A 106,887-nucleotide genomic window follows, 5' to 3' on the forward strand; every position below is an offset into this window, starting at 1 on the left:
CCTGCAGGAGGCTCGCTGGCGCGGGCGGAGGACACGCGCGCGCGGGGGAGCAGCCGCGGGGAGTCGCGGTCGCCGTCTCCTGCCCGCCCGTCGTGGCCCTGGGAGCGCCGCGGCCCCGGGGCGCCCTCGCTCGGGTCGGGGTCCGGGGGTCGAGCCCCCGTCGGGCTCTGTGCGGGGTCCGGGCGGCGGCGTCCCCCTGCCGGCTTGTATCGGTCCGTCCGAGCGCCGGGGAGACGCCGGGGGGAGCGCGCCCGACCCTCTCCTGCTGTCCTGAGACTGAGCGACCTGGAGGCGACACGCTTGCGGCCGAGTGGCCCTTGCGTCGCGGAGCGTTTGTGGGACTTTCGTTCCCGCGGGGCTCCGGGGGCCTGAGGAGGGGCGCGCGGTCGCCCTTGGAACTCAGGAGCGTCCGGTAGATGCAGGGTTAACGCTTTGTCACCCGAGAGCGTCGCGGAGCGAGTTGGAGCTCCCGGGGGTTCGGTGGTTTACGGGCGGCTGAGACTCGTTACCCGGAGAGAAGCCGGAACGCTTGAAAGGAGACCAGAACCCCGAAATAGGAAGATTAACTATGCGGTCCTGCTTCAGAAATCGCGTTTTTGAAACTTTGATGGGTTCTCGTAACAACGAGATGGTGAACTGTTACAGTGTAGCTTCTCCTGCGGTCAGGCGCCCTCTGCGGCCGGGACCCCGGAGAGAAGAAAGGCCGGAGCCGGACGCGGGCCGCAAATAATCCGTGTGCCTGGGAGACTGTCCCACGTGTGGTGTGGATGGTGCGGTTCTGTGCCTGTTTACCAGCCCTCCTCCTGCGCAGCATTCTTGGGAGAATCAAGCAAAATAACAAAAAAAGCTTAGAAAAGTTTAGCAAAATGCAAACTTGGGAAATTCCTGTGCTGTGAAGTCATGAATTTGAGCGGCGGCAGAGCACGTCAGGTAGGGTAACAATGTCAGCGTCCGCAGAAACATTGTATCAAAACACAAGACCCGCCCCTGGCTTCCAGCAGCTTTTTTCTAGCAAGACAGATCAACGTGTGATACATGTGATGTTGCCCCTCAGATGCTTTTTTGAAACAAAGCAAGGACCGAGGAGGGACCTGGGAAGGAGAGGAAAGGAAGGGAAATAGGGAAATCAAACCACTGTTTCACACATTCATCTCGCGATGGGGACATCCAAGGGGAAAAACCGGCCAGTGTCGTTGCCGCGTTGGAAATTTTGCTTTGAAAGCAAAATTCTCTCCTCTTTGGAGTTAAAGTGTGGTGTTTAATTTCCAAATGTTTGGGGACCTTTTTGTTTTTGTTTTGTTTTTTTTTTTTTAATTTATTTCACTTACCTGAAATCTCTAAGAGGTTAGTGCTCTCGCTCTCCCTTTTAAATGCTGCTTCAGGTGCATCTTACAGATTTTAATATGCTCTGTTTTGATTTTTCATTCTGTTCAAGATACTTCCTAACTTCCTTTTGAATTCTTCTCATATCCCCAGGTTACTTAGAAATGTGCTCTTTCGTTTCCAGATATTTGGAGATTTTCTGAAGATCTTTCTGAAAAGTTTTTGTTTTTCCTCTTAACTGCTTGTATGATTTCATCTTCATTCTGATTGCCTGTAGTTTCATTAAGGTACATTTGGATGTTAATTTCTTTTTATTTATCGTGTTTGGGGTTCAGTAGGCTTCCCGAAGCTAGGGATGGCTCTGCCATTTTCAGAGAATGCAGTTCTGTCTCTCACTGCTCTTCTGGAGCCCTAATCAACCACATGACATCTCAGTCTCTGTTGCAGTTCTCTTAACTAATCTTCCCCACTTTCCATTTGTTTGTCTCTCCGTGCTGCATTCTGGATAATTCTTTCTGATTTGTGTACTAGTCCGTGGGCTCTTTGCCCAGCTCCATCCAATGTCTTTCTGACAGCCCAGGCAGTGAGAATTTAGGCTGAAAGTCCAAGGAAGGGCCGGGATGTGGTTCCAGTACCCCAGGATCTTTCCTTCTCACCCTGCTCAGCACCAAGGTGATGTCCTTGTGGCCCCCAAAGTACCAGAGGGCGGTATTGCTTCTGCTCTACCCTCGCCTTCAGATGCAACCCTTAGGGCCTGAGCTTCATCGGAGACCCTCTAACCCTTCTGGATCCCACCTGGGCAGCCTCGGACTTCATGACATTTTTCCTTGCCCTTTGAGGCTGTCAGAACCAAAGTCAAACACGGCAACACTTGCTCATGCCTGGAAGCAAAAGCCATTCACAGAACCTAGTTTCTACCCAGGTTTTTTGTTGTTCTTTCTGTTGGGTTCCAATCGGGTGGTGCTCTACTTGTCAGCTCTGAAGTGTCTTTAAGAAACACATTACAACTGATCCAGCATTTTTAGTCGCTTTGAAGGGGAAGGTTGGTTCACATAACCCCGTCTCCCGTGTTACAGCCTCGCTTCCTTTTTTTAAATGGTACTTTTCAGTATGTAATTAACACATACTAATTTTTGAAATTAGGAAAACACAGGTGTAAGAACCAAACATCGAAGTCGCCCACGGGCTTCCCTCCCACATGAAGCGCACTCTGCATCTGTGGACTTTCCTATTGACTGACGGTCAGCAAGGGTCTGCGTTGTCTTTCCCTCACCCGCTTAGCTCCTGTGTGCGAGACCTCCACTCTTGCTTCTCCCCTGTCTTCTTTATCACTGGATCTCAGAGCATCACATAAAGATCTAGAACGTCCATAAGTCATTAGATGTAGACACTGGGGAGAAGGAAACACAGAAACCTGGACGATAGCACAGAAAATGGAACAGAAGACGGCAACCGTGCTGGGTGTGGTCAGTGCAAGCTTGGAAGCAACTTGAACATCACATGGGCAGCGGTGGGTTGGCGGGCAGGCTGCAGTAAAGCCCGTGCGTGTCACCCACGTGAGCCTGTAAGTTCCCATCCATTCTGTGGCGAGTGTGTCCCATCAGCCGACCCAGACACACAGCCCAGAGTCCGCTTTCCTGAACACAGTAGTCAGAAGTGGCAGACAAAAAAATCCCGGTAATATCACTATGCTGAGCGTCCGGCCCTTGAATCCCAGGAACCAGCTGTTTCCAAGCTCGCTCACCTTGTAGGCAGCGACTTCTACCAAGGTATCCCCTTACATTCCAGCTGCCTGGCTAGTAAGTCCAATCACACCCACTAAAACCTCCCTGCTCTCAAGAAGGGCTTTTTCTGTCATTGTTCATCCACATGGCTCTGATCTCAGGCCATCTGGCAGAGGCAGGTGTTAACCCTTTACGGAAGCATGGTTGTGAAAACTGCATTCGGGGGACAGAACTCACCACATCCTCCTTCCCTTGTCCACACTAGTGAATGATGCAATTCGTAGAAAACATGTGCAATTAAAGAAAGGCCTTCTCCATCAGAGACTCTGGACTGGCGAATTGGTGTCGTCTTGCCCAGTTGCTCAATGACATGCCAGGAATAACAGTATCTGATTTCCTGGGAAGTCAGGATTTTCCCACCATCGTACTTCCTCCAATGGTCCTGAGAAGTCACTAGAAACCCACTGTGAGAATCCCCCACGCGCTGTAGCTCTCCTCCTCTACATCTGAATATCCCTCCTGCCTTGTCCTGTTTACTTTCCTCTCCCCAGATGGCAAGGTCACACTCTTAGTTAAATGTTCACGAACTGAGTAAACGGTGAGTGCATCAAGTCCCGTCGTGACGGACAAGGGCTGCGGAAAGCATTGTCCAGCTCGGGCAGACGAGGGGAGGATCTCAGGGGTCCAACGTTCCAGAATAGCAAGCCGCAGTACACACCGATATCTCTTCCCGAAGAGTAAGAAGGGCACATGTCGGCAACTCGGGTGAGGTGCAGGTGGGGGTTTAGGAAAGTCCAGCAGAGGAACATGGGGTCACTGATGAATTCACAGTTGCTAGAATGAGAGAGAAGCCCACAAAACTACTGAGTTTTGAGTAGAATGCAAATCCCGTCTTCCCTGTGAATGGACTCTGCGTGAGGCTTGATGGTCTCCAAGCCTCCGAGAGAGCTCTGCCGCCCGCTCTCCGAATCAGGCCTCTCGCTTCCCCTCCTCCCTTGCTCCCTCCTTCCCTGTCCACGTTTTGCCCGAGTGGGAGAAGGAAGGCCTTAGAGGGGAATTTAGCAGCAACAGGAGACGGTTAGTGCTGAAAACAAACACACCAATTACTCCTCCCGGAAAATGGGTGGAAGCAGATCCAAGGCAAAACCCTAATGCCAGTGACATCTGTGTGAAGCCATATGAGGTCCTCACGCTCGCGCTCTGCCCCGGGGACCCTCCCATGAGGGCCTCCGCTCCGGGCCCCTTGCTTCCCCTCCAAGCGGGTCCCAGGTCTTAGGCTCTCAGTGTCCTGTCTCGACAAAGACACAGTTAGTTCAGGACTTTATACATAATGAAGACTGCCCCCACGTCCTCGGGGAAATGCAAAGTGAACCGAGGAGACCCCATCACAACAGCCCGCATCCAGAACACAGCCAACACCCAATGCGGGCAGGGATGCCGAGCCCCCTTTGCGTGCAGCGATGCAGCTAATGTTACTATCCCCAGTACGTTCAAAAACAAGGGGCCGGCCTGTATGACCAGGGCTGGGAGTCAGGTACAGCAGGTGGGGGTACCGCAGGTGGGGGTAGCTCAGCCGCCACTGCCAGGCTCTGGAAAGTAGGGTCAGGGGACACACTCCCAGCGCAGGCTCCCAGGGCTGGCACGCGAGGTTCTTGATGTCATTACAAGCTGCTCGCTGACGGGTTGTTACTCATGCGTCTTAAAGGTTGCTTCCCGGCAGGCAAAGCCCACGTCCGGATTCAGCTGAGGTTTCCAGACAAGGAAACGCCCGCCGCCAGGCTGTGCCGCCAGCAGGGGGCGAAGACGACCCCTCCAGGGGAAAACCGGCTCTGCCCGCAGACGCTGGGGCTGCGCTCACATTGATTTCTATTTAATAAACGTAGGGATGGGCGGTGGGGCGTGTCACTCTTGATCTCAGGGTGGGGAGTTCAAGCCCCATGTTGGGCGTAGCGATTACTTAAAAATAAAACTTAAAATGTATATATTTAATAAACACAATAAGAAAAAAGAGATATAAAAACTAGCAAAGAAAAAAAAAAGCATGCCCTCACTTTAAAATTACCTGGGACTGGGCGCCTGGGTGGCTCAGTGGGTTAAGCCGCTGCCTTCGGCTCAGGTCATGATCTCAGGGCCCTGGGATCGAGTCCCGCATCGGGCTCTCTGCTCAGCAGGGAGCCTGCTTCCTCCTCTCTCTCTCTGCCTGCCTCTCTGCCTACTTGTGATCTCTCTCTGTCAAATAAATAAATAAAATCTTTAAAAAAAAAAAAAATTACCCGGGACTGGGACACCTGGGTGGCTCCGTCAGTGAAGCGGCTGCCTTCAGGTCATGATCCCAGGGTCCTGGAATTGAGCCCGCCATCTGGCTCCCTGCTGAGAGCTCCCCCCCACACCTCCTTCCCTTCCCCCTCACACCCCCCACCGTGTGCCCGCATTTGCCTGCTCTCTCCCAAACAAATAAAATATAAAATGAAACAAAATAACCAGGGATTATGAGAACTGGGCAGCTTTGTCTCTGCCCCACCCCTCCCCATTTCTGACCCTTGTCCCTGCCCAGCCCCCCGGCCCCAGCTCCCACAGGGAAGTCCCAGGGGTGTGCATTTGCTGCCCCAGCGTTCTTGACAGTGGAAGGTGGGGTGTCTCATTTCCTCACGCTGGTCTGTGACCCCCAGGGCCATTGCCCAGAGACAACCTGACCCTGTTTTGGGCCAAGGTCGTGGGCAAAAAGGGTGGAGGGACAGGACGTCAGCGCAGGTAGAGCAGCAGCAGCAGATAGGGCTTCCTTGGAGATGATGAGCAGGCCGTGTTCCTAGTGGACCCCCTGCTCCCGCGGCCCCCAGCAGGCCCAGGGCTAGGGGACTGTGGACACAGCGCCCACGACGATGACAAAGAAGCCTGGGAGGCAAGCATCACCCCACCACCTGCACCTTACAACCCAGCAGACTTGAAAGGCCCTTGCTGGGGGCGGTGGTCCGGGTCACACGCGCCTGGAGCCCGCCGCCACCCCGCCCCCCCACCCGCAGATGATGCAACACCCGTTCAAATTTGCTAATGAGCCCCAAGCCTGCAACGCCACGAGCGGCCACGGGAGGGCGACCCTGCGCCGCGGACGGCGGGCCCGGCACCGCGTGCGGCGACCCTTGCATCAGCTCCCACGTGTGCTGTCCCCCTGCAGGGCCCGGGTCCGGCCAGGGCAGCCTTCCCGGGGGCACGTGCGGCCTGCGGTGGCACTCACGCCAGTGGTCCTCAGTGCGCCCGGGGACCTCAACTGCAGGCCGCCGGGAGGGGTCCCCGCCGGGGACAGCCAGGGAAAGTGGCTTTTCCCAGGGTCCGAGTCGGACCTCCCGGATGAACCGTGTGTTGGAAGCCGCATCTCGGTTTCCCTTTGTGCTTTGAGAGGGGCTTGGGGCAGACTTCGCCCGCGTTTCCGGGGTTAATCGAGGGAGGAAGTAGAGGCTGCCGGTGGTGGATGGAGGAGGGGGTGCTTGGCCGCAGCCCTGGGCCCCGGGGAGAGTCAGGGGGAAAGGGCAGCGACCAGATCCCAGGCTGTTTGCGTCACCACGACACCCTGCCCGGTGGCTATGCCAGCCCGGGGGTTACTGTTTGCGCAGCTGCTCGGAAGCCAAGCGCTGCGGAAAGGCTCGGGACGGGTGAGGAAAGCGCAGGCCGAGGGCTCCCGGAGGCTGTTGGCCTGGGGATCCTGACCATCCTCGTGAGCGGGTCCGTCCTCTCAGAGCTCCCCTCCGCTGGGAGGAGGGAGCCGGCGGCAGCCACACGCCCTCCTCCGCCCGCCTCCGGGGCTTTCTGGCGCCTTCCGCCGTCCGCTCGCCCGCCCGCCCCTCCCCTCGCCCCAGCGCTCCGGCGCTTCCACCTGCGGCGCTTTTGTTCCTGCGGTCGTGCGTTCGTTTTCCACAGTGCACGTGTTTTCGTTCGCAGTCAGTTTAGACTTCCCGGAAAGTTGCCGAGACCTTCCGAGAGTCCTTGTGGGCTCCTCTGCCGCGACCACAGCGACCACAGCGAGTGGGTCAGAAGGAGAAACACCCAGTGGGCCTGACTGTCCGCGCACTCCAGACCGCATCTGGATGCTGCGGGCCCGTCCGCGAACGTCCTTGGGCTGGTCTCCTTGGCGACCCCACGCCGGAGCCGGCACTGCGTTCAGGTTCAGCTCGCTCCTCCCAGAGCAGCCCCTCACCCGTCCCACCCCGCGTGGGGCCTGGGCCTGGGGGCTCCAACTGCCCATCTTGGGCGACAACATCCCCTGCGTGGGAATTCCCAGCATCCCTTGGGTGCCGTTGGGCTATGGGTGAAGGTGGCTGTGGGCATTCACTTGCCATTCTCCCTGCCCTCTCCCCTACAAGAACTCTTCCTCCATCCTTTTAGGGAGCCACTGGCGCCCTTATCACGCCAGTTGCCCTGCTCTCAAGATTCGAAGTATCAGTCTTTCACTCCTTAGTATAAACCACAGGCTGCCAAGTGTCACCTCGCGGAGATGGGCAGATGCAGAGTCCTCTGGGGGTGAGACTCCTCTAGAATCCGGCGTAGAAGTAGGGATTAAAGCCTCTTTGAGACTCTCCTTACTTAGAGTCCCCTCTGCCCTTCTGTGACTATCCTCTTCTGCCCCCACAGGATGCCCAAAGTAACATTTCAAAGCACCTCCCTACAGAACTTTTGGCTAGCAGCTGCCTACCCACCGGATGCTTCCCCAGACCTCACAGTCAACGCACCCATGCAGGATGTCATCGGAGACTCCCTTCCAAGCCCCACATAGAGGCTGGCAGGAGGAGCTCTTCGCTCCAGAAGACGAAGGACAATCTCTTCTTCCCGGGGCCGGGCCCTCCTGAGGACCTGTATCCTGGCAACACCATGTCTTTGTCCAACTACCCCTAAATCATTGGGTTCAGCTCAAAACATCCAAAGGAACTCAGGGGTAAGATGCAGAAACCCGAATGTCTACCAGCCATGCAGCCAGGATTCCCAGCACTGGTTTCTGCCCCCAGGGGCCCCCGAGCACACGGGTACCAGAAGGTCCGTGATTGCGTTCACGAGGTCACTGTACTTCACCATAACAGCGCAATGGGGCCAGAACGTTTGGGGCTCCGAGCTGTGCCCGTCACCCAAGGAGACTGCTGTCCGAATCAGGGACAACAGTAGAGCCAATAGCCTGTGGGGCCATCTGTGGGCCGGGCAGAACTGTATACCCTACATTGCATTGCCCTGCCGGCCCCAAGTGCAAAAAACGGGACATCCTCAGGGTCACAGGGTCGCTGGAGAGCCTGAGAGAGGTCTGAGAACAGAGCCTCGGTGAGTGACAAGGGGGCAGCGCTGCCCGGAGAGCCCGGTACAGGGAACCCACGACCAGTGTGAGCTCTCGTGGCCCTGATGGGGCACCAGGGCGATGGGGCTGGCCTCCCCGTCCCTGTCCCTGGCCTAGGCTAGGCCGGTTCCCTGCTCCCCCCGCTCCAACCCTGCAGAGACACAGTTAATTCTAGACTGAGCGCCTCCGGTCTCCCTCCCCCGACCCCCAGGCCCCAAGCAGGCTGGGCTTGCAGAAAACCCCTGCTTTATTTTGCAAATCAGGGGACTGAGCACAAAGAAAGGAAGCACGGGTTTCGGAGGCTGCCGGTGGCGGGGAAGCGGTGGAGAGGGGTCCTGTACCCTCCTCCCAGCCCCCAGGCCGGACAGGCCCCGTGTGCTCAGGGGGCTGTGTCCCCTCCGCCCAGGAACATTCCCAGCCCGCACTCACGGTCCCCTCGGGCTTCCCCCACGGCTAACCCTCTCCAACCATTACCGCTCCCTGCTCTGCACCGGGAGAGCAGAACAAACGCCTTCTGGCCCCAGCAGTGGTGTGAGAAGTCCGCCACCCAGGGAGTGTAAACCCGTTCCTGGGAGCACCGAGGGGGCTGGGCGACGGCGACGCGTCCCTATAGGCTCTGACGGTAGCCTGTTACTGCTCCAAAATAGTAAAGTCCATAAAATTATTTAAAAAATCAAGACAAGTCTCTGTAGCTTCGCTGATGTTGTTCCCATGGCATGGGGCGTCCTGTGCCCTTGGGGCAAACATCGCCTCTCTCCATCTCCATGCCCGCAACGGGTGGGCAGCGCGGTTTCTTTAAGGGCATGGCACCACGTGCAGGCAGGGCCCATGCAGGCCTCTGGGCCTGAGGGTCCCCCCACGCCCACCCCACAGTCTCCTGCTCAGGTCGCCAGGGCCACGCGCCACAGCAGGGACGGACCCGCTCTCCCAGGGCTGAAGGCAGGGAGGCTGAGGCCGAGCTGTGGGCGGGTCCTCTGGCTGGTCCCTCCTTGGCCTGCCCAGTCCCCGGGTCATTGCTCTGTGCCACCGTGAGATTTCAGGTTAAGGGATCAGCTAAGGACATGTTAACAAACCCCTCTTGGGGGGCCCTATCTCCGATGGAGGGGACTTGTGGAGGAGATGGGGCTTGGCTCTTCCACGTGTGAATTTTGCAGAGATACAATTCTTGCCTTCGGAACCACGTGACTCTGTGCTCGAGCTCTCTCTCTCTCTTTCTCTCTCTCTCGGTGACACAGGGCCCGGGACGCTCGGGGCCTTCCTGCTCTCTTCACGAATGCCATCACATTGTTCTCCAGGAGGCTGGAAGCCCGGCGAGCCGGCCCTCTCTGGAAGGCCTGGTCTACTGCTCACTTATGGGGGTACATTTCTTTGAGGACAGCGGGGACACAGTCTCAGTGCTTTGCTTAATTGGCCTGGTGTGCGAGGTCATGGTTCTCCGTCATCCTCAGAGCGTGACTGATGAGCACGCTCGTTTGCTCTATGCCCGCACGAATGCTCGGATTCAGATGGATCCGGAGGGGGTCGGCGTCAGTGCAAGTCTTCACGTCAAGGGAGGTCGGATCACCCCCCCATCTTCAGCCAGCAGGAGCCCCCCCAGGGCCGCCATCCCCCCTCCTGCGATGTCTGATGCCCCAGTTGCTGGTGAGTCAAGATGTTTCAGATTTGCCTGTGCCCAGACCTGGAACCCACAACTTCCCCGAGCCCTGCCTTTTTGGTTTATGGGGAAGGAGTGAGAGTGGGAGTGGGCCACGAGCAAACACGGTACCTTGAGACCACGGTCCAGGCTGTCGAGCCACCCGGGGCGCGGGGGAAGGTCTCCCTCGGCTTCCTTCCGATCCCATCTTCGTCCCCGGGAGTGGTGTGGCGCAGGGACACTTGGGATGACAGCTGGACTCTCCCTGGCCACCCATCGGCTTTGTCCACACCCTGCATGCAGGGCTCGCAGAACAGCCAAGTCCACGCTGCCAACATCCGCGTGGTGTGTGTCCACGCTGTGTGGGGCACATGAAACCCCATCTAGCAGGCTTCCCTGGAGGCTCCTGCGAGCCTGCGTTCTTACACGGCACAAGCCCTGTCTGTGCCCTGCGTGGGAAGACCCATTCTGCTGCGTATAAAAATCTCGGGCTCTGGTTTCTAGTACCTTCCAGGCGGGATTCCTCTGTCCCGGCAGCAAGAGCTGCTGTGGAAAAGTTGTGTGAGAATCTCGATTTCTGTCTCTTCTTACCTAGAGGCCGCAAGGATTTTTTGTTTTTCTTCAGATACCAGTCATTTTGCTAAAATATGTCTTGGCATTGGCCATTCTGGGCTGGATTTCAGGCAACTTTCCTTGAATACAGGCCTCAGAATTTGTTCCGCTCTCTGGCGTTGGTGCCTTCCTCCAAGAGCCCTGTTATCTGTCTGTTGGAATTTTTTTGCCAATTTTCACAATTTCAAAATTTCTTTGACATCCTTCGAATCGTGGTTTTTTTCTTCTTTTGACTTTTAAACTATTTCTCCTTTTCACCTCCTCATCCCCTGAAGGCATCACGTCCTCCTGCTGCCTCAACTCTTAAGATTCTCTCTATTTTATCTACATTTATGAAATAATCCTTCTTTTGTTTTTCATTCCTTGCTGAGTGTATCGCCTTACTTCTGAGTTGTTTTTTTTAAGATTTTATTTATTTATTGGACAGACAGAGATCACAAGCAGGCAGAGAGGCAGGCAGAGAGAGGGGGAAGCAGACTCTCGGCTGAGCAGAGAGCCTGATGCGGGGCTCGATCCCAGGACCCTGAGATCATGACTTGAGCTGAAGGCACAGGCTTTAACCCACTGAGCCACCCAGGGGCCCCGGATATTCCTTATTTTAAACAATTTATTTATTAATTCATTTAAAACAGCAATAATCATCCTATTACACGTTAACATAAACTACCTACTTTTCATGAAAAGCAACTACATTTCTTTTTTCTTTTTTTTTTTTTTTAAGATTTTATTTATTTAGGGGTGCCCGGGTGGCTCAGTGGGTTAGGCGGCTGCCTTTGGCTCAGAGTCCTGGGATCGAGCCCCGCATCGGGCTCTCTGCTCAGCGGGGAGCCTGCTTCCCCCTCTCTCTGCCTGCCTCTCCGTCTACTTGTGATTTCTCTCTGTCAAATAAATAAATAAATAAAATCTTTAAAAAAAAAAAAAGATTTTATTTCTTTATTTGAGAAGGTGAGTGTGAGAGAGCGCATGAGAGGGAGGAGGGGCAGAGGGAGAAAGAGACCCCCCACCAAGCAGGGAGCCTGACGTGGGGCTCAATCCCAGGACCCTGGGATCACGACCTGAGCTGACGGCAGACACTCAACCGACAGCCACCCAGGTGCCCATATTTCTTTTTAATCAAAAGTGACCACATTCCGTGAAAGGGTGAGCATGACTTAGTGTCTGTTCAGAGGTCTCGGTGTCTGGCTTCGCAGACAACGGATGAACGTCTCATTCCTGCCTGTGCATTTCGTTTGTTGGGCATAGCATGTCCCTGGCCTCTGGAAAACTCCACGGCACACTCATGAGAGTTCTTGGAAATTTTACTTTTCTTTTCAGTGGTACTGTGTTTTACGTAGGGCTTTGGAATAGCCACAGACCAGGCAGAGTCCTCCATCGGCTCCTTGATGAAGGAGGAGGTTGGACGGAGGGAAGCTCCGGCGTCCCCCCACCACGGCGACCTAACACAGCAGAGGCAGGCCGGCCACGCAAGCAGGCAGCAGAAAGCAAACCAAAGGCACAGGTTTGAGAAAGGGCAGGCTAAACTGTCCTATTCACACAGAGCACGGTATAAAAAAAAAGCCCAAGGCATCTACCAATGATCTATTCAAATTAAGAGGTAAACTTAACTAGGTTGCTGGATACAAGATCAACATACAAAAACGGGTGGTTTTTTTTCTTTTCTTTTCTTTTTTTTTCCAGACCAACCACGAATAAATATAAAATAAAAAAAACTTTAGAAGTTACCATTGATTAGAGCACCAGAAACCACCGAATACCTAGGAGCAGAGGGAGCGGGAGATGGGTTCGACCTTGCACTGGAGACTGCAGGGCACCACTGGGGAGGGAACTTAGCTACGGAGACAGAGGTCCGAGAGACGAGGCGAGACTCGCTGCTGGAAAGGGTTCAACCTCCCCGCCGTGACCTACAGATTCAGCATCATTTCCTCAAAATCCCAGGGGCTCTCTGCGTACCCAGACGTGTGCGCTCACAAACCCAGAAGCCGAGTCGAACACGTAAACGGAAATGCCAGGAACTGAGAAGGACAAGGCGAAATGCAAAGCAGAACGAGCTCTTGTTTGCCGTCTCCATTTGAAAAAACAAATGACTAATGAGTCTTCGGACCACAGAGCCAGGTCGGGAGCTGCTGGTGTTCTCTCCTCGGGGAGGCATTATGGAAATGGCCCACAAGTCGGCATTTGGCAGTTCCCCTTATTTCTGAACCGAGATGCTCGCACCCGGAAAGCTTTGGCCGGCTGTCAAGAAATGACAGGATGACTGAAAGGCCGGGACGAAAGTCAGGTTGGTGGGAAGCAGCTCCCAGACGAGTTGGGTCGTGTTAGGGAACCCATTAATCTGGTGGAGTAGGAGCCCAGCAATTCTTGGGTCGCTCCGGCGGCTTCATTCCTTGGGAATTAACATACAGGATCCTGCAGGTTTCGACGGGATGTGCCCTGAGCGTCCGGGGCCCGGTCCCGGGGTTGGGACAAGGGCGTGCTGCTCTGCACACGCAAGGCTCGAGCTGCCGTGCCGGGTCCCTCCCCCCCCAGGATGGTCAGCAGTCGGTCTGACTGTACGTCGCCTGATACAAACACCGGCTTCACAAGGTGCAGAAATTTGCCGGAAAATTGTTGTGGGTGGGGAGGCTCCCGAGCGCCCACGCCCCACCGCAGCCCCCATCCCGTGGCTGTGGTTGCAGAAGTTCTGTGTGACCCTGTGGACGCTCTGGACGCTTTCCCATAGAGTGGGTGGCTGCCCCCGCCTCGAGTGTTTGCTTTTGGCTCTTTGCTTTGGTCTTTGGGGGTCTCTGGGGTCTTCAGAGGGCTCCTCCCCGGGGGAGCAAGTGGAAACGAACACACATCAGGCTCACCTTTTTTTTTTTTTTTCATCCGGAACAGCCTCTTGCTCCATTGGCTTTCTTTCTACTTGGCGAGTGGACGCATCTTTCCAGCCCTGGGCGAAATCATGCAATGCTCTCATTCTCCGGAGATAATTGCGGATCTCTGTAATTAACAACACGGAGCAGAGGACCCCGCTGCGCGGGCCAGGCCGGCAAATGGGCCAAGATGCTGCTGCGCCTCTTGCCCCCCACTCCCCACCCCCCCGGGGCTTGGCTGTGCCGGTCTCGGTGTGAGCACCTTCCCCGTTCCCTGAGGCTCTCCGGCCCAGAAGGAACAATCCATGCCCTCCTGCCAAGATTCAGGGCATCATTTATCTTGTGGTCCCACAGCTCAGCCAGGCGGAGGCTTCCTGCCAACGAATACTGTTCCCCGTGGCCAAAAGCCAAGGCCAGACTGGGATTTGGAAGTGGCGGAGGCAGAAGCAGGGGTCCTGGATCACGGGTGGGGAAGGGCCCGCAGATCAGCTCCCTGATCCGAGGCCGCTTCCTCATAGTCGCGGGAAGTTCATCTGCTCAAGGGACACAATGAGGGCCCAGAGCCCAGGGACTGGGGCGTCTCTGCCACAACACTGTGCTCTCTGTTTCCCCCAGCCCAGGCCAAGAGCGCTTTGTGTGTCTGAATCCCTGGCCGGGAACTGGACGACGAGCCCGTGCCAAGAAACAGACGACAGGACTGGCTTTAACTCCTTGGCGTCTCCTGGAACGCCTCTGCGTTTAACAAATATCCTTGAGGTGCCCACCGTGCGTTAGGCCTGCTCAGGGGTCCCCGGACCCTCGGCCGGGGAACTCTGTTTCTGGAGGTGCCACGGACGGGAGAGAAGTGAACGGAATCCCAGATGGGTTTGGACCATGACAAGTGTGTGAATGAACTAAGCAGGACAGCGCGGTAAGCAGGAAAGCTTCCTGCATAGGAGAGCAGGAGCACTCTGGAGGAGGGGCAGCGTGCTGAGGGGATTAGGGCTGCCCTGGGGTGGGGGAGGGAGGGTGGAGAGACAGGGCCCCCTCCTCTGGGGTCCTGAGCACCGGGAGGCGTCTGGATTTTGTTCTAAGCACCGCAGGAGCTGCTGGTGGGTAGTAAGCAGGGCAGTGACTGGAAGAAACCCACCCTTTAGAGAAACAGCACTGTAGCCCCTGTGAGCTACCGACAGACGGTGAGGGCAGCAGGGTCACCCGGTCTGATTCCCAGGAGGACTCTGTGGTTTTGTGACCCTATCGGGGCGACAGAGGAGACTTTGCAGCTACTTTCCTAGTAGCCTGATTTCATGATAAATCAAGACAGAAACCAATGGCAAGGAAAATGTAGAACATACAGGTGGGTGCCTTGCTTCAGTGTATTAGAGGTAGGAACCAACAGGGTGTGCAAGTGTCCTGGGGCCATGATAACAAACTGCCACAAAGTGTGTGTGGAGGGCAAGGGGGCAAAACACAGAGATCTATTGTCTCACAGCTCTGGGAGCCAATCATCGAAAATCAAGGTGCTGGTGGGGCTGTGCTCCCTCCAAAGGCTCTGGGAGGCTCCTCTCAACCCTGTGGTGGCCGGCAGTCCCTGGTGTTCCTTGGCCTGTGCTGGCTTCATGCGGGGGCTCTGCTTGCCTTCGCATGGGCTTCCCTCTGTGTCTTCACGTGTCTTAAGACAGAGACAGCAGTGGGGCACCTGGGGGGCTCAGGGGGTTAAACCTCTGCCTTCGGTTCAGGCCCTGATCCCAGGGTCCTGGGATTGAGTCCCGCATTGGGCTCTCTGCTCAGCGGGGGGCCTGCTTCCTCCTCTCTCTCTGCCTGCCTCTGCCTACTTGTGATCTCTCTCTGTCAAATAAATAAATAAAATCTTTAAAGAAAAAATCGGTAGACTGAGCAATGCAAACTGTGCTCTGTAATGATGGTGGGCCTCATCTAATCAGGTGAAAGCCTGAAGAGAACCGAAGACCGACCCTCCGAGTGGCTCCCCAAGGCTCTGGCCTTGTCTGCTGCAAAGCCTCCACTACACTCTGCACACGGGAGGCAGCTCCTGAGCCGTGCCTTGACACATGGGACGGTGTGAGGTTCAGCCCCTCCCAGCTGACCACGCAGATGTGGAAAGCCTAGAGATAGGACCTACGCTTCACTTTCCTTGGGGTCCCCTTCATGGGTCATCAAGCCCTGCCTATGGTGTGCTTCACTCAGCTGTCCAATAAGGCTGCAGGGGCGGGGGAGCTCCCAGAAAGCAGGAGTGGGGTTTAACTCATTTGGGGAGTCCCTCCAGCTCCAAGTCTGAGGTCCTGCCTTGGGCTGCTGCCATGGACTGAAAATGGCTGGACAGAGGCTTTGGGGCTCTTCGTATCCAGGGGTGTGGCCCACAACTCCGATGCTCTGCCAGCTCCGGGCCAGGCCTCGGGATGCTGGCAGCTTCCCCTTTGGGTCTCTCGGAACCGTCATTCCTAGAGCCTAGAATTCCCACCGAAGAACCACGGAGAAACTGGCAGGCTGAGGGTCTCCCCATGTCAGTCCCATGGAGAGGCCGCATGGACAGAGACGTGCCTGACCGGCCCTCGCAGCTCCAGCTGTTCCAGCCCAGGGGCCAGACGTGCGGACCAAGAGTCCCTGACCGGAACTCTAGACCTAGCTGTCCTCTGACCCCGGCTGCCTGTGAGACCTCTTCAGGAACCGTCCAGTTGAATCCAACTCTCCAGAGCCATGGACCTCGTAATGAATTGTCTTAAGACACTAACTTTTGGCTGGCTTGTTACCTGGCAACTGGTGGAGCAGGTGGTTTGGCGAGAATGGAAACCTTCCCCTCTTGGTGGGGGACACACTGTTCAAAAGTATTCCCTCTGGGTGGGCACGGTGGATGTCTTGGCTATTGGATGGGATTCTGTGCAAAGAAGCAGATGCCCCGTCTTCAAGCTAGAGGAGGCCTAGGCGAGTACACAGGGTGCACATGGAGCATGGGCCAGTGCCAGGTGCCTTTGTGCAGTGTACAAACTGTGCAACTGTACGTGGCAGCCCTGTGCAGAGTCCTCACTACCAACAGGAGGAGGTAGAATGTCTGTTTCAGATGCGTGATCCGCCGCTGTTCCTCCTTACAGCAACCTTGTGTTCATCGCTCAGTCGCAGTGGTCCCCCTCCTCGAGCCGGCCAATTTTGGCTACTGGGGAGCTCAGCCAAGTAGGGACCCGGAGGAATGCTCTGATACAAGCAGGTTCAGGTGCCAGGAGAGCTCAGACGAGGTGCCAGGTAGGTTCCAGCAAGGCTCTAGGATCGGGTCTTGACACCACCTCCCAGGTTCCTTCTCTAGTCGTAGCTTGTCTAGCCCAGAGCAACTTGACAAGAGTTCACCTGACAAGAGCTCCTTTGAAGTCTGCTGCTGGGGATGATCACAGGGCCCTGATCCGGAACAGAGCACCCACCCCCGCCCCTCTAATCCTTGGCTGGCTCTGCTGGAAGCGGATGGACCTCTCCCACCTCTTCCGCTGTGACCCCAGCCTGCCTGGAGCCACCTGCATCGTAATCCAGCCTGCTCTGCCCAGGCCTGAAAGCACCCATGCTGCCGCCCGGGGCCCCTCCAGGGCCTCCCTCTGCCGTGCCCCACCCACGTGTCCCCCGTCCTGCACCCCAAGGCTGCTCTGGATGGCCAGCTCCCCGCTCTGTTGCCCTCTCGCTGCCGGCTGGATTCGACCAACGGGGACGCTACTGCGGGAGCCCGGAGGCTGATGCTGGAGGGACAGGGAGGCCGGAGAAAGACATGTCGGGGCCCTTCCTGCGGGGTGGGGCCGCAAGTCCCCGGGGGCACTACCAGGGAGCCTCTCCCACAGCCGCGGGAGTCTCGGGGCGACCCTAACCTGGGCGGTCCCGGCTCCCGGCTTTGCCAGCGCCACAGCTTCCATCTTGGTGACTCGTTCCTCAGCACCCGGTTGGGGGCTGCCTGTCCCCCGAGACTCCCTGGTGTGGAATTAAAGGTAAAACAAGCTGGCTTGAACAATACACGAGAAGGCTTCCATCCTTCCTCTGACTCAAAAATCCCCCAAAAGTAGGGGCCTCAGAAAGGCACTGCCCCAGAGACAATTGTTTCCTTCACCCCATGTCTTCGGGGTCCGATGGGGGCAGCACGTGCTGCAGAAAAGGGGAACCCGTGCCTCACGCCCTCACCAGACTCCCACATGTCAGGGTCATCGTCTGGGCCCATGTGGCTGTGCTGGTCTCTGACGCCTGCCCGACCCTGCACTGGGGACTTGGCAAGCCACCGGGCCTCTCCACACCCCAGTCCCTCCTGGAGGATAATAAGAAATTACCAACATAATGTCCCAGTCTGTGATGAAGGCTCCGTGACCCGGGTCTCGTAGGCTCCTCTGCACCCTTTCCCAGCCAGGCCACCGCTGAGGCCCGTCCCCAGGAGCCTGGAGCTAGCACGAGCCCGGCCACATCGGTCTGGCCAGAACTGCCACGTTGACTCTCCGGTCCTCTGTTTAGCTGGAACCTCCCTCCCCGCCATGGTCATCTTCACCACTCACAGCTCCTGACCCCAGGGCCCCTGCCATCCTGAGTGCACAGCTCTCTCCCCCCGGGCGGAGCCCCATTGCCCTGGCCCTACGTCCTGTTCAAATCTGCCTCCCCCTCCCCCGCTATGACAAGGGTGATCCATGGCTCGGACCCCAAGCCTCCCACCAGAGCCGCGGCTTGGCACCTGCTGCTGCGACACCACCCTCTCCTCCGTGGACGAGCACCTCCAGATGCCCAAGCAAGAGCTTCTCCCCTCATCAGACGGCCTCCCGGCAGACCTCTGAAGGGACCAGGTGACACCTGCCACTTGGAGATTCTGTCTTCACGTCTGGCGAGGCTTCCCTGCTCCTGTGGACATGTTGGCAGGGGGTCCTTCCCGGGAGCCCAACCCAGCAGAGGGCACCAGAAGGGGGGGCAGGGGTTGGCCAGCTTCCAAAGACCCTCCAAGAGGGTCAAGGGACTGGGAGAAGTCAGAGTGGCAGGCGGTGTCAGAGCTGGGACAGGAGGGACTCTCAGCTGGGCAGAGGACAGAAGGACTGTTTCTGTGGATTTGTTCCACTCAGGGCCCTGGGGCTGGCACTCACTCAGGGTCGAAGGTGCCTCCCAGGGGACACCTGGGGATGTTTGGTGACGTCTGTCAATATGGGGAGAAGTGCCCTGGCACCTGCTGGGTGGGCCCTCCAGGGAAGCTGCTCGGCAGCCTATGACGCAAGGGACAGCCCAACCACAGAGGACCTCCGGCCCCAAGTGTGGAGACTCCGAGAAGAAGGGCACGGCTGCCTGACTCCTGTGCGTCACTGTCGCCTCCTCCTGCAGGCGGGGACCACAGGGAGGCCACTTCCTGTGCTCCGGCCCCCAGGTCCCCACTCAGCGGAGAGCTAGGAGGCGGGTGCTGAGCTCCCAGGCCACCCTCCCCGGCACGCCGGCCCCTGTGGCAGCAGCTGGAGCGCCGCCCACACCTCTCCCAACGGCTCCTGGGCCTCAGAGCCTCCCCGGGCTTCCCGGGCAGGAACCCTATTGCTGGGTCCCGCTGAAGACTGGCCGTGCTATTTCGGGCCTTCTCAGGCTGGGGCCCCTCCTCCCGGGCCCGCCCCCGACCCGGGTACGCTCAGGCTCTGGCTGGGGAGGCGGTGCGTGGTGTTCCTTTTCCTTCCTGCCATCCGTGCCCACCGCCTTGGTCCCTTTCTAGTTCCCCGTCGGCAGAGCCCCAGCACGGCCCCTCTGTCTCTAACTGTCGGCCACATGTTGGCAGCTGCCTCCCGCCTTCTGAGCTAGCGACTGGTCGACTTGTCGACTTGTCTTTTGAGTTCCGCTCCCCCCAGTCAGAGCAGCCCTTCTGGGGAACAGGCCACTCCGGGGGCCTCTTGCATCAGCCACGCTTTTGCACGAGGTGTGTGGGGGGACGACGGACGGGCTGCTGGAGCCTCCACCCGGCTGCCGGCTCACGGACACACACACACACGGGAAGGAACGTGCCCCGGGGGGTTTCTTTCCCAATACAGCGCGCTGCCTTCTCTGCCCAGATGGGCACTTGCGTCACCAGAGGCTGCTCTTGTGGTCAGGCCAGATGCTCCTTGCCGCCGTTGCTCTGACACTTGCCGGCCCTCACCTGGGTCTGGGAGTCACACACCCCTCCCCACCCCACCCCGCCCCGGAGGAAGCACAGGCAGGGCCCAGGGCAGGGGCTCCGGGAGTGAAGTGCTGCATCTGCATGTCCACAGGAGGCAGCAGGGTTCTGGAAAGGGTCACAGTGCTAGAGAGAGAATCCACAGAATTCACACACGGGGACCTGGCAGAGGGGCTCCCCTGGGGCTGACCCTGGGGGGCTGGGGCCCTGAGCGGCATGGGGCCTTAGTTCCAAGCAGGGATGCTCCGCTGCGTCTGGGGACAGCTTGGGGAGGGGCGCCTCAGTGTCCCGCGGGGCAGGGCCAGAGGCTGCTCCTGCCCTTCAAGGCACACATGGCCTCCAGCACGCATGTCCACAAAGCATGATCTGGCCCCACACGTCCACAGCCCCGGGATCAGAGAGAAAAGGAACAGGCTCTTCTGTGGCTTCTGTGTGCCCTTGGCACCGGGAGGGGTGCAGTGAGGCTCTGCTGTTCCAACCTGATCCCAGACCCACCTGGCAAAGTGTCCTGCACGGAGGCAGCTAATCTGTTCCGTCTCTCCGCCGTTTCTCTCCGGGCCTTTTGCTCCCACAGCCTCTGTGCTGCTCGCCCCGGGCACGGACAGACGCTCACTGGACCCTGCTCAAGTCAGGGTTTCCGTGGCCTGGTGGCCTTCTGCGAACAGCTTTTCCTCGGGGAAGGTGGTTAGACGGGCAAGAGTCGCCATCTCAAAGGGTTCCAGGGGCCAGACCTAGAGGAGGGGGAGTGGAAGGGGCAGGGGCGGCCGTGGTTCAGTGCCCAGGTCCTCCAAGAACCTGAGCCACTGCTGGGCTGCTCCAGGGACCAGGCGCCCAACACTGCTGGACTGCTGAGTTTTCTTTTAAAGAGAGAAGTCAGAAATTTGTTGTCATTTTTTAATGCGAAATCCCCCACTTCTAAATGCTAACTGGAAGTACTGTGGGGTGGGGAACAGAGTTGGCGGGAGCACGGCGGCCCCGGCTGTCCCTGCCGCAGCCGCTGTGCCTTGTCAGAGGAGGGCCCCGCTCCTAAGGCAGGTGCACCCGCTCAAGAAACAGCACCTCACGGGCTCCGGTCCCACAGACTGTGATGTCATAGTCCCCACCTGTCCAAGGACCCACACTCGAGGGGCTTGGGGCAGAAGATAACACGGCGTGGGATGGGGGAGGGACAGGACCCAGGAACGAGTCCCTGCTCGGGAGTTCAGACCCCAACCCCAAACCAGAACCTCCCAACCGGCTTCCCCACGGCACCCTTCTGGGAACCCCTTCAACTGTGGCCCCGGGACTCTGCCCAAGCCTTGTGAGACCAGAATCCTGCAGGGGTGACCAGGAATTTGTTTTCCAAAAAACCTTTTTTTTAAAGGTTTATGGACCCGAGGGGTGGGGGGAAGAGCCGAGGGAGAGGGAGACCCCTGCAAGGCGCATAGCCCCAAGCGGGGCTCGAGCTCACAGCCCCGAGATCATGACCTGAGCAGAAAGCTAGAGTCAGACGCTTACCTGACGGAGCCCCCCAGGGGCCCCCCCTGTAGTAACGCTTTCTATCACATGGGGTGTGAGGTCCCCAGGGGCACGTGTTCCGTTCGCCCGGAGACATCAAGTCTGGGCTCCGCCGAGAGCCATTTCCAAGAAAGAAGGAGAGACGGAACCGAGGCGCTGCGTGGTTGGAAGTAGGGCCCACGTGTCCACCTCCTGGCCCTGCAGGTGTCTCAGACCTCGGCCTCCCCGTGGGCTCCCCATCACTGTCCTCTTACCGCTTTTCCTAAAATGGACTCACTTAATGGGAAAACCAGCCATAAACCCAAGGAGAACCGCCAGGTTAGGGGGTCGCGGGCCGCGAAGACGGAGGACACGGCCGGAGGGTCAGGAGGTGATGGAAACCGACTGGCGGGGAAGTGGGACTCACGGGGGCGGGAGGGTCTGGAGAGAGCCCTCCGCGCCGGTCCACACACGGTCTGTGGACCCTAATGCACCTCCGGGGATCGCCTCCGAGGCCCCAATCCGTGTGTCAGGGACACCCTGCCCCGGCGGCCTGGCCGTGTGTGAGAGATGTCCCCTCCCTGACGCGGGGTCTCGAGGGAGCCACCGGGGACCTGGCCCCACAAGCCAGACCGTCAGTCAGACCACGGGGAACGCCGGCGACCCGGCGCAAGCCCTGAGGTGAGGAACCTTCGTGTTCAAACCGGCCCCGAGTGCCTGTGGCGCACATGTCCACGCGGCGCCTCCGCGCAGTGGGTTGGGGCACAGCCGGGGGGCAGGAGGGGCGGGGAGCCCCGCTACCACCCGGCGCGTGGACCCGCTCAGACCACGTGTCACTCAGTCATGGAAGCCAGTCGCAGAAGGCCGCTGAGGACGTGAGTCCACGCGGAGGACGTGTCTGGAACAGGCACGTTGGCAGAGACAGATGCTCCATCGCTGGGGGAGGGGAGGCCGCGACCATCCCGGCTCCGGGCTGGCGGGGCAGGAGGGACCCGCTCGGGTAGTGGGTAGAGTGGGGGGGCTCACGGGGGGTGAGTCTCCTAAGTACCGCGGAGCCGGATGCTTTAAAATGCTGTGTCACGGGGCGCCTGGGTGGCTCAGTGGGTTGGGCCGCTGCCTTCGGCTCAGGTCATGATCTCAGGGTCCTGGGATCGAGTCCCGCATCGGGTTCTCTGCTCAGCAGGGAGCCTGCTTCCTCCTCTCTCTCTCTCTGCCTACTTGTGATCTCTCTCTGTCGAATAAATAAATAAAATCTTTTAAATAAAAATAAATAAATAAATAAATAAAATAAAACGCTGTGTCACTTCTATTTCAGTTAAAAGGAACCTTTAAACATATATACGTGTATTTGTAAGAGAAACGGGAGAAGAAGGGACACGGACGGCTCCGCGCGTGAGCCTGAGCCCAGGGCATGGGGTCGTGAGGCTGAGACTCTGGGCAGCAGATGCCCCGACCCCTTCCTCAGACAAGAACGGTGGGAGCCGGGGTAGGAGGACATGGGCGGCGCCCCCACCAGGGGAGGGGGAGTCCCCGTGGGGGAGAGCCCCGGGCCCAGGCCGTCTTCACCACCTCCCAGCTCTGCTGTGTGCAGCGGCGGGTACGGAAGAGCCCCGGGCAGGGGTCAGCGCATCTCGGGCCAGAGGGGGAGTGTCTGGAATCAGCCGCTGCCTACAGACTCCTGGGCGCCTGCAACACTCTCTGGTTTCGGTGGAGCCGCCGCTATCTGCCGCCTCCTGCGGATCACAGGCGCTCCCTTAATCCTCCCGCCGGACAGAAGCATTATCCCCGCTGGAAAGAGGCAGCCACGTGGAAAGGCGGCGAGGGCCGGGCCCCACGAGGTCAGCCCCACGAGGTCAGCGGAGGCTGCCCCACACCCACGCGGGCTTGAAGGGCTCACGCCTGACAGCGCGCTCCCTAGCGAACAGTTGAGACCACCGACCCAGCGTCCTGAGGGGCTGTGGCCGTCCTGGGGACGCCTCGACCTCAGACCTGTCTTAGGGACCCAGGCAAGGACGGGTCTGGGCTGAGTGCCGTGTGCGTGGTCCCTTGTTCCAGCAGGACCGGGTGTGGAGACCCATGGGGCCTCTACGCTTCCCCACGGAGAGCAAACAAAGCTTCTTCTGCGGTCCTTGTGATGGGCCTGACCGCGTAGGACAATCCTGGACGCAGCTCCTGGCAAGACGGTCTCTCTTGTGGTCGAGGCTGCCCTGCAGGGCCGGGTCATGTGGGGAAACCCTGTGTAACTTCCTCAGCCTCCCCGTCCAAGCAGAGTCTGCTCCTACCGGATTCACTGGCCAACATTTTCAAGCAGGTCACCTTCACCTACCGCTGTGCCGAGGGACAGGCCAGACATCCTGGGTCAGGATGAGTCCAAGTTCCTGTTCCACTAAAGGGAGCTGTTGACAAGCAGAACGCACTGAACGTTCCCGCTGCCACCTCAAACCTGGCCTATCTGCCTATCTTCTCTGAGGGAGAGTTTCAACACTTCGTCGTGGCTTGAATCCAAGCTTACGGCGTCGTCCGTGCCCGTCTCGGGGGGCTGACACTGCCCCTGAGTGTCCCTCTGCCCCATCTGGAGAGCCCCGGCGGGGGCCGGCTGAGGACTGACGGTGCCGCCCACGGAAGGCCGGCCACGGAGGGCCGTGGTGCGGGACACTGGCGGCCCAGCGGTCACGTCCCGTTTCCCTGGCGCCTGACGAGAAGGAGTGGCAGGGACCCAGCGCCCACCCTCCCTGCCCTGCACGGTCCAGACACCTCCCAGAGCTCCCGGCCACGACAACGTTTGCATCGGTTCCGTAACAAGCCATCCGGAGCCATCCGCCTCCCGCTCTTAGCGCCGCTGGGGGCCCCACCCCTTCAGTCTTCCCTGGGATGACACAGCCTCACCCCTCAGACCCAGCCAGGGGCGGCTCAGGCACGGCTCGCCTGTCCAGACTCCCCCACTCTCTCAGAGGCCCCAAGATAGGGGAAAGGTTGGCAGAATAATCGGCCCAAGACAGCCGGGCCCTAGTCCCCGGAGCCTGGGGTAGGGTACAGAGCAAAGCGGACATTACGGGTGTGATTAAGGTCAGGATCCTGAGATGGGGAGACGGTCCTGGGGTGTCCACGTGGACCCAGTGTCTGCACAGGTCCTTCTAGGAGGGAAGCAGGACGTCACACGGGAGCCACGGGGCCATGCGGCCCGCTCTGCATTTGGAAGACCGGCCGTAAGGCAGGGAACGCCAGAGGCTTCTAGAAGCTGGGAGGCAAAGAAACGGACCACACCCAGGGCTTCCAGAAGGAGCCCACCCTGCGCGAGCCCTGATGTTGTTAGTCCTGTCAGCCCCGTGTCAGACGTCCGGCCGCTGGGACCGCAAGACAGGAAATGTCTGTCTAAGCCACGAGCTTTGGGCTCCCTTCTTACAGCAGCCCTACGGCAGAGAGGACGGGTGCCGCTCAGTGGAGTGAGGTTTCCGGCCACCCTCTCCTTCACTGCGGATGCGCCGCTGGAGCGTAGCGCACGCTCTGTTCCCCCCGAGCCCCCTCGGCACGCACAGCCGGCCGGGACCCGCAAGGTCGCAGCTGTGGAACCAGAGCCAGACCGGCACCTGCTGTCGGGAGCCCCCCAGGAGCTCCCCTGTCCTTCCTAGCCGTCCTCCGCACAGGGGTTGGGCGGAAGGGCAGCCCCCACCTGCAACCCCAGAACGTGGCCTTATTTGGAAACGGGTCTTCACAGACGTGACTAAGATACACTGAGGTCCTTCTGGGGTTGGGTGGGCTGTAGATCCAACGACTGACGCCCCCCAAGGCCAGGGAGGTTTGAACAGAGGAGAGGCCTCGGGAAGACAGAGGCAGACATGGACGGACGCGGCCACCGCCTAGGGATGCCTGGAGTCCCCGGGAGCTGGAAGAGGTGGGAAGGTCCCCTCCCTGGGGCCTTGTGGGGGAGCCCGGCCCTGCAGATGCTCCCGCCCCCAGGACAGCGAGGGGATAAACATCTGTTGCTGAAGCCCCTCCCTGGGCTGATGTGCTGTAGAGGCCCCAGGACCTTGACACCTGACGCCACTACCACCTGCCACCCAGACGCCCTGATTCTGCCCCAAGTTTCAGACTTCCAGGGAATAGGATAGTGCAGTGGGCAGCTCTCGCTGAAGGTTTCTCTCCCAGGTCGTGGGTTCGTGGCACTCCATGTAGCTGTGCTTAGCTACAGCCCATCAACCCTCACCAACGCTCATTGTCCCACTGCGTGACCACAATGTCTCCTTTCTGGAATTCATGGTCTTGTGGGAAGTTCCCACTTTGGGCCGCTGGGACCGGAATGGCTGCAAACAGTCTCGCACACGCTCTGGGGTCCACGCACACCCAGAAATGGGACTGCTGATTCACAGGTGTGAGCCAACACTGCCTAAACATGTCTGGAGGCTTGAACTCATTTCCACGCCCTCCCAAAGCACGGTACGGAAACCAGGGCCGCTGTGCATACCTGACACCGCTCGTCCTCTTGGCCGAAAGCAAAGACAGAAAGCACAGTGGGACAGGGCAGGGGTCAGGAAACTCGGGGACCCAGGGGACATTCATCCGAATGGGGTTTTGTCACTGGCAGAGCTCTAAAAATACATACAGAGCTGGGTTAAGGCTGCCCAGGTTGTTGGGCTGGAGCGCTTACACCCGCTGAGAAGAGTTATGACGCCAACCGTGGCCTGGGCCATAGGCCGTGCAGGAGGACTGTCAGGATGTCCACAGGAACGGGCTCTGTTCTCTGCGGGGTCCCAGGGATGGGCCTGAGCTCCTGTGTTGGGTGAGCGAGGCCGGGTTTCCTCTGGAGCCCAAGAGAGGAAGCAGGAGGCAGCAGGCCATAACGGGGCAAGGAAGCCGGACGCCGGCTCTGGTGTCGGAGAGGCCGGGAGTCTCGGTGCCCTTGCTATGCCCAGGGTGGTATCCGGCTCCCCGTTTCATCCCGATTCCCTGGCTTTCTCCGGCTTCTCCTGCGCAGAGCGTACCGGTGCTCTAGCGAAGCAGAGAACAGTACGAGGACGGACCGCACCGACTCCCCCTTCTCCCGCGGTGGTCGTGGCCCGCGCGGCCCCTCGTGCGTGGGTTCCCAGGAGGCAGCCTCTGACGCAGGGACGTGAGGGGAGGGCTTGCTGGGGCGGGGGCGCTCCGCTGGTCGGAGGAGGATGCAGCGCACACGGTCATGATAGGGGCTGCAGCCGACCCCACAGGAGCTCGGGGCTGGGTGGCTGCAGGAGTCACCCCCAGCTGGGGCGCAGGGGCCTCCGAGCATGTCCACCTGCGGACGCCAGTGGCCTGCAAAGAAGCGAGCGGACCCTCGGGCCAGGGGTGAGCCCAGGTGTCTGGTGAGCACGGTCCGCAGCCCCCCCAACCGGGAAGGGGAGACCCAGTCCCCACAGGACATCTGGGCCATGCCAGGCAGCATCCACTCCAGCAGGCTGAGCCCAGCCAGGCACCAGCCCTGTCATCCCCGCGCAGCTCCCGGACACGCGACGGCTTCCACAGCCGCGCTGAAGGTCCCTAGCGCAGCATCCTGGGCCAGGCTCTCGTGCTCGAAGCCACACGGGGAGCCCCGGCTTCAGGGTCCTGCGGTGTCCGGCAGCTCAGCCGGGCTCCACTGTCCCCCACGTCCAGAGGGAGGAGTGCCCCTGCTGACCGCCCTCCACACCCCTCCCGCCCCTCTGGGCCCTGCCCTGCGTGCGGATCGGCCTCTTGCTCCTGCCATGCTCAGACACGTGCCCGGGCAGGGAGGCTCCCCCCACAGCTGCTGCGTCTGTCCCTCAGAGTTCTCCCCACACCACGTGCTCTCGGCTCCTGAAGCAGGCCTGGGAAGTGGCCACCCTGTCAGGGACCCTCAGAGTGTCCTAGAGGGGACGGGGCAGGAAGGATGAGTCAGAGACCACTTGTCTTATCCCTCACCACCTAAGAGATCACGGCTGGGGAAACGGAGCCTTGGAGAGGGAGCCACATGCTCAAAGCTGCGTAGCAGGACAGCGGTGGGCCAGGACCCTCACAGATCCCGGGAGGACCGCCTACCCCATTCTATAGCTTTCATCTAAGCGTCTCCAGGAATCTCCAGGATCCAACATGTTCTTACACGTGAGCAATGAAAAGAAGCCTGAAGCCAATTCCCAACAACCCAGGAAAGCTGGGGAGGGGGGGGGGGGGGGGGGGAGAGAAGGCTCTGTGTCTGGGGAGCAGCCGCAGTGAGCCTTGGAGGCACACAGACGGGAGGACAGCAGGACTCAGCAGGCAGGAGGCAGGGAAGGGCAGCTCAGTGTGGAAATGGTGCGTGCAAAGGCCCTGAGGTGCGTCCCAGGCTCAGAACAATGTAGCAATGAGAGAAGGCCATCGCGGGCCGGAATGCAGAGGGAGGGGGAGGTCGTCTGGCAACATTTAGATAAGTGGGCAGGTGGCCAATGTGCGAGGCCCTGGGAGCATTCGGGGAGGCGGGTCTCCGTGTCAGAGGCAGTGAAGTGCTTTATCCGGCACCTCTCGTGTCTGCTTCCGGCACCTTCCTGGTGTTCACGGAGGCAAGGGTAGAAGCGAGGAGCGAACAGGGCACAGGACAGAAACTGTGGCCTCCTCAGAGGATCCCACATCCCACAGATGGATTGACAACGCACCAGCCCCTCCGGGGCCGGCCGGCCGGCCTGAGAAGTCTAACCGCTGGTCTTTCTGACTTTCGGGAACCAGGACTCGAGAAACCAGCGACCCGAACACCTCCGCCCTACCTAACCCTACCTCTCAGCTGGGACCCGCTGATCTAGCAATTCCCACCCCAGACCTGCCCCGCCCCCACAGAAAACCCTGGTCTGGCCCTAGAGGTCAGATGGCCTCCTTTCGTAAGAGCTCACACACTTGTCCTCCGTGAGTCCGGTCTGGACGTATCCTCCGGTGGATAGTGTGGCCCCCCCCTTCCCTTCCCAAGAGCATCCACGGGGGGCAGCGTGGGGGGCGGCACCCCTCCTTCCGGCCTTCCACAGGTGAGTCCGCTTTCTAGCTCTTTCTCTCTGGACCCTGGGCGGCGCCCATCAGAGCCTGCCACTGACGCTATCACTGTCCCTCGTCGGTGGCCCCCGGTGTGCCCTGCCTCCTTCCGCAGAGGCCGTAAGGACCCCGGAATCCTGGGAAGAGAGCCGGGGAGAGGGCTGCGAACCTGCTTTCCATCCACACCTGGGGACCCCCGAGTGGCTCACATGTGTGTCCCGCAGCTGTTCCGGAAGATGCCGTGAGCGGAAGCGGTGGGAGGTCACGCTGGGCGGAGAGGACTGAGTCCCAGCCGGGCTCACACGCTCACCAGACCGAGGGCCTCCCGCTGTCACACGCTCTCTGGCCGGCTGCCTCAGCGTCTGCATCCGTGAGACAGTCTGGGTGCAGCTCTCTGGCTTTCTGAGTTTGTGCTTCTGACCCATGGGAGCCTGGGGAGGCAGCCAGTTCCTGGAGCCATCTCTGTCCTCCGCCGACGGGTGTCAAGTCGCAATGAGTCAGGCCACCAGAAGCAAGTCCAGTCAGGGCTGACAGCCGCTCGGGGAGAAGGTGGAGGTGTCGGCCCGGGGTGACCTCCCGGGACGGCAAGCTGGGGCCTACAGGTGTGAACCCTGGAGGTCATCCCAGCCAGGGCTCCATGACCTTCTCCTCGGCCGTAGCAAGGTCCCCAAGAGGTCATGACCCTCATCAGGTTGGAAGCAGCGGGAGAAAGGTTCAAGGCACGGGTGACTCCCAGGACCTGCGAAGGGCTGAATCCTGGCCCCGTCCTCACAGGTGGGGGTGCGGATCCTGTGGTCTGCGGGCACATCAAGCAGGCACAGTGAGACCAAGGCAGAGCCCAGGCAGCCGCACGTCCAGGGCACACTTTAAAGACTGTGTACAAAGGGCGCAACCCTTCACAGCCCAATGAATTTGCACCCCCCAGATCACTACACAGAACAGTGTCTATGTCCCAGACAGCCTCTTGATTTGTAAAAGCTCATTCAAAAAGTATTGTTTTTGTGAATGGGTGAATCGTCCGTGTGATTCAAGTCCCGCAAGGAGCAAAAGGGCGCAGGCGACAATCTCTTTTCCTGCCACACGCCCAGCCCCTCTGGTTCCCTACCTGGAGGTTCCCCGGGTTGGCTGATTCCCACAGACTCTCCCCGAGATCTTCCAACCTCAGGGAAATGCATTTGTATACTCTTTCCGCCTTTTCTTTCTTTTTAAGATTTTATTTCATTTATTTGAGAGAGAGAGGGGACACAGGCAGGGGGAGTGGGAAAGGGAGGAGCAGGCAGTCAGGGAGACTGAGGTGCCGCTCGTCCCGCTGGGGTCATGACCTGAGCCGAAGGCAGATGCTCCGCTGGCTGAGCCGACCCGGCGCCCCTGTTTCCACCTTTTCAAACTGGTGGCGCCTGCGTCACCGTTCCCCACGCCGCCCGTCCCACGTGGCGATGTGCTCTGTTCACAGGCTGTACCATTCACCACGTGAAGAGCCCCGTTCAGTGGGTCCCGGCACACTCACGGGGGTCGCGCCGCCACTGCCGCGGTCGAGGTGAGGACACACTTGTCCCCGCAGTCGGCTGCCTCAGCTGCATCGCCCTCCCCTGTGTGCTGGGAGCGGTCCCACGCCAGCTTCTGTGCATTCCCGGCCGCTGCTCCCCTGCGGGGCGTGTGCCTCTCAGTTCAGCCCTGAACGCTCATGACACGGGGGACTCCGCAGCCCCATGGGCCGGGCACAGGTCCTCAAACTCCCTCTGTGTCTCAGCAGTGACGACCCCACTGATCCGGCGGGACAAAACTCCTTAACCAGACTGTGGTTGGGCCTCCTCTCAGAGCCCTGGCCCTGCTCAGGATGAGCCGGCGGACGGCCTGTAGGTGTGGGACACCGGCTCTGCCCGGGCCCCACGCGGCCGCCCTCCAGAAGAGGAGCCCTGGCCTGTCCCCCGGGGTACCGGCAAGCTCGTGGTCCCAACCGCCATAGCCCAGGCCTTCCAATTACAGTCTCTCCCTCCCTGTGGGATGGCTGCCGTCCGCCAGGGACTGAGCGGAGCCCAGAAATCAGATAGCAGCCACTTCAATGGAAGGAGTCTGGACGCAATCCTACCTCCTACGGTGGATCCCTGAGAGCGAGGCTGAGCCGTCCACACAGACGGACCCACAGCCTGGAGAGAGGTCGCCACGGCGAGAGGAACAGGACGGGGTGGCCGTCTGTCCAGGAACACCCTCCCACTGCCCCGGCTGCCCGTGGGCACTGAGCTGGGCCCTCCCGGAAGGCCAGGCAAGTGCTCCCGGATGACTGAAGTCAGCTGCCTGGTTGTTAACAGTCTGAGCGGCTCGTGAGGACAGGCAGTGGGCCCCGCTGACCTCGGACCTCGGGGTCAGAGATCATCCACACGCCGCTTTCCCCACCTCAAGCCGGGGGCTGTTGAAGGGCTTCAGAAGGTGACCTCCCCGGGAGGGCCGGTGGGACCACACGTGGGCAGGGATGGGCCTACGCCTTGACTCTGGGCCCTGAGCCCTCTTCTGGGGGGTGGGGAGAGCCTCCCGGGGGCCACGTGCCATGCTCCAGATACTGCACAGAGGCTGCTGAGGGAGAGGGAGCTTCTGGAGCCTTCTGTGCCCTCTTTGACCTGGACGGGGAAATGGGTAGAGGCTCGTTCTGAGTGACCTGCTCAGCCGGGCGCCGCAGGCATGTGTGCTGCAAACCTCTGATTTTAATCACCTGGCTGGGCTCCTGCTGGCGGAGAGAGAAGCTTCTGGGTCTTGCCCGAACTGGACCCCAAGTAGCGCAGAGGGCAGCACTCCGTGTTTGGCATGTGAGAATTCAGAGCCTTTGCTCTGCCGGGGGAAGGCGCCTGGGTCCCCAGCCACACCGCTGGTGCATGTGCGGCTGGTGCACGTGGTGGACAGTGCGCCTGCCTTCATGGGTGCCACGCTCACTCTCACTGTCTCTGGAGGCTGTTCCTTGGGGGTGTTGTGGGGCGGGGCAAGGATTTGCGGGACTCTGGAGCCCACAGAAGGGTCCTGTATTTGGGACTCAGAAAGGGTCTTGTCTGGACGCACACACTCCCTCCCTGGGGTCCTGGGGACACCCCAAGGCTCCCAAGCTCTCACACCTGGCCCTGAGGTCACCCCATCTCCTCCAACTTGGCTCAGAATCCCCATTTCCCTCGTCGGACCCCTATTTCCGCAGCCTGCGGAAACCCGACATCCACGGTGGTTGCGGCCAATTCCGCAGGCTGCGGAAACCCGACATCCACGGTGGTTGCGGCCAATTCCGCAGGCATGGGTAAACATCTCGCTGAGGCCCGTCTGACCCCCTCACCCCCTCGCTAGTCTCCATACAAGCACCTGGAGAGGATTTCCTAGGAATTGGGGGCCAGCGAGGAGGGGATACCTAGTAGCACCCCCCGCCCCGCGGCCCTCTCTCCCTGCTCCATCCGTTCCCCTCTGGTCTCCCTGCCCCCACCCCTCAGAGAAAAGCGGGGTCCATTGTGGTGGGCCGGCTTGCGAACCATCCTTCAGTGGAAGGACAGCTGTCCCCGGGCTGGGGCCAGAGCCACAGGTTTCCCACCTGCTCCCCTGGCAAGGGATGTAGGATTTCTGTGCACTCCTGGACACATCAGGAGTTGAGTTTAGCGGGGCTCCCTGGAGCAGATGGGGGGCGTCTGCAGGGTCAGCAGCTCTGGGCAGCCCTGCCCACACGGGGTCAGGAGGCCCTGGTGATCTCCGGTTGGATCGGGTCGCACTCCCCTCGCCGAGCCCGTCTGAGGAACGGGGCAGAATCCCTTCACTGGACACCCAGACCTGCAGTCCCAAAGTTCTGGCGTGGCCTCCCCACGAAGCCCTTTTGACCCTGGCAGACCCTTCTCTGCCTGTCCTCCAGGCCCTGTTCCGACGCGGATGCTCAGAACGCAGCGTGTGGTCCGTGGGTCCGTGGAGAGAGCCGCGGCCCTCAGTCCTGCTCTGCTCCAGGGCTCGGCCTCCCTCCTGGCCCCAAGCTAGAGACTCGCCTGCCCTCTCGGTGCTGGAATGGCAGTAGCCACAGCCGCCTGCAGGCCGGAGGCCATACTCTCCCGCATTTCGACTGCAACCGCCCCTCCGAACTCCGGCTCAGTGCCCCCCGGCCTCCTCCCGGGCCTTCACCGCCCATTCCAAGCCAGGGGGCTGCGGCCACTGTGGTCACATCTGCGAACGAACGAGGTGTGCCAACAGGTGCCCGATTGGCCACCCCTGTGGGGACAACACCAGGGTCATCCCCGCACCCAGGGTCTGGCGCCAAACAAAGGACACAGGAGACCATAAGCAGTACTTAAGATTCTGACCGTTTTTCTTTAAAAACCAACGAAAAACCCCACACACAAAATCCCCAGAACTCCCCACCAAGTGCAAAAGGTTAGCCACTGACAGGAAGAGAGACGTTAGCCACACACGCCGATCCGCAGCAGGCGCCCCAACTGGGCTGACGTGGCCGCCAGGGCAGTGGGAACACCGTGCGGCAGGGGTGGTCCTCAGCCCCTAAGAGAGATACACGAGGTGCCACAGCATCCTTTAAGTTAGTGACACGTTAGGACAGGAGAAAACAGCAGGTCCATGAACACACACTTGCTGCTTACGGCAGGGTGTGCTTTACAAGGAAAAAAAAAAAACAAAGCTGGACAGATGCACGTGCCCGGGACGCTGTCAGCAGAGGGACAGGAGTTTCTGCCTCGGCCCAAGGCTGCCGTGGAAGCACCACCTGGCGTCTGAGGGCAGGCAGGCCCCCCGGGGGCAGGGGCAACCATGCCCCGATTCCCCACACCCACCTGCAGGCCACCCCAGGAAGGCTCCTGTGGGCTCCCCACACCCCGCCCAGAGCCAGCACTGTGCTCGGGCACAAAGCAGGACAGGTGGACAACAGGCCGACTTAGCCTCCCAGGTGGCTCAGGCTGCTCTGGGTCCTGGAGCCCAGACGGATGGCGGCAGGCTGACCACGCCAAGCTCACGCGGCCCTTGGGGGCTGACGCGGCATCTTGGGCTACAGCCCGCACTGGCCCCAGCAGCCGCCCCTGGGAAAGCACCACGGGGACCACAAAGACAAAAGCCCAAGGAGGCAGGGCAGCCCCAGCTTCGCAGCAATGGAGTCTGGCCTGGGAAGGGCCATGCAGGGGGGAGTGGGGGGCTCCCGCGCCAGGAGCCCCAGCCAGCTGCAGGTGCCTTCCTGGGGCTGGTTCTTCAGGCCCTGGGAGGAGACTGTCTCGAGGGCCTATTCGGCTAGGGAGCCCTTCAGCATTCCCCATCACGGCATCTGCCATTCCTGCCAGGCCGCTTCTAGATTTCCAGAGAGAGTCTTTGCCCGGAAAACCTCTCGTTCAGTCCCGGTACCGGACATGGAACAGCCCAGCGTCATCCCGCGTTGTGCCTCCGCTCACATGGGCGTCCAGGGCAGGACGTACAGAGCCGGAAGACCAGGCTGTCCCGGTGACTGGGTCTAGCCCAGATGCTGGCCCTGTTCTGCCGTCCCGGGGGGGGGCACCTCTGCCCGGGGGCCCCCCCGCCAGCAGCAGACACCAGGTGCAGGAACCTGCCTTCCGCTGAGCCGGGGCTGGGGTTACTCTCGGAAAGCAGCTGTTCTAGTGACCTTCTCTCTTCTCTTCCGGGGGTCGGGGAGGGATCCACCCTTGGATCTTTAAGGCAAAGAGACTAAGTCCCAAGATTAGTTTTTGCTAAAGTCACTACATCTACAACAACAACAAAAGAAAGCCAAGTGTGCGGTCGGTCTGGGCTGCCGTCTGTCTGCCAGTGCAACTCGGAGGTCCGCACAGTGAGGCCGGAGTCTCGGTGGCTCTGCTCCTGGGCCTGGAGTGCTGGGGACTCAGGATCCCCCCTTCCTGGAAGCCTGTGCGGGGCCGGGCACCGCACCCCACCACACGCCCGGGGCCCTTGCAGGCAAGTCAAGCTGCAGGGGGCAGAGGGCAAAACTCTCACGATTCCCCCTCATTTCTTTAGAAAATAATCATCTTAGTGGTGTCAACCTGACCCCAAATTTAAGTTAAAAAAATAACACAGATAAACAAAGGCTGGAAGGAGGAGCCCCAGCGGACGAACAGCCTGTGGTAGCTCGGGGCCCGGCCTCCTCTTGGCGCTACACTCGTGGAAGTGAAGACAGAAGTTCGCTTTCTGGGACTAAGGTCGTACCAGTCTGCACTAGGGCCCCAGCCCCCGACCCGGTGGAGGGCGGGCGCAGGGCGCTCCGCTGAGCTGCCTGGATGACGGGACCGGAGTCGCTTGTCAAGGGGGTGACATGTTCCAACACCATCTTCGTGCGTTTTCTTTCCGGCAGCTTCTTGGTCCTTCTGGCTTACGTCTCCTGGGGCACCACCTGCATGAGCTTCTGGCAGAGGACTGTCGTGGAAACTGCGAGGGGCGTGGGGGACACGTGAGTTAGCTCGGGGACACCACGGGCGCGGGCGGCAGGGGCTGCAGCTCACCCCGTGCCCTGTGCCCCGTGGCCACAGCTCCCACAGCTGCACGAGCAGCCGGAGACCCAGAGTTCCTTCCGGAACCTCCTGATGCGCGCAGAGCTGCCCGGGGCCCGCGGGTCTCCCCGCTGTGGGGCTCCAGCCCGCACGCCCGCCAGGTGAGAGGCGCCTCAGCCTCAGCCCAGGTCCGAGCCCGGGGCTCCTCGGAGCCACAATGGGGTGGAGGGGGTGGGCATGGCCTCCTCGAGGTGATCGCCACTCGCAGGCCGGCCTGTACAGGGGCCCGGCCAACACCCGCTGCCGATGGCCTCTGCAAGCACTCATTTCCGGATGGAGGAGCTCCTGCTTCAGGCCCCCGGGGTGGCGTGTTCTGGAAGATGACTGACAGGGAGCCAATGGGCTGGGCTGGAAGCAAAGCTTCACCAAACGACCAGCAGGCCAGTGCCGGACAGCAAGCAGAACCTGGCACTGGGTGGCGAGGGCGCAGGCCTGCGGACGCCCGGACTTCCCTGAGGCCCGTCACAGGCCTGAGCTTGGAAGGGAGCCCAGGACGGCATCCCGGGGTCCAACACTGTCCTTCTCTGCCTTTCTAGGTCAGCCGGCTGTGCTTAAGCTGGCGACAGACGGTGGGATTTCAGGACTGGGCCAATGCGGCTTGGTCCTCGGGAATCCCTTGTTCTGGGATTAGCAGGTGCCGAGCTGAGCGTCTTATCCCCGAGACTCGTGGGCAAGACGCCACCGCCAAACACGCCATCGCTCCCCAAAGCTCCGTGAACGCCTCACTGCTGGCCCCAAAGCCAGGGCCTCACACACCTGTCACCGCCCCTGGCTGACCCTGGGCCCTGGGCCCGTGGGAGCTCCTCTGCTCCCGGATGGGGGGGGTGTTAGACCAGAGCTGCAGACGGCCCTGCTCTGGGGTCTGGGGTGGGGGGCTGGGGGAGCTGAGGCTGGCCCTGGGGCGCTGGAGTGTAGACAGAGATACTCACAGATGCCATGGAGAAGCCACTTGGGCTTGTTTTTCCACCAGACCCCGAAGAAGTAGACGGGCAGGCCGCTGAGGATTATGGTGAAGCCGATGCCACACTCCACGGGGGTCTTCCAGAAGGAGACCGCGATCAGGAAGAGGCAGGCCAGGATGAAGAACACCGGGAGGGCCAGGTTCACCTGGATGGGGATGGAGCAGGCACTGACGCCAGCCGCTGCGCCCCCGCCTCCCACCCCACACCCCCCACTGCCTGCCCGTCCACCCTGCCGAACGCACACCCTCGCCGGAGGCGTCTTTTCCCTTGGGAGCCCCACCCCCGAGTACCCCCTGCATCCCCCGCTCCCAGCCACTCTGAGCCACTCCTGCGTCGCTGGGTCGTGGCCGAGCTCAGAGCAGCTCTGGCCTCTGGGGCCTGTTCTGGCCTTAGCCTCCACGGGCTCCGACCCGCACGGTTCTGAGTCGGCAACGGGGGGCTCCACCCGGCCTCAGCGTGGGGCCACGCAGGAGCTGCTCCGAGCACAGAGCGCAGACACAGCCAGGTCATGCCCTTGAGGCTTCCCGAGGTCAGGGAAGGTCAGCCTCCTGGTTCCATCACAGGGTGGAGGCCTGGCTCAGCCCCTGACCCGCGGTCACCCAAGGGAGGGGCCCGGCGCTTCTGGGAAGACCGTGGCCGCCCACAAATCCCATAGCAGTACCCGCCTCCTCAGAGAGCCCTTTGTGGGCAGGTGGGCTGTGGTCTGTGCCCCACTGGCGCGCGGCCCACACACACGTTCAAGGCCACAGAGCTGCGGCCACGCCCACAGCTGGCAGCCGCTCTGGGACTCCCACCCCGCGTCTGGTCCCCGAGCCTCTGGCAGGCTGTCTACACATCAGCGTCTACACACTGGAAGAAACTCTAGAGCATGAGGGACAAGCAAGGGTCCCACTCGGCCCACGGGTCATGCCGCCCTGGCCACCTGGCCCCAGTGGGGCAGCGCCCCCCACCACAAGCGAGGGCCGAGCTGATCCCGGGCACTGAGGTTGCCTGTGTCCCCCCAGAAGAGCCCGTCCCAGGCCCCGCTAGGCTCTCTGCCAGAGAGGAGGCTCATGGACAGGTGCCCACTGCGAGGACCGTGCACCAGCACGAGCTGGACGAGGGACAGGAGCTGCCGGCTGGCGGCTGCCCAATGGCCACAACAAGAGGGTTGGGGCCATGGCTGACGTGCTCACGGGGCCTTCATGGCTGCCCTCCTGGGAGAGACAGGGTCGCCCTTGGGAGGCTGTACCCGAGGCCTGAGCAGACAAGGACCAGCACCCTGCTTCCTCCTGGGACGGCCACGGCCAGGGCAGGCGCCTCCACCCATACCCCAGCTGGTCTCCCCCTGCCGCGCTGGGGTCCGTCTTCCCAGGCTGGTTGGGGCCTCACCTGCCCCTGCCCTGCGGCGCTCGGCACCCCCCACATGCCAGGTGGGGGTTTCACTTATCGCTCTGCCCTCCCTGGGACAGTAGCTCTAGGGCACGTGCGGTCTGATTTGTTCAGTGGCGAACCACTGCACCAGGAAGCGCGCAGTCGGCCCCAGGGTTCCCGATTACGGCCACGACGTGAACTAGCTCCCTGTCTAGCTCGGAAGCACGTGCAGAGATCTGATGCAGGCCTCGCGGGATTCCGGAGAGTGCCCTCACCCCTGGTTGGTGGAGGGAAGGCGGGGGACGGCGACCTGCCCGGCCACGGGCCACTAGGCACAGAGCCACCAGAGCCACGTGGCTGTGGAGCCCCGGCCGGAGGGCCGCTCACCTTGATGGGCCGCTCCAGCTCAGGCTTCCGGTAGCGGAGCCACAGCATCCCGGCGATGGCCAGGGCCACGCAGAGCCAGTTGAAGAAGCTGAAGAAGTTGATGACGGAGAAGATGTCTCTGGAGAAGGCGTACAGCAGCGTCATGATGCACTGCGAGCAGAGCAAGGCCGGGCTGGGACACGAGCACACGCGGAGCGCGCGGGCCGCCCGCGGACACCCCCTCCCCACGGACACCGCACGGGACTCCCGGGAGCAGCCCGCGCACAGCCGGCTCCGACACCCCCGCCCACACACTTCCACACCGTTCCCACACCTTCCGGTTCACAACTACTATGTGTAATTTTTGGAACTAAAAACTCAAAAAGAAAAATGTACGAAGCGTGACGTGAGGGAGCACTCGTGCTAATTATTCGTGTCTCCGCGTCAGCCAGCGTGCAGCCTGCGGACAGCACGCGAAGCCGGACAGACGGACGGAGGACAGGGCGCGGACGGCGCGGCCCGCTTACCGTGAAGACGAGGGACGGCATGGGCGTCAGGAGCTGGGGGTGGATCATGGAGAGGACGGAGGGCAGGTGGCCCTCCCTGGCCCCCACGAAGAACAGCCTGTGGATGTAGGAGCAGGCGCTCAGCTCCTTCCCCTCACCCCCCCGGGCAGGGCAGGGAGTGGAGAGGGCCCAGGCCCAAGCACCAGGCTCCCTGCGGGGCTTCCCGGCATCCTCGAGGGGCTCAGCTGGCCAGGGCTTCGAAATGAACACAAGGAGGAGTCCAGAAGGACACGGTTGGGTCCCCTCTAGCTGGGGGCCGCGGGAAGAGGGGGTGCGTGGCTCCCTTGTTTCTGTACCCCGCCAACGTGCCAGGACGAGACTCGGAGCGCACATCAGAAGGTGGTGTGCGGTGGCCTCCCCTGCGCCCCAGGGCCCGGGGGACGCGGCGGGTCCGGGTGGGGGGACGCGGCAGCCCGGGTGGGGGCTCACCGAGAGGACGTGAAGAGGGACCCGTTGACGGAGCCGAAGCAGGACAGGCCCACGAAGACCGGGATGATCCAGGACATGACGCCCAGGTGGTAGGTCCCGAAGTCCTAGGCAGACGGGGAGTGTGAGCCCCTCAGCCCCAGGGCCCCAGCCCAGCGCCCCCAGCTCTCCGCCGGACAACAGGCCACGCGGCCGTCCTCACAGCCAGGCCCGGCACACTTCTGCCTGCACAGCTTCCCACGGGCTCATTGTGAGAGGTCTGCACTCGGAGTGGCCTCCTGGGGTCTGGACCTTGGGGACAGCCCCAGGGACAGCACGGGGTGCTGCGCCTCAGTCCTCATCTGTACCCTCAGGTACCTGTCCCCCCCGCAGGACACCGGGGGTCCCTGAGCACGGTGTCCCCACATCAGCACATCCGCTCAGGGAAAGGAGCGCGGCTGTCTCTGGCTGGGCCCCAGCGCCGTCCCGCTGCCCAAGAGCAGAACTGGGTGTTTATTCAGAAGAAGGGGTTGTGTGTTGCCACAGCTCAGTCCACCGGGTCTAGGGGCCACCTCTGCTGGGCCTGGGAATGCCACATCCCGTGCAGGAGGCTCAGGCTCCCAGCAGCTCCGCTCTGTGCTCAGGGCTGCAGGCGTCACTCACGGGGGACTCACCCCTCCCCCACGCCCAGACCCACACCTGGCCTGGGGGAGGCTGGGCCCTGGCGTGTGGCAGACCCCAAGTCTCAGGGGGACCCAGGGTTGAGGGCCAGCACCCACTCTTTCCGGGGGGTGGCAAAGCGTCACTCAACCCTCCCGAGGAGGGTGCGGTTTGCAGGGGCCTGGTCTGCTTAGATGGCATCTTACCACGGCCACGGCCTCCGACGTCAGCATCTGCTCTGTGGACAGCGTGGTGAAGTAGGCCAGGTTCGTCAGCACGTACACCAGGGTGACGATGGGGAGGGAGATGATGATGGCCAAGGGCAGGTTCCTGCAAGGAAGGGGAGGCAGACATCATCCAAGGGCGGCCTGGCACAGGCTGGACCGGGTCCCGAACCTCACTGTACGGGGAAGGTGGCCGCCAGCACGTGGAAGGGGCTGGAAACTGGCAGGCGGGTGGCGGTGTGAACCTGGGCCAGGGATTGCGCCGCTCCAGCCCTGGGCCCGTGGGGGAGCCCGGTTCCAGGTCACACGGCCACCGTGAGGACGGTACCCCGCCCCAGCGACCCTCCTGCCCCTCCAAGGCCGGCCAGGGGCTGGCTCTGAGACATAACCAGGCTCCCTCCCCTCTCACGTTACAGCAACACAAGTCTGCGCGTGCTTGTACCTGTAGGGATTGATCATCTCCTCCGTGACAAAATTCAAGTAATTCCTAGAATTGAGAGCAGAATTTCAGCACCCGTCCCTCACACAACGCTTAGGGAAAACAACACCGACCCCAAGGGAGCCACTCCAGGCTGTTCCGGACCCGTGCAGTGGGGATCCCCAAGCCATGTACGGGGCCCCCCTGGTGAGCCGCAGGGGCCCCGGGTCCCGAGGGAAGTCAGCACTGCCCACCCCCAGGGCCTGTCCTCCAGTGCAGTCTGTTGCCCCGCCCCGGGCAGCGAGCACCGTCTCTGAGGCAGGGGGGACACCCCGTGCACCTCGCCCCACACAGACCCCGCTGCGTGCGCAGCTCTTCCCGTCCACTCCGAGCACGCATGGGCCGACTCAGCGGCCACCTGAAGTGCTGCCCCCCATGGGCTTCCGTGTCTGCAGGGAAAGTGCTGCCACATTGAGCTGGTTCCAAGGCCTCCCTGGCTGCTACCTGACCTTTTCCGGCACCTTCTGTGCCTGCCCACCCACCGCCGCCACTCATGTGGCTCAGGACAGCCTGCCCCAAGAGTAGAGGCCACGGCTGGGGACCCAAGGGGACAGAAGGCATCGGCCAGAGCTGCAGGCAGGTACCTCGCTCCTGGTGGGGAGCGGTCAAGACGACCAAGCCCAGCGCCTGGCGCCCGAGTGCTCCACATGGGTCAGCAGAGGCCGCCTACAGGAAGCAGGCTCGCTGTGAGCAGTGCCCAGAGCTGCGCGGACGCACGTCGGTGCCTCTCCGGGGCGCGCGGGGCCAGCAGCAGCTCCACAGCCTTGGCTGCATTCCCCAGAACTGCCCGTGGGCGGCCAAGAAACCTGATTTCTGGACACCTGGGGGCCCACCCAGCCCGTGTGTCCCAAGCCCAGAGACCCTGACATTCTAGAACCTACCATCCCCCGTAGGCAAAGAGGCCGCTGTACAACGCCAGCACGATGTTGCCCACGTCCAGCTTGGTGCCCTCAAACGAGAACTTGGGATCCAGATTGGACACGTCACCTGGCAGAGGCCGGACAGACAGACAGGAATGCCGGGTTAGAGAGCACTGCAAGGAGGTCACACCGCAACTTCCGGAATGTTCCCGGAGCGGAATTCAGTCACAAACAGAAACCCTGGGTGAAGGCTTTCCATGGCAGCAAACTGGATGCACCTGCTGAACAGCCTCGCCAGTGCTCCCGCGCTCACGCCCCGGCTAGGAGCAAGCAGGTACAGGGGACCGGGGGACGGGCCTCCAAGACGCCCCTCGAGCGGGAGGCAGTGCTACAGACCGTCGTCACTCTGAGCCCCGGACTAGGCGCTGAGGGGCCGGACGCCCACGAGCGGAGGCACATGTGCGCCCACCTGCGGTTCACTGGGGCAGAAGGGGGGCTGGTCAGCCCAGGTCATCTCGGAGGACACCCCCACGGAGCCCGTGACACAAGTCCCAGGTCAGGGACACCTGGGCTGCAGTCTTGGCACCGAGGATCTCAGGCTGTTGACCCTAGAGCCAGGTTCCTCGCGGTGGGACAGTGTTCACAGCGGGACCTGGTGGCCAAGCATCCGCAGGAAACTTCTCACGGGTGACTCCGATGTGTCCCTGGAACCTGCCCACCCCAGAGATGGTGACAGTACGTGATGGGGCTCTGAGGGCCGGCCCCTCCCGGACAGCCGTCCCTGGGGGCATCGCGGCCTTGGTGTCCGCCCAGACAGACGACAGCAGGGCCCGGCGGGGCTCCGTCCACCTCTCTGCAGACCGTTTCCACCGGGAGTGGCCCAGGGGGTCCTGATGTGCAGTCACACCACCCCAGTGTCTGCCCCCGTCCTCCTGTGGCTTCTCTGCTGGGTCTCCCCTCTATCTTACTGGGACGCATGTCACTGGATTTAGGGCCCATCCCAAACCAGGATGGTCCCGTCTCACACTTCCCCCTCAAATACAACTGCGACGACCCTTTCTCCACAGGGGTTTGGGTCCACCACCCACAGCGGCACACATGAAGGGGAATGGGGGTCTTGGGGGGGGACCCTGGCTATCAGGCTCTTTCTGACGCTCAGCCTAGTATGCTCCGGCCCAGAACCACCTGCCCCGTAACAAGGGACCAGCCTGCCCATGAGCCCCATGCTTCTCCAGTGCTCCCAAAGCCCCGGCTCTGGGGACACAGGACATGGCCAGTCACTCCGCCCACCCAGCCGAGGCCACCTGCAAGGCACACACAGCTGGGGGCGGGACTGCACTCTTGGGCGGGTGTGGACAGCTCGTTTGTTTGGGGACGTTTCTCAGAGTCCTTATGGCTCTGCCTATGAAGGCCCATGTTGCTGCCAGCTAAGAAGCCACGGGCCAGGCACCGCGGGGTGAGGCAGGGATGTGGCCCCAGCCCAAAGCCAGGATCTGCAGACCGCCCAGGAGCCCAAGGTCTCCCCCACTCCCCACCAGGGGCCTCAGTCACCCCAGGAACAGGTCACAATGACAGCAGGGGAGGGGGCTCGTGGAGGGGACTGAGGAAGGGAGCTGCTGTCACACCCTGTCACCCCACCGGGAGAAGCACTTCAGAGCAGCTCCCCCTCTTCTGTGTTCCGGACTCCGCCCTCAGCCTTGTTCGCTGACCCCACAGGTGTGGGGGGGGACCTGGCCGAGGTCTCGAGATAGACTGCTTGGCCCCAGGGCGGCCACCCCCTCACCCCCTGCCCGCGCGTAACCGGTCTCGGAGGCCCTTGCAGGTCCGAGGACTGCCTGGTCACAGGGTGGGCAGCAGGCTGGGTGGGCGGGGGCCGTGCCGAGAGCAGGCTCCGGACGGCACACCTTTCATTCAACAGCACCCAGGAGAGTGCCCGGAGCCCCCCGCGGCTCCCTCCTGGCGGCGCCCACAGAAAGGCTCTGCCACACACCCCACGTCTGCAGAGCTCCACCACACCCCACGGCCTTGTCCACGTGCTTCTGCTGGCTGGCAGCCGGGGTCACAAAGGCTCAGGCCACCTGCCCCTGGATCCCCACAGTGGGATCTAGGACCATGATGGGGAACTCCCTTCTGGGGACCGCGTGTGCAGTCCACACCACCCGACACCTCCTGGAGGTGCCCCTAAGAGCCTGGGGGAGCCCGCTGAGACCACCCTCCCTCCGAAGGAGCTTGCGAGGGCCGCAGGTCCCCAGAGCCGCTTCTGGAGCACGGGAGGCTTTGCAGAAGGACCCCCCACATGTGGTGCACAGCGTCTGGAACCCAAGACTGTCTCACGAACCTGCCCCTCTTCCTACTAGAACATACGCACGTGTGTCACGTGTGGTTCAAATTACGGACGGGGACGGGGACAAAGTTCAAGGTGGGACCTGCGGCCTATGGTCTGCAGGTGAGAACCAGGTGCTTTCAGCCCTCAAAGTCCGCGCAGCCGTGACGTCCTCCTCATGTGCCACTCCCGCTGTGGTCACCAGCTCCAAGGTGGCACATGGACACACTGTCGTCTCCCCGAGACGGTCACGCAGCGACTGGGACTTCCTGACATACGACAGTTTTTTCTGGGATCTATAGCCTGATTTTGCAGAGTCTGCGAGTCCGAGGAGATGCTACTGCTCTGACCAAACACAGATGACAGTCTCACTGGGGACCTCGGCCAGCCCCCCTCTAACAGCCCACAAAGATTTTTCCTCCTAGGACAAGTGTGGGGGGCCATCTGCTACGACCGCCCTTGGCCATCTGAGACCTCACTTCCTGCCTGTGAAGTGTCTAGGGTCCCTCGGAGGAGAGCAGACATCAGGCTCACAGAGGGACTGCACACCCGGATCCTTCAGTGTCCCCAGATCCGGCTTCTTTCCTGGTGCAGAGGATTTGGGGGCAGCTGGCAAAGCTCTGCCAAGTATTCGGCTCCTGCTCCTGGCCGCCAACCCACCCTTGGCCGAGTTCCTCGGGGCTGTCACGCCCCCTGCCACCCTCTCTAGATGCAGTGTGTCCCACTGCACATCGGGTACAGAGGAAGGGGCCTGACAGGGACCTGTCCTGAGTGGGCGCTGTGCATGCACCCCCGGCAGGGCTCCCGGCTTTGTTCAGACTCCGACTGCGCTGGACGCCAGCCCAGAAGGGAAACCCGCAACTACTCCAGGCTCCTGACCCAACGCTGGCCAAGCACGCTGCCCCCTCCTTCTTGGCGGGCACCAAGGAGCAGGCACTGGGTCTGTGGTTCCACGTGCCCCGTGGCTGGGGTGGCCGCTCGGGGACAGTGGCCACGCCTGCCCTTGCCATCCTGGGGTCCTGCTGGGGCTGGAGCCTGAACAGCAGGGGGTCTTCGGGGAGGCCTGGCGAGCTGGCAGGAGGGCCTGCCTGCATGTCTCCACCGGCTCCAGCCAGAGGCGGGTGAGGCGGCCACTCCGCCGTGTCAGGATGTGTGTTAGCAGCTGCGCACGGCCGCAGCAGGGGTGAGCGAGGGTGCGGCGTGGAAGAGACATGGGGACCCCGTGTGGTCTCAGCACCACCCCCACCACCACCAGCAGCAGCGGGCACGTGAGGCAGTGTCTGGAGACGCAGGCTGGTCAGGGCCGGTGCGGGCTGTCTGGTAGGGGAGCAGGCAGCACCAGTCAGCAGGCTCGGATGCGAGCACAGCTCCCCCAGACAGCAGTGACACAGGGCGACTGTGCCCACGAGATGGGTGACCAATGCTTGCCCGCGGGCGCCGCTCCCACTGCTAGCGCAGATGCGCGGACTGTGCCGGGCCCCCAGACGGAGGGGGGTCCTCAGACACAGACGAATGATGATGGTCCTCCAGGGCCACCATGTGCCAAGCTACCCGATCCCCCTTGCAGACCGGGGTAATGGGGGTGGGAAAGCTCAAGGCCTCAGGGAGCAGCTGTCTGGGAAAGCCCAAAGCTCCGTGTCCCACAGACACAGCCACAGGAAGCAGCAGCTCTGTGCACGTGCGGGCAGACGTGGTCCTTCCTCACACTGGGGGAATGTGCCCTCCAACTGCTGTGCTAGGAGGACCAGGGCTACCCACAGTGCCTGCGTCCCCTGAGACCTGGCCTCTGCGAGGGGGGAAGGTCTGGTCAGACGCTCACCGTGGCTTCTCCAGGGCACCGGGAGCCTGTCTATGCCGCAATCTGGAGATGGGCAGTTGGGGGCAGCGGCAGAGAATCCCAGAACCTCAGGATGGCCCCACCCCTTCGCCATGCTTTCCCACAGGGAGAGCAGCCCTGGGGCACCCCTCCTGGGATGGGGACACTGTGAGAAAGCCAGCCCCAAACTGGGAAACTTCCACCATGCCGGAAGCTTCTGCTTCTTTTCCCACTTGATCCCTCCGGGGCTCTGCGGGGCGGTCACTGACGTCACGAGATGTGAACAGGGTCCCCCAAGAACCGTTAACCCGGCACGTCCGAACGTGACCTGGTTTGAAGACGGACTGAAGATGAGGACCAGAGGAGATCACGGATGAGGGCAGGCCCTGAAGCCTCCCCAGTGTCCTTGGAAGACACAGAGACACAGGAATGGGGCAGGGATGAGACCGAGATGGCCGAGTGCCACAGACAAGGAGGGACCCCCCCTCCCCAAACAAATTTCAGAGAGAGTACGGCCTTGTGTTTGGACTTCCGATCCCCAGAACCATGAGGGGACAACAGGACACTGTCTGCAGACAGACCGATGGGCCTCACTCTGTCTAGGTCAGATGCCTGGTCTCCACTCTGTGCCTCACGGGCGTGGCTGGGACAAGCTGTGGCCTTGGGTCCCGCCTTTGCCATCACCGGTCAAGTAAATGGTGTTCGGCCTCAGGTTTCTGCTCTGTAAGACGGGCTGCCCCGTGTGGGGCCGTGGGGCCTCAGCGCGGTCCCGCCTGGCAAGTGGGCTGTGTGTGACTGGTGCCCTTCGGGCTTGGGCAGAAAGCACCGTGATGGGTCTCTGACTCCAGCCAGAGCCCAGCACGCAGGAGTGGAGGCTTTCTGCAGCCGGCTCTCGGGCTCCTCTCTCCCATGTCCCCACCCCGGAGGGACGTGTCTGGCATGCGGTGCTGTCCTGTCTCTGCCTGGTGTCTGGGAACGGTGCTGCGGCAAGAATCCGGGTTTGGGAGGCTGGTTGGTGCTTCTTCACCTGGCCAGCGTCTGTCCCTGGGACCCTCTTTAGACCCTCAGAGGGATGGGCTCCTTGGCCTCAAGATCTGCTTCGAACCTCAAATCCCAGTTACAAAGGGGCCTCTCCCCACTGAGCATGCTGCGAGAGACCTCTGAGAAACCAGTGTGCCCAGCCTAGGCCTCCAGGGCTGCCACGGCCCAGGGCACGGGCGGGTAGAGGGCTGCGGCGGGAGAGCCCCGACCTGGCTTTCAGGCTGGAGGGCACGAGCCAAGCACGTGATGGCCAGTCTGTCCCGATTCCGGACGCTGACTCAGTTCAGGGGGAAAGGCCTCCAGTAAAAGTGACCAAAGAATGGGGCGCCGGGGGGGGCTCAGTGGGTTGAGTATCAGACTCGTGCTTTCGGCTCAGATCCTGATCTCAGGGTCACGGCACAGGGCCAGACAACAGGCACCACGCTTGGGGGAATCTGCTGGGAAGTCGCCCTCTGCCCCTCTCCCACACATTTCCTCCCTCAAACAAATCTAAAAAAATTATCAAGAATGACCACAGGGGAGAACTACCAAGCCGGTCCCGATGGCCTCTTCACGACAAGTCATCCCTCCGTAGCCCTGTGACCTGATGCTCCGGACACCGCCCAGTGCCCTGCCCGACCCCTCCCTGGTCCTGGGACCCAGCTGCCCCGAGCAGAGAACCGAACCCCAGCCTTGCACGGTCCCCTGCTGCTGGGCCCTGCGGCCCTGGCAGGACCCGGCCCTGGGGAAATGGGCCCTGAAGTCTCTGTCGGGGGAGGCCGGGCCCAGGAGCACAGAGAAGCAACGGCCCACTCGGTGCTGCTCGGCCCACTCGGTGCTGCTCGCTGCAAGGGCCCTTCCTGCCTCGCCGTCTCCCACACGTCCCCCGCTCAAGATGCCCCTATCATGCTGGGACAGTGCCCGGGCGGGCGAGATAATCAAGGCCGGGTTGGGGAGCCTCCGCCCGCCGTGCAGACCACACCCATGTCCCCCAGCGTTTGGGGGCCAACGTCCCGGCAGCCGGGTGAACCCGAGCGAGCTGCTGCAGGGCTCGGGCGTAGGGGGCAGGACTGCTTGGCGCACGGAGACTCTGCCTGCCACGACCTCCCTCAGCAGAGGACATCGTGCTCGGACGCGGCGTGGGAGGCGGACAGCGCTCCGCAGGCCCGGTTTATCTGTAGGAGGGGCGGTCCGCACTGAAACCTCTCTCCCACCGATGCCGCAGCCCGAGCAGAACCACAAGGTCCCTTTGTGCGTCCTCTGGGAGGGACCTGGGCAGAGGGACGTGCCTTCAGCACCCCACTCCCACCTCTGGTCTGAGAAACGCCTCCTTGGCTTTGGGAATGGCCCGACCTCGGGGCATGGTCTCTGTGGGGCGACACACGGAAGGACAAAGGCAGGTAGAGGCAGCGGGCCAGTAGGGCCCTCGAAGTGCCCTCCGCCCACCCCGCCTGCCTGCCTGTCGGACGCCTGCCCTGCTTCGTACGGGAGCCCCCGGGTCTGAAACGCTGACCTGAGCTCCGTCTCGCCTCCTGAAAATTCTGGGAGCGAATCCAGACACCTCGCATGGCGCCAGGCTGGCATGCCCGACACCGCGGGCGGCCTCCCACCCCCAGCCGCAGGGCAGCTGAGCCGCTCCCACACCAAGATCCCAGCCTGGGGCCACGCAGAGTGGCCCCTTTGTCCCCCTAGCTCTGTGCCTTCATCCAGCACTCCCCACCCCGCCCTCAGTCCCGGTCTGGGCTGGCGCCCCATCTGCCTGTCCGTAATTCTCCTGTTTCTGCACTGTCTGGTGTCCCCACCCAGAGCTGAGCCCCGGCCAGCAGGGCCAAGTCCTTGTCAGGGCTCCGCACCGAGTCACACTCGGGGCCTCAGATTTCCAGTGAAGGGCAGCGGGAAAAGCAAGGGCAGACGGCTCATGGGCCTCAAGGGAATGAGACCAGCTGAGGCCTGGGGCTGACCACAGGCCAGCTGGACTCAGACCCCCTCTGCAGCTCTCGGTGGGCTGGGGCAGAACACTGGCACGCAGAGCCCAGGGCAGCAAGGCATGTGGGGTCTGTGCTGTGACGCTACCCAGCCGGGGACAGTCAAGCCGTCCAGCCGAGCCCCTGTCCCAGGGATCCGGGCCCTCCCGCCAGCCATCAGCAAGAGGACCCAGGGAGACGGGCAGGATGCCCGAGGGAAGAAGAGTCAGACCACAGACTCCGCTGGAGAAGGGGGTCCACTTTACAACCATGTGTCCCCCAGAAGGGAAGGCATTCATCTGGGAACACACAGAGCTCTTGGAGAAAACCAGGAGGCAGAATTCTGCAGACGCCGCACTGTATCCGGAGTTCAGAAAGGAACTGCTTAAGGGGCCGGGTGGGGGGAGGGGTGTTTTCAACGGCATCAACATCATAAACACATTAGGTATTCCAGCCGGAACAAAAGCTTTTCGGACTGAATTGTGTTTTTACAAAAGTCAGGTCAGCCCCTCCACATTCCTCATCTGTCTGTGGCTAATCAGACCAGCCAAGCGAATCCCCTCCGGAACAGAATCCCCTCCGGAGCAGATCTATCGAATGTCTCCCGGCCGCACAGAGCCTGGCCCGCGGGGTCCTGCCCAGCCTGACTGTCTCACGATGCTGCACAGGGAAGCGCCGGCCAGGTCCTCAGAACTCAAGGAATAAGGGAGAAGATACAGTCCTACCTGCAAGATGCTGGACCCTGGAGTCCTGGGGTACGGTGGGAGCACCGGAGCAGCAGCGGCCCCAATTGGGGGCCAATCCCACCCCCCAGCGCTGCCTGGTCGGCGCCCCTGAGGCCGGGGGGTACTAAGGATCTCCTGGGTGGTTGGGGACAGGCTCCCAGGAGGAGGTCTGGCCCCCGAAGCAGTGACCCACCTGCCCCAGAAAGGGGTCTGGAAATCAGGTGGTGATCGTAGCTCGGGGGTGCTGGGTTCTCCAGAGGGGCAGGGGCCACGTGAGAAGCCCTCACAGCCCAGCCGTGTCCGCTAAAGATGGTCTGCCTCAATTACCCGACCCTCCCTGCCGTGTTACTAGGCCAACGCAGACCAGCGCGTGGGCTTCTCTCTGGCCTCAGAGATGGCCCACGGGCACCCAATTCTCCCGAATCGCGAGCCTTCCCCGTGCATGGGCCATGGTCTGTGGACGCTGGGTTCCTGTAAAGTGGGGTGCCCTGCGTGGCCGCCACAGGAAGGGAGCAGGGCTCCGAGAACGACAAGAACGCGCTTCTGGGTATCACGGGCAGGAGCCTGGGGGACACGGCCGACGCGGGGCCGTTCCGGGGTTTCTACTCACTCGACTCCTAGCTAACCTACACGTGAGGAGTTGGGGGTCGGGGGAAGACGTCCACAGAGGCCCAAGAAGCCTGCGCACGAGAGGCAGCCCTGGGCCGGCCCGCGACCATGGGCGGCACAGACCCGGCCCTAGCCCGGGCTCTCGCACTGACCCCGAGACTCGGTGAAGCAGGCGACCAGCACCCCGCTAAGCCGGAGGCATGGGTGCTGCCTTCCCGCACCCCAGGGCTTGGAGAGTGCTCGGACGTGGAGCAAGGCCACCACAGAGGCTGTGGGGCACCGGCTGGGCCTCCGTGGGTCCTCTGTGTGCACGTGGCTGTGCATCCCCGTGGTGACCCTCTCTGAAGGACCACCTGCGGGAGCGCTGGTCTGGGAGACCAGCTGGAGACCACCCCCACCGGGGAAACTGCGGACTTCCCTCCCCAGCACGGAGAGGACACACTGCCACCAAGCACCAAGGCGTGGGTGACCTAGAGGGTCAGACAGTGGTAGCCCGCAGCGGGAAGGGTCAGCAGGCATGGTGCTGGGGCTGGGGGAGGTCCTCCATCCTCCCTGGCAGACAGCCCCCCCGCATCGAGCGTGCACGTGGGACGTGGCCCCGCGTGAGACTCTGTGACGGTTCCACCCTCCTCGCCCTCCGGGTGCCAGGCGCAGCCCCGAGTTCCCCATCCTAAAGTCGCCCTCGCAGGTGGGTAGGAGTGGGGTTCGGAGGGGCCAGGGTGGGTCTGTTTCTCCCCATCACTCAGGATTTAACTCGCTGTCCAGTCTCCGTAAGGACGTCAGGGCCTGTCGCTGGACAGCGTGACCGGCTCTAGTGAAACCGTGTGTGCCGAGTGCTGAACCTTCTGGGCAGGGGCACTCGGGGCCGGCGACCCCGGGCTTGCACTCACCCTTCCCGATCTGGATGAAGCCGAGCAGAATGATCAAGGCCAGCGCCAGGAGCTTGGCCGCGGCGAAGGCGTCCTGGACCCGGGTGGCGGCCTTCACGCTGTAGCAGTTCACGGCCGTGAGCAGCACTGTGGACAGAGCGCAGCAGTGAGTGACACGGGACAGGGCCTCAGGGACACCGGCTCCCCCAGGGAGGGGGGCCCAGCACCTCCGGCAGTTCCCAGCTTCCAGGCCTGGTTCTGCTCTGGGTTCTCTGGGCTCAAGGCCAGAGGCTGAGCACAGAGCTTCTCGACCCCCCAAACAGCTACAATCCCACTCACCCTTGGGTTATCGCAAAGATTTTATTTATTTATTTGAGAGAGAGAGAAAGAGGGAGGGAGAGAGCGAGCAGCAGCAGGGGAGCGGCAGCAGGAGAGGGCTCCGCACGGCCTGACGCGGGACTCCATCCTGCGACCCTGGGATCACGACTTGAGCCCAGGGCAGACGCTTTACCGACTGAGCCCCCCAGGAACCCCTGTGCCCCAGAGCACTTTTAATGAATGAATCAACCCCTGCCAGCCTCTGCCCACAGCCCCGCCCCGCCCCACCCCTGCTGCACCCGTGGCACACCTGGGGCCCCCTTCGGAGCACAGGTTACAGACACAAACGCACCTTCCTACAGGCTCCTCCCACCATTTCAGCCCAACTCAGGTGCCCACACAGTCCACCTCGCTTACCCAAGGTGGGAAACCCTTTCTGCAGACAAAACCTTCCGGAATCCCACAGAGGAAACAGGTAAGTGAGGTACAGTTAGCATAAACCCAGATGACAAGCCATGTGCTGGGACTGTGGGGGGCCATTCCGACCCATGAAATGGGGGCTGAAGGCAAGGCCAGGCCCAAGAGGGTGGACCCAGCTGGGGGTTTTACCCGCATGTGCTGAGAACCGGAAATCACACCCAGCAGTGGGCTGCCCGACCGGGACGGGAGAGGTGGTGGGACTGGGGTCGGGGGGCACAGGTGGGCAGCTAAGCCCGGCTCTACCGACACGCTCAGATGTGCACAAGCAGGCCCTGCCTGGCTCCTGGGAGACCCCAGGCCCTGACCCGAAGCGGAGGCATCCGTGAGGTGAAACGGCGGGTGTGCGGGAGGCGCAGGAAGGGTGCACGGAGCTCGGGAGCTGGCGTTGTGGCCGCTCCACCGCGGGAGGACGCCCGGGGTGCGCGGGGTGGAGGGGGAGCTCACCAGGCTGCGTCCTCCCTCCAGAAACCGCTCGAGGTGACCTGCCGGGGAGCTTTCAACACCAGAATCCCGCAAGGGCGTGGAGCGGGGCCCTTCTTTCCTGGAGGCTGGTCCTCTGACTTTAACCCACAGGGCCTGGACCTTGGAAGGGCCCCTCCACGAGCCCCCCACACCCACAGCTTCTCCAAGGGCTGCAGTTAAGGTAAGATACGCCAGAAAGGTCTGCACATCTTTTCTCTTTCCGACACAGAACCCGCCCGGGACTGGTGGACCCCGGGGGGCTTCTTCCCCAACTACAGTGAATCAGTGAAATTTCAGTTCGAGCAGTTAAGGCCCAAAGAAATAAATCCGCCCTAATGACTGGGTAAGACCCAACAGCTCCAGTAGAAGAAAAACAGGAACTGTCCCAGGGTGCTTCACCCTGCCACCTGCTTTTCGTTCCAGGAAATTAACTGACGCCTTAATAGCGCCCCTCCCCCCAGCCACATTCCTCACTGCCCGGGGCTCCGGCTGATGCAACGGACGCAAGACGCCGCTTCTCACTGACGTTCAGTCGAGTCCGGCCCCGGCCGCGGCCCTTCCAGAGCTGACACACTCAGAAGTGTCCTGAGCTGGGCAGAGCAGCAAAGAGAAGTGGTGTTCGGGCCCGGCGTGGACCCTGGAGGGCCCTGGGTTCCAGGGCTGTGGTCTGCACCCGCCCCTCCCAGGCCCTATAGTAAAAGGAGCTGCCGCAGGGAGGTGGGGCTCCAGACTCAGTGTCCACACCACAGGGGTGAATGAGGAGCTGAGCCTGGCTAGGAAAGGCTCAAGTGTGCATGGGGCAGACAGCCCGGGGGGCCTTCATGAGTGGCCCCAGGAGTCTTCGGTCCAGGCCCTCAGAACCAGCAGGGAGATGGCGGTCCTGTATCAGCCATGTCAGCATGGCCATTCTCCACACAGAAGAGGAAACAGAGGCTCAGAGTGGCCCCCTGCCCCCAACATGGTAGGGGCAGACCCAGGACTGAGACCCACGTCTCTGCGGTCCATCTGGCAGCCCCACGGTCATGACAGTGGAGGGCAGGGGGAGCAGCAGCGGGACTCCCGTGTCCTCAGCTTCCAGGAGAGCGCTCAGCCCTGTGCTCATGGATTCATCTGGCCACATGGCTGGGGTCCGGGATGGAAGGGCCGGGGAGGGCAAGCCCAGGCTGGGGCCGTTCCTTCCTGCCACCAGATCCCCGGAGCCTCGGCAAAGCGAGAGAGTGGGGCCGGGGCTTTCTGAGACAGCGTCACATTTCCTTACGGGGTGAGGGTGCCAGTATTGGCGCAGAGGCCCCTGGCCCCCCTCGCCAGGCACAGGTGGCAGAGCCCTCTGCACAGATGGAAATGCACTTCCGGCAGGAGGCGGCTGAGGGCCCCATTGCATCACTCTGCCATTCCCGCCCCAGGGAGGCGGGGGTGGGGGGGGCAGCAGCACTGGGAGGCGGTGCTCCGGGAAGGCTGGACACCCTGCCCCATGCGGCTCGCGGCAGGCGGGTCTCCTGGCAGCGGCACGTGGGCGCAGCTCTGGACGGCCCTGCACACCGCCCTGCTCTTCTGGGGTCTGCCCACCCCTCTCCCCATTTCACAGGGACAATTCCGGCTCCAGGACGTATAAAGCAGGCTTGCCCGAAGCTCCCGGCTCACGGTCAGTCCTGCCGCGGTGCCCACTACTGCTGTGCTGGTCTCGGCGGTCACCGCGGCAGGACAGAGGCCCCGGGTCGCTCCCCCTGCACGCCACTGCCCTCCATCAGGAATGCGCGGTGCACGTCCTGCCCGTGCCCACACCTGACCTTTCCCTAGCCGGCGCGGCAGGCGCGGAGAGCCTCTCTTCACACACACACACAGCTCTAGGTCACATTGAAAGCACCAGGTCACCGACAGGCAAGGCAAGGCAGGCTGCAGGCGGGAGGCGAAGGGACCTGCTCACAGAACAACGCTACCTCGCAACATCCACTTCTAGAGAAAGAAAAACTGAGTATTTGATGAAACTTTAAAGTTCCCTGACTTTCGCCGACAAATAAAGGAATGTTTTAGTATTCTCCACGGCGTTCCTCTCTTAAAAAGTTTCAAAACGAGATACAATCTTAAGTAAACATGTGCATTCCTCAGGGACCCAGGCCCCTGGCTGTGCATCTCTGCTGCCCCGCCTGAGGACTCGACACCCGCAGAAGTGGGGGGGGGCTGCTGCCCGGTGTCTGGTGGGGACGCTGGGACCCTGGGTGTAAGGGGAGGACGTGCCAAGGGTCAGCGGTGTGGCCACTGTCCTCACGGACGCGCAGCCCTCCAGGGCCTGTGTCCCACAAGTGGGCAGCGGGAAGGCGGCCACAGGGCCCGCCCCAGCAGGCCGGCCGACGGGGGCAGAGGTGCCGTTGGGAAGGCTCCCCACACGGGCACCTCCAGATAAGCGGGGCTGTGCTCGCGCATGCTCTCAGTGGAGCCTGGGGAGATAAGGCAGCTCTGGGCAGCTGAGGACGGCCGGGAGCAGGCTGGGCCTGGCGGCCCCGCTGCAAACTGCACTAAGCCCTTGTCTTTCACGTGTGTGTCTGTCCCGTCCTCGTCCTGCTGCGACACAGGCCACCTCGCTGGCCAGCAGGAGCAGCAGCTCCACCTCAGCCAAGGAGCCAGGGTCTCGGGGGGGGCTCCTCCTGCACCTCAACGGTGGGTAGTGTTGCCCAGGGAGGAAGGACGACCCCACAGCCGCGCGGGACACCTGGTCACAGGGAGACGCTGGTGCGAGCTCCAGGCTTGCAGAGAAGGCGACGTCTGTTGAGATTCCTGCCTGCAGACCCGGGGGTGCACATCCCCAGAGGGCCACTCGGGCCCTGGGCTCTGGAACCCCCAACCTGTTCTTCCCAGGGTCCCCTCAGGGAGCACTCCGGATGTCCGACCTGGACTCGGGGGTCGGGTCGGGGGTCCCTGACCCCGAGTGTGGGGTGTCCTGCCACTGGTGGTGCTGCATGTGACCTGGGACACCCTGCATGCTCCCTGCTTCCCCGTCCCTGGTGGAGCCTCCAAGCTGCGGACATCACAAAGGCACGGGGTGGGGGTCACAGAAGGTGCCCTGAGCGGGGGCGGGGACGCACATACTCTCCACCAGAGCGCAGGTCGCCTGCCTCCTCTTGGCCTCTGCCTCTGGGAAGACCGTTACCTGGCCAGGACTCAGAGGCTCCCTTCCGCAGCCCGGCCCCACCTCCCACCTGACCTCTCACCTCTGGACGCCGCCCCAGGGACCCCGATCACCCGCCAGAGCCCTGACTCCTGGACAGCAGCCTCGTGTTAAATGTACTCATGGGGCTGTTTCATCCAAGAGGGTCGGCTGACATGCAGGGGCCTGTTTTCATTTAAAAACACCAAAACCAAACAAAAATTTTCAAGATAAAAATAAAAGAAGTAAAAAGAAAAAAGATACACCAAAACGAGACACAAAAAAGCCACACCAACTGAGGGTAAAACACTGAGCGCTGCAGTGGGCCCAGTGCCCCAGGCTGTGCTTCCTCGGGACCGTGTGGACCCCGGCACCAGAGTCAGAGGACCATGGTTAACGAGGGTGGTGCGTGAGCACCCGCGCTGCACTGTGGGGTTCGCTGCCCTCTGAGCACCTGCAGGCAGGCCTAACCCTCCCCCTCCACTGGCTTGATGTCAAGCACACCAGGGGAAGGTCAAGAGAAAGCCAGAGAGAACCATATCCCATATCCCAACCCCCCACCCCCCTCACCCCTACCCCCCCAGCAGGGGCCCAGCGCTTCACGGGGGCTCAGGAGGGTGGGGGTCGTTACCAGCACCTGGCCCCTGCCCCTCACAGGTGCACATGTCCTCTGGGCGAGCCCCCCCCCAGGGGCCACCTGGGGGCCGTGATCACCTCCTCTTTCGGGTGCTGCCTTGACTCTGTCCCTGTCCCCAGGGCAGACAGCATCTCCCCCTCCCCGGACACCTGACGCCCTTGGCCCGAGGGCCTCCTGGGATAGTGGGGGGCGGGCACCCCAGAGCTTCCAATTGGCCGGTCTGAGAGTCCGCATGCCTAACTCTGCCCTGGGATGCCAGAGCTGCGGGCCCAGAGATCCCCACAAAGATCCCCCTTGAAGAACCGGAGGGCGATTTTGAGAAAAGGAATGTGCATGACCCCAAACCACCTGACAGGCCTACCTCAGCTCTGGAACGTGCTAGAACACGGAGCCAGCTGAGGTCGAGAGCCCTGCTCCAGACCCACCCAAGGGCAGGGAGCTGTTCCCAGAGGGCCCGAGGCTCCCTCCGCCAAGAGGCCGCTGGCTGCGGGGGGAGAGGGGGACGCGGCCCCTCCACAGAGGCGGGGACACTGGCTCTCAAGCCGCCCCCCACATCAAGTCGACTCCCGGCTTCTCCACAGAAAGAAACTGCTGACACGCCAGCGTCCCGTTTTCAAATTCCCCAAGCCCCGCCCTGGACCGTGCGTCTCCACATTTCTTCCCATTTTTAATCTGACCAAGGAGTTCACCAGGCCCTGGGGCGCGGGTGCCAGCGCGCATCAGGAATGGGGCTGGCGATGCTGGCGAGCTCACGCCAAAACACACCCGCGAGGGGCAGGCTTAGTCAGCTCGGAAAGCTGCCAACCCCCCGAGACCTGGGGTGAGCAGGGACCCCCGACAGACAGCGGCGTCTCACTTTGTTGGCTTTTCTGAGGCACAATTCTTGGAGGACAGGGAGGTCCCCGGGGGCCCCTGCCACAAGAACAGCCAGGACAGCCAGGAGGGTAGCCCCCCCCCCCCCGGCTCTGAAGCGAGGCCGAGTGCTGACATGCTTCGGGGGAGGGTGGGAAGAACTGGCGAACTCACTGTCCAGCCCCCACCAGCCGGTCGCTGCCGACCCTGAAGATCAGCTCAGGACAGACCAGGCTGTTGTGCGGGAAACTCAGTGCTCTGGGGTCCCCCTGGGGGCCTGGAAAGCCCCAGCCATCCACCCTGCACCTCTCGTCATTCTACTGCAGAGGAAATCGGAGGGAAACACGCGGTGGTCACAGCCTGAGAGGGCAGGGAAGCATCTAGCCTCATCAGATGGTTGGGTGAATGGAGCGCGGAGAGGTTATCGGACTCACTGGAAGTCACTCGGCCCAGTGCGGAGCGCGGAGCGCGGAGAGGAGGCTCGGGTCTCCCCAGTCCCCCTCCTGTGTTCTGGAGCCCTGGCCAGGACTCGATCCTGCTCCCCAGCCACGCAGCGCTCTGACCTTATAGCTCTGGGGAGCCTGGGCACCAATCCTCCCAACCGGGTGATTCGGCTGCCTACCGAGGGGGGGCAAATCCCTCAGGGACCCACCCGCCACGTGCACACACGTGATGCCTGTGTACCAAGCGCCCTCCGAAGGGTAGGGGCCGGGTGGGTCGGGGGACGCCGGCCCGGGGCCGAAGCAGGTTGTCCCTCCAACGTCTGCCGCTCTCTGGATGGAAGGTTCCTCGTGCAGGCTGCGCTGGCATTGCAGGGACCGTGCCCAGGAGAGGGGCAGCCAAGAGCGTCCTGGGTGGGTGCCCCCACGGCATGTCCCCCATTACAAGACAGGGCCTGACCGGAGCTAGACAACGTGTTCAAACACGTCTCCCTCCTCCCAGGTAAGGCGGCCGCAGGACAGGGCCCGGTGTGTACCCCCCCAGGCCTGACATCCCAGCATGGGCTGTTCAGGCAGGCCACACGCTGCTGAACCACAGCGAGGCTTCCCAAGCCCTCTCCCTTGGTGTTCTGGAAACAGCTCCCTGCCAGGGGCCCCCTTCCCTGACGACCAGGCCAGACACAGGTCCTCAAACTCCCTGTCTTGGCAGTGATGACCTCACCCATCCACCGGGACGAAAGCCTCCTTAGCCAGACTGCGGCTGGGCCTGCCTTCCTCCCCACACCCCTGACCCTGGTCCCCCACAGGGCGAGCCAGCAGGTGGCCTCCGGGGGTTGAGGGGGGACACCTGCTCTGCCCGGGCCCCATCCAGCCGTCCTCCCCCCACACCCATCCCAGGTCCTTGGGTCCTTTCCCTTAGCTCCAGGGGGTCTAAGATAACCGCAGGAGACACCCCCTATACCAGGGCTGTGACACGAGGGTGCCCAGATTAGGGGCAGCTCCAGCCAAGCCCCGTCTCTACCCACGGCTACACCTCAGAGGGCCACGGCTCCTGGGCCCCCAGTCCCCCCCACCAGGCACAAGCGCCCTGTCCAGTCCCGTTCGACGTCGGACCGTTCCTCTGTCCCTCATCCCTGCAGGGGGGAGATCACCCCCTCCGACGCGCGCCCGCGCCCCACTGCTCTGCTCTGAGACAGGTTCCGAGAAGCTAAGCACCCAGCCCCAGGTCACACAGCCCAAGGGACTCACTGTAGTGTGGGGACAGGGACAGGGCCTAGAGCCCCACCCAGGCCTTCTGCCGCAGCCCAGGTAACTCAGGCAGGAGATGAGCGTGTCTGTGCCCCGCGCCGAACCCGGGGCCAGCCCTGGCCGCTCACACGGACACGGACAAAGCATGAGGCTGGCCACAAGATCACGGTGGACTTCAGGCCCGTTTCCCTGCAGTGGCCTCAGAGCTGGACTGGCCACGTTGTGAGCTCACAGACAAGCACGGACAATCCGCCGGGTCTCAGTATGGACAGATGCCACCCGGCAGCCAAGGTCAGAGGGACTCAGAGCAGGATCACGTTGCAGGCACTGAGCTCCAAGGGCCCAGAAGGGAGGGTGGGGCCCGGGCCTCACGCCGTGGGAGGGGTGGGCGTGGCCCCCAAAATTCTCCCGCAGGGAGGGAAGGAGGGAGGTCCGCCCTCTAGGCGTCCGGAGGGAAAGGCACCTCCCACACTGTGAGCCTCCCTAGGCTCACGGGTGCTTGGAGGCCGGCTGGGCGGGAACGGGACAAAGCCCAGTGTTGGGGACAGGTGTGCCCTGGGCAGCACCCAGCCAGCAATGCAGAGAGGGCCCAGGGAGGTGGCGCCCCCCAGCAGCCCCTGGTCCCAGTACCTGCTGTGGGTCACAGAAGGCTAATGGGAACTGGCGATCCAGGTGGGCACAGGAAGGGGCGCGTGCGGGGGGGGGGGGCGCGTGCAGCTGTGGGCCTCCCCTGCCCTAGAAGCTCCTGTGCAAGAGAAAGATCTGGATGGAAACGAGAAGGAAAGATAAAAGGCTCCCTGGCCAGCTGTGCACAGCGGCGGGGGGTCGGGGAGGTGGGGTGGGGTCAGGCACCCCGGTCAGGGTACAAGCACACCCCAGAGACTCCATGGGACAAACCTCAGGTCCCCCCCCGTCTCCTTACCCTGGCTGACCGGATGCCTGAACCTGGCGACCAACACCACCCCAGGGCCCTGGCATCCGCCGCTCCCGCCCAAGACGTGGCCATGTGTCCCCACACACCATGACAAAAGGCGGTTCAGCACGCACAGTGGGCTCCCAGCCCACCGCTGCCTCAGTTTCCCTGGCCATACGAGAAGGATGGCAACCCTCGATTCAAAGGCTGGGGCAGGAACATGTGACGGGAGGTAGCCAGGAGACGCCAGATCCATTTCTGCCACCCTTGGGGGGGCAGGGCTGTGAGAACCCCGTGATTATGCACACTTACGAGTTAATACGCCTGGAACCCATTTCTGGGCAGAGTCTACGCATTCCATCGGATTATCGAAGGGGTCCGTGACCCAGAGAGAGAAGGTTAGAAATGCCCACCCAGCATCTCGCGCTCCCTCGAAGTCACGCGCTCTTGTGAAGGACCCCACGGGGCTGAGCTTCAGTCCCGTGACCCAGCGTGACTTGCTCCAGTGGCTCGGGCACGTTTGTGTCTGGCTGGGAAAGTGAGATTTCTGTGCTGATGACTGGGCCGTCGCCTGCACTTAGCTCACGGCTTGTGACTCTGGGGTCGCGAACAACGTGCAAACTCACTGACTGTGCCGAGATGGGCCCAGCCCTGGTGGAGGGCAGGCGTTCAGATGCCCGAGACTAGGCCGTATAGTGGCAGACACACTGTGTGGGTACCCCGCAGCCCCTGGAGTGGGCACCGCCTGGACCTGATGGAGGACAGCCGGTCAACCAGGAGACTGGGGGGTAGGGCCTGAGCTCCTTCCCACTCTGATCATCACCCCAACTGACTGACCCTCACGTCGGCCGGCCCCAACCCACGGCCAGCCAAACCCATCCCTGATCCATGCCCCTCACCATCGGGACCTCCAATCTCCTGTCCCCAAGGCAGGAAGGGACTCCTTGGGGGCAGGCACGTTACAGCTCAGACCCCAGCCAGAGAGAGAGGCCTTGGCATTGACCCACCGCTCGTCCTGCCTCCTCTCCGTTCTCTGGCCTCCCGCTCTTTGCTAGACTGGAAAACAACAAGTTCGAGGGCAGCTCAAGACAAGAAAGGGGAGCAGCAGACAGGGCGGTGCTGGGAACAAAGGCAGCCCCGTGTGCCACGCTTGATCCGCAGGCTGTGGCCGAGAGTTCCCACTTCACCCCGCAGAGCTGTGACCCATCCCCATGTCACGGATGGGGAAACTCTGCTGAGGCCCCAGCAGATTTCCTGAAGCCGACCACGTCTGTTCCCACGCAGAGCTCAGGCTCTCCCTGACACCAGCTGGAAACCATCTTGGCTCACAGGTCCCCGGGGGAACACTCACCCCTGCCCCACATGGATCTGCCCAATCCAGGGGCATGGTGGGGTAGGAGACCCTTGGCAAACCCCGTCTGTCTCCCACAAGAAGCCAGATGGAGGTGCCTTCCAGACCCTAGCCTGAAAGGGACCCAGAGCCACCAGCAGACCATGAGCTCTACAAGCACCTGGCGGGTCCAATTCATGGCTGTCCCAGTGGGCCCAGTCGCGCCCACACCCAATGGTGGGGGAGAGGGCAGAGGAGGGTAGGCGCCCAGCAGTGTGCAGCCACTGGTCTGACACCTGCGTCTGGAGTAGGAGTGACCTCGACACAGCAGCTGAGGCTGGCGAGAATCTAAACTCCAGTCTGAGCCGCTTCTGCCTGAAAGTAAAAGCCCTCATCTCTCTGGTCCAAGCAAATGCTACTAAGTTTTTGTTTAGGGAGAAGGTAAGCCTGGCCTCATGCCAGATCCCACACAGCCATCAAGACTGACAGAGTTGGGACACCTGGGTGGCTCAGTTGGTTGGACGACTGCCTTCGGCTCAGGTCATGATCCCGGAGTCCCGGGATCGAGTCCCACGTCGGGCTCTCAGCTCCACGGGGAGTCTGCTTCTCTCTCTGACCTTCTCCTCGCTCATGCTCTCTCTCCCCGTCTCTCTCTCAAATAAATAAATAAAATCTTTAAAAAAAAAAAAAGACTGACAGAGTAGGGGCGCCTGGGGGGCTCAGTGCTTAAGCCTCTGCCTTCGGCTCAGGTCATGATCTCAGGGTCCTGGGATCGAGCCCCGCCCGCATCGGGCTCTCTGCTTGGCGGGGAGCCGGCTTCCTCCTCTCTCTCTGCCTCTCTGCCTGTGATCACTCTGTGTCAAATAAATAAACAAAATCTTAAAAAAAAAAAAAAAAAAAAAAGGAAAGACTGACAGAGTGAGTCTCTCTCACCGCTCCTTGCACTGGGCAACACCAGAGCCCACAAGAGGAGGGCCCTGTGGGGGTCGTGGCGGGAAGACCTACAAGGAAGGGCTTTATGCCCGTGCATGCTACCAGCGGGACCGCACCGAGCCCAGAAGCCAACCTGTTTCACAGCAGCACTTCTTAGGAAGCCAAAACTGTGGTGGGTTGTGTCCAGGGCACTGAAAAGACCAACCAGCAAACCTGAGAACTTTGCTCGAGTGCCTGCAACACAGCACCAAAGGGGCAGGCCACCGGGCCCTCCCTGGGCGCACCACGGAACCTGGGCCCGCACTGCTGTGGGCGCGGTGGGGGGGGGGGTTGAGGCGGAGGGCGGAGCAGAGTGCCCCTCCTCTCCTCAGGGAGAACTTCCAGAACCCAGCGTTGTGGGATACTTGGAGGACACTCAGAAACTCTCTGTGGCTTTTCGCTGCCTCCTCAGAGGCCCCTACAAGGGCCTCCCTGGGCACCCATAACCTTTCTCCCTGCTCAACTTTGAGCCGCCCGTGCCAGGCAGCTCCAAGTTCTGCGAGGCTTGGACCAGCCTCTCTTTCCAGATGGTGAGGCTCTAGACGGGCACTCATCCTGGCAGACAGGGAGCCCCTTTCTGTGACTGAAAGTCCTCTCTCCGCCAGAGAGAGCCACCCACACCTACACACACCAGACACACTCCCAAGGCAGTTCAGGGAAGAAGAGCCCCAAAGACTGATGAGGACATGGAAAACCTCAGCCGCACTCAAAGCCCCCAGGGGCAGGGGCGCCGTCCAGGACTCCTGGCCAGGCCCAGCAGTGCCACAGTGACATGGTGGGGGGCGGCGCTGAACTCACCGCAGTCCCTCTGCCGTCTACTTAAACCTGAAAGTTTAAGCAGGGACTTTCTTTTAAAGACAGAGAGGACAGGCCCTTAGAGACATTATCGGTTTCACCACAGACTGGGCCCACAAGCGCTAGATCATATTGGAATGTGATTATTATAATCGTATCAGAAAAAGTCATCCTGCCTTTAGAGGGCCGTTCCCTTTCCAGACCAGTGTGTCATCCCATAAACCCTCATCTCAAAGCCCCACCAGAAACCACAGGTCTTCCTGTCCTAGAGCAGATGGACCTCTTAGACTGGCACAGATGTTCTTGTGTTTTTTTAAAGCCGAGATCCACATCCTGAGACGGCCCCCCAAAAGGCAAATAACGTTCTTTCCCCCGCATGGCTGCTCTGTTCAGGGTCTCTCTCCGGAAAGCGCGCGATATCAGGCAGCCAAGGGGAAGTGCACTGGGTTTTGCCTTCTGGACTCAGCACTTCGTGAAGTGGGCCTGCCCCGCAGGACAGTGGCTCCGGCCGGACACTCGGCCCACACACTGCAGAATCCCCATGGCACCAGCAGCCACTGCCCATCAGAAGCTACTCCTAGGAGTAGGTCCCGTGGCCGCGGTCTTGTGGCCAGGACCCCAACCCTGAACGTAGCCTGCGGGCTCTGGACTCTGGGCACTTCAGAACGTCCAGGAAACCCTCGCTTCGGTGGCAGCTCTGAAAGCAGGCAGCTTCCATCCGGCACGGCTCCACAGAAGCCCGCCAAGGGGAGGCAGGCATAAAAGGCGCCAACAGCCAAGAAAGAGAAGAAAACCACACGACGTTTGGTACAAATGATTTTTTCCTGAAATCCCGCAAGACAAGGGTTTTTGCAGAGCACTCCTGGCCCCCGGGGACCGCATCCTCCGACACACCCAGACCAAGCCCCAGGCGAGGACCACGAGCAGGGCTGTCGTTGAGCACGACCGCGCACCCCCAGGCCCACCCTGCACCCCCCTCCCACACGAAGTGGACGCGCAGGCCGGACCCGCGATGGCTCCTTTGAGACCGCTGCGTCCACGAGCGTCGGCTTGGGCCGCGCCAGCCGCTGCCGACTCGGGACCGGCCGGTTCCGGAGCAGGAATGAATGAGCGTCTCGCTGGAACCGCAGCGTCCGCCGGGCGGTCGGCCCCGGGGAGCGCGGACCGGCCCCGCGCGGACGCTCGCACGAGGCAGGGGGAGGGCGTCGCGAGGGGACGAGGGGAGGAAGCGGAACGCGGCCCCCACCCTCACCCCCGCCCCCGCCGCGGCCGGGCCAGGGGCCCCGCGGACTCACCGCCCCACCCCGCGAGGACGCGTCCACCGACGGGCGCGACCCACGTGGCTGCGCGGCCCCGCCGCCCCCGCCCCGCCGTCCCCGCCGCCCCCGCCCCGCCGCCGTACTCACGCACGCAGAGGCAGGCCACGAGCTTGGCGGCCTCCTCGGGCACCGGGCAGGTGGGGAAGAGCGGCTTGAGCAGGTAGGTGGCGAAGACGAGCGCCACGATGTACTGCGAGGACGGCCGGATGATGAGCAGCTCGATCCAGAGCTTGAGGAAGGCGGGCAGCGAGCCGTACACCTCGAGCATGTAGGCGTAGTCGCCGCCCGACTTGCTGATGGTGGTGCCCAGCTCGGCGTAGCACAGCGCGCCCACGATGGAGAAGACCCCGCACACGGCCCACACCACCAGCGCCAGCCCCGGCGAGCCCGCCTCCTTGAGCACGCCGGTGGGCGTCACGAAGATGCCCGAGCCGATGATGGTGCCCACGATGATGGCCACGCCGTTGAAGAGCGTGATGCTCCGCTGCAGGGTCACGCCCTCCGCGCCCTCCGCGCCCTCCGCGCGCCGCGTCGCCAGCATCCGCTCCCGCGCCTGCCGCTCCTCCTCCTCGGCCGCCGCGGCCGCCGCGGCCGCCGCGGACGCGCGCCGCTTCGGGCCGGCGCCTGCCATGCCGCCGAGCCTCCGGCCGGGCCGACCACGAGGCGCGCGAGGACCCGCTCCCAGCGCGGCTGCCGGCCGCTGCGTCAGGGCGCAGGCCCGCCGGCGCTTTTATAGGCCGGCTCAGGCCCCGCCCCCGCCCCGCCCCCCGCAGGCGCGCGCCGCTTCCAGGCCGCAAGCCCCGCCCCCGCGGCGCCGGCGCGCGCACCTGCTCGTGCGGCGGCCGGGCCCCGCCACCCGGGCTGGGAGCCGGGGCGCCCGCGGCTCGGACGGGGCGCGGCCGTGCGGGGACGCTCAGGCCCGGAGGGAGGGGCGCGCGGGGCCGAGGTGCTGTCCCCGCCCCTCTCGCCTCCACCCCGACCCGGTCTGCTCCTGCTGCGGACCGGGGCAGTAGTACGAGGACGTTCGGGACCGGCCCTCCGGGGGAAGCTGGGGGTCCAGGGGGCCGCTGGGGTACTGCGTCACGGGCCGAGGTCCTTTCTGGGCCAATCGCCGTGTTCCCTGCCAGAGAGCAGCGTTCGGGGCACAGCTCTGGAGGTAGGGAGCTAGAGATCTGTGTAAGCTCCCGGAGACTGACCGACGGGGGCCCTGCCCCCGAGTCCAGCAGGCTGGAGGGTGCAGGCACTTTGATCTTTAGTTTACCAAGATGAAAATGGGTGCAAGGGCTCCCAGTCACCCTGGGCCTGGAAGCCGGAAAGGATCCAGGGCTCTCGCTCAGGACGCTGACACGTGCACAGGGAAAGAGCAGAGTCCCGCCCTGGGGGACAAGGCGCATCACTCTGGGCCTTCCACACCGGGCCCCCCAGCGGGCCCCCAGCCGCAGCTGAATGTCAGCAGTGTTGGAACCAAATGAAATCCTGGCAGCCAAAAGGTCACCGCACAACTGCTGACGGGCAAGATGTTGTCTGACGTGGCCTACGGGAAACAGAAAACAATCTCGCCGTCCTTGTCCTTCAGCCGTCCTTCCAGGGCGGGAGGGTCCCGCTGCCCACGGCCCAGCAGACTTCCCCAGCCCATGGGAGCCCCCGGGCGCTGAGCGGAGGCCCCTCGTGCACACTGTGACCAGAGCCGTCTTGTAGCTGAGAAACAGGCTGGGCCGGGTTCTGTAACTCATCTGACAGGTGAGTGGGCTGGGGCTGTCCTGCTGAGGACCCCGAGCCCCTCTGCCACCCTTCTTCCTGTGGGTTATTCACCTCTAGACAGACGTTCACCCTCTGTCCCAGGCCCCCATGGTGGCAAAGGCGACCGTCTTGGGATGGGTGACAGTTTCTCAAGGAAGGCAAACACGTGGCAGTGCTGGAAGGCAAGGCCTCAAGCATCTCACCTGTGTTCACACGGCAGACACCTGCAAGGGTGTGTCCTTGGGGTCAGCACTGCCCTGAACTCCGGGCACCTGACCTGGAGGGTGTCCTCCAACAAGAGCCGATCGATAACCGCACGTGGCGCTGTAAAGCGGCAGCGGTGATAAGCGGACCGGCGCTGCCGGGACCTGGAATGTTGGTGCGGAGGAAACAGACCAGTCTAGTGCAGCTTTCCCGGCGTGCGAATTAATGGGGGAGACACAGGGGGCTTGGGTGCGGGGCTCCGGAAAGGATGCAGGAGACCTTCATGAGCTGCGTGCCAGCACCCCGGGACCCCAGGGGCCCACTGCTAAGATTGGTTTCCGTATGATAATGTCCGCGATGTGTCTCAGAGCTCCCCGTGGCTTCTTGAAGGGTCTGAAAACCTCTGACCCCTGAAATCAGACTCTAAAATCTTAGCCAAGAGTGCCATCTACCGGCAGTGTCCTTAAGGACCCGTTTCTCCCACACGTTACCCAACAGCCGTCTGTTCAGGGCCAACCCGCGCTAGTTGCTCATTTATTAAAAGCTGTGCCCTTTCTTCTGCCGAGCGCTGGAGGGGAGGATCTCTCGAACATATTTCTACAGAGGAAAGCTCTCGGGAGTTTGCACCAGTAGCTTCAAGCCTTGTGCGCTCTCCCCGGTCATCCCGCTTCTGGGAATTTCTCTTCGGAAGGAAGGACGGAGCTGTGTTTTGGCTCCGTGGCCGTTTGTTATGGCTTTGGAACCTGATGGCCAGCATTGGAAAGAAACCAAACAGCGGGCAGACCTGCTTTGGTAAATGCGGCCGTGCCCGCCGGTGGCGCACTGTGGAACCCTCGGACATCAGGGTGTGAAAGAATCTTCCCCTGGCATAATCCAGCCTTGATGTGTGGAAGATGAGGATGGGATGTAACATTCCAAAGCCGCATGGGGCGGAGTCCTGGCGTGCTCTGGCTGAGCTGGGTCTCCCCTTCTGTTTTGCCGAGAGTGGGGAGACCTGCCGTTTTGGAGGAAGAGCTGTTGCTCTTTCTCAGGTAGGGAGTGTAACCGGGCCTCGAGGCCAGTGCCTCTTCTGGGGAGGAACATTTCCCAGGGCCTCTTGGAACAGGGAGGACTGGCTTCCAAGAAGCGGAACAGCCCTGGAGGGAAGCGGACACCGAGCTTCTGGGACAGCAGAGCCACACCTGTTGTGAGTCTTGGAAATTATGACTCCCTTTTAGGCAGCAGCCTCTCTCTCTCTCCTGTTTGGGATCCCAGAGGCCCTGGGGCCAATCTGGGGAGAAGAGAGCCTATCGCAAGCCCCCACCCCGCCCCAGCTGCTGGGAGATGGGCCAGACATTGGGCTAATGTCATAGCCACTAGGCATCTGTGCCTTCTTTCCGAGCGCCGCCCTGTCATCTCCAGAGTGGCCCTGAGGTTCAGGTTCCTGGTGGCAAGTTGCAGGGTGCAGGAAATGGGAAGTGGGGAGGGGCAGGGGCAGGGGCAAAAAGAGCCAGAAGACTCAAACTGGGAGGTGTTGGTGCTGGTGATGGCATGGTCGGCGGGGACCTGAGTTCACAAGACCAGTAACTATGTGAGATGATGGGTAGACTCGCTGTGGGGTCGCCTGCAGCATATTCAAATGTCAAATCATCAGGGGGGCACCTATATCCATAAACTTGGGGCGACACGAAAGGGAGATTTCATGGCAGCAGCGTCATCCTTGGGCTTCCACGCGGGCCCCTGAACTCACTGCTGAGTCCCCCATCCACGGAGCCACCACCTCAAGGAATGGGGCAAATCCGGCCACTCTTTGGGCCTGGGTTTCCCGGGCTCTAAGTGGGGATCATGGTTCCCACTACAGACGAGCACAGTGTCGTCACAGAAGAACTTCATCAGTAGTGATCACCAGCAGGGGTGATCGTGTCTATAAATGGCAAATCTGAGGGCTTAAACCCCGATTTGGCGGCAGCAGCTATCTCCCGGTATGCGCGCGAGCACGCATGTCACCTACATTTTCTCCTATTTCCCTGTTGTTCCTAAACTTTCCACGGCGAGCGTACACTTCTTCCAGGTTCTCAATCTCTCTCTCTCTTTTTGAAAGATTTCTTTATTGTTTGTTTGACAGAGATCACAGTAGGCAGAGGCAGGCAGCAGAGAGAGGGGGAAGCAGGCTCCCTGCTGAGCAGATCCCAGAACCCCGAGGTCTTGACCTGAGCCGAAGGCAGAGGCTTTAACACACACCTGAGCCAAAGGTGCCCCCGTTCTCAATCTCTTCAAAGTCCTCCCATCACGGAGGGTTGAAAGGAAACTCTCCAGGGCGCACACAGGAGCGACGTCTGAGTTCTGGCTCCTTTCCCACACGGAGCCTGGCTTGGGACTCCTCCCTGGGGAAGCTAGGAGTCCAGGGGAGGTCGCCCTCCTGCTCCCCTAGCTTTGCCTCCGACTGTCCTTTGCCAACACACTCTGATTTTTTGGTGTTGGGGAAGAGAAGCGTGGCCCCTTCGCCCAGGGAGAGTTGGATGGTCTCACGACGCTTCGATCACCAGACGTGCGTGCTGTGTCTTTCACAGATATTCCCAGCATAGTCGTCAGCCAGCATCTTTCTCCCAAAGCAAGCCACCTCCTGTCCCCAAAGGTAAAGAAAACTTGCAGACCACACACGTAGGGTGATTTTCTGCCTCCCGGACAGACCCCCGGCTCCAAGAGACAGGAGGTTTATTTGTCTCCAGGGTTTAAAAGGCTTCCTGACTACTCCGGGGTACTCCTGGGTGCCCCCGCTTCGAGCTGCCCCAGACAACACTTGGTTCAATGCTCGTAGCCCGGCCAGTGGCCTGGCTTGGAAAGGAACCTCCAGCAGGTGTGTCCCAGCTTCTGCATGGGTAAAACAAGGGCACTAGTAGGGTTTGTGGGGGGCAGAACTGACACAAGCCACACGCAGCAGGTCACGGAAAGCCAGGACGCAGCACGGCAGCCACCCGCCCCCACGGGGTAACCTGCATTAGGGCAGAGCACTGGAGGGGTAGGGGAGGACGTGACGCTCTGTTGGCTTGGCCCTGTGACTTTGCCGGCTGCTCCGCCAAGGCCCTGGGCCTTTACAGGCCCATGAGATCCTCATTCTCCTTTAGAACTCCTTCTTTTTCCCGGGGAAGAGCTGACCCGAAAATCCCTCGCTGATGTGGAAGCGTGCCCGCCCCCCGGTCATCTGGCTGCCCCTGCCTGCCTCTTCTCGGTTTTATGAGAAATCTGTGTCCTTTTCATAAAGAAAGCATGCTTTCTTCTAGAAATGTGTGTGTGTGTTTTTACAAAGATTTTATTTATTTATTTGACAGAGATCAGAAGTAGGCAGAGAGGCAGGCAGAGAGGGAGGGGGAAGCAGGCTCCCCGCAGAGCAGAGAGCCCGATGAGGGGCTCGATCCCAGGACCCTGGCATCACGATTGAGCCGAAGGCAGCGGCTTTAACCCTCTGGGCTCCGCAGCGCTGCGAGGACAAACTCTGGGTGTGGAGAGCCTGTCTGTCATTCTCTGTCGCAGCCCTAAGCCGACCCTGAGATATTATAGAAAGGGGACCCCTTCTGGCCCTGGCCCGTCGTGCCTGCCTGTCAGCGGGGCAGGAAGAGCCAGCCTAACCTGCCCGCCGGACGCTCCCGGGGTCCCCATCTGGCTGAGCACCCGCGGGTCCCTGTGCGCCCGGCTCCGAGGGGGGCCTGGCCTTCCCTGTGGGCACGTCTGAGCCGATGGGGCCACACAGGCTCCAGCAGATGGGAGAGCATGTCCGGCAGAATCGTCTTCTGGCGGAAGGAGGGACAGACGGACCGAGGCCCTGCTGCACCGGGCAGCGCCCACGTCGGGGACCTGCACACACAGATGTGAGCTTCCAGGGTCTCCCCCCTCGTCAGACAAGCCACCTCCAGGCCATCTCACACCCAGAATTTGCCGTGCTCGTGGAGTGCAGCAGGGAAGGAGGTAGCTCCCAGCGGCCAGCCTGCCTCCGGCAGCCAGCCGAGGCCCACGAGAAGGAAGTGGCAGGGAGACCGTCCTGTTCCCATTGCTACTCCCGTCCCGAGTGGACACAGACAGTGGCCAGAAGGTCCTGACTGCTGCTCCCCACACCCGGGAAGCTAGGAGGACCCAGGCAGCCTCACGATGACTCTGCCTTCTGGGTCCCACCACCATCCCAGCTCCCCGAGACCCCTGGGGCAGCGCCTGCCCGCTGGGGTCTGACTCCAGACGTTTCTACCCTCTCCACGCAGGAGCGTGGCCCACACGTGCATCTGTGTCACTGCACTCAGCCCTTTTGAGGTTCTAGAAGAGAGTGGGGTGTGGAAAAAGGAAAAGGCCAATCGGAAGTGTAGCTCACACACCTCGAGTCCATGCGGGAACTGTCGGAGCTGCAAGCAGGAGAGGGTGCCTCCACCTTCTCCCTGACCTCGGCCCTGACCTCTGCCCTGACCTCTGCCCTGACCTCCAAGCCGGCGGAGCCAACCCCATCCTCTGAGCCACGCGTCAGCGCCCTGACCTTCTCCGGGACCCCCCACGTTCTTTGGCTCCTACAGCCAGGGGGGCAGAAACCACATGCAGATGTCTCCAGCGTCCAATGCTTTCAGCCAGTGCTGCCGGCCTGCTTTGCCACTGGGCCTGCGTCTGGAACAGGAGTGACACGGAGCCCTGGTCACCTCTAGCATTATTCCACACTTGCTTATCACATGCCCTGTCTCTGCACCCTCTTCCCACGGACGCACGCCCTGCCCGGGGCTGGGCCCCGTGGGCTTTGCTGTCCTGTTCATGGACGTATGCCCACTGTCTTGCACGCTAACTGGTATGCACCGGCGGGAGGTGTTTGAGAAATGGTTGTGGAACGTTGATTGCAGGGAAGCTGTGTGTTTCGTTATGGAATCGCGGATATGGATGTAGAGCCGGAGCTCTGCGCATGCTGTTTGATGTCCGTACCTTTGATTTGTGTTTATGTGTTCAGGGACCTGGAACACCTGTAGGGCGACCCCCTCTGAATTTCCAGAATTTAGTAAAAGGATCAGAAGATTTCACTTTAAAATAGTTTCCCTATTTCAATGCTACTATGAAAAAAAAAATCCCAAACTGACACAGGAAATTCTGATAGAGTATAATCTTGGCATTGAAAAAATACACAGCCTTAATCTTCAATGCAACAGTTGGTGAACGTATCTTAAGTATGGCGGAAACAGGAGAGCTTTTTTCCTGTTGACATCCATGCTAACGCTTCCATGGACTTGGGGCCAGGCATCTCCCTGCTTGGGGGCAGACGTGAGAGCAGAGCCTGCGTGTTGGTAGATGCACGGGCGAGCCGACTCTCACTCGGAACGTGCTCTCACCTTGGCCTGGGTTGTCGGCAGAACTCATCCTGCAGCCTCCAGCCTGGCACTAAGCAGGGCCCGGCCTGAGGTGCGCACCTCGCGAGTAGCTCTCTTAACTCTGTGGAGTCTGGAGAGACCCATGCTCTCGGCAGTCCCGGTTCTCAGAGCCGCTCACTCGGGGACCTCCGCTCTTCCTCTGTGTTTTGGGCATAGTGGCCGCTGGTCAGAGGCCACACACACCAAGCCAGGTACAGGACTCAGAGCAGAAAGGTAGATTTGGGGACGTGAGACTTCAGTTCCACACTTCAGAAATCTCCAGGAGGATATTGTTCCCCACCCTACACAATGCTTTCTATGGTGAGGGCCGAACACCGAGGCTACTTCATGCTTTCTGTGCTGCTCTGTCGTGCTCCAAGCTGGTTATGCTGTTCCATGTCTGCCTCATGCTGTTCCATGTCTGCTCCAAGTCTGTTCCGTGCTGCTCCTAGCTGCTCCACGGCACTCTGTACTGGTTCTGCTGTTCCATGCTGCTCTGTGTCTGTTGCATGCTGTTCCACATCTTCCCCATACTGTTCCATGCTGCTTCACGCTCTCCTTCTCTTGCCGTCACACACATCCGTAGGACACGCAGTAGCACAGAGGAGAGGGACAGTTCTCCGGGGAGGAGCCCAGGAAAGAATCACTGCAGAGGAGGCACTTGGGCCAAGCCTTGCACGATGGAAGTTTATGAGCAGAGCCAGGAGGGGAAGGGCATTCTCAGGAGAGGGAACAGCACGACCCAAGGCCTTGAGGCAAGAGCACGGACAGCTGACTTGGAGACGGCAGGCAGCACCTGCGCATCACGGATCGGCGCTCCTCACTCAGCTTCCCCAGATGAGCATTTTCTCTGGGCTGCAAGTCAGCAGGTAGATGAGGACCCCGCCGTCGCAGGGAAACAAGCTGCGGACCAGGGACAGGATGAGTGCGCCACCCAAGCGCAGGCTGGAGGGCTGCGGAGAGGGGGAAGAGGACTCCCTCAGACAGCTGTGGGGCGGCAGTGCCAGCACAGAGGACTCCACGCTCGGAGGTCGACCCAGCAGGGAGCTTGGGGTACAGATGTGTTAGGAGAGTGAATAAGGCGAGAGCCGGGCGTGCTGGAGAGAAGGGGTGGCATCGAGAAGCTGCCGGCGCGATTCCGGCCGGAGGTGCTGCAGCCACGCACCACGGAGCATGGCGAGTGGAACTAGAACCCGTGACGGCTAGACCTGCCACCAACAGGATCCACGGCTGTTTGGAAAGTGGGGAGCGAGGGGCAGGAGCTCGGAGGGGCTCCCAAGGCTGGCCTTGGCCCTGGGGGCGGAGGTGCCGTTCCCTGAGTTGGAGCCGGTGGGCACCTCTCGGCAGGAGGCCACGCGCCCAGGACGGGAACCCCCGGACGGGGGCCGGCGAAGGCTCGGGGGGCCTCGTATCCCAGGAGTTTCTCCGGAGACAGGGAGGAGCAGAGGGCGGTGGGTAGGAGAGCCGGACGTCCAGGCCGGGGGGGATGCGGGGCGGAAGGGTCCAGACTCCGGGCTGGTGCAGACTTGGGGGGAGGGGTGCAGGCAGGAGGTGGGCGGGGCCGTCCGAGCTAGAGCTCACAGTGGCTTCTGTCCGCAGGGGCAGCGTGGGGCTCCCAGCGGGGGGCGAGCCTCTCAGCAGGAGCGAGCCTCTGGGTCTCGGGTCTGCGGTCTCGGGTCAGGACGGGGAGGGGAGGGAGCGAGGGCTGGCAGTTCGCCAGGAACCAGCACTTCTTACCCGTGGGTATTTTACAAAATGAGAAAATAACATAAAAGCACAGGGAGGGGCCTTTGAGCTTTCAAGTCTGGGCCAGAGTTTCCACAATACGGACCTCGGCCACAATGTGCCGCCCTGAGAGCCCGTCCCGCAAACTGCGGACCTTGACCTCTGCGTCTGGCCGCCACTTGGAACAGGGAGTGGGAGCGTCTGTGTTTGTTTTTTGTACCGTTGCTTTGAGGGCTGAGAGCCACGTCTTTCCTCTGGGGGTGTTTGTGGTTTCAGGGCAACGCATCCAGGCTCCGCGTGGGTCCCGGGAGAGTCTCAGCGTCCCAGGGTTCACGCCGGCTTTTAAAAATAACTGACAAAAGAGAACACCTACCAGGAGACAAAGGCGTCCGTCTGCACACTCGGAGCAAGGCTTCCGTCAGCGAGAGAACCGAGGATGAAGGTTCTCTCCTACCTGCGGCTGGGTTTCTGGTGGGGACACGACGCTACTGCGGGGCGGGTGGGACCGAGCCCGGGCTCTGCAGCCCCCTCTTCCTCCTCTGCACACCTGGGCCTTTCTCTGCCCCGAAGTCCCCATGGAGAGGGACAGCGCAGAGACCGCGTTCTCCAGTCACCCACATGCCTGCGTGATCTGCAAGCGGGGTTCTCGGAACGTGCGGGAGGTCGGAGCAGGTGCCTTTTTGGGCTGGAAGCGTCTGTTAAGGCGCAACTGGAGGGTTATCACAACGTGAGGTTTTTCCTAAACAGAACAGCTCTGGGCTTGAGCTTCTGGATGGGGGACGGCCCTTTTCCTTGTCTTTAAGTGACCCCAGAAAAGGCAAGAGCCAAGTGCAGCCTGGGCCTCTGTGGGCCGCCTCCCATCAGAGAGCAGCACTCCCTCCGCCCCTGCCTCTTCCTCAGAAGTCACCATCTCTCAATCGCGCCTCAGCTTCCCCATTAAAACCTGGAGGCCTGGGGCGCCTGGGTGGCTCAGTGGTTTGGGTCGCTGCCTTTGGCTCCGGTCATGATCTCAGGGTCCTGGGATCAAGCCCCGCATCGGGCTCTCTGCTCAGCGGGGAGCCTGCTTCCTCCTCTCTCTCTGCCTGCCTCTCTGCCTACTTGTGATCTCTGTCTGTCAAATAAATAAATAAAATCTTTAAAAAAAAACAAAAAAACAAACAAAAAAAGACCTAGAGGCCGTTTCCCAGAAGTTCCACGGAGCTGGTGACAAGAGCTAAGAGCTAAACCGGGGTCTTGTCCCCCGCCACCGCAGCCGGGCACTTGGGGAGCTTTCTCAAACACCGTTCCGCAGAGCAAGGGAGCCGCAGACTTTGGGGGCGAGGGCTGGGCCCATGCGGTTGGACACGCAGTTGGGGGTGAGAGTTGCTGACCAGGAAAGCAGCCCAGGGTCTGGGCGGGAAGGGCCCCCCAAGCTGTGACAGTTGCTGGTAGTGGCTCTGCTGGTCAGTAAACTCCTCTATAATTATGGGTGAGGTGACGGGGGACATCCGCTTAGAAGTGGAACAGAAACACGTCCGTTTCGGTGGGTTCCTTCTTCGATACCTATTTTGGCGGCTTCAGGCCAATGCTCTCCCACCCAGCATCACCCCCAAACTCAGCCCTTGTGAGAGTCAGAACAAGTTTATTTTCTGCCATTTCTGTTGCAATCAAATGACGTGACCAGTACACAGAGCCACCTCCCCTTGGAGGCACTGGTCACCTGCTGGCAGGGACCTTGTGATGCCCCCAGAGGCTGGAGTTGACAGCCCAGGTGGCCGCAGGTCCTGTCTGCGGGGCCTCAGAAGCCTCAGCTCTCAAGTGGGCAGCCAAGTAATATACCTCAGGTCCTGTTAGAAAGCTGCGCTGCCCAAGACAGCGGCCACCGGCTGGTCACGGGTGGCACTGAACTCAAGTCACAATTCTGTTCCTCAGTTGCACTTAACACATTTTAAGTGCTCAATAGCCCTCTGTGTCCAAGTGCTGCCGCAAAGGACAATGCAATTCTGGAACATCCCACCGTCCCAGAAAGGGCTGGGGCCAGTGTAGTCTGGGACACTCTCAACATCCCTCCCTCCACCCCTGTGTTTCCCGCGCACCTTTCCCAATCTGTCCCCTCTCTACCTCCCGAGGACACCAGGCTCAGTGTGGTTTTGTGCACACAGCGTGGAGGGCTGAGTAATGGCCCAGGGTGTCCTTGTCTGAATCCCCAGGGCCTGTGGACATGTGACCTCACGTGACAGAGGGACTGTGACCATGGGATTAAGGATCTGGAGGTGAGGGGCCTGGACAGTGACGGTGGGCCCAGGGGAACCACAAGGCCCTCATGGGAGGGAGGTGCAGGGTCCAAGTCAGGGGGACGGTGTGGTGATGGAGGCAGAGGCTGGTGGCAGTGACGTGCTTGGAAGGTGGTCTTAGGAGGGGCCATGAGCCAAGGGACAGGGGTGCCTCCAGCCGTTGGGGAAGCCGGGAAAGCGCCAGGAGCCTCCAGTGGGAACCAGCCTGCCCACACCTTGACTGTTGTTCCTGGAGACCCGAACCTTCCTGTGCCCTCCAGACGGTAAGGCAACAAACACACTTGGTTGGAAGCCGCTGAGTTTGGGGCAACCTGTGTGGCCACTGCAGGACGCTTTCCCCGCGCGGAAGCCCGCCCTTACTCTAGGTTCCGGCTCGTGACGTTTCCCCAGAAGGCAGGGATATTTTTGGCCCGAACCAGGTTTTACACGATCCTCCCCGGCCGCCCTGCAGCGACGGGAGCCGCCCTCCCCCGCCCCGCACGACACTAACAGCCAGGCCCCCACCCATCAGCAGCACAGCCACGCTGCCGCTGCCGGGCCGGAGCTGTGTCCGCGGGCTCGGTGGGCGCCCCGGACGGCCCATGGTGCAGCCTCTGGACCAGACCTTGTAACTGGATGGGTCCCGCAAGGGTGAGCTTTCCCAGCGAGCCCAGCCGGGGGTCCCGTCTCTGCAGTGGGGGCCAGAGCCTCCCATCGCCCAAGGCCGGACTGCACACTGCGGACATCCCACAGCGGCTGCGCCCCGTGGACACAGCACGGGGAGCTCTGAGATAGGAGAGAAATGAAAATCTCTGCGACCCAAGCCCCGCCCACATCACACCTTCTCTCTGATCCAAAGTCCTATTTGTGGACTGTACGGGCTCTGTTTTTTGTCTCCCCAAAATGAAGTGGACTTTTTTCTTTTCTTTTCTGTCTCTCTCTCTCTCTCTCTCTCTCTTTTTTTTTTTTTTTTTTTTTTGCTGTATCTCTACGGATTCCGTATTTTCTGTGCGGGGACGGGGGCCGTGGCGGCGAGCTTGCCGCGTGTCTGTCCATCCCTGGGCTCCGAGCGCCCAGCAGAGACAGGCCGTCTCCGTGCTCTTGACATTTCCAGAGAAAAAGAGACCCCGAGGTTTTAAAACATAAACAAGTAATACCTCCTTACTTTAGGGGGGAGAAAGGCTACTTAGGGAAGGAAGAGGGAGGAAGCGTGCCAGGCTCTGTGCCGCGCCGCCCCCCACCGTGCAGCAGGCGGGAAGGTCACGCTGGGAGACGACACGAGGGCTTGCTCCGAGGTGGCCTGGCCACCACAGGGGAATATTTGTGACACTGGCCCTCACCGTCAGGACGTTCCTCAGCCGCACAGAGGAAGGAAGGTCTGACCCCGACTCTAAGATGGGTGAACGCTGGGGACGGGCCGCCGAGGGGAAGAAGCCGGACGCGGGAGCGCAGATACCGTACGGCTCCGCTTCTGCTTTACTCCAGCACCGTCGAAGTCCAGAGACAGACCCTGGCAGGGCGGCTGCCACAGGCTGGACGCGGGAGGGGGCAAAGTTCCCACTCTGAAGTGGGTGCTGGGGCCGGGCAGTGGGGGCAGCTGCACAATGTTCTGAACGCAATAAGCACCACAGACCCGATGCCGTGTGTGTTTCACTATAATTTTTTTAAAAAGCAGAAGGACCATAGCTCAATGGCACGGGGTCCTGAGAGGCCACACCGGGAACCCCTGGGCCTCAAGCAGGGAACGCAGGCCACCTCCGGGGACCGGGCAGGCCTGGAAGCCGTGGTGGCCTGCCAGCTTCCCGGCAGAACCAGTGTGGGCTTCTAGCCTCCGGAGCTGGGAGGCAACGCACTGCCGTTGAGTCAGCCCGCTGGTTTGTGGTCATACGTCATGGCTGCCCCAGGACATCAAGACATCCAGGAGTCTGGAGGCCGGGAAGATGCATGTGGGTTCCCATCCCTCTGCGTGTGGAGACACAGAGGGCACCTGTCTGAGACAAGTTTGTGTGGACAGACAGAGGCCAGGCTGGCGGCCTGGGTCAGCCGTCAGCGGGGGCTCGCTTGGGCCCCACCATGGGCCCCGAGCTACCCCGCGTGCCACATTTCTGTCCCCCACCCCCACTGAAGCTGCTTTGAAGTGGTTTCCTTTCCCTGCAGCTGAAGAGCACGAGGACTGGAACAACGATCTCTTTCTCTGTGTTTAGCGTCAGAGGCGACATCCGCTCAGATGCCCCCTTCCGCAGCCTGGAAGGAGGAACGGACCTTGCGGTTCATCAGGGGTTGAAGTGGACGGTAGTTGTCCACCATGGACCGCTCTTCTTCACCCAGCGCAGAAGACAGGAGCGTGCGGAAGGCGGCCAGCTGTAACGGAGAGTAGCCAGAGTGGGCGGGGTGCAGGTGCGGTGTGACCCAGCTCCCACGTGGCCCTCCTGCCCTGCGCACACACGCTCGGCACCCCACCCCCACCCCAACAAGCTGAATCAGAGATGGCCGCGCATGGCCAGCACGAGGTGGTGGAGGGGACAGAAGAGGCATCAAAGCTTCCGCCTTGGTCTCCAACACCCTTGCCCTGGACAAGCCAGCTGCCATGTTGTGAGGACATCCAAGTGGCGCCTGCGGGAGGTGCTGAGGCCCCCAGCCGCCAGCCAGAATCAGCGTGCCGGCCACCGAGACGCCACCTTGACCACAAGCCTCTGGCCTGGCTCAAGCCTTCGGAGCCCCCCCAGACACGTGACTGCAAGGTCAGGAGGGATCCCAAGCTGGACCCGCCCCATGTTCTGACCCCTGCAGCTCTGGGGGATGCCGGCGGTGACTGGGAGTCACCACACGGCCACAGGTACCGAACACCTGGAGCCCCGGTCAAGTGAGGACGTGTGGGAGGCGGCGACCACGGACTCGAGTCTCGCTGGAGGAGCTGCCAGTCCACTTCCGGTCACCTCGTTTGTCCTCAGGGTGCGCCTAGGAGCTAGGTTCGATGGCCCAGGGAGCTGGGGGCTGTGTGTGCACAGCGACCGCGGGGGGAGCGAGCCGGCGGCTGCCCCAGAGTCGCGGAGGGCATGGAGGACATCGGCTCCCGGTGCTCAGCCCACGGCGCACTGCACGGCTCGCTCAGGAAGCAGCGTCTCTCCACCGGCCCCCGGGGACAGTCCCACTCAGCACTGCTCTGTCATACGTGCTCCCGTCTTCAAAGGGTTAACTCCTGTTTGTCTCTCCCCCAGACGGCAGGGCAGCGCGGACACCACCCTCAGTGTCCGTCACTGCTGCTGCTGCTACCCGAGTCCAACCCCTGCAGCCGCCGTCCTGGGCACTCGAGGGGGCTCACAACAGGTGCACTGAGTGACAGGACGAGGCTGGGTGGCCCGGGGCCATTTCTCGACCAGCGACCTCCTTGTGTCCCTAACAGTCCTGCTGTGGGAGAAGACGGGATCATTCCGCCTTCCAGGGCAAACAGCGTCCTTCGGTGACTTTTGCCTGAGAGGATATTCGTGGCATCGTGAGGCCGGAGCCTCAGGAGGAAGACGCGCGACGGGCGGGGAAGGCCTGCCCTGCCCGGGGACGGTGGCCGCAGCGGCGAGCTCGCTGCGTGTGTGTCTGTCTTCCCCGGACTCTGAATGCCCAACGCAGACAGGCTGTCCCCGCACACTCGAGATTTCCAGAAAAAGGATACTCTAGGTTTTAAAAATGTAAGCAAGTGATCTCCTCCTACTTTGGCGGGCTGGGGCTGGGGGCACTCTTTGGAAAAGGAAGAGGAAGGGAATGAGAACCCCGCAAAGACCCTGGGGCAGCCAGCGTTGGCTTTCTGGTAAAGTCTGTTTGCGAGATCAGGGCTTTGCTCCGTGAGCTCGCGCTCCTCTCCCCGCACCGCCCATGGACCTCAGCCACCGGGACCTGCCGTGGCCAGCGGGAGGGCAGCGTGTGGGGTCTGCCGGTCTTCTGCATTTCTGTCATGCGCCATGGACTCCGTTCTGGGTACCCCTGGTCCAAGGAGCAGGGACACACTGAGCCCGACCCAAACCACCAACACCCGCCATCCACAGAAAACCCACAGACCCACAAGCAGGAAAAAGAGATGCTTGTTAGGAGCCGTTGGGTTTTGGGGTGATTTGTTAAGTAGCATTATTGTAGTGGCAGCTGACTGACCTAATCATTCTGGAATCTTCTCTCAACGTATAGAACTTAGTACAGCCTGTGCGAGGGACCTCAGAAACCTCGACCGTTGTACCGTCCCACGTAGGGGGACAAACTCGGAAATCTCTTCTCCTCCAACGGCCCACCTTCTTCCACGGCTTTGTAAAAGTCACGGACATTCTCCTTCCTCGGTTAATCTGTTCACCTGCAAACACCCATGAGGTCCCATGACGGGGACCCATATCCCGGGTCTAAGTCACTTCTGTTCTGGTAAAGTAGCCGTAGCCCGACACACACCAGAGCCAAGCCCCGACCCCGCGCGGCGGTCTGTCGTCAGGGAGACTCGCAGAGCCTGAATTCGAAGCCACCGAAACCAGACCGAGCCCGAGCGCGCCGGTCCACCCAGCTCCTGTTTCCACAGGACCGTCCTCGCGGGGGGACATCCACACCGCGCCGGACGAGGAAACCCTGACCCCTGCTCGCAGCGTGTCCGCACGGCTTCAGTCCCGTCCCCACGCTGGTTTGGGCCCCGCTCACCTGGTCCTGAGCCACCTCGATGGGCCGCTTCTGGACGATCCAGGTGACCGACTCGCTGAGCGGAGGCGTGGTGAGCGAGCCCGGGTAGGTCCAGTAGTCCCGGCAGGCGGGCAGGAGGCAGGAGGGCTGGAAGGGGCCCACGGCGGCCCGCGCACCCTGCGGGACCAAGACCAGGGGCGTCAGGTCTCAGGCAGCGACGGGGGCGGGGGCGGGGGGGGCAGGCGGGAGGGGGACCGTGCCCCGTCTTCATCCGGGCGACAAGGCCTTCACGGGCTGAGCTCGTTTCTGGGATAAAGACCGCAAGGCCACGGCTGTCACCCGTGGAAGCGGGAAGACGTGACCGCCCTCGGCCCGGCAGGGACGCCCGCCCGTCACATACTTACAGGTTCCTTTTCCAGACACGCTCGCGTACCTCCGGTGTGAAAATGTGTCATTTTTGGAAACGGTGGTAAAATAACGCACGTAACATGAAACCGACCATCCTAACCACATGTAAGCCTATGGTCCTGTGGCTCCGAGCACGTCCGCGTATACGAACACCAGCACCACTTGACTCCAGGACGTTCCCATCTTCCCAGGCAAACTGTCCCCATTAGACTGGACCCGACTCCTCCTGGGGCCTCCGTGAGTGGGATGCGCACGGTGTCAGTCCTGCTGTGACAGGCTGACCCCGCTCGCCGGGGCAGGTGTCCGCATAGCCTTCCTAATAATCCGCTGCATGGACGGACCGCGTTTTGCTTCTCCGCTCATCCCCAAAGAGAGACTTGTGTTACTTGTCCCTCTGGGCTATTGTGGGTGATGCCCTTGGGAACATGTCAAGACCTTACTTTTGGTTACTGGGGGGACATATCCAGAAGTGGACGCACTCGGTCCCACGGTCATTCTGTATTCAAGTTTTTGAGGAACCACCAGACTGTTTCCCATCGTGGCTGCCCCAGAAAATACTACGCTTCCTGGACAGTTGGTCTCTTTGAAGCAGGCTGCCCTGACCTTTATGCCAGGATTCTCCTCTGGACGCTGGTCTCAACTGCTGAGCGTCGCTCCCTGGGCTGCAGCCAAGTGGGGGCTCACGTCAGCACCTCTCCTGCGTGGCAGGCTCTGGTCAGGATCCGTGTCTACTGGCTTTCCGGCCTTCATCAAAGGATCGGGGAAAGCCGCTGCTCTGTGCTCCGGAGGGCATGGATGGGGCAGGACCTTCATTCATTCGCCACAGCTATGTGGTGTGCGCCCTACTCTATGTTAGGCACGGGGTGGGTGCGGGGCAGGATCAGACAGGACAAACTACCCACGTTCACGGGACTCACCTTTTACTGGAGAAAAGCAGATCGCACACAAAGTAAAATATCAGGTTGTTCCCACCATGGTAAGCGGGATGGAGTGGGGCTCTGGGATCAGAAATGCCTGGGGGTAGGGCTGTGTGTTAGGAGGGATGGTCCTCAATGCCTCATAGAGAAGGAGAAGTTTGAGTAAAGACTTGGAGGGGTGAAGGAGGAGGCCAGCGAGTTCCTGGGGGAAGGGCCTTCCGGGACTTGGGCAGAGGCAGTGCAAAGGCCCTGAGGCAGGGTGTGGCCTGAAGGGATTGCGGAATAACACAGAGGCCACCTGGCTGGAAGGAGTGAGTGAGAAACCAAAGCAGTAAAGAGGTGGGGGCCAGGGAGCCTGCAGGAGGGGACCCTCTTGCTTCTGCCCAGGACTAGGGGTCCCCTGAAGAAATCTGCCAACAGGGGCAGGAGTCCTGGGGCCGTGATCCGGAAGCCACTTAGCACAGTGCAGGACGAGGGAAGGGGAGCAGATGTAGGTTGTGTTCTCCAGCCGGAGGCTGCTGCTCAGTGTCGAAAGCATCTCTTGGGGTCCCTGGGGATGGCAGGCTCAGGGCAGTGGCCCCTACCGCTCTGCAAAGCCAGGGAGACAAAGGCCGAGGGGGCAGGCCTGGGACAACACTGCACTAGCCAGCGCCGAGGTCCCGGACCTGCAGACTGGGCCCGGGGCGGGACTGTGGGAGGGTCCAGGCACGGAGCAGACGTGCTCGTCCCCAGGGAAGGAGGCCTTCCTGCTGGTCCAGCCCCTCCCCTGCCTTTAGACACAGGAGTTGGGGCCCCAGAGGCCCGACTGTCCCCTAACTACCGACCCCCAGGTAGACACGCAGCCCTTAGGCGAGCGGCTGGCTGTGCGGTCGGGAGCCACGTCCCCCCACCCGCCCCCGCCCCCGCCGCCCGCGCCAGTCCGCGCACCGTGGGACTCCTTGTCTCGCTACTGCCCTGCGAACACCGTATGGAAACATTCGCACAGCGCGGGACCCTCCCCTCCTAAGCTCCCCGTGCTCCGGCTCTCAGGGCGTTCGCAGATGGACGCCGGCAGCCATCCCCACGGTCAGCGCAGCACAGCCCCGCACTCAGAAACGAACCCCAGGCCTGCCCCCGCCTCCCCCATCCACCCTGGCCTGCCCCCGACCCGCTTTCCATCCCCTCGGGTATGCCCGTCCCGGACACGCCCTACACAGAAAGAAATGCTCTGCGGCCTCGGGGGCCGGAATGTCACTGAGGGTCACGCCTTCGAGCTCCCTTGTGGGGTGGTGTGTCGGGACTCCCGGTCCCTGCGAGGCCGATGATGTCACCCTGCGTGCTCTGGTGACACTGCGAGGGAAGGGGGTCACAGGAGAACTTGGGACGAGACCCGAGAAGTGCCGGGGTGGGGAGTGCTGAGGCGAATCCATGCCCTCCCCTTGCCCCCTGCAGGCCACAAGGGCCAAGCTTCAGACCCGCTGCCCGACGGGTCTCTACTCTGCTGAAGAGGAGCGTAGGGTACGCAGAACTGACCTTCCCAAAGCCATGTCATTGGTGGCAGCGCCCAGACGCTGCGGGAGCCTGTCCCACCCCCGCGCTGGCTGTCCCTCCTTCCCGGGGCCGCGGGAGTGGGGGTAGGGGCGACAGCTGGAGGCGGGGGCTGCGGCGTCCACCCACCGCCGCTTTCCCACCAATTAGAACGTTGGGGGGATCCATGACGGCGTGTTTGTCAAGACCACAGAACGGTAGGCCACGGAGACGGAGTCTAACATGGCCCACGTGAAGAACGGCTCCAGGTGTTGGGGGCACCCCGCATGGGGCACAGAGAGGGGCCACTGAGTCTAACTGGGTCCCCACCCCCCAAACGCCCGTGAGGCCCAACGTCGAGCGTCAGGCCCAGAAGTGAGGCCCAGACGGTTCCCCCGTCACCCTCGCTGACACCCCTTCTCCCGTGCGGCTTTCCCAGACGGCCGTGGGGGACCAGACGCGCCCCAGAGCTTCCGTGGAAGGAGAACAGACCCCAGAGTCAACAGCCCCTTGCGGCCAGGTCCTTCCCTTCCCACCGAGAGGTGGAGGCCACGCCGTGGGGGAGGCGGGCGCATGGGGAAGACAGCCTCCGTTGACTCTGGCTGCGCACCAGCGGGGAAGGGCTGCTCCCGGCACCTTGACCTCGGGAAGTTCCTGCACCTGCGGACGGGGCAGCAGGGGGGGATCTGGTCTTGGTCCCTCGGGGCCAGCCCCGAGGTCAACATCAAGGGGAACACACCGCCCACATCAAACAGACCCCGCGAAGCCGCCGAGGAAGGGCTGGCCCCCGGCTTTCATCTGGAGCCGCTCGGGCCATTGTTGCGACAGGTCCGGGCCCATCCGTCCCCATCCAGGGACCCCCGGGACTCCTCGCGTCCCGGAATTCTTTTGTTCGGTACCAAACAAACAAACGAACGACATCTCTTTGGAATTTCATGTCCTTTCTCAGCTGCTGCCGGAGAAAAGCCACATTGTTGTCAGCTGAGCTCCGAGCACCACCGAGGGGCTGCAGGGGAGCCGACGCGCTCGCTGGGCAAGCGGGCCGGCGGGGGCAGCTTGCTCCCTTCCCGCGGCCGCCCTGTTCTCCCGGGTGGCAGGTGGCATGCGTGTGCGCACCCCTGGACGACGGTTGGGTATTTACTGCCGTCGGTTTTAAGACAGACATTATCCTGGTAGATGTCCTCAGTGCGGACAAGTGGAAAGATTCTTCCGAACTGATCCGTTGAAGGAAAAACGCTACGTAGTGAATAGTGCCCACAACAGGCGGACCCGGCAGAAACCTTAAGACGCTGCCTGACAGGCTGGATTTGGGGAAGCTCAGACGGCGTCCAGCACCCCCTGTACTGAGGAGGGAGGGGCCCACGGGCGGCAGGGACTGAGCTCACTGGAGACACGCTGGAGGGAGCCCGGGGGTCCCAGCCGTAGGATGGGCCTCAGACCCGCCCTCGGCCAGACCCTTCCACCCAACCCATCTCTCGCCCTTGCGAACGAGCCATCCCTCTAGCGGACGCGCTCCTCCGGCGGTGCCGACCGCCCCTTACCTTAAGCTTTATTTCCGGCAAGACTCGCACCAGCTTCTGCAGCTCCTCGTGCCGGGCCCCCAGCTGCAGGGCACAGACGGGAAGGGCCGCTGCAGAAGGCGGAGGGCGGGCGGGCGGGCGAGCCCACTCCCCACGCCCCACTGCACGGGCGGGGGTGCCCTGCTTCACGGTTGGGGGGGAGCCCGGACGAAGTTACCTTTACAAACACGCCTATCACGGCCACGCCGTTCTCCCCCACTACGGCGTCTGTGTAATTGCGGTATTTCACCGAGTTCCAGTGAACTAAGTGCAGCTGGAGGGGAGGAGAAACGCAGGACGTCGGTCCTGATGGCCAGACCGCAGCTGCTCCTCCTTCCCCGGCCGGACCCGGCGCCCATTGCTCCCTTTACCGGTTTGACTGGATTCAGGCGTGTGGCCTGTCTGGGGCTCCCCAGCGAGAACCGCAGAAAATAAGGGTTTGGGCGCTTCCGGGGAAGGGGAAGGAGGCTCGGCTTCACGGGGGGACGTGGGACTTGGTGGCGGGAAGGTGTCCTCTCTCCCAGAAACCCGAGCGAGGCTGCCAGACCGGCTCCGGGACGCTCATTTAAATTTGAGTTTCGGATAAACGACACCTGATTTTTAATGTGACCGAGGCCAGCCGAATTGCTCTTCTCCCCATGTCCGTCATTCTCTCTGGAACCTCACCGAGGCCCCTGTTTTCCGTCCCTCCTCGGGTTTTGCCGAGCCCAAACTCGGCATCGGGATTGGTCCGCCGGCCATGAGCGGCAGAGGACGGGCCGGGGAAGAGGGGAAGCCTAGTGCCGGGGCCTGCCCTGGGTTCCGTGTGACGTCCTCCCGAGGCCGAGCTTGGTTCAGACCAAAGAAGGGGCCCGGGTGTCTACACAGAGGTCCTTCTACGGGATGAGAGCTGGGCTAGAATGGCCACCCAAGCTCCACGTCCACACCAACAGTCCAGAAAGCCCACAGCCTGTCGTGGTCACCAAGACCCTCTCCATGCAGCTGCTCGGTTCCAGGGCTGGGGGGCCTTGCCAAGAGTGTGGGGTCCACGGGTACTCTAGTTGGGGCATTGGGCCTGGCTGCAGGCAGCTTCCTTCAGAGACCCCAGCTTCGAAGTGGATTTACCTTCGAAGCGCGGCGGGAAACGGACGCCCCCACATGGGCCAGAGGCCTGGCCAGAATGGGGCTGGCAGCCCCGGCTCGGCTCGCTCAGGGAGAGCCACCGGCGGGCCCAGGTTCCGGTCTTGCTCCCTCTGCAGCGACCTCTTCTGTTAAAGCCTCGTTCGGGGGGTCGGTGGGTGGACGGAGGGACGGGAGTGTGGAAAGAGGAGTGATCGAGTGAATGTGGCCGGTTGTTCACCATCGGATCTGGGGTGACGGCCTCACAGGGTCTCACTGAACAGTTCCTCCAGGGCCACTAAAATATGGGGGTGATTCCCCTGCTGCCCTGTCATAGCTACGAACACCAACTCCCAACATTTATCCCTACCGATTTTCCCTACAGAGTCCCATTTTGGAACGAGGCCAACGTCTCGTCCTTTCAAGAAGATGATCTCTGTTTGTAAGGATTTTCAGGTCTCCATCGAAGGCCCCAAGTGCCTCGAAGGACCAGAAGCTTCTAGTCCAGCACTGACCAGTACCCGGCACATGGCAGAGGGAGCGACTCCTGAATCCCAGGGACCGACCTTGGCACGTCACAGAGCCGCTTAGAACCTCGGTCTCTCCTTTTGTTAGACTAAAGTGTGAATGGTACCCTGGTCTTAGGACAGCTGTGTGACTGAAGCGTAGGGCGACCCACTGCTCCGGTCTGAGCCCCCAGAGTCCCGTGTCCGGGGAATGCTCCCCTCCTGGGCAACCAAGCCGGCCGGTCACCCTCCGCCCTCCACACGAGGCCGGGACGGAGAAAGCAGCCACGTAGCTGCGGCCAGCACATCTACCAACCTCTGCTGGGTACACGCGGCCGTCCACCGTGTGCTCCGAGCCTCGCTCGTCCGTCGCTCCCCAGTGGAAGTGGAACTGCTTCAGCCTGTAGTGGTTTTCCAAGGGGCCGCCGCAGATCCCTGGAAACGAGACCAGCGGGACTCGAGTGTTGGTGTGTCTCTGCGTTGGACTGGGTTTTGCGGGGAGCGCGTCTAACCACACGGGGGGGTCACACTCTGGAAAGACTGATGTCCTGCAGGAAGGACAAACCGAAAGGTGGGCCCCGTGGGAGGTGGGACTTGTCTGTGTTCACCTCGGTCCCTGTCCCCGGCCCCAGCGGGCAGAGCGTGTGCAGAAGCCAGCGCTGCCACCAGGTGGCGGCAGGGACCCCATTCCCTGCGGGGCGGCCAGAAGCCGGAGGAAACCCTTTCCGAGACTCGCTGCAGTCCTAGAAGGTTTCCAGAATTTTCTTTAATCTAAAAAAATGATGTCTTTTGAATGAAAAAGGAGCAGCTGGAATTCCACCACCGAGGAATTCCGTAAACAAGTATATCCCGAGCGAAACGTTCACGAGAAGAAATTCTGAGACGGCTCACTGCCTTCCCCGTCAGCGCTGACCCGCAGGCGGCCCCCGCCCCATGGCGTCTCTCTATGACCAGCACTTACTGGTAGGCTCTCTTCTACGTCACCCTAAGTACCCGGCATGGCCTCCTGGAGAGCTGTCAGCAGACAGGAGCGTCCGTGATGGGGACCCTGGCTCTCCAGCGTCCCGAGCCCAGGGTGAGGCTGAGAATCCCACAGGCACGCCTGGCCTCGCCCTGGTCGCCCGTGGCTAGCAGATTTCCGTCAGTGCTGCTACCGACAGAATGGGGACTGCGATGTCCCTTGCTTTTAGCTGAGGGGAGCTCGGGGCCACGGGGCTGGGGGCCGGTCTGGAGCCCCGCACCCACCGGCAGACCCCAGGCCGGGGCACCCACACCGGCTCCTCTGTGTGACCACTGCTACTGACGGAGGCTGCTGGCTGGTGCGGTTTTCAGTCCTGTTTCGGCCATAAACGGTGTAAGTGACGAGGGAGCACGTGGCTGGCTGAAGACAAAGCAAAAGCTGGCACCTTGTGCCCCTCTCCATCCGCTCCCCCTCAGTCATACGTGTGATATTCCTCAGGCAGCCCTGACTGCCCTGAACAATAAGCAAATAGTTCACTTGCAGAGCTCACAATCCTGCAAGATAGGAGTCTCCCTTGGCTTACAAATGTCCTAAATCTCACTAACAAAGACGATTGATAGCAGGATTAGGACATCCCACCAAAAAGTCTCCCAACTATCTTGGTGTTAATGGCTGGTCTAAAGACAACATTGATCCAGCAGCAAGGGCAAGGCCTCCGGCAGGCCTGGGACATCCTGGCACCTGTAGGCCCTCTTTAGCATATGAAAACTCCCTTCCCCACACCTTCCCCAACCGCAGGGTACAAAACCTACCATCTCCCACAACCTTGGGCAGCAGCTCTTCCTGCCCACAGGTCCTGTGCCCGGTCTTTAATAAACCACCATTTTGCACCAAAGATGTCTCAAGAATTCTTTCTTGGTCATCGGCTCCGGACCTCAGCCCACCGAACCTCACCTAGGTTCTAGAACTTCATCATAAGGAGCAGAAAAGGCTGAATGGTAAAGTTGAAACCAGATTCAGTCCAGGATTCTGCTCGCCGCTTTACTCGAAAATGAGGGTTGTTGGTCTCGGGCCTCATCAGGTTCTCGTCTGGTCGCAGACTGCTACGGTTTCAGGAGGGGATCTACTCTCCTGGGCGCACACACGTGAGTTATACCTCCGTTATTAGAAATACACGGAGAGAAGCATATAAAAAACATCCTAAGTCCCAAAGCCTGAATCTCTCCGTGGCCACAGCATGAGAGCATGAAGGAGTCGCTCTGCGGTCCGGAAGGCCTCCCGGGGGCTTGGAATCACAAGGCTTTAATAGCGATTTTCTGTGGCTCAGATGACAAAGGGGGCTGATTTTTCTCCCCTGGAGGGGAGAGGAACTTGAGCCCACTGGCCTTTGCGGTTGTGTCACGCCGTAACTTAGCAGGAGAGGGCAGGCGGGCTGCTGGGCATCCCAGCAACAGGAGCTAGGACTTGAGCCCAGGTCCCACACCAAAACCCACCACACCTTTTCCACGCTGCCCTTCCAAGCAGAAAACACAGTCTCAGGAAATTACAGGACCCCGAAGCGGGGCCGTGGGAATCTTTCTGCTTGCTCCCGTCCGGCACCTTCTATCCGTGGTGTGATGGAGCTTCGTAGCACTGGCCAGCCAGAGACCTCATGCCCCCAGATGCACCCATTCGCGACCGTGAGGCAAGCCTGGGGGTGAGTGTGCGGCTCGTCCCAGCAACTTCCCTGCAGGAGGTGCCCCGGGCAGTAACACGCTTACCCGCGCAGGCTGACCTCGTCTTTTCCAGAACCAGAGTGCCAGACGGCAGGAACGATGCCTAGGCCTGCCTGGGCCTGTGGCTTACCCCTGCCTCACCTTCACTGTCTGAGCCTCAGCCTCCCCCACCTGGGCAGTAAGCGCAGGTGGTTAAACGGAGGTGGCGGCGGCACAGTGCCGGGCCGAGGGCTGTCATGGCGATGACGCTGGAGACTCAACGGTCACCAAACCCGCACGGACTCATGTCATCTGTTAAAAAATATTCCCAGCTGGAAGGCTCTTGTGGTCCCTTCCTGCTCAAGCACCTTAGAATGCTCTGTAGGCTCACGTATAAGGTCCCTGAACGCGTGATACTAACTGGACGCGGCTTCGGTCCACCCTAGCTGGACACCTGCTAGAGCCCCGCCGACAGCGCCCTTGCGGAAGAATCTCCCAGGTTGTCCACACCCAAGCCGGGGTGGGAAGCCACGGGACGGGAGGGGCTTGTGGGTGCGCCTTCTACTCCTTCTTTGGTAGGTGGAGAGCTACAAGGTCAGGAGCCTTTTCCAAGGTCACCCCCCTGCACAGCACAGGACTGGAGCCCATGGACACGGCCCCACGCTCTCCCCACCGTGAAGCTGCCCTCAGAACTCCTCGCCGACTCTGACGCAGTGTCCCAGCAGCCCGAGTCCTGCCCATCTGCTTCCGCAGGAGAATGAAGTGTGGAAGGCCGCCCTCTGGCCCCCGGGGCTCTGGCCCACCTCGGCAAAGAGGGTTCCCGTTTGCTGGGGCCTCTACCAATTTGTGGTAGAAAACCTCCCCCAGGACAGAACTGTGACGATCCCATCTCCGATCCCCATCCCGGGCACGTCCGTCTGCGGTCCGCCGTCATCGCCATCGCCGCGGGCCTGCTGGTGACCGCACAGGACCCCTTCCCGGGGACCCCTCTGTTCACGCCTCCTGCAGGCGCCTGGCCCAGCACCGTGGTCTGTCTCCAGGGCAGAAGCAGACGTCAGCGGTGCTCCCGGGTGTGCGGTGGGCACTGATCTCGCTGGCGAAGGCTCATGAACTTCTCTGCTCTCAGGAGCCAGGCCCGGGGGGAATCTCTTGGCACTGGGGGGTGGTGACCAGCGGTCATTTAGGGGATCAAAGGCTGTTATTGGCCCCACTTTACAAGTGACTTAAAATCCACTTTGAGGGGCTCCTAGGGGGCTCAGTGGGTCAAGCGTCTGCCTTCGGCTCAGGTCATGATCCTGGGATGGAGCCCTGCATCGGGCTCCCTGCTCAGTGGGGAGCCTGCTTCTCCCTCTCCCACTCCCCCTGCTTGTTCTCTCTCTCTGTCAAATAAATAAGCAAACTCTTTAAAGAGAAAATTGGAAAAGCATCCACTTGGATGTGGGGAGCGCTTTAGTGCCTCACGCCTTACTTACCCGCTCCTGTCCCTGAGAGTGACCCTCGGGGGGCTGCCCATATGTCAGGAGGGGGCCTTTCTCCCGTGGCCAGTTGAGTGAGGGTCACGCAAGCACCTGGAGTCCTGGGCTGCGGGGTCGGGGTCCTAGAGCGAGAGCAGGGAGATGCAGCGGGGCGGGGCTGCCTCTCGGGGCTGCCTCTCGGCCCTCTCCGTGCTCCCTCTAGTGGAGGCAGCGCCTCCCGGGGCAGCTTTCCTGTCCGGTGAAGGGCAGTGCGTCACCCCAGGGGTAACTCAGCGGGCAGGGTGCCACGCGCTCCCCAGGACCCTCTTTAAATCCTCCCTAGCCTGTTCCGATCCGATCTCCGCCTCCCAGAGGAGGGGACTGAGGGTCAGAGAGCTCAGGGGACGCGTTCGTGCTGACGTCAGACCTCACGGCTTCTCTCCCTCCTCTCTGCCACACACCTCTGCCCCAGTGGGACCCTCACCCCACCTTCAGCAGTAACCGACCTCGGGGCAGAGACGCAGTGCAGGCCCCGCCCCCACCGGAGACCGGGCTGGCGTGTGGGGACGCCCCCGCCCGTGCCCTGCACTCCCCTTCGCAGGAGGACGGGGCCTGCACGGGACGGACGCCTCAGCTCCCCGGCCTCAGGCTCTGCCCTGCGAGGCCCCAGCCCGCACAGCCGGCCGCCAGCCCGGCGCAGGGTGTGGAAACAGCCCTGGGCTGAGCGTCGGGTGAGGGTGTCCCTGTCCCTGAGTGGGAACAGTTTCCGATTCTTGGGGTACTTGGGAGGACGGAATGAGATAAAACCCGCACCCAGTCAGCACGCGGTTGGCCGACCCCGTCCGGCGGGGGTGACTGTGGCGACACCCTGAGGGGAGGGTCGCCCTGTGGGGCTGGGGCAAGGGCGCTCCCCAGGTCAGGCAGTGTGTGCGTGGGGAGGGGTGTCCGACGGTGGACGCTGCCTTTCCCGGGTTCCCCCCTCGCTGCCTCCCCTTCTGGGAAGCTCTCCGTCCTGCGGCCCCTGCGCCAGCCCCTCCTCCCTGGCCCTCAGCGCCACCTCCCCCCCATCTCTCGTTCCTTGGAAGGCCCCGCGGTCTCTGCCTCTGTTCTTCAGCAGCGCTGGCCTGGCCAGCACTAATCTCCAAGCACTCGTATCCCTCGCCCGCTGGAGACAGTGCTGGAACCTTCCGCGCCGACGGAAAATGTCTGGGCCTCCTGGTTGTGTTTGGCTCTGGGTTTCTGGCAGTAGCTGTCGGAGGGACCCGGCCCGAGCGATCCCGGACTCTGCAGTGTTAATTCTCCACGTTGTACGTTCCCCACTCCCGAGGCGCTTCCTTCCGTCTGTCCAGGGGTTTGGCGGGGTGGGTTGTGGGCGCATCTCCCGTCTCCTGATTCTCAGCTTCTTCCTGCGTGTGTTTTGGCGCGGTCCGTTGTTCAGGTGCTTTTTAAATTTTCTTTGCTCCTGGCAGTCCCCAATTTCCAGCGGAGGTGAGCGAAGGCAGGAGGTGTGGAAGTCGGGGTGGGGGGCTGGGAATCGAGCCTGGGACAGGGGAGTGGGGCCTGGGAACTCGAGTAGGAGAAGGAAAAGAGGAAACTGGGCTTTTGGGAGAATGACAAGTAAAGTAAAACCAGATCGGCCTGGGTGGACGTGAGCCACAGGGGGGGTTATCTAGTAATTTATATGGCCAGGGAGAGACACCCAGATAATTCTTTCGGTCTGTGGCTGGGCGGGTTGGGAGGGTGGGTCCTTTGAACCAGATTGAGAAGGTGGTGGAGAAGCCAAAAAGTGGGGGTCAGGGCCAGGTCACCACACAGGCCTGGCTGCATCAGGCCCGGAAGTCGTGGGACTCCGAAAGCCCCCCTGCGTCCGGGGAGGGCCCTCAGGGTCGGCAGCGGCACGTCAGGCCCAGTGGCGAGAGTGTGGAGTGCGCCTCCCCGCCCCGACCACCCCCACTTCTGGGCACACAGCACCTGGCTCCCCGGCGGGCTCGTCCTCACTCACTCGCCGTGAGGGCTTCAGCGGCCACACTGGGCTTGGAGGATCAGCCCTGGGGCCGTAGCCACACAGCTGTGGGGGCGGAGGCCCGGCCTCCCCCAACCACTCGGGTGGAAGGGAACCAGAGCAGCGGGAGTCCGGGCGCTCGGCTTTGGGCGTCCCCAGCCTGGGAGGACCCCACCGCGGCGAGGCAGAGCCCACGGGGAGCTTCCCGACTTCCATTCTGTTCCTTCATTCCTTCAGGGGTCGTCGCTCCGCCACCCGGTCCCGCCACCCGACCCGGACACACCCAGGACTTCTCAGGATCTGAGCCCAGGAATGGCTCTCTCCTTGGCTCCTGCCAGCCTGAGTGGAGTTTCCGAAACCCCAAAAGATGTCGTGCCCTGTTCAGAGGATGCCGCCCTCGGGATCCGACCGTGCTGGGAGCTGGAAGCCGGCCGAGTGGGGGTGTTTATGCCCGGGAAAGGGGCAAAGACTACAAAGGGTTTCCGGCCGCTCCCCAAGTCCTGGAAGGCCGGTCGCCGGACATCGACCGGTGTTTGCAGAGCCCGTTTGAAGGGTCAGGCCCATGTGGGAGTTTCCGCACACCGAGCTCTGACTGTCCCCTCTGGGCTCTGTCTGCCTCTGCCTCGCACTGGGGCAGACGGCACCGGACGAGCTCCGGTCCCCGACACGTGTATCCTTCCCAATTCCTCTCTCTCACGCAGCCACTGTTTGGGGCCGTCTGGATCAGGGCTGCTGGGAACAAGGGCCAGAAGCATTCGTTAAACTGACCTAAGCAAAAAGGAGAGATTTATTGGTGCGGGGGCTGGTCCGCCTGAGGCACAGCTGCTTTGAGAGGCTCCAGCGGTGGTTTCGGCTTCTCTCCACCTCTTGGCTTTACGCTCTCTGAAGACCAGGGGCCCCGGCGTGCAGCTGAGCGTGGCACATCCCCGGCAGGAAGGGATCCTCTTCCAGCATCTCCCAGGAGAATTCTGGCGCTCAGTGGTCTGACAGGAGTTGCACGCCCGCCCCTGGACGGATCCCTGAAGCAGAGGCGGCTGCGCGGACGGGCCATGCCCAAGTCGATGAACTATACTCCGTGTGAAAATTCAAGAGGGGGAAACTCTTAACCCAGAGGAGGCTTGGATTTGTGATTTTAGGGATAATTATGATCTGTAATAGTGTTCTCTGCCAGCCTCATATCTGACCCTGATCTCCCAAAGGACACAGGAACGTCCAGAGTCCAAGACACCCATGCGGTGAGACGCCCTTACAACATCAGAGCAACAGATTCACCCTTGACCGGCACACACACGTCCCGAGAGTCGGGTGTGGGCTGCTGGTTGCTGGCTGAGGGATGGCAGTCCCAGTGTCCCGTTGGGGGGCATTCACTGGACATGGACTTGGCTGGGACCCTGAGCTGGCTGCTGGCTCTCTGGGGACCTGACCAGGAGCCCAGAACCTTCTCGCCAGGCGCTAACCTCTCCTTCCTTCACGCGGGGTCAGCTTCACGCCTGGTCTCTGTGGATGCTGGATACAGACTTCCCCCCAGAGGCTCGTGCTCCTAAAATTGCCTTCTTTGGAGGACAGAGAATCCCGTCTCGAGGGCTCGGTGGCCTTCGGCCATGAGAATCTCTGAGCGGCATTTCTCTTAATCTGTGAAACGGGAGCAAACAGCCGTGGGAAGGAGCTCACGTTGGTACGAGCAAAGCACAGGCAAGGAGAAGGGGCCGGGGAAGGCGGACGTGGGGCGGGGACGCGAGCTTTCCACGCGCAGGAACGCGGCTCGCGCCGACCCTCCACACACCGCTCTTCCCTCAGCCTGTGTCACCCCTTGAAGGCAGTGAGGACACTGAGCCTCTCCACTGTGGGTCTGTCGGGGCCACACTGTCCTTCACCCGAGGGAGGCGAGCCTTCCCCTTCCAGCAACAGCATCGAGGTGTCCGCGGGGACCCCCACTTCCCCCAGCGTCCCGGCGCTCTGGGTCTTGGGCACGCAGGTCAGCATTCCAGGGGCTCCCCTGACCGAGGGCGGCATGAGTGCCTCGCTCAGCCGCCAGACCCTTTCCCTGGGAGTGGGAGCGACTCTGTCAAATCAATGTCTCTTAGCACACGCAGAAGTCCAAGCCTTCACAGCTTTTCTATTTTGTGACTTAAAGGAAAATAAATCTGCTCTACAGGTATCAGAAAGACCCATAACTACGCATAATAATCCTAGAAGAGTGTGAGCTCTGTAGTAACTCGTCCCCAACAGCATCCGTTTTTCTCTAAGTCATTAGTATATTCCCATGACTATTAAGCACACAATGAAAGTTCAGGAACTGGAGTGCCTGGGGGCTCAGATGCTTAAGCTTCTGCCTTTGGCTTGGGTCATGATTCCGGGGTCTTGGGATTGAGTCCCACGTCGGGCTCCCAGCTCAGTGGGGAGCCTGCTTCTCCCTCTGCCTCTCTCTCTCTCTCTGTTGGTCATGAATAAATAAATAAAATCTTTGAAGGGCGCCTGGGTGGCTCAGTAGGTTAAGCCTCTGCCTTTGGCTCAGGTCATGATCTCAGGGTCCTGGGATCGAGCCCGGCATCAGTCTCTCTGCTCAGCGGGGAGCCTGCTTCCTCCTCTCTCTCTCTGCCTGCTTCTCTGCCTACTTGTGATCTCTGTCAAATAAATAAATAAAATCTTTTAAAAAAAGTTCAGGACCTATTACTACTCATTTTTTTTTTTTTTTTGAGGGAGCGCGGTAGGGAAGCGGCCGAGGGTGAGAGAACCCCCAGCAGACTCGCCGCTGAGCGGTAGCCAGAGAGCCTGGAGCAGGCAGCTCGAGCTCCGGACCCTGAGATCGGGACCTGGGCTGGGATAAAGAGCTGACGCGCCGCCGGTCGAGCCGCCCAGGCCGCCCCAGGACCTGGGATTCTTCATTCAGTCTTTTAAAGTTGCTGCATAAAATTTTAAAAAAATGATCCAGGGGCGCCTGGGTGGCTCAGAGGGTTAAGGCCTCTGCCTTCGGCTCAGGTCATGATCTCAGGGTCCTGAGATCGAGCCCCGCATCGGGCTCTCTGCTCAGCAGGGAGCCTGCTTCCCTTCCTCTCTCTCTGCCTGCCTCTCTGCCTACTTGTGATCTCTGTCTGTCAAATAAATAAATAAAATCTTTAAAAAAAAAAAAAAATGATCCAAAGCCCATTAAACCTGAAAGTCCGATTTTAGTTTGCTCCTTGGGAATTTGAGCTTGGCACAGACCGACACGGGCCGGAAGACAAGCCGGCACACGGAGCAGACAGGGTCGTGCCCCCGGCCGGCTGCCGTGCTCGCGGGGCTCCCGGCACGCGGCCTGCCCCTTCTCCTTCAGCCTGTCTCGTGCCTCCAGAAGTGCCTCCCTGTAAGTGTCGGCTGGCGCTGGCATTCTGGTCCCCGGCACTCAGCAAGCCATGTGCCATGCAGGAAGCGTCACGGGGGTCCCCGCAAGCAGCTCCGGGCACACAGGCCGCCGCTCCCTTCTTGCCTGGAGGAGCAGAGGGGTCACCTGGAAAGGTGGGCCCCGATGTCTGAGAAGCGCCTCGCAGGGCCCGGCCCAGGCCATTCCTGTGCATCCAGCCGGGCCTCCGCCCGTCGTCCAGCCCCTCCCCAGCAAGGCTGGTGTGCGGCCTACGCGTGGTTCCGGGGGCCCGATGTGGGCGCTGTGCAGGCTCAGGCGTCTCCCGGGCTGAGTGACCCAGAATCTCGAGGCGTCCAAGCCCAGGTGTGGCGACAGAGCCAGGACACAGGGCGGGGCGGACCTGCCCCTGACTTTGGTGGAGGCACGCTGGGGCCTGTGTTCGGAGATGCCACATCGGCTCCACGGTCCTGCTGCGGACCACGGAGGAAGCAGCCAGAGCAGGTGGTGGCAGCCCACCTTGGGAGCTGGTCCTTGCGACGCTGTGCGAGGCCGAGTGCTTCCCTGCGGCGGTCTCACTTGTCCCCGGACAGCCGTGGAGGCGGGCGCGTTGCTCTCCAGCTCCAGGGGAAGAACTGGGGGCTCGCTCGCTTCGCTAACTCCCCGCTCGGGTTCACCTATCCGCGGGCTGAGTGCCCGCGACGCTTCCTATGAAACAGTCGTCCTGCCCTCGCACGGCTCACGTCCTCGCTGGGCAGTGGGTCCCAGAGTCCGATGACGGGGCTTGCGGGAGCGGATGGGCGGAGGGCTGGCCCAGCGAGGACCTGGGACTGAGTGGTGTTTGGGGGTCCCCAGGTGCGGAGGCTCCCTGGAAGCCCTCCCAGGACGCCGCACACAGCTGCCCACGGGGCTGGGGTAATCACGGGGAAATGACACTAGTCTCGGAGAGAACTCGAGCCCCCTCGGGGCCTCTCTGCGGAGTCACGGGGGACACGTGGACCACCCCCTGCCCAGTAACGAGCTGTGATGTCACGTGTGAAGTAATGCCCTCTGGGGACGCCCAGAAAACCCTCGGTGGGATGGTCTCACGGAGGATGCCTCTGCCATTGTGTTGTGGACGCCGATCCCCGCTCCCGGAAAAAGGACAGACGCTCGGCCTGCGCAGGGCTCAGGGGGTATCGGCATGTGCTGAGGGAACCCCAGACGCAGTCCAGCAGCAGCCCAGATACAAATGCCTTCCCAGCCCCGACAGAGCCCCTGTCCTACCCCCGGCATGCTGGGGAGCCCGTGAGGGCAGGGTCCACACGAAGCCCTTGGCGGGGTGCTGAGATCGGCAGGGGGTTGGAGACTCCTGGGGCCGCCCTCAGGGCCTCCCTGTCTCCCCGCCCCAGCCCTCCCCTCCCCTCCCCTGCTACAGTGCCCTGCGCTCCTCCCCGCCATCCCCCCGCCCCAGCAGCCGGCAGTCCGTGAGACAAAAGCCGGGAAGCCGGGAGGGTACCAGGCCTCGTCGGCACAATTTTCTTCTACCTCTGCCTTTAGGCTCCAGGGCCGCTTCCCCTCTCCCTCCTGCCCGGACCTGCCCATTATTGCTGTGATGTGCCATGTTCTATGTCTCTATGGGCCTCTCCTTTCTTCCTGACCGGCCCCTGGAATGTCCGGCGAACGTCAGGGGTGGGCATCCTAACCCTGACCCTGAGCACCGTCTCCCCGTCCGGCAACGCTGAGACACCTCTGCTCCTTGCCCCCCAAACACTGTGCATAAGCAAAGCCCCGGGCCCCTTCCCCGCCCAGCATAGCGCCGCTCTCGGGCTGGGACAGGAGAAGAGGAAGGTCCCCCAACCCCACCTCCTCCCCTGCCCCAGGCTCACCTGATTCCTCGGCCGAGTCGTCGAATTCCACCTGGAAGAAGTAGCCGGTGTTCCAGACGTGCAGGCAGCTGGCCGCGGCGTACGACACCCTGAGGGGCTGCAGCTGCGGGTCGTAGACGCTGTCCCTCCAGTGGATGTTGACAGGGGACTGCCGGGTGCCTCCGGGCACAGAGGCCGGGCCCTTCCAGAGGGGGTGCCCTGGGGCGGAGAGAAGGAAGGGCAGGCCTTGCTGAGACCTCGGAATTATTAACCCCACAGGGGAGGCAGTAACCCTTACAGACGAGCCCCTAGGGGGGACAGCCGTCTGGAACTGGACCGACATGGAGCCCAGGGGCCACCGGGCCACCCAACAGCTCTGCCCACACGTGTGGTGCCTGGATCCAACTCTGCTCCGACCCTCCGTCAGCACTGACTTCCTGGCGCTGCGCTGGTCTGGTTTTAATTCACGGTCATGGTCACAACAAGTCCGTGCCCGCCCACTGGGCAGAGCCGTGGCCATCTGCCGTGCGGGCCATCTCGGGGCCTAGGAACCAGGGTTCACCAGACCTTGGAGACCCAGCCTGGTCTCCGCCAGCCTCCTGCTCACCACGGACACGTGGAGGACGACAACCTAGACTTTTGTCCCAGCTGCGTCCTGCTGTAACTCAGTGTCACAGCAGCAGCCCGGGGTTGTCCATGGTTGGTTCTCTCCTCAAAGGCCCCTGAGCCGGCACAGGTCCTGACTGCGTCATGTCCATGGTACAACCCCGTGAACCTCCCTAGTTTCCGTCCCTTCGACAGGGAGGCTGGCGTGGAGCTGGGCTGCACGCAGACCTCGCCGGCGGCTGGACGTCACAGATGTGGCCCACATGTGACCTGCGTCTCTCCGGAGACCGACAAAGGTGTCTGGTTGGGAGGAAGCCGAAGATTCTCCCTCTGCCCCATAGTCGGTCACCTCTGGGCCCTGAGAGCCCAATGTCCCTCACGGTGCCTACGTCATCGACTCCGTGCCCTCCGGCCTTGCGGGTGCTGGATCGTCTCCCGTCCCCGCTGGAAGGGGAGTGTGGTGCAGTCGTTTTGAGAGAGTACCTGCCGCCCGTGGCTTCACTACAAGTCTACGTGACAGCTGTTCCGCTCTGTGAGAAGTCGTGTTGTTTATCTCGAACTGGGTCAGTGTGAACTTGCCGTGGACGTGTGTTTAGGAGTGTCTGTAACGTTCGATGCCGTCTGCGCTTTCGCGCACCTGCCGGGGGGCCTGGAGCGGATCCTTGCAGAGAAGGGAGACCCCAAGTTTGTTTGGGAACAAACTTGTTTTTTGTCCCCCGGGGAAATGCGCTGCAAACCCCAGTACACAAAACACTAGACCGGAAGCGTCAGTGACCGAGGAAGCCCCGTCTCCGTTTGGCAGGACGTACTCGCGCATCGTGGACTCTGGAGTAAAACCTTGGACGCCTGGAAGTAGCCCAGAGGCCAGGGCGTGGGCGGACTTAGACGGAACGTCACTGTGTCCTACATGCGTGTGTGAGGACATGTGAGAATGTGGTTGGTAGTAGTTAAAAATTGGGTGCCACCTGAGGTCCCCCAACAGGGTGGCACGGGGACAGCATCAGCAAGGTGCCCGGCGCGGTTCTGAGCCCCGCACGCCCGACCTCAGGTCTGCGTCCAACAGCTCTGCGAGAGAAGTGCTGGGATGGCCCACCTCTTACAGGCCACGCGACCGGGGCTCAGAGAGGTTAAGAGGCTGCCGAGGGGCACACAGCTGGATTCAGGTCTAGGTGGCCTGATGCCCTTCCCGGTCGAAGCACGTAGTAGAGCGGGGCTGGGTGCCGACGGGCAATGGTGCAGGTGTCCCCGGAGGAGACTGGAGGAAGCCAAGGGGCTGACCAACGTGCACAGAGGGGTCACTTTTTGTTTTTTTGAGAAGTCTTGTGAACGTGCAGACCCGTTCTAGGAGCACCGAGGAAGGCACCAGAAGGCTGAGCTCTCAAGGAGACGGAGCAGTGGCCTCTGGGACTTGGGGTCGGAGGGGGCGCAGGTGGGAGGGCCTTCCTGTACCCTGAAATTTACAGGTGGGTCTAGGGCGGGGCACCGGGGTCTTCATTTCCGGCAAGTTCCCAGGGGGTGACGCCACTGCCCGTCCGGGGACCCGCTCTGAGTGAGTCTCCGTCATGTTCACTGAGAGCCTGGTGTGTGGCAGGCTTTCTACACCTGTCGTGCGGTCTTCACGTAACCCCGTGCGACGCTTAGTCTGCCCTCTCACAGGCGTGGGGACTGGGGCTCAGCGCAGCCTCTGTCCCCGCTCTCACCTCTGCCAGTCACTTGTCCCGAGCGCCCACACTCGGGAGCCTCTGGCTCCGAAGCCCTTTCAACCGTCCAACTCGGAAAGCGCTGGTATTTCAGAAGTGACCTTCGGCAGTGACCTTACCGCTAGCTCTTTTTTTTTTTTTTTTCTTGACGGGGGTTGGGGGGGATATCTGAGACCCAGAAAGGGAGCGGCATGAGTCCAAGGTCCCAGGGCGTTAAGGACGGGTGCCTCCAGGGTGCAGCCGACGGAAGCTGACTGTGGACCCAGCGGGTTCCATGATCTGTTTACGGTGTTGTTGTCGAAAACGGTCTCTGCCAGATGGGTTTTGGAGTGGGGGTGGGGCTGGATGTTCCTAACAACAGCTCAATTTGGGGGGCGCTTCCTACCTGTCTTCTTCTGAGACTCTCACCCTCTTGATCGCCCCAGGGAGCTGCGGTGAAGGGAACTGCCCAAGGTCGCCCATAGGAGAGGAGACTGCGAACCTGAGCCCGAGCGGTCCGGTCCGACGGCCTCCCGCTCTGGAAGACACCACAGCATCAGCCGAACGTCAGGCCACATCCGGGGAAACCCCAGGATCTACTTACAAGCGTCGCTCCGGTTCCTCTGTGCGCAGGGACCCTGGGAGCAGCATCGCTCTGGCCTTCGCGGATGACCGCGGGGGGCCCCCCACAGCTGCGTGACCGAGGCGGAGAAACCAGAGGCGTTCCGAAGGCTCCTGCCCAATACCAGGGTCCCTAGCATACTGGGTCTGCTCTCCCACGGACCCCAGTAAAAAGAGGTGATTCTCCTACTCTCTGGGCTTGCTCGGATCAGGACAGCCGTGTGATGGGGTCGGCCCACGTCTTTGTGTAGAAACTCACCCAACCCCCGCAACCCGGACGGTTAAATTTCAACCCACGCTTGGCCCAGCATCCTGGGTGACGTTCAGTGTGGCTTAGGGGTGGGTGCTCTGGGGCAAGCGGCCTTCGCCGTGGCCGCCCCCGAGCTCACTGAGCTTTGATCTGGTAAACAGCAGAGCGTTCCAGGGGTTTAGGAGAACAGTGCGGGGAGCTGGTGCCCGCACCGGGAAGAAGGCGAGAGGCACACAGCAGAGAGAGAGCGGAGGGCCTGTTCTTGGGGGCCCACTCTGGGGTGGCTTCGTTCATTCGTTCATTGACTTCTGTCTCAGGCTCCTCGTCTGTGAGGCCACACTGTGACGTCGTCAGGGTTCAAGGCCCCGATGCCAGGGAACCACTTAGGATAGAGCATTTCTGTCACGGTGCCTTGAGCCCCGTGCTCCAAGCCCTGGCTGAGCCCGGGGTGAACGCAGCTTCCCGACAGGGGTGGGCCAGTCCGCCACTCTCTGCTGGCTCCCCACGCTCTCAACGGCGAGTCCTTGGCCGTCCTCAGCTGCTCTGCCGTCTCCTCTGCCTGCCGTGGGTAGACTGCCCCGCCGCCCGTCCCCGTGGTTCTGGGGTCTCCCCGTCCCCCGCTGCAGCCACACGGCAGAGCTCTGCTTTATTGAGAGGATGTTGCTGGGCCCGGCTGTCCTGCGCACCCCTCACAGCTACTCAAACATCATTTGTCACTAGTAGGCCACAAGCTGACGTCTCTGCCAATGAAGGACATTAAAAAGCCATTTATGGGCATATGATGGAGAATATCTGAAGTTGGTCCAGGGTAAAAATTGAGTCTCTTTCTCAGCGTGAACTGCTGGTAGCGGTTTCTTCTGGCACTTTCTGGAAATTTCCATGACAAATAATCCTACATATAGATCTCTGTGTTTTTAATACACGAGATAATCATATCCTACCTAAAGGGTATACACGGATAGGTATATAGTCAATGATTATCATGAATACGTTTTTGCATCAGTTTTTAAAAAGATTTTATTTATTTATTTGACAGAAAGAGAGAGAGAGAGAGCGCGCACGCGCACAAAGCGGGGGAAGCATCAGAGGGAGAGGGAGAAGCAGGCTCCCCGCTGAGCAAGGATCCCGCCGAGGGGGCTCGATCCCAGGACCCCAGGATCATGACCTGAGCCAAAGGCAGATGCTCAACCCACTGAGCCCCCCAGGCGCCCCTATGTCAGTGTTTTTTGCTGTTTTTGAACTATAGAATATTCCATTAGAAGATATACGATAATTTATCAAATCACTCCCCTTACAGAGAAACTTTGGTCTATAATTAACACCGCACTGAACATCTTCGAAGGGAATTCTCGGGTCTGACATCTAGGGGTCAATGGATAAACGCACCGGAATGGGTGACACTGTGCCAACGTACTCTCCTGAGACGGGGTACCACATACTCTTCTTGCCCACTCTCCTTGTGTTTGGAGCCAAAAAGCCGCATGTTTATCCAAGCCCACAGCTTCTAATTCCTTAGTATCTCCTTTGCTCGTGAACAGTCAGGGGACTCCGTATGACCTGTAATTATCAGCTGGAACTGAAAATTTGTCGCATGGAGCCATGCCGAGGTGTTTGGTTGAACTTTATTCTGGTTGTTTCGGTGGAGATGTTTTTTTGGACGTGATTAATGCCTCCATCGGTGACCTGTCAGTAAAGCAGATTCTCCTCCCCGTGTGGGTGGGCCTCACCAGATCAGCCGAAGGCCAGCCTGGAACAAAGACAGGCTTCCCCAGGAACAGGAGAGAGCTCTGCCAGCACTCTGCCTTTGGGTTCTGCAGGTCTCCCCAAGTTGCCAGCCTGCAAACCAATCCCCCCCACCCTGCCCCCTTGGATTTTTGGATCTGTTAAGCCTTCCAGTCCATGAGCCAATTTCAGACTGTCCTTCCAGGTAGAGGAGGAAAACACGGGGATTTCTGTCTATATTTCCTCTCTCATTGGTGGTACTGTCTGTTGTACACGTTTCATAGAGCAAACACTGTCATACCCAATGCACGGGTCTGATTCATTCGTAAATACACTTGAGTTCAAGGGCATGCCAGAGGCTTTTTGCTGAACGGAGTGTGTGATCAAAGCAGAGAGCGCGCTGCTCCGTGAGACCGCTCGGCTTTCTTGGCCCCGCTCTCACCAAACAGGGCTTTATTCTTACACGACAGAAATTCAAGTCCATCCCGAAATGCACCCGAATGCTCTCCAGAGGACTTTAAGCTTCCCCAAATGACACAGACACTGTCCATAAAGAAATTCTATTCCAGTTGGGAAAAAAAGAGGAAATGGGAGAAACCCTGATTGGACGAAAATCTCGAAACTACGTGGACGTTCCTATGTGCCTTTCCTTCTTCTTTTGTTCTCCCCGGATTTTCCTTATAGTACGATTTGGGGCACACACTTTTACTGATTTTATGGATTTATGAACCTGTTCTCCTGATCTGAGGAGCCCGAGGGGACACTTTGTAGTGGAAATCTCTTTTTCATAAGGACGTTAAGTGCTTTTGTGATATTCATTGCCTGCCCAGCATAATTACACTGTATTTGGAGTCAGATGAAGACCAATGAATCACGGCTGCCCAGGAGCCCAAGGGAGACATTTCCTCTCCTTTGCTGAAACATACACAGCCTCTCTTCCCAGAAAATATGAATCAAGAGGCTCCGGGAACAAAGCGGCACCACTGGAGCGACATCAACATTGACGTCACTGCTCATGTGTGTCCAGGCGTGTCTTTTGGGTCTCCTGGGAGCCCTGGGACTCATGTGCGGGGGGCAAGGGCTGTGTATGTCTGCCTGACGCGGGACCCCTGGCCACTTCCCTCTGAGAACACCTTCTGATAATCACTTGACTTTTCCCTGGGACACCGGCCCTGCTGGACTGGCCATCCGAGGTCGAGCGGACCCCTGTTGCTGAGGTATCTCAGGTTCGACAGACCCGAGAGAAAATAATCTACAGGCGAGCTTCGCGGGCCAGGGAGCGTTAGCTCTGGGAGCTCGCTGCAGGCACAGGGTAAGAGGCACTGTCCGTCCGCGATGATCGTGAAACTGGTAAGAGACACACTGTGCGCCGCTGCTGGGAACGCTTCTTCAGATCTTGCCCAAGAATGGAGAGAAAACTGAACCCAGGGTAGGGAAGGCTAGAGGAGAGAGAGCGAGAGCGAGAACACAGCGTTGCTCCGGCCGAGTGGTTCCTACTCCTCTCTCCTGAAGCTCCCTTCCAAACTCCCCCGGTCCGTGACTCAGTGAGGTCCTTTTACTCTGCTCAGCGCGTATGCACTTCCCCTGTGTTCCAAAGGGCCCTGACTTAGTGAGCACCGTGGTCTCCATCCAGCAGGGGAAGGGCCCGGAGCCCAGGCAATAATGCCTGCCGTCGAAGTTCTCCCTTGCTGGAGAGTGGCAGGGCAGGGGTGATGCACGTGGCCGTGACCTCATTCTCCCCGTGACCCTGGCCTACCCAGGCGCATCCTCAGTGCGCCTGCCGTGCAGGGAAATGCTGGCCGCCTATTCCAACCGTGTCCCCGGTACAAGGCAATATTTTGGTTTGGAATAGAAATGGTGCACGGAAGCTGATGCCCCAATTATCTACTGGGTCTGACCCGGCGCTCCCAGGGGCGGTGGCTGGAGACAGCGGTTACCGAACTCGCACGTGTCCGTTCTGGGTGGGGCACAGTGGGAAGGGCTCAGCTCTGTCCCCGGAGGCCTCCGCCGAGATGGCCCGGTTGGGGCCAGAGCACCCGCTTCCCAGGCAGCCGCACAAGGCGGGGGAGCGGGAGCTGGGAAGCTTCTCGGCGTGGGCCTCTCTGAGCCGGGGGTCGGCGTTCGCTCCCTCGGCATGGCGAGGCCCGTCATTCAGGGAGTCGGACAGCGTCTTCCATAAAGTCCGACGTGCGGAGAGCGGGAGACCCGGCAGTTCCGACCCGGTGCGCGCTGCAGAGACGAGGCGCGGAGACGCCCGCACACAAACGTTCCCGGCAGCGGCGCTCCCAAGGCCAGAAAGTAAAATTGCCCACGTGTTCACCCTGGAGGAGCGGATTAAACGAACAACGCTATCAGGGACAGCAGCAGCGGAGTCCCATGAGCGAGACCAGACGCGTCGACGACTGCGGAGCGTCCCTGAACCGGCAGCGCGAATCCTGATCGGACCTCACGCCCTGACCACGTGCCGCCGAGTGAAAGGGGCTTGGCTCAAGGGGACACATGCTGCGGAATGTCATTTGCACGAAATGTCCGGAACAGGCCAATCTATGACATGGAAAGTAGAGGAGGGGCTGGCGGGGCTGGGGCTGGCACAGGGGCCGTGACTGATAAGGGGATGCCCCGCCTTTCCAGAATGAGAAGGTTCTGGAAAGAGTTAATGAGTGAGGGGCGGCAGAGCACGGGGAACGTGCTTCATGCCGCTGCGTTGCACACTTACATGGTTCAAGCAGTCAAGTTCACGTGATGTGTATTTAAACTCTATACAAAAAAGGAGGGGGTGGGGAAAGCGGTCAAACAGGTTTGGCCAAGTGTAGACACACCAGCGGGTTACTTCGTGACTTAGGCAAAGGCACAGCACCGGCACCTACGGGCCAGGCGGCACTGGTGGCCGTTAACGCTTTCTCAGTGGCACCCACGTCCCCGGCATAGATGGACACAATCTGCGAAGTACCGTGTACTGTCCCACCTTCCGGATGACGCCGAGGGCCCGGAGGTCAGGTTACCCGTCCGGAGCCCCACAGAGGAGTGGGAGTGGGAGTGGGATGCACGTCGGGCAGAGCTCAAAAGCACGAGAACGCACAGGTGACTTCCGTGAGGTCTTACGGTCCCACTTCCCGGGAGGTGGGGGGAGAACGGAGCCACAGGACGTTTCGGTGGCTTTCCCAGATTCACGGGACATCACAGCCGGGCAGCAGCGACGGAACAGAGTCCTCATCGCTCAAAACCTTCTTAAAAAAATATTCATTTTCCAGCTTTATTGAGGCACGATGGATGAACCCCAGGACGGTTTTATCCACGTCTACACCGTGGAAGCCTTATCACAGGTACATCAGCAACTCCAGCCGCGGACCCAGTTAGCGTGGTTCTGGGGCCGAGAGTACCCGAGGTCTTAGAAACTCTCAAAGACACAATGCAGCCCCGTCAGCGTGGTCCCCTCGCTGGACCTCAGGTCCCCGAAGGCATTCACCTCAAACTGGAAGTCTCCACGCTGGGACCCTCCTTCCGCCACCCGCCGGGCCCCGCTAACCACCGCTCTTCTCTCTGCTTCTCTGAGTTCGACTTTTCTGGACTCTACGTATAAGTGAGACCGTGCAGTCCGCCTGGCGTACCTCACTCTGCGTGACGCCCTCCGGTTTGTCCACGTTGTCACAAACGGCAGGACGTCCTTCCTTCTGGTGGCTGAATGATATTCCACTTTTCACCCACGCCACAGCTTCTTCATCCATCCGCCGGTCGGGGGACGCTTAGCCCACTTCCATGTCTCCCTGCCGAGGGGGACACGGCAGCGTTCAGATATCTGCTTTCGTCTCGTTTGGACATGTACCCAGAAGCGGCTGCGAGGTCGGAGCGCCGTTCTTAGTTTCCTGAGGGCCCTCGGGACCGTTTTCCGCGGTGACTGTCCCGCGTACAGTGCGTGAGGCTTCTTCTCTCCCACCTTCAATGGCGCTTGTCATCAACTGTGCTTTCCAGGCCAGCCGTTTTAAGAGGCGGGGCGTGATCACCTACTGGAGGTTTGATTTGAATTTTCCTGATGACCCAGTGATGGCTCACGGACCCATACGTCTTCTTTGGAAAAACATCCACTCGGGTCCTCTGTCCATTTTACAATCTCTCTCTCTCCATTCGCTATTGAGTTGTACGAGCTTCTTACACACGCCGAGTATTAACGGATTCTCAAGCGTGTGGCAGGTAAACATTTTCTCCCCTTCTTTAGAGCGCCTCTTCGGTGTGCCGTGCAAAAGCTTTTTGGTTGGTTGAGGCTTGTTTTGGATAGTACGGACCATTTAACAATATTCATTCTTTGACCCACAAACGAAGGGGACTCTTCCCATTTCTGTGTGTGTCCTCTCCAACTTCTTCCACCGGTGTCCTGTCGTTTTCAGTGTGCAGATCGTTCACCGCCTTGGTTAAACTTTCTTAACTACTTTGCCATTTTGATGCTATTGTAAATGGGACTGTTTTCTTCATTTCTCCTTCAGATCACTCTTTGTTGGCATAAGGATTCTTGCATGCTGTTTGTAAGAGGACGGTTTTTTCCAGGGGGTCTTCGAAGTGTAAGATCCTGTTATTTGCAAACAGAGACAATCTAAGTTCCTCCTTTCTGATTTGGAGGACTCATACTTCTTTTCCTTCCTAACTTCTAGGACTCTGTGGAATGGGCCCCCTGGTCTTTTCGGTCTCAGAGTTCAAGCTTTCAACCTCTCACCACGGGGTCTGATGTCAGCTCTGGGCTTGTCAGACACGACCCTCATCGTGTTGAGTTTTTAACAAAAAGGATATTGAATTTTGTCAAATGGCTTTTCTGCCCCTACTGAGATGATCATATGGTTTTCACTTTATTAACGTAGCAGATCACATTAGAGGTGGCTGTATTTCCCTCTGGTTCCTGGGTGGGACTGTTTCTGCACCGGTTACAAGTGGCTAGAGCTGGGTCTCAGGGCGGTTTCAGGAGGGCTTCGGCCACGGATGGCTTGTAAATGTTTGCTGCTGAGGGGGTGTGATGGGGAACCTCCGATTCTACCACATTGCTGACGGACTTCCTGGCCTTAAATCTCCTGGTGGACCGGCATATGTGGCTGTGGGGGGATCCGTGCCCGTGGGAGATGAGGCTCTGATGGGAGCCGAGTGCTGCTGCTTTCCATTTCCCCTGAACTGTCCTATAGGCTCTATTACCCGGAGTCCATTTCATCCCCTAACCTGATCTCCTGCCAGCACATGCTTTTGTGTGAAGCAGAAAAAGGTGTCCTGGAGTAGGAGAGGAATTACAGAACGTAAGGAAACACTGTTCAGGGTCGTCACCACAGCCACAGGTGGTAGCCCGTGGCTGGCAGTGCCCAGAGTTCCCCATGTCGGGGAATGGTACTTCCATCATCTGATTTTCCGTATTTGCAGGCCCAGGTGGCATCCCAGAGGCCCCCTCCCTTACCGTGTCCCCAGGACTGGGTTTATGGTCAAGTCCTGTTGACCTCCTCCCATGAGACCTCCTGGCGCTGTCCACTTCTCCACATCGGTCTGCACTGTGAGCGCCGTAGTGCAGGCCTTCATCATCTCGGGCCGGACCCCTCCCAGAGCCTCCTCCAAATCCCCAGAGCCATCTTCCTCCCCACCCCCGGTTCGTTGGTCAACACTGCAGCTAGAGTGACTTTGGACAATGCGACCTGGACCAGGGCCGCCCTGGTCCCACACCTTATTAAGGCGTTCCGTTGTTTCAGGGTCGAAACAAACCAGACGGGACTTTTGCAGGAAGGGCCCGGCAAGGAGCGTCCCCCGCAGGAGGGAAGCAGCTCCCGCTCCGTGCACGGCTGTCCCCGCCGATGTCCAGCTGCTCCACTGTCCTCAGAACCTCGGTGCATCAGCCGGGGTGGGTCCGGGCAGCAGCGGCCTCTCCCTGACCCTCCTGGGCAGCGCGGGGAAGAGTGAAGGCGCCGAGTCATCCACACAGACGACAGAAGCGCGACCGCCTTCCCGGCGCGACCCGGGGGTAACTCAGCGGGAGCCCGCGGGGCGCAGGGGCCGGGCCGGGAGGGAGCGGGGACCGCGCCGGCCGCCCAGAGGACAGGGCGGCGTCCGGGGGTGCGACGGGTCCGCCGCGCTCCCCGCTCGTTCCCACGTCCGCGCCGAGGGCCTGGGGTCAGCGGCGGGACCCGCGCGCTGGGGGCGAGGC

General features: G+C 61.3%; 2 protein-coding genes and 1 long non-coding RNA gene across 6 annotated transcripts; 1 reads left to right on the plus strand and 2 right to left on the minus strand.

The window, feature by feature from the left end:
• Positions 1-32,333: 32,333 nt before the first annotated feature.
• SLC7A5 (solute carrier family 7 member 5) lies at positions 32,334-63,332 on the minus strand. The gene is made up of 10 exons (XM_045076412.1): positions 62,735-63,332; positions 49,761-49,886; positions 40,435-40,540; positions 39,518-39,562; positions 39,058-39,181; positions 38,216-38,319; positions 37,748-37,844; positions 37,242-37,391; positions 35,469-35,646; positions 32,334-34,417 (listed from the first exon to the last, which is right to left on the minus strand). The coding sequence occupies exons 1-10, from the start codon at positions 63,276-63,278 to the stop codon at positions 34,362-34,364; spliced, it is 1,530 nt and encodes a 509-aa protein (XP_044932347.1). The 5' UTR covers positions 63,279-63,332; the 3' UTR covers positions 32,334-34,361.
• LOC123391005 lies at positions 50,730-53,037 on the plus strand. Its single transcript, XR_006605641.1, has 2 exons — positions 50,730-51,180; positions 51,423-53,037. It is a non-coding gene; the product is annotated as an uncharacterized LOC123391005 (long non-coding RNA).
• Positions 63,333-75,556: 12,224 nt separating the features above from the next.
• Positions 75,557-98,992, minus strand: CA5A (carbonic anhydrase 5A). 4 transcript variants are annotated; one of them, XM_013056941.2, is made up of 9 exons: positions 98,736-98,881; positions 95,868-96,065; positions 88,679-88,803; positions 84,868-84,986; positions 83,126-83,221; positions 82,930-82,992; positions 78,579-78,734; positions 76,176-76,274; positions 75,557-75,875 (listed from the first exon to the last, which is right to left on the minus strand). In XM_013056941.2, exons 1-9 carry the CDS (start codon positions 98,780-98,782, stop codon positions 75,822-75,824), a joined length of 957 nt encoding a protein of 318 aa, XP_012912395.1. In that variant the 5' UTR covers positions 98,783-98,881; the 3' UTR covers positions 75,557-75,821. The 4 variants fall into 4 exon arrangements, 3 of the variants coding, with proteins under 3 accessions (XP_012912395.1, XP_004753900.1, XP_012912396.1); XR_199541.3 differs by lacking the exon at positions 75,557-75,875 and adding an exon at positions 78,054-78,246 and having other exon boundaries at positions 76,181-76,274; XM_004753843.2 differs by lacking the exon at positions 88,679-88,803 and having other exon boundaries at positions 98,736-98,992.
• Positions 98,993-106,887: the final 7,895 nt, after the last annotated feature.

Source organism: Mustela putorius, unplaced genomic scaffold, assembly GCF_011764305.1.
Source record: "Mustela putorius furo isolate JIRA1106 unplaced genomic scaffold, ASM1176430v1.1 tig00000174_pilon_pilon_pilon, whole genome shotgun sequence".
Lineage (NCBI taxonomy): Eukaryota > Metazoa > Chordata > Mammalia > Carnivora > Mustelidae > Mustela > Mustela putorius.

Coding starts and splice junctions, on each gene's coding strand:
- SLC7A5 (XM_045076412.1), bottom strand. CDS start 63,278: ATGGCAGGCGCCGGCCCGAAGCGGCGCGCGTCCGCGGCGGCCGCGGCG. Junction 37,392..37,747: donor TGCCGTCCCTCGTCTTCACG/GTAAGCGGGCCG, acceptor CTCTGCTCGCAG/TGCATCATGACGCTGCTGTA. Junction 35,647..37,241: donor AGCTGGAGCGGCCCATCAAG/GTGAGCGGCCCT, acceptor ATCCCCATCCAG/GTGAACCTGGCCCTCCCGGT.
- CA5A (XM_013056941.2), bottom strand. CDS start 98,782: ATGCTGCTCCCAGGGTCCCTGCGCACAGAGGAACCGGAGCGACGCTT. Junction 84,987..88,678: donor ACTCTCAGGGACAGGAGCGG/GTAAGTAAGGCG, acceptor TCTCGTTTCCAG/GGATCTGCGGCGGCCCCTTG. Junction 83,222..84,867: donor GCCGCGTGTACCCAGCAGAG/GTTGGTAGATGT, acceptor CCTCCCCTCCAG/CTGCACTTAGTTCACTGGAA.